Source organism: Aquarana catesbeiana, linkage group LG06 (genome assembly GCF_042186555.1).
Source record: "Aquarana catesbeiana isolate 2022-GZ linkage group LG06, ASM4218655v1, whole genome shotgun sequence".
In the NCBI taxonomy this organism is placed as follows: Eukaryota; Metazoa; Chordata; class Amphibia; order Anura; family Ranidae; genus Aquarana; species Aquarana catesbeiana.
Window position 1 is genome coordinate 77,472,394 of NC_133329.1, and position 144,179 is coordinate 77,616,572.

General features: G+C 42.6%; 4 protein-coding genes across 4 annotated transcripts; all 4 read left to right on the top strand.

The window, feature by feature from the left end:
• Positions 1-12,106: 12,106 nt before the first annotated feature.
• LOC141148005 (olfactory receptor 1L4-like) lies at positions 12,107-62,621 on the top strand. The gene is made up of 4 exons (XM_073635161.1): positions 12,107-12,114; positions 13,917-14,838; positions 20,042-20,137; positions 62,562-62,621. Exons 1-4 carry the CDS (start codon positions 12,107-12,109, stop codon positions 62,619-62,621), a joined length of 1,086 nt encoding a protein of 361 aa, XP_073491262.1.
• Positions 62,622-62,717: 96 nt separating this feature from the next.
• On the top strand, positions 62,718-91,585 carry LOC141148006 (olfactory receptor 1500-like). The gene is made up of 5 exons (XM_073635162.1): positions 62,718-62,740; positions 69,767-70,685; positions 73,696-73,714; positions 91,308-91,324; positions 91,406-91,585. The coding sequence occupies exons 1-5, from the start codon at positions 62,718-62,720 to the stop codon at positions 91,583-91,585; spliced, it is 1,158 nt and encodes a 385-aa protein (XP_073491263.1).
• A 13,838-nt stretch (positions 91,586-105,423) lies between these two features.
• Positions 105,424-106,344, top strand: LOC141148007 (olfactory receptor 1E5-like). Its single transcript, XM_073635163.1, has one exon. The coding sequence runs from the start codon at positions 105,424-105,426 to the stop codon at positions 106,342-106,344; it is 921 nt and encodes a 306-aa protein (XP_073491264.1).
• Positions 106,345-125,693: 19,349 nt separating this feature from the next.
• LOC141148008 (olfactory receptor 1-like) lies at positions 125,694-126,895 on the top strand. Its single transcript, XM_073635164.1, has one exon. It carries the CDS (start codon positions 125,694-125,696, stop codon positions 126,612-126,614), a length of 921 nt encoding a protein of 306 aa, XP_073491265.1. The 3' UTR covers positions 126,615-126,895.
• Positions 126,896-144,179: the final 17,284 nt, after the last annotated feature.

Genomic DNA, 144,179 nt, shown 5'->3' on the forward strand with positions numbered 1-144,179 from the left:
GGACACCTCTCTTCCGGATCCTTACACCAGGCCCTCATACCACTCCGCACTCGTGGGCTTCCTGTCTACTCTATCAGGGCCCCGAGTCGGATACGTAAGGGAGCCTAACCTCTACCCAAGCGGACTCACCGGTCTGGTAAGTGGGAGACCTGACACACCATGCTCAATGGATTCATCCAGAGTATCCCCAAGCTCACTCGCAAATTGATTCTTTTTATCCTGACAAGGGCAAAAATCGCTATAGCCAAGGCCTGGAAAAGAACCAAGGTCTCGCTATTATCCATGAAAAGGAAAATTTCCTGGATAATGTCCCAGGAAAAAATAGTGAGCACCATCTTGGACACAACCAAACAGTTCAAAGCAACATGGGAACCATGGGCCTCTCGCTGCTACCCGGTAATAACAGTTCCTGAACACTGGGGCTGACATCTCACAGGCTGGCAACTCTCATCTCTTCTCTATCCTCTTCCTAGTCTCTTCTTTCTTCACCCTCTGTACTCTACACTCCACAATATCATTTAATTACCTCATAATAGGGTCCTTATGACCTACAGAGGTCCAAAACATATCCAGGTTCAGAATTAATATTGAGGTCGAGGTGCTTTACGGGACCGGTCCCTTTGTGGACTTAAGACACCTAAGACTCTATGCTATGAAAGATCTTATAGGATTGGGTATGGTATGGGCTGGAGGTGCATCCGCCTTGACCCGGACACAGTGTGATCCCATTGGGGGTGTCCGGAGTGAGGCGAGGCACCCAAATTCTCCTAATTTAGACTATATACAAAGCACCAAATAGGCTCTTATCTAAGCGCTTTAATCCTGGATGTTTTAACCATATGTCAATATGATGATCAAAGTTTAACAATGTGACCTCTATGTTGAAATCTCTGTTATGTTGATTTATTGAAAACCAATACAACTTTAAATGAGAATATTACAAAAAACATTTCAAGAAATAAAGGAATTCTGTTAGGCAGAGGGGCAGAAGTGACCACATCCATACGCTCATAGAAAATACATAGACTGATGACCATCAATATACTATCTAAAGCAGTGGCGGAATTACCAGGGTCGCAACAGTCGCACTTGCGACGGGGCCCGGCATTCCGCCACTGTCGGGAGGCCCAGCGGGGTTGCCATTCACGGCTCTGAGCGGAGATCGTGTCTGTCATGAAACAGTAGCACAGAGGCACCGGCGGCATTAACGTTCTATTTGCCCGTCCATCCTCTCTGGCAGGGGATGAGAGAGGACACACAGCTAATCTCACTGCTCCCCCTTCTCCCCCCTCCACTCTCCTGTGTGCTCCGAGGGAAATGTGAGCTCTTTAGCTTCACACTTGACTGCCCGCAGAGCACACAGGAGAGGGGAGGGGGAGAAGGGGGAGCAGTAAGATCAGCTGTGTGTCCTCTCTCATCCCCTGCCAGAGAGGACGGACAGGCAAATAGAACGTTAATGCCGCCGATGTCTCTGTGCTACTGTTTCATGACAGACACGATCTCCGCTTAGAGCTGTGCTGTCCTGAGAAGGCAGACGGCACTTATGGAAATTAATAGCATTCACTGAAGAGCACTGATAGAAGGCACTGATGAGCACTAATAGAAGGAACTGATGAGCACTAATAGAAGGCACTGATGTGCACTGATAGAAGGCACTGATGGGCACCGATAGAAGGCACTGATAGAAGGCACTGATGAGCACTGATAAAAGGCACTGATGGGCACTGATAGGAGGCACTAATGGGCACTGATAGAAGGCACTGATGGACACTGATAGAAGGCACTGAGGGGAACAGATAGGAGGCACTAATGGGCACTGATAGGAGGCACTGATGGGCACTGATAGGAGGCACTGATGGGCACTGATAGGAGGCACTGATGGGCACTGATAGGCTGCACTGATAGGTGGCATTGATGGGCACTGATAGGAGGTACTGATGGGCACTGATAGTGCCCATCAATGCCACCTATCAATGCAGCCTATCAGTGCCCATCAGTGCCTCCTATCAGTGCCCATCAATGCCACCTATCAATGCAGCCTGATAAGTGGTACTGATGGGCACTTAGGAACACTGATAGGCAGAACTCAGGCAGTATTGATGGGCTTTGATGGGCAGAATTGAAGAGTACGGATAGGTGGCACTGATGGACGCTGTTAGGCGGCATTAATGAGCACTGATAGGTGGTGCTGAAAGGCGGAATTGATGGGCACTAATAGGCGGCATTAATGAGCACTGATAGTTAACACTTGTAGGTGGAAGTGATGGACACTGATAGGCGGCATTAATGGGCACTGATAGATGGCACTGATGATTGGGGCACTGATTATCAGTGTAAACAATTTACTGACATTCTTGGCAGTTAACAGCAGTCCTTTCCTAACACAGACACAGCGTGGGAGGAAAGGGCTGTGGATAACCGGCAAGTCTGTTTACATGTGATCAGCTGATCACATAGTAAAGGGCTGCTGTGATTGCGCTGGATGCATGTCCCAGGGGTCATGCGGGAAGCAAGGTTTTGGGAGGATGTCCATGGACACCCTCCCAAAATTAGAAGCCCAGGGCTCAGATGGAAGGGGGGCAAGGGGCCCATCATGGTTACTTGCAGGTTATGCCTCTGATCTAAAGTGATGATTCACATAAGAGCAAGGATGCTTAGGCCATTAGAATAAGAGCAACAGAAGGGGGTAGACTGCTTCCCGAGTCACATCACAGGTATGCATAACCAAACATTAAATAAACTGCACTTGATTGAGCCTTAATGATGCAGGAGACATTCCTTTCTCCCCAGGTATAGCTGAATGTCAATTCTGATACAGTACATAGCCAGCTGGATGGCAATCTAGTGAATGTATGTGCTGCAGTGCAGATAGAGACCCCCCCCAAAAAAACAAAAACAAATAAAAACCTTCCCCCTGCAAGTTTAAGTGGTTGTAAATGTTAATTTAGTTTTACAAATAAAAATAACAAACATGCCTATACTTTCCTGTTCTGTGCAATGGTTTTGCACAGAGCAGCCCCGATCATCTTGTTCTGGGGACCTCCATTGGCACTCCAGGCCCCTTCTGTTTATCGGGTGCCCCCACAGAAAGCCGCTTTCCTTGGGGGCACCTGTGCGTGCTCGCTCCTGCTCCTTCTGCTGCTGTGTTCATTGACACAGACAGCTGGACTCAGCCCCATCCACTGTTGTAACGGAAAAAGGGGGGTGGTGGCGCTTCCTAGTTTGGGTAAGGGTGCCAGTTAATGGTGTATGCTTAACTCAAATGTGGTATAATTGTTTATAAAATATAGTGCTCAGTGAGCTTTAGATACGTGACTAGTATTTATAGCTATTATTCACTTGAGCGAGGTGATCCTGCCATAAACTTGGCTCATCTCCAATCAAATAATGTTTTTCACTAGTGAGTTTAACCCAGTATATATCTCTCTAAGGTAAATATTGGGTTAATAGAGCTCCATGTAAATACCGTGCTTACCAATCATAAGTGATTATGTATTTGTGACAACTTTAGTGAGTACATACACAAAAAATGAAATTTTACACACTTATAAAAAAACCCTATTAAGGAGAAAACCTTATTATAAAAAACTGTAAAAATAGTGTAAATATACATATGCATACTAATAGTCCATGTGATATATTAAGTCCCCACTCAGGGTTATTAACACAAATTGGTGAATATAAGTGTTTTTCAAAGGATCTTGGTACACCTGTACATAACTAATAGCCCATCCGATAGGTTAGATCTTCATTCATAGTGATTAACATAGAAACAGTGACTGTGAGTGTTTTCAGGAATTCCACTTTTGACTTCGTGCTCCCCCTCCAGAATCCCCACTCACCAGATCCCCTCACCCCCACGGGGGTAATGCGCTTATCTTTGAACCCACTACGGTTGCTCCACCATCCTCGTCCAAGGATCTGGGATGTCCCACCTTCTTACAGATGTTTTCTGATGTATTTCTGTGGTAGACTCCTGTGTTGGGTTTTCATTGCTGTTGCTTGTTGAGATTTTCTTTCACTTCCTGGTCTTCAGAAGCAGCAGCAGTTGAGCCAAGGCAGCCCTCCCAGAGGCAGATAGGAGAGACAGAATCTGTTTATTTGCAGTCTTCTTTCTCAGCTGTCAATCATAGGCTGGATCTCCCTCCCCATCACCTTTTTAGCTCTAGAGGGATATGCTTTGTTCATATTTCTTGTTAGAGGTTTACAAACACTTTATATTTTCATGATTGTGTGCAGTTACTGTAATCACCTCCTCAGGAGATTTACAGCCTATATGGAGGGTCTTCTGAATCGGGAGAGGCTGAACCCGACAGGATGGATGGAGAAGAGAAAAAAAAAAATTAAATAAATAAACATAAACTTTAAAAGGCATCCGTAGCGAGGACGAAAAAAGAACCCCATCCACCGCTCCCATATCACAGTTTTGATTGACAGCTAAGGGAGCCAATAGCTCCTGCTGCTATCAATCTGTCCAATGAGGAGGGAGAAGGCTCAGGAAGGATCTCAGGAAGGCCGCAGACTCTTGTTGCAAATTTTGGAACTATAGCTTTTAAGCCCAAAAAGCATTTTTCTGTTTACAATGAAATTTGGACAAAAGTCCTGCAAGCCCCCTACTTATGCTGGGGTAATTCCACAGAGAAGCCCCCTACTTCTGCATGAGGTTTTTCCCGAACTTTTCACCACAGGGTAGGAGGGTGGGCTGCTAGAATTCGCTGACTATTGGCTAACTCACATGTTGGACAAATGGGTTCCCAAATTGGTAGCATCAGACTACAAAATAGAATATTGCACACCCCCTCAGCAGAGGTTGTTTGCCTCCAACCTCCGCCTCTCTACTCAGTGACTGTGGGAATTACGTCTGGACATTGAGGAACTTATTGGCCTAGGGGCTGTTGATTCCAGTTCTGGCTGCAGAAAGGTTCACAGATTTCTATGCAAACCTCTTAACAGTGTTCAAGAAGGGCAAAATATGACCTGTCTTGGATCTCAAAACATTGAAGTTTTTATCAAAATCTGCAGACTAAAGACAGAGTTGATCCATTTGATAATGGCATTCTTGCATCAAGGGAACTTTTTGGAATCCATAGAAATCACTACTTGAATAGAGTTTTTATATTCTCCCTGTTCTTGTCTGAGTTTCCTCTGGATTCTTCCGTTTCCTCACACACTCCAAAGACATGCGGATAAATTAATTGTCTTTTGACTAAATTATCCCCTGTATTTGTGTAAATTGTCAGCACTATATCAATACCTCTGAAAAATATCAAGGATGCATACCTCCATGTATCCACTTACCAGGGGAACTTGGGTGTCTTGTGCTTAAAGGTAGGGAAGGAGTATTATCAGATGGCAGCCTTGCCCTTCAACCTAGCAACAGCTTCTCCAGAGTTCACCAAGACACTGGTACCAATGTTAGCTGCCTTGAAGCCATGAGGGATACCAATCAAGGGAGGACCTGGTTGGTCTGTTATTGTTTGGTGATGGATCAGTTGGATTCCCGTTCCAAGAAAGAATCACATTCAGACTCTGGAGCAGTTCCAGTGGACTTTAAATCATGAGAAGTCTTTGCACTTCATCTGGAATACATGGGACTGGTTTTGGATATGAATCAGGCCAAGGTATTCCCTTTGTGAGAAAAACTATGAAAACTACAACTTCAGGTCCACTTACTGCATGCTCACAGTTGGTTGTCCATGGGCCAATGCAGGTGAGTTTTGGATCTCATGATAAGTCTTTAAAAGTGATTCAATATGTGCAACACCACACATGTTGGAGCATGAGATCCTGTTGAAGTGGAACAGGTCTCCTCTGTCTCTGGACAGGGAGGTCAAGGAAAGTCTCCTGACAAAGTCATCTTTAGCTTGGTGCTCCACTTTCCCCAGCTGCTGGTCAGGAAGTGTTTTCTCTCTCTGCACTGGAAATTAGTAATGAGCCTAGAGAAGTCCTTGTTTAGCAATAATGAGTAAGCAGACAACACCATAGCAGTGGCATACATAAACCCGGGGGGGGGGGGGGCAAGAGCATTGTGGCAGCATTGGAATTGTCTTGCCTTCTGAGTTGGGCAGAGAGTCATGCGCAGGCTCTGTCCACAGTACATATAGCAGAGGTAGAGAATGGGCAAGCTAACTACCTGTGGCAAAGGTCTGGGTGGGCCTTTAACCAGAAGTCTTGTAACAGATCTGGGAAAGTGGTCCCTTCACCAAGAAGTCCTCCAAAAATCTGCCAGCAATAGGAAAGCCAGATGTTGACCTTCTGACATTTATCCTTAATCAAAAGGTGAGCAAAGGACCCTTCGGCAGATGCAGTGGGTGCATTTCTAGCTCTGCGGGATCACTAGAATCTAATACATGCTTGTCAGATGATAAAACTGTTGAAAAAGATTCCAGTGATTCTAGTGGCTCTGAATTAGCCCCACAGACCTTTGTGCATCGATCTGGTAGTGGATGCTACTTAGTGTCTACTACTTCAAGAAAACCTGTTATTGCAAGGACCCATTTACCATCCTTCTTTACAGCTATTGGCTTTATTGGCTTGGTACAGAGGGTTATCAGATGCATGCCATGCTTAGTACTCGCAGGCTACATCTCAAAATATTTATTGCTGTTCTTGGAAAATGTTTTTTCTCTGTTGCCAATCTCGTGGCTTTTCTACAGTGAAGGGCGGAACATCTTTTGGCTTTAAAGTAATTGTAAAGTCAGAATAAGCAATAACTGGCATGCCCTCTGTCCTATCAAGATTCTTTTTTAAAATTCTAATCTTACAAACCTTTTCTCACAGCACCTCTGTCCTGTGTCCTCCTTCGCTCTCCTTCCCCGATTTAAGGAGAGAGGTGGAAGGGGGTGAGCTTCCCCTCTGATGTCAGCAGAGGGAGGTCATGTGACCGCACATTGGAGCTGTGCAGAAAGGTATTTAGGACTAGAATTTAAAAAAAAAAACAGACACAGTATTTTATATCTTGATAAAACAGGGGGTGGCAGTTATTGTTTATTCTGATTTTACATCCACTTTAAGGCCAAATGGTGCTCCACCCTGCACTGGAGAAAAGTAAGGAACAATGCATTTAATATTGTTCATTTAAAGGGTAAATCCACATTTGTGGGAAAAAAATAGCAAATAAAAAAAATAATAATATGGCATATACAATTATGACTCAAGTCATAATGTAATTGAATGTTATTAAAAATTATCTTTCTTTTTCAATATGCAGCTCTGTAATTTTCTGTAAAATGCAATGCAATATGGTTACCTGGAGGTGTTCTGTACACAGATTGTGTACTGAACACACCCCAGATACATCATTTCCTGCTTGTGTGATTGGCGCACTGATTTCCCCAGAAGTCTGCACTAAGATACAGGTCTGATTTCAAGCATCCCCTACAAAAAAAATTTCATTTTTGGTGAGATACTCCCAATAGGAGATCACATCCAAAGGAATGCAGACCTTGACAATTTCCTCATTAGAGCCCTGCAGGTGCAACCGCTGATTAATAATTCTGAAACCACTCCCATTAGATTCACTTTCCACATGGACACTCCTTCCAAACGCCTATGTTTACTAACCTGTGTTAGAAAGATGTGTCTACTTTGCCATTATCAGACCAGTCTGGTCTGGTCACATGATCCCTCTCCCCTGTGTCAGTCAGCATTGTTTCAGGGGAGAGGAGGCAGCCCCAACAATGGATAGGTCATCAAAGCCTATGGGTGATGTCCCTTTCTCAGGCTTTACTAGCCATTGTCGGAGTGCTCTCTCCTCTACCTTGCAGCCCACGATGACTGACACGGGAGATCACATGACTGGACCAGGGCACCTTTAAAATAGGTAAGTATCTACATCTTACACAGGTTAGTTAGTATAGGTGTTAAAGCGTTAGTATACCGGAGGTGATTAAAAAAAAAAATTCCTGCAAAGCAATGTCATAATGTGCTAATATGCATCGCACACTAACACATTATTATAGACTTACCTTAGAACAAAGCCATCCCGTGCCACAATGTCACTGCTGAGATTGCTGACATCTTCCCCATCTTCCTTCAGCGTTCGCGGTCCCCGGCTACATGAGTGGCTGGGGGCGCAATGATGTCACTCCCATGCATGCGCAGAAGCCGCCATTTCCAGCAGGGCTCTGAAGGTCCGGCACTGTAAACAGCACCTTCAGAGCACATGCACCGGTGATATCATCGGCTGCATGCACAATGAATATCTTCTAAACTGTGCAAGTTTAGGAGATATTTACAGTACCTATAGGTAAGCCTTATTATAGGCTTGCCTGTAGGTACAAGTAGTAGTTCAGAGTTTACTACCACTTTAAGAGGGGGAGGGGACAGTTTTCGGAGTAGTTAGGGTTAAGCTGGAATTCCACTTAAAGTGAGTTTGTGTTAAAATAAATGTGTCATGATAATAATAATAATAGTAATTATAAGATAAACAATTACAGAGTTGGTAAGGTCTACCAACTACATCATTTGATTTGATAGTGTTTGGAATAAAATGATCTGGGGACAAATAACTGCAGATAAAATAGATGGTGTCACACTTCACAGGGTTAAAGTGTTTGTAAACCCATGCTTTTTTTTCATATATAAATAGCAAACATGCCTATACTTGCCCTGTGCAATGGTTTTGCACAAAGCAGCTCTGATCCTCTTCTTCTGGGAATGCCGCTTTCCATGGGGGCACCCATACGGGCTCGCTCCCAAGTCCCACTGCTGCGTTTGTTGACACAGACAGCGGGACTCGGCCCCGCCCCCGCTCCAGTGTCGCATGCTTTTGATTGACAACAGTGGGAGCCAATGGCTCCTGCTGCTATCAATTTGTCCAGTGAGGAGAGTGACAGTGGCTGGAGCTACTGCACTCATGCACATCACTGGATCGGATCGGGCTCAGGTAAGAAAAAAGGAGGGTCTGTGGAGAGCTGCAGCACAGAAGGTTTTTCACCTTAATGCATGCATTAAGGTGAAAAACCTTAAGGCTTTACAACCACTCTAACCACTTAAGGGCCGAGTCTATTTTTGACACTTGTTTACAAGTTAACCACTTGCCGACCGCTGCACGCCGATATACGTCAGCACAATGGCAGCAGTGGGCAAATGGGCGTACCTGTACATCCCCTTTAAGAGCCAGGGATAGCAGGCACGCGTGCCCGCCACGTACAGCGTGACCGTGCCCGCGGGACTGGCAGACTCCATGTCCACCGGTCTCCCGGTGATCGTGTCACGGAGCCTCAGAACGGGAAAGTGCCTATGTAAACAAAGCATTTCCCCCTTCTGGCTTGTGTCATAAAGAGGTAATTGTAACTGTAAGCGCAGATACACAAGTGCATGCAATACTTGGGGTGTTAGGTAGCTAGGCAATTAGTCCATAGCATTACATATAACAGTTCAAGAGTTAAGCAGGTATCTGGCAGTTCAGGGGTTAAAAAGATAAATATCGTGGCTGGCTAAAGAGGCGGCTGCTGTCCTCAGAGAGCTGGCTCTGTAGTAGGCAAAAGAGGGTAGAGAAAGGAAGCGCCACCTAAGTGTAGTATTAGAGGGTAGTTTAATGACCCAATAAAAGGTCACACTTACAGGAAACAAAGGGTTAAAAGCGCTCATCTGCATTAAGAGGATGGTCCATGGTGTGGTCCTCAGTTCAGGGTCCCGTGGTACTCGTCCGGTGGTGCTGCAGAGATGTTTCTCAGCCCTAGAGACGTCCTGTGGCCGTCAGGAAGTGGCTGTCACAGGACATGCAATGACTTCCGGAAGCACCTCCAAGGGAGGGCATCAACCGAGGAGAGAAATTTGATAGGCTATGCGCTCGGAGTCACTGCTCCTTCAAAGGTTAACCCCTTCACTGCCAGTGTCATTTACACAGTAATCACTGCATTTTTATAGCACTGATCGCTGTATAAATGACAATGGTCCAAAATAGTGTCAAAGTGCCCAATGTGTCCGCCATAATGTCACAGTCCTGATAAAATTGCAAATCGCCACCATCACTAATAAAAAAAAATTAAAAATAAAAATGCCATAAAACTATCCCTTATTTTGTAGACGCTATAACTTTTGCGCAAACCAATCAATATACGCTTATTGCAATTTTTTTACCAAAAATATTTAGAAGAATACATATCGGCCTAAACTGAGGGAACATTTTTTTATTATTATTTATTTTTGGGGGGTATTTATTATAGCAAAAAAGTAAAAAATAATGCGTTTTTTTCAAAATTGACGCTCTTTTTTTGTTTATAGCGCAAAAAATAAAAACCGCAGAGGTGATCAAATACCACCAAAAGAAAGCTCTATTTGTGGGAAAAAAAGGACGCCAATTTTGTTTGGGTGCAACATCGCACGACCGTGCAATTGTCAGTTAAAGCAACGCAGTGCCGAATCGCAAAAAGTGCTCTGGTCAGGAAGGGGGTAAAATCTTCCGGGGCTGAAGTGGTTAAAATCAGTATTTTTTGCTTAGAACCCCAAAAAATTATATATATTTTTTAGAAAAGACTCTGGAGATTAAAATAGCGGTCGTTGCAATATTTTATGTCACATGGTATTTGTGCAGCAGTCTTTATTTTTGTGGCGATAACTCACATGTGCGCTTTGAACATATATGGGTGTGACTTGCGTATGCGTTCGCTTCTGTGCGAACTTCGAGGGACTGGGTGCTTTAAATTAATTTTTTTTATCTCTTATTTATTTTACATTATATTTTTTATTTTTACACTGTCCCTTGTAATAGAAATAGATGTAAACATCCCTTGTAATAGAAAAAATGCAGGACAGGGCATCTTTAATGTGAGATCTGGGGTCAAAAAGACCTCAGATCTCTCATTTACACTTAAAAGCAATAAAAAAAAATGTCCCTTTAAGGCCGCAGGGGAAGTGACGTTTGACGTTGCTCAGGTCCTCCAAGGGCATAGAGTTGAGTGGGTGCCATCTTGTCCTCACTTGACTTCCTGCCCATCAATCCATCCCAATGATTGGATCGTTTCCACCACTGGGACTGGGGGCACCTCTCCCGCCTCCCATAAAAGTGATCTTGCAGTGAATCTGCTGCTGAGACCATTTTTATGTTCAAGCGAACCACCCGCCGTTTAAAAAAATACCAGGGTTATGGCAGCGATCTGCTAAGCGGTCCGGAAGTGGCTAAGACCTACTGTATGTAGCACAAGGGACAAACACGACAATGGACTGCCTGCACAAGTAAAGATTTTAGGGAGTCAGCAACTATTATAACTGCTTGAAGAGAGTTCTTTCATAAGATGGGACAAATAAATATTTTATTTTCTCCACAATGTACTTTTATCTCTCTTTATATTTTGCTTTGCACACTAAGAAACAAAGAAGTTCCAGGGGACATTCAGAAGCAGCAGATGCTGTATAATTAAATCCTTAGAGACAATAATTAATGTCATTCCATTATGTCACATAATTCCCTACATAAAGGTTTATTTTTGCAATACAATGCAGTCTATAGAGAGGCAAGCTCAGTATAAATACAACACTCTATGATGTGTCTAAATCTAGCACATGGTATATAAGATTAAGCCATATGACTGCAACAACATGAGTCATAAGGTGCATAAAGTTCCTAATTCATACTTATAAATGGTACAGAGTCAGTTTTTAGGTAAAGATGAAACTTAAATAAGAAATGTGGTCTTGTGCGTAGGTTGGCACATGTGATTTGTAAGTATGGCATTATCCTTAGGAATATAAAATGTGTCAATATATATTGGAAAAGGACATATTATATTATTATTTTTCATGATTTTTCTAATGACATGGTTTGTTCATGGACATCTCGTCAGTTACTTTTCTCCTGATGAAGTAAACTAGGATTCACGAAACGCATGGAGAGATTTAAGGCTTGACCCAGCCATTTTTTCTTTCATTATATCACCTTGTTGTTGCAAATATGCTTATTGATGTAAACATGTATTTATTGGAAGTATTCCAATTGTGCTCTTACTGATGTACATTCTATATATCATTCAGATTGTCTTTTAAGATTTTTTTGTACTTGTCAAATAAAAAATGAATCATTTTAAATACTTTGGTGTTTCTATGCATACCTCATGAGAGTCCCAAGGAAACTTAAATAAGAACTGCAGGGAAAAAGGGGAATATGCCAGAGTAAGTACATTATATACTGTATATGTAAAATGGTAAACTATTTGCCTGTGTGTGCTCTCTTTTTTTTTGGAAGTACTGCAGATAATAACAAAAAGGAATTTGCAGTTTAAAAAGAAAAAAAGCAAGTAGATGTAAACTGATGTTCATGTGTAATGGTGAAATTTGCTGTGCAGAGTATTGCAGAGTATTGAAATCATGCACTGGACGCTTCTTGTTTGCAGCAATAGCTTTGCTTTTATGGAGGATTAGCAATGGATGTCTTACAGCATGAGAAACATGAAACAGGAACTAACCACAAACAAGTGCACTGAACTTAGATAGACGGTACATCCTGTTAAAGCATAGAATACATGAACTTTACACTATAATACAACAGCACCACCTGCTGCATAGATATTTATATTGCATACAGTATTGTCAGTTTATTAGCTGTTCTTTCCAACAAAATTTAGCCGGAGCACTGCTCTCCTCAATCCTTTCATAACCATGGATCATTGAAACCTAGGCCACATTTTGCAGTTATAGTATGAATTAGTTAACCTCATAAATCATTTTTTTTACTTCTCATAATTTAGTTTTTAACATAAACAGACAAGAAATACAGGCAATACAGAGTTGCGTATGTGGATAGAATGTACATTCCAAGCATATGTGAAAGACCATTATAGCAATGAATAACAAATGCTGTGTAAAAAAAGACAACAATATCAACTATAATAGATTATGAGTTAACACTGTAGAAATGTATATTTCCCACTATTTAGGAAAGCAATACCAATCCATTTTTTTATTATAAGATAAAATTAACTAAAATGTAAAAAAAATGCAGGTGTAGATTGTTTGCTAGGTAAGATATTTTGTATAATTAATACTATTCCAAATGTTTGCACAAAATTATCTTCTAGTCTAGTAGAGAAACCCCAAAATATGTGTATTATATAATATATATAATATATAATATATAATTATATATAAGTATTAATACTGTACATATGTCTGTGCATATGGTCATTGGTCAATAAACAAGTGCTTGCATTTTAGATTTCTAGACATTTTCCAGTACAATGGCTGTTATTCAGTGGCCAGCCTGGAACAAAATTAATTTACAGGGAATCTAATGCTATAAGGTTAAATAAAAAAAATAGACTGGTTCAGATTAATAAATAAAAAATATTTCCTGGCTAAAAATAATGTTTTCAAAATGGTAAAATATGGATTTAGCAAAAAGTGTAAATAAGTGATGCATTTAAACTCTTACAACCCACCAATTCAGGATTAAACTAAAATAACAGTCTGTTTTGAAATTATGTTTTATATCTTTTTTTAAATATATAGTGCTTATTCTAACAAGTTAATAATTAAAACATTTGTTATGTTCTAAATGTAAAACTTGAGTCCAAGAGCTCTATGATTTTTCGAAAGGGAGACTACAGCAATAATTATATTTTTCTGGAATAAGGTATCCCATTGAACTTTTAAATGGAGACATTTTTTTACAAAGGAGTTAGGAGAAAGTGGCTTTAAAGGGGGATTATAAATATTCTTTGGAATATTTCATATTTAGCTAAACTAACAATCCACTCAATGAGAGAACCAAGAGTATTTTCCATTTAACCTAACCCCTTATGCATTTATAAAATAAAAATGAAACTACCATTCTGATAATCTGATAATTGTACGCTATTTATAAAACATTTATTTAAAAAAAAAATTAAAATTTAAAATCAAACACTTTGAATAGTAGTGTACATGTAGGAATGTCTATATGCTTTGTATGCCAACAATATCTTGCTATCTTGCAGCATCGGGACATTTTGCCTAACGAAGAACTACACATCCTTTTTGGAATTCTGTATTGTGCCATTTTCCTCTAATTTGGAGGATGACATGTTCATTTCAAACCTTTTTGTCTTAATATATGTGATTGGACTTCTAATAAACTTTGCCATCATAATAGTAATATATAAAAATGATCACTTACATAATCCCATGTACTTGTTTCTCTGTAATCTGTCTGTTGTGGATATGTGCTACACAACAGTAATTGTTCCTAAACTTCTCTACATACTGATTTCAGGGGATAATATTGTATCCTTCACCCAATGCTCCATCCAGATGTTCTTCTTCTTCTTGATAGGCAGCACAGAAGACCTTCTGTTGTTTATTATGGCATACGACCGGTTTGTTGCCATTTGTGACCCTTTACATTACCACTATGTCCTGAGTATGAAAGTCTGTATCCTACTTATTGCTTTTATTTGGGCTTCTGGTTGTTTAAATTCACTATTGATTTCAATATCTGTCTCAAAAATGTCCTTCTGCCATTCTATAATTCATCATTTCTTCTGTGATGCAAAAGCACTGACCAAGATCTCCTGTGGGGGCACAGAGCTATTCTACATCGTCATGTATGTTGAATTAGTGATATTAGGATTAATCCCATTTGCATGCACTTTGGCATCCTATATAAAAATAATCAGGGTTATATTATGCATTAAGTCATCTGATGGAAGGAGAAAGACTTTCTCCACTTGCTCATCCCACCTCATTGTACTCTTAATCTATTATATTACAATTGCAACTGTGGTCATGATGCCTTCATCAAAGTACTCTGATCTCTTGGAACAAATTTTTACAATGTTGTATTCTACTGTTGCACCTATGGTCAACCCTTTGATATACAGTCTTCGGAATAAAGATATTAAAAAGGGTCTGCTGAGTTTAGTAGGGGTAAAGAAAACTTTTCATTGGGTTTTTTCTAAATAAAAGGATACAGTAAAACCTTGGTTTGAGAGTAAATTGGTTTGAGAGCGTTTTGCAAGACAAGCAAAATGTTTTAATAAATTTTGCCTTGATATACAAGTGATGTCTTGATATAAGAGTAGCATTACATCACAACTGAGTATAAAAAAGAGGAGAGGAGCCTCTAAGTGTAGCAATATGGTTACATTTAATGAAGGTACAACATTTAGCAACGTATTGCTATACTTACTAGGTGCCTTTCTTCTCTTTTATACCCTGTAAAAAAAAAATGCTTTGATATACAAGTGCTTTGGATTACAAGCATGTTTCTGGAACAAATTATGCTTGCAAACCAAGGTTTTACTGTAGATTCATTTGTGCTTTATTACAGCCCAGCTTTGTGATTTTTAAAAGATTTTAAGCCTTAACTTTCACCTGGTAACCCTCCAAATTACCCACTTCCTGGCCTGGGGGGAGCAATGGTTGCTACCCTTGGTGGCCTTCAAACATGTATGTTTTTTTCATCTCTATTACACAGTGGGTGGGGAGATTAGTAGCTTACAGAATGAAGATAGACTGTGCCCCATCAGTTCAGCTCTCAAGAAGTGACAAGCAGATAGCATTTCTGGCAAGATCAATGGGTACTTTCTTGGATTTAGTTAGCCTTTAAACCATGCCATGGACATATGTACTACATTCACGGCTCATCGTAAATAAACAGACTCCTGGCTGCAGTAGAAGACTTTCTAGTGGCAGTGATTTTGGTGGCTGTAAAGCCATCAGATCATTTCTACATACACTAGAAAGGTAACACACCTGCCATGTATTCCTAAATTACCTGACCCTCCTGGGCGCCCACTGCCCAGGATGGTCATGGCATGTGTCAACGAGGAGAGTGGAGGAATATCTGTGAAAATTTGTTTGTTACGCATGACAAATTTCTATAAGTCTGGCAACCTTGGTGAGATCAATTCCCAACTATGCAACCACCTACTCGATTTTTAGATCTATAACTCACAGTGGCAACCCCTCCCTCACCCCTCCAACTTTCCTTTCTCCTCAACTTACATAACTTCCTCAACTTTTCTCAGGATTTGTTCATATGCAGACCAATCTGTCCCATCTAGCATCCTGGTCCATGTTTACTGCTGGGTGGGGCAAATCCCTTTCTTTATAAAGCTAACATTGAACCCCCGCATATTCAGATTTAGGTAACTTGACAGTAAATGCTGCTTAAGATCTATTTTTGGTCTGGTATTTCATTTTGTAAGCCAGACCATGGCTGTGTGAGGTATTTTGACAGCTTCTTTTTTAAATTATTGTATTTTTAATAATTTTCTGGTATATAAAATGTAAACACATAATGTGTTATCCCTCTTTCCCTTAAAAAAAACCTATACCTTCGTAGAGAGAAGCTGTCAACATTTTTTTTTTTTTTTAAACGTTACAAGTTGCCCCTCAGTTTCTTGTGATGGAGGGACCTCATACCTGTACACTTAACTGTTGGTCCTGCTATTTGTATATTGTTTCTGATTGTTTCCATAACATGAAATTCTATGCATTGCACAACTGTATCTGTACCCTTTTGTACATTGTATACAAATCCTTTATTCTCTAAAAAATAATAAAACTATTGTCTAATGAACAGTAGCAATCAATCTTTGGACTAAATACAGCTTTGATGTATTTTATTACAGCAGTGTAACAAAGAACACTTAATGCTCTGATTATGATCCACATTTCAGATTGACTCTCCCTACCAAACCAAAACTTGCTTATTGAAAAGATCCCAATATCAAAGTACTGCACTATGAGGCTTTTTGCCTTTTTGTATTGCTCACTCCAACATATTATATAACACAATATGGTGGAGTGAGCCGATTTGGGTAGAGGCTAAGACGAGCATCTGAGGTGTGGGGACATCGCTGCTGTATCTTACCAATGGGGTCATAGAGCTATTGGAAAGTTTGATGGTGAGAGTGTCGGCCTTCCATTTGGATATAAAGCAGTTATAATCTTTGTAATTGAACATCATTCCTGTCTGGTAAGAGGCCTCAATATCTGGAGAACTTTCAGCACTGAAGCACTTTTGTCATTTATTTGAGCACTGGGCAAAGAGCACTTTAAAGGCATTTTGATTATGGACTTTATTTATGTTTAATATGAATTCTTCTGAGCATTCACATTTATGAATTATTTTTATTGATTGACATCATTTTCTGGTATTTAATTTATTTAGTTTGCTCGATATTTAAAGTGACAGCTCATTTTTTCATGTAGTTCTTACTATCGTCACTTTATAGGGGTTGTAAACCCTTGTGTTTTTTCACCTTAATGCATCCTATGCTTTAAGGTGAAAAAACTTCTTCTAGTGACTGGCCCCCCAGCCCCCTAGTTTTACTCATCTGAGCCCTGGAATTCCCCATGGCGGAGACACGCGCTTCCTTTGCCTGGGGTTCTTGGCTCTTGATTGGATAGATTGATGGCAGCGCAGCCATTGGCTCCCACTGCTGTCAATCAAATCCAATCACGCGCCACCGGGGGGCGGGGTCGAGTCCGGGATCCTGCGTCTATGGACGCGAATGCTGGACTCGGGAGAGCACTCGCAAGGTAAGAGCCCCGGGAGAGCACTTCTCTTAAGGGGTCATACGATGCGGGGAGGAGCTACCAGCACTGCTGGGGGACCGCAGACGAGGATGATCGGGGCCGTTCTGTGCAAAACAAACTGCACAGTGGAGGTAAGTATGACATGTTTGTTATTTAAAAAAAAAAACACGAAGCTTTACAATCACTTTAACAATGTGTTACTGTCAAAGCAATTGTTTCTTAAAGAGTTAAGACTTAAGACCAACGCTGAGCTGGTGTACAGATGTACGCCAGTACACAGTGTGGGCCATGTTTGTGTTGGAAAGCTGTCATTTCTATGACAGCCTTCCACACAGTGCTGTATCCTTGGCCTTGTTGAGCTGTCAGCTAAATGCTAAATGTAAACAAAGGTGATGTAATTAAAAAATATGGGAAATCTCTATATTTGGAAAAGACTTGTCACTGGGTGGGTGGAGCCTGATGGGGAACTGAGAGACTAGTTCATCCTCAGGTCCACTTCACTTTTGAGTGACAGCGCACAGCAGTGGATGGATTAGAAAGTCGTTATTGGATTGAATAGCAGCTATGAGTCTACCCACCTCTGTGCACTATCAATCAAAAGTAGATCTGATGGGGAACTTGTCTCTCAGTTTCCCATCAACTCCACTCACCCCAAGTATAAAACTCCACGGCCATGTGCTTGTCAGTCTGACAGATACAATGGCCAGGAAGGGAGGTTGGGAGTGAACTGAGGAAGGAGTGTCCAGTGTACATACTCCTTCAACAGTGCAGACAGGGACAAATTCATGTACCTGTCTGACCCAAACAAACAAAACTGACTCTAAACATTCTGAATGAACTCTCTGCTCACTGCTAAACCTTCTTTCTTTGAGCAAACTTTGCTCAAAAACAGATATTTTTTTGTTCACTTACATTGCAATACACATTTAAGCTAGCCAACTAAGTCAAAGTAATTGCTCTCTGGCCAGAGTCTCTACTCTGCTCTGCAAAGTGCAAATGCTCCAGTAGATATAGTGCTAACGTGGAGCAGATAGACACAATTTGTAGGAGAGATACAAGTTCCCCAATGCGATTGGAGAGTGGCCCTTCAGAACAACGTGGCACAGAATTATTTTGGTAAGTAAAAAAATAAAAAATAAAAAAAAAGTAAGCAAAATAGTAAAATTATTGTTAAATTATTATTACATCAAATTATTATTATTATAACCACTATAATTGATCATTCTGCTGATGATGTGAAAGGGAGGTAGACATCTACCTTCTTGCTAAATGGAAGAATAAATAATATTACCATAAACAAGTATGTAGTGTCCAATTGATTTCTATTGTGTGTATATATGACTTTGTCTCTATTATAGTCTTTTGACTAGAGATGGTCTGCAAATGCCCTGAAGAAGCCAACCCTGGTGAAAAATGTCGGGATTAGACACTACCTCATGACCATCCACACAACAGAAACTAAAGACCAATGAAGTGATATGTGTAAATTCACTTGAATAAAAACTAGCACAAGTGGATCAATCAACCTTGGTTAACAGATAACTCTCTCCCAGCGCACATAGAAATTGTGACTTGTATAAAATGTTTTAAATGTATAATTAATAGTAGCTGCTATTGTGTCCAATACTAAAACACATATGCTTTAAAATATGCTTGAATAAAATATCCTATAGCATTAACAGCGCTTAATGGGTAAAATCCACCCAATGTGTCTCCAATTAATGTGTTTTACACAAACAAATGTCCAAACAAATTAAGACTCAGTCCAAAAAAATTTGACTCTTATGCCCCGTACACACGGTCGGATTTTCCGATGGACAATGTCCGATCGGAGCGTGTTGTCGGAAATTCCGACCGTGTGTGGGCGCCATCAGACATTTTCCATCGGATTTTCCGACACACAAAGTTGGACAGCAGGAGATAAAATTTTCCGACAACAAAATCCGATCGCGTCAATTCCGACCGTGTGTGGCCTGTTCTGACGCACAAAGTGCCACGCATGCTCAGAAGAAATTCCGACACGGGACAGCTCGTTCTGGTTAACTTAGCGTTCGCAATGGATACAGCACTTTCGTCACGCTGCAATGTAAAAAATGGTTTAATACAGCGCACTCTCTTCTTCTTTATAATGTGACAAGAATTAAGTAGTTTTGCTGCTCATATTCACACACACTTCTCACAAACTTTTATTTGTGTTTTTTTAGTGGGATTCCCTCAATATATTGTTATTAGTTGTCACATCTGACAGTTTTATATTTTTTATGTTTTTTTTATTTTGTTTTTAAGCCTTTTTTTTTCTTTAATGTTTGGATTTTTTCCAAGGCTGATCTTTGTTCAATGTTATTTTTATTTTTACTCCAGAATATTTTTGTGTGTGTTTTGTGTGGCAAGTTACCCCAACACCATTGATATCTTTTATTATTTAATCTCAAGGAGATTGTTTGTTGTTGGTGTCCCTTGTTCATTTCACATTGTATATTAGAAATGTACCTGAATCCTCACAAACAAACTGTCATTTTTGAAGTAAAACACATAGGAGAGTATAATTCAAAACAAAAATCCTTTATTAAGGGATCAGAACCAAACAAAGAGGAAGGCAACACTGGATCAACAGGAGAAATTAGCGAAGCCTGGGACCCCCACGGCAGACATCAATTCTTCAACATCAAAATTGGTGGCCTGAGGAGTCCATATGTAAGGGAGTGCAGTCTGGTCCGGGATTCGCAGAGATCCGGATAGCAGCAGATGACATCTGTGTCCCCAGGCTGTGGTACCACAAGAGGCTGCATTTTTTGGCCGACCAGACTGGACCCAGGGCAATCACTGTCTGGTCTTCCTTTCACACTTCCTTCCGGGCTGTGGCTGTGCAGTTGGAGATGTGGCAGGAGGAGGAGTAGGACCTGGAGGAGGAGGAGGACTGGGGGGACCTGGAGGAGGACTGGGAGGACCTGGAGGAGGACTGGGAGGACCTGGAGGAGAGGGAGGAGGAGGAGGACCATCCCAAAGCTGTGTGTGAGGTGTAATTTGGCCCCTCATACCTTTCTCCAGAGCCTCTGATATGAGGGCCTCACACATGGCTTTTTGGCCCTCCTCCATCCTCTGCATTTTATATGCTATGAAGGCAGCAATGTTCTCCTGCCTGGTGTGGGGTGCTCCCAGGACCTCTGTAGCCCTCCAAAAGAATCTGATAGCCGCCTCCTCTAGGGCACTCGTCCTACTGCCACTTTCTCTTTTCAGGGGGGGTGGAGGGACCTGCAGATCAGCCAGCTGGCTCGGCCCGGCCACCTCCTGGCTGAGACTTCCCTGTGTATGAAAAAGGGACATGGTTGTAATGTTTTGCATCATCAATCACAATCCTAAATTAGTACTCCAAACTAACATCTAGTTAACATCATTGATTGGACAAGCAGAAATATTTAGAGGAATGCTATACCTGGCTCAATCTGGGCTCCTCCACATGCGGCCTGGAAGGCCCAGGTTGGGCGTCAGAAGCCTCAGCCAGGGGGGAAGGAAGCGTGGAAGGAAGACTGGAGAGGGATGGCCTGGGTTCAGTCTGGCCTGCCAGAAAGTGCAGCCTGTCGTAGTACAACATCCTGGGGACATAGATGTCATCTGCTGCTCCGGATCTCTGTGAATCCAGGACTTTCTTGCGCTCCCTCAGATATGTGCTCCTCAGGCCACCAATGAAAATTTTTAAATAAGTGATGTCTGCCGTGGGGATCACCTGCTTCACAATTTCACACAATTGCTCCAGTGCTGCCTTCCTCTTTGCTTGGTTCTTGAAATGGGGGTGGGTAATCTCCCACAGACAGGGCAGCTCACTTAGCATATCAATGAATAGTGACATGAAGTCAGTATCTCTCATTAAGATATCCATGTTCACTGCAAGACACAACACAAGACAAAGCCTAATGTCAGACAAAACTCTCCTAATCTTGTTACAATATAGGCCTCAATCTAGAAGCAGTATAGGCACAAGTTTGTCTCTTACCTTCGTTCTTACGATCGGCGCGTCCAATGCTCCTTCCTCCGCTCACAGATCGTACGTAATACGCACGCGTGTTACGCTTTATACACACTGCGCATGCGTGTAACTCCGCCCGCCCCTGACGTTCTTGTGTATTCCCCGCCCCTTTTCGTTCGGCGCAGTGGGTGAAGAGCATGATGGCAGAGTTACAGCAGGTGCATGCTAATTATAGCAACGAGGAGGAGGAGGAGGAAAGGCCGGATCCAGGCTCGTCCCGATCCAGAAGGAGACGTTTTAAGGCCACAAATATGTCGTTTGGGGAGATGTTGGAGATGGTACACATCATGAGGAAGTCCGACTATGACGGAAAATATGGGCCTTACCCCAACCCCAACATCCGAAAGGCAAAAATCATTGGTAAAGTGGTCAGGAGTCTAGAGCGGAATTTCGGGGTACGAAGGTCTAAAGATCAGCTCAGGAAGCGGTGGTCGGACCTGAAGTTGAGAGAGCCAGAGCAGTACCGAAAGATCCGGAGAGTGCTGCAAAAAAGTAAGTAGTTGTGCTGTGTTCCTATTTTTTCTGTCTTTGTTCCGTTCGTTCTGCTCCATATGCTTTTATTAATTGTAACGTTTAAAAGGGCAACTTTAATGTTCATGGGCCCATTATTCGTTCGTATCAAACATTTTTCTTTCGGCCTCTAGAACACCATTGTTTAGGCCATATGCATTTTCACACATTTTTTGGGGCCTACTTGGATGCCAAATATTTGTTTGTGTAGATGGGTTTGTTACTAGAATGAAATGACAACTAGATTGTGTGTAAAGAGAGGACACTGAGCAGCTGTTTTCACATCTGGACACTGGAGCACTAGTGTGGGACACAAGAACACCATTTTTATTAGGGGGGCACACAGGTGCTCCAGTGTATACTATAGGGGGGGCTACATCTGTGAAGCTTGTACCAAACATGTAAAGTATTGCAGCTTGACAAAGGGCAATAAAAAAAATATACATCTTGGAACTCGGCTAAAATAGACAATTGTACCCCACTTCCAAGCAATGTTTCCTATTTCTAGTTCTGCCATCAAATATCTGTGTGCTAATTATACCATTTTTGTTTTACATAGGGGAGAAAAGACTCGGAGGACAGCCCTCATCCGAGGAGACCACAGACCCCCCACCTATGGAAGAAGGTGAAATACCCCCAAACGAAGAAGAAGAGCAGGAGGAAGAAGAAGACGTGGTGGAGATTGGCACCACAACAGGTGAGTGTCTGCGACCACAGGCTCAGGTAAAAGAGATGGATGGTGGCAGATTTTTGAGACCTTTTTTTTGTTCTTTATCTCTTTTTAGGTGATCGTGATGTGAGGGATCCTGAACGCTTTACTTCAGAAAGTGCCCAGATACTTATCGGGGAGATCATGGGGTGTAATCTCCAGTTGCAAAACATCCAGAACCAAATCAGTGATGTTATTAAAAAAAATAATAACATCATTGATGTTTTGGGGCGAATTTAAACCCCACAAAATCACCTGTTTTATTAATGTGGTCCAATCTTCCAAAAATTTTTAAAATGTTTAGAAAAGCCAAATTTGGAGGATGCACACAGTGTGCCAACATGTGCTATCTGCCATCACAGGAGATCAATGGACGCGTTTTGGGGGTGCAACACCTTCCTCAATTATAAAGTCGCATTGAGGAAAGGCTTTCTCCCCCAAAACGCGTCCCTTGATCCCCCCTGATGGCAGATAGCACATGTTGACATTCGTAAATTGGTGTGCATCTTCCAAATTTGGCTTTTCCAGGGGTGATTTCCCCCCATCTGAACGCTAGATCAAACCCAGTTCCTAAATACTGATGTCTGATCTAGCCTTCAGGTTTTACCTAATGTGAACTTTGTAAGTTCAAGTTTTTTGGCTTTCTTGTTGGTTTTACACAGGCCTGTTTTATCTGAAATGGATATTTTGATTTTTCATAATGCTACTGCAAACATTGTTATACAACAAACATGTTGGTTTGTTTTAAAAACCTTTGGTAAATGCGCATGTGATTGTGCAGGTGTAAAAAAGTGCCTTACTCAAGAATGTGTGGATTATTGTCTCAACACTACAACACTTTTGGGGTGATGTAATTGTTGTTTTATGCACAAATGGGGGTTATTTCCTAAGGGCAAATCCTCTTTGCACTACAAGTGCAGGTTCAGTGCAGTTGCAAGTGCACTTGTAGTGAAATGTGTTTTTGCATTTAGGAAGTACCAGCCAACACTGTTTTTTATAAGGTTACCCAATCACGACATTTTCTGCACTCAACACATTTCTGTCAGGGTCAGCTAAAACAAACACAAGCAGTAAATGTCCACCAAGAATTTCTTTTGGTTGTTTTTTATTTGAAAAAGGTGTCACAGATTGTCTGGCATATTGATAGCTCCCCTACCCGCAAAGAACTCCAGGTATCGTAACCGGACATCACGGGCATTCAGGGAGGGCAAGCCAGGACGGCCACTTTCAAGTGCCGTCATTGTTGATGTATTTGGGATTCCGGCCTCAGGCCCAACTGAGGCAGCATAGTTGGCTGAATGTTTTTGTAGAAAATTATGGAGAACACAGCAGGCAAGTATATGGTTCAGTTTATACTCCGCCATATGGATGGGTGTCATAAATAATCGGAACCGGCTGGCCAGGATTCCAAATGTGTTCTCCACCACTCTTTGGGCTCTGGCCAGCCGGTAATTAAAAACCCTCTGTTCCGGGGTGAGGGTCCTCATCGGGAATGGCCGCATCAGGTGGTCCCCCAGCGCAAATGCTTCATCAGCAACGAACACAAATGGGAGACCTTCAACATTGTCCTCTGGAGGTGGCAAGTCCAAGCTGCCATTCTGGAGACACCTGTAGAACTCCGTCTGGGCGATGACTCCACCATCGGACATCCGGCCATTCTTCCCCACGTCCACATACAAGAAGTCGTAATTAGCCGACACCACCGCCAACATCACTATACTATTAAACCCCTTGTAATTATAATAGTACGACCCCGAGTTGGGTGGTGGGACGATGTGGACGTGTTTCCCATCAATTGCCCCTCCGCAGTTAGGAAAGTCCCACCGCTGGGCAAAGTGGGAGGCCACAGTCTGCCATTCCTGTGGCGTGGAAGGAAACTGTTGAGGAAAAAACAATAAACATTACTATTTTTTCACAGAAACCTGGCAAGCAGATTAGACACAAACATTATGGGTCAACCTCCAGATAGCATTTATTAAGGGGAATTTAACAACAACAAAGTATAAGGTACACCTATCATATTCCCCCTCCCCCCCTCATGGGCCATTTCTAACATTATAGGGGGGGGGACTCTTGGACAGGTAACCCTCTTCACTTCATTGAGAGATGAATGCCTAAATACAGGGTATTACTTGGAACAGCCCCTCCTTAGTTACACTATTAGCAGACCACTGGACAGGTAAGAAGTGTCTGAATACAAAGATATAAATACACACTGTACACATTTGAGCACATTTGGACATTCTGCTATTACCTATCAAGATCATAATAGGATACAAGAACTTTAAACAGTACCATTGGAAAGTATACAGGCAGGCCCTTCCACTACATGCTTTGGGGAATTAATCCATAAATCTGAGCACTAAAGAGATGGGTATAGTGTGTATGGGTTTGGCAAAGTCAGCAGATAGATGATTGAAGATAGAGAATTGGGATCAGCTGACTTAGCAGTTGAGGGAGGGAGGGTTACAAAAAATTTGGGGACACCACAAAAAAAAGCCTCTGCCACTCTGCCTGAATTTAAATCAAAAATAACATTTCAAAACATTTTAGGGGGTGTTTGGGGTAAAGCACTACTATGGAGCTGATAAAATACATTGTTAAGTGACTACATGAGGTGAATATAGGGCAGGAGACACCATGCTGGGGAGGTTATTGAAGGGCAAATATGTATGAAGGACCTAAAATAATAATTACATAAAAATCCAGCATGCATGAGAACAAAGGGGACATTCACAGCATATTACAATCATGGTAATTAGGGAATGAGGGAAGAAATACAATATATTATCAAACATTCAATACAATAAAATGTGATATAAAAGGATAAAAATCTTACCTTCATATACTCCTTCTGCAGGACCTGGATGATGGCAGAACAGGTCTCTGGGATAATGATCCCCAGAGCCTGGGGGGAGATGCCTGTCGAGAACTTCAAGTCCTGCAGGCTTCTCCCTGTGGCCAAATACCGCAAGGTAGCGACCAACCTCTGCTCCGGAGTGATGGCTTGCCTCATGCAGGTATCCTGCCTGCTAATATAGGGGGTCAGCGAAGCCAACAAACGGTGAAATACGGGGTCCGTCATCCTCCGGATCTCACGGAGCAAAGGCATATGACAGAACTGGTCACGCTGAAGCAACCAATTCTTGGTCCATGAACTCCTCCCCACCCTGTTCATGGACTGGACTTGTGTCAAGGTCAGGACCCCAACACCAAGCCCCCGCACAGCACGAACTCTACGAGGAGTACGCATACGAAACATGGCTAGAAAACGGTCGGCTGCTCAGAACGAAGTAACAGAACGCACTGAAGAACAGCAAGGCCTGTGAAGAGCGACCTGAAAAACAGCAACGAGCGGACAAGATCGCACAGAAAACTCCAATATGAACTGACTGCACGCACTGAAGAGCAGATACAAACCCACAAGCACAAACTGAACGGCAGAAAACGATCTGAAAGCCACGAGTCTGAAAAAGCGCGAATCGTCTCTCACCAAACTTTTACTAACACGAGATTAGCAAAAGGAGCCCAAAGGGTGCCGCGCTTGGTTCTGAACTGGCCTTTTCTAGTCTCGTCGTACGTGCTTGACGTCACCACGTTCTTGGCGATCGGAAATTCCGACAACTTTGTGCGACCGTGTGTAGGCAAAACAAGTTTGAGCCAACATCCGTCGGAAAAAATCCGAGGATTTTGTTGTCGGAATGTCCGAACAAAGTCCGACCGTGTGTACGGGGCATTAGAGGAACATCCAAATATATCCACGGATCCCGTCAACAAACCTCGTGAGACCTCTCCCCTAAGGTATTAGACTCACCAGAAGGACTGTGTAAATACGCCTGTATTATAATCTGTTCTTGGATCCAGGACCATCATTCCATCTTATTGTCACTCATGACAAAGATAGTGCACATAGCATAATACCGTTTAAAATCTATTGAAAACCCATCCCCCCTACAGATGTAAACTTACAAAAGTAGCAATATAAACAGATAAAACATGATCCAGTTCAGCTAGTATGTCTATCTCTCAAGCAGTTGTTGTCTCCACCCGTTAACACCGCTCTCTGAGAGATCTGTGGAGCGGTGAGAGGTAGACATACTAGCTGAACTGGATCATGTTTTATACTTTTTATATTGCTACTTTTGTAAATTTACATCTGTAAATTCAAGGACCACCCACACATATATACTGCGGCAGGGCAGCCCTATTGCACTTAATGGCGTACCCGTACATCACTTTATGCATGAGACACTGTAAGCGCGTGCACCCGCAGACTGGCAAGGGAGCCGATGCACAGGTCCGGCTGCCACAATACCTGCTGGCCACCCGTAAATGCTCCACAGAGAGACAGAATGTGGATCTGTCTATGTAAACAAAACAGATCTCCGTTCTGACTGGGAAATACAGAGAGATCATCTGTTCCTAGTGATCAGCAACAGTGATCTCTCTGTACTCCCAATCAGTCCACTCCCCCCACAGTTAGAAACACCTCCCTAGGACACACTTAACCCTTTGATCGCCCCTGGTGCTAACCCTTTCCCTGCCAGTGTCATTTATACAGTGATCAGTGCATATTTTTAGCTCTGATTGCTGTAATAATGTCACTGGTCCCAAAAAAGTGCCAAAAGCAGTCCAGTCAAAAATCGATGATTACCGTTATTACTAGTAAAAAATATAAAATAATAAAAATGCCATAATCTATTCCCGATTTTGTAGATGCAATAACTTTTGCGCAAACCAATCAATTTATGCTTATTGCGTTTTTTTTTTTTTTTACCAAAAATATATAGAAGAATACATATTGGCTTAAACTGATGAATACATTTGTTTTTTTACATTTTTTATTGGATATGTATTATAGCAAAAAGTAAAAAATATTTTTTTTTTTCAAAATTGTCAGTCTTTGTTCTTTTTTTTTTTTGCCCTATAAACAACAAGAGATGATCAAATACACCCAAAAGAAAGCTCTATTTGTGGGAAAAAAGGACATCAATTTTATTTGGGTACAGTGTCGCGCACACACGCAATTGTCAGTTAAAGTAATGCAGCGCTGTATCGCAAAAAATGTCCTGGTCATTAAGGGGGTAAATCAGTGTTTCTCAATCCCCAGAAGGATTTACCCGAGTGTTTCTCAATTCTAGTCCTGAAGGCGCACCCACAGGTCATGTTTTCAGGATTTCCCTCAGATGAAACAGCTGTGGTAATTACTAAGGCAGTGAAACTGATCAAATCACCTGTGCAAAATAATGGAAAGCCTGAAAACATGACCTGTTGGTGTGTATTGAGGACTGGAATTGAAAAACACTGGGGTAAATCCTTCCAGGGTTGAAGTGGTTAAACCAAAAGCAAGCTTTTTGACCATCATACTAAACTCAATGTTGGCATAAGCCAACCCCTGCATATAATCATAAACACACAATCCCCACTGTGAAGCATGATGGTGGCAGCATTATGTTTTTGGTTTTGGTTTTGTAGCAGTGTAGAGGGTAGAATTATTATAGCAAAAAAAGTGAGGAGGAAAGTCTGATGCAGTCTGCATGAAATATAAGCATTGGAGGTGTGTGTTTTGGCAAGGCATTACCCCCCCTAAACTAATTGTTTAGAATAAACATTCATTATCATCATTACAGACACACCATCCCAAAGTGAAGCGTAGTGGTGGCAGCATCATGCTGTTGAAGGCTTGTAGGGGTAGAGGGTAGAATGAAGGCAGCAACATATTGAGAAATCCTACTGGAAAATCTGATGCAGTCTGCATGAAACCCGAGCCTTGGGAGGAGATCTGTCTTCTAGAAAGACAATGAACCCAAACATAAATCCAAAAACGACACAAAAATATTATACAAAGAACAAGAATTGTTAACACTCGCAAATGACAAAGTCAGAGTCCAGATCTCAGTCCAATAGATAATTTGTGTCTAGACATAAAAAAGGCTGTTCACTTAAAATCCCCATGACACCTGACAGACTTTGAGAAGAGAAATCGCATTGTCCAGATGTGCAAAGCAAATAGAGACCTAGCTACACAGACTCGTGGAGTATTAAATGCCAAAAGGTGTACCTACAGAATTCAATACTTATGCAATAAATCAAATTTTCATCGTCATTTATTTCAATAATTTTGCAGAAATCTGTGTAAACTCTGGTATGGATGGGTATATTTCAGCTGGTCTGTGTCAAAAACAAAGATAAACCCATTCTACATCAATGTTTTAAGACAAAATAATGTAAACATTTGCAAAGGGGTGAATACTTTAATAGTCTCTGTATTCTTATAGTCAGTAAATATAAAAGGGGGACATGGCCTGATACTTTCTGCTTCCTGTTTAATCAGGATCTTATGGTGGAATTCAGAGATGGAGAAAACATGAAGGTTAAAAATATAATAATAATTCGGTATTGCAAACATTTAATGTTGTAATCAGCCCCACAGGACACGATGAATTAGCTGTGTGGCTTTAACTGTAAATCTGTCCCTTAGGTGATTTTTTTTAATGTGCTAATATAATAAGCAGCACCGAGACATTATAAATATTCCAACAATTCTAAAACATAAGATGTCTTTCAGTGTACCACACTGCATGTCCTACCTGATGTAAGTGTCTTTACTATGCAAAATAATGGACAAAAATGATAACAACATCCCATGCTGGAGGGACCACGGCTGCTTCCTTCCTGATCTGCATCTGAGCATTCTGGATGGTTGATTCTAGATTGGTTCATTCTTTGGGTGCATGTACAGTGTGGTCAGTCTTTGGAACAGCATGGATATACATATACACACCTAAATGATTTCACTGTTGCGGTATACTAATGCTGGTAGATGTGTGAACAAACCCTGAAAGAGGACCTGTCACATTTAAATCGTTTTTAACCAGCCAGCTTAGTGGCACTTTGTATTATACTTTAAATAGTTATTTTCATAACTTCTTTTTTTTTTAGGAGAAGACAATTGGCTGAAAATACTATTTCAGATTAAAGTAGGTGTATGTGCTCCCTACACCAGAACACAGCAACCACAAGACTTTTCATGACACAAACACATTACTGTATTAGCGAATTAATCTGCACTGCAATTACATGTACACAGCCAGGGTAATATATAAACACAGGATAGTCTGTGTAATCCAGAACATACATACGTACACCTACCTTATTCTAAAATAGAAAGTATCCTCAGATAATGTCCAGCCAATTGTCTCTACTTAATAAGGCAGCTCTGAAAATAACCAACAGTCCAGATGGTGTCACATCCAGTTGAAATTATTAACCGCTTCCCGACCAGCGTACGATGATGTATGTCAGCACAATGGCATGGGTGGGCAAAAGGGCGTACGGGTATGTCCCCTTTAAGAAGCGCCTGCCGCGTTCTCCGTGACCGTGACCGCGGGTCCCGCAGACTCGATGTCCGCCAGATGCCCGCGATCGTGTCACAGAGAGGTAGAATGGGGAGATGCTTTTGTAAACAAAGCATTTCCCCTGCCTAGTGTCATGACAGAGATCACTGCTCTCTGTCATCGGGAGCAGTGATAGCTGTCATGTGTGTTGAAGCCCATCCCCCCCACAGTTAGAATCACTCCCTAGGACACACTTAACCCCTTCATCGCCCCCTAGTGGTTAACCCCTTCACTGCCATTGTCATTTACACAGTAATCAATGCATTTTAATAGCAATGATCGCTGTATAAATGCCAATGGTCCCAAAATAGTGTAAAAAATGTCCGATGTGTCCGCCATAATGTCGCAGTCCCGGTAAAAATTGCAGATCACTGCCATTACTAATAAAAAAGAATTAAAAATAAAAATGCCATAAAACGCTATAAATTTTGCGCAAAACAATCAATAGACGCTTATTGCGATTTTTTTTTTAATCAAAAATATGTAGAAGAATACATATCTGCCTAAACTGAGGAAAAAACATTTTTTTTATATATTTTTGGGGGATATTTATTATAGCAAATAGTAAAAATTAGTGCTTTTTTTTTCAAAATTGCAGTTTTTATTTTTTTGCGCTATAAACAAAAAAAAAAAGACAGAGATGATCACATCCCACCAAAAGAAAGCTCTATTTGTGGGAAAAAAAGGACGTCAATTTTGTTTTGGGTACAACATCGCATGGCCGCACAATTGTCAGTTAAAGCGACGCAGTGCCGAATCGCAAAAAGTGCTCTGGTCAGGAAGGGGGCAAATCCTTTCGGGGCTGATGTGGTTAAATAGTAACAGTCATAGGTGTGTGCAGCCTATTGCATTAGGGTGTGCACCTCAAAGGCCAAACCCACGTGTGTGTGTGTGTATGATATATATATATATATATATATATATACATATATATCTATCTATATATATATCTATCTATCTATATCTATATATAGATATAGATAGATATATATATATATATATATATATATATATATATATATATATTTATATATATTTACATATATATATATATATATATATCTAGATATATCTAGATATATCTAGATATAGGTATATATATATCTATCTATATATATCTATAGATATAGGTATATATATATATCTATCTATATACAGTATATAGATATATCTATCTATAGATATAGATATATCTATAGATAGATATATCTATATCTATCTATAGATATATCTATATCTATATATATATATATATATATATATATATATATATATATATATACACTCTTATAAATAAATGCAAACAAACATTTTAAAATGTATTCAAACATAGATGGTGTCAGTAGGACAGAAATTGGAGTCAGTAGGACAGTGGACAGCATCAGTAGTTTTTTATTTTTATTATTTTATTTTTCAAATTTTTTACAATTTTATTTTTTAATTAATTTTATAGTGCTATTTTTTGTTATCTTTTACATTTCTTTGGGGGGGGGGCTTTGGTGAAATATCAGCAGTCTACATAGACCCCTGATGTCTCACTTTTGAGACAGAGAAAAGGACTGAGTACAAAGATTCCCAAGTCCCTTTCTCTGCAGCCCCAACTGCACTGGACAGTGAACGAATGGGAAGTACTCTGTGCGGAGCAGCTTCATATTCATTCAAAAACAGAAGCATAGCGAACACAGTTTACTGTGCTTCAGTTATTAATGAACACAGTGTACCGATCACTCCCTGTGTTCATTTAGAAAATGACATATTTACTGGCCCTTTCCCCCACTTTCCAGCCTGAAACTTCCTGTAAACCTCCCCCACAGCAGCTGGCGGGAGAGGAGGGGAATCCGACAGTGCTGTGAGGAGGTTGGACATAGACATGTGCAAGAAGAAAAAATTGGTTTTGTTTCATTTAGATTTGTTAATCTAGTTATTTAGTTTCATTTAATTTGGTTGATTCCTTCAATTCGTATTCGGAATTCGTTCTATGTTTTTTTAGAATTTTCTTCGAATTTATCATTTTTTTTTCGAGATGTTCAAATCGATAAAGTTCGAATCTAAAATTGTAAAAAAAATTCAATTCGAATGCGGCAACTGAGTAACTAAACATCTGATCCATTAAAGTTCATGTACGTGTAAAGGCAATGGTCCCAATACTTTTAGTAATATACTGTATATTTGCAACTTACAGCATAATACTATTTTTTTAGTATAGCTACAATTTTCATATAAAAAAATTAGGAAAAATCCATAATCTGATACTTGATATACTGTAATAATAATTCTACAACTATTTTTATCTTAAGGTGTTTATTTACACTGACAAAAAAGTGAACTTTTTTTTATATGTGCATATAAATAAAATGTTCAACAACAGCATTTATTCATCTGAATCTGCAGTGTTATGCAAATAATAAAATTGTGTCAACGTTGATCATAACCATATTTCATTGCTTCTTCTTACAAAGGAAGAGCGGTTTTGATGAAGAGTTGTACAATATTTAAAGGGTTTCAGATTGTGCCATAATAATTATTATTCAACTCTTTGTTACCAGGGAGGCATTTATTTAAAATACCAAAAATTATAAACTTTGTCATAATAATTTTATATGTATGTAGAATTAAAATGTGCCACAGCATTTCAGCATGACAAGAAAACACTGAATCATTCTAAACCTGCAGTCCTCTACCAAATATATCGTGGCATTTTTGATCATAATCATATTTTACTTTTTCTTACAAAAGAAGAGCAATTTGGATGGACAACTATACAGCATCTAAAGTGTTTCAGATTGTGCCATTTTTCTTTAAAACAGAATATAAACTATCCATTTTTGGTATTTTACTAATAATATATTACACATGCCTGTTAATAAATACAATTATCATCACAGTGATATATATTGATGACCATTTACACACCCCCATGTATCTGTTTCTCTGTAACTTATCCATTGTAGATATTTGTTTTACAACAGTCACTGTTCCCAAACTACTACACATGATACTTACTAACAATAATACAATATCATTTACTCAGTGCTTTACTCAGTTCTGTTTTTACGCTTTATTTGGCACCAGTGAAAATATTATTTTATTTATTATGGCATATGACCGATATGTTGCTATCTGTAAGCCTTTACACTATCACCAAATTTTGGGGAGAAAAAATTGTTTGATGTTAATTTCAGTCACCTGGATCTCCGCTTGTACAAATTCTTTATTGATAACAAAGGCAGCATCAACTATGTCGTTGTGTCATTCAAAAGTAATTAGTCAACTTTTCTGTGATATCAAAGCTCTGATCACAATTTCATGTACGGGAACTGAAGTGTTCATCATGTTGATATACTTTGAGTTTTTATTGCTTATCTTTGTTCCATTTCTGTGCATTGTGGCATCTTATGTGAAAATAATTGCCATCATCCTAAATATAAATTCAAGAGATGGAAGGAGAAAACTCTTCTCCACCTGTTCATCCCACCTCACCGTAATCCTCCTCTACTATGCAAATGGAGCATCAGTGGTACTGATTCCACAATCTCAGTACTCAGAGCTCTTGGAGCAAATCTGCACTGTGCTGTACACAGCAGTAACACCCATGTTAAACCCTCTGATTTATACCATACGTAATAAGGAAGTCACAAGTGCCCTGATGCGATTGGTTTAGAATTCCCCCTGAAGAAGATACAGAAATCCCTGTATCGACACGCGTTGGGGAGGGGACAGGATGGTACATTAGGCAAGTGATCTGCCAAGGAGGAAGCCCATACCATCCCAATACCGGTCCAGTATTTTTACTCGCTCTCGCTTGAGGTAGAGTGGCGCACTGACGCGCCTGATCTATGTGAGTACCCCATATGGGGGTTTTGTTTTGATTAATAAACTGTTCAAACTATATAACACTATCAAGTCCTTTTTTCTACTAACATACTGAGGTAATGCGCTGACGGGTCCAGGATTCCGGTAATACTGCAGAGCCCAGACGTGGTTCACAAGCGTGTATTGACTAAGCTTGATTGCAAAGTCACATGCTCTGAGGTGAGCGTTTAATGCCTAGGGGGGAGCACCTGAGTGAGGACACTACGGCTTGCTTTGGATCACCCACACAGCAGTTTCAGAATCGCATGGACTTTAAAGCACTTTTGAACTGACACAGTTGGATGTCACATACACACACAGGAGCACTTTTTATTTATGTTTAACCAAATAGTGGATTAATTTTTAGTATATACATGATCCTATGGACACTATCAAAAGTGGTATAATTGTTAACCACTTGGATGCACGTTAGCACTTTATTATATGTATATTTGCTTAAATATTCTTATCTTTTTATGTTTATTTATTTCTCAAAAGGATTTTTTTTATACATTTGTTGCACTATTGTAACTTTCTACAGTCGGCAGAGACTACCACTGTATGATTTTCACATGTATTTATGCACTTTGGGTATCACATATACTTATATTGCGCAGCGTATATATTTACAGTGGGGACGGAAAGTAGTCAGACCCCCTTAAATGTTTCACTCTTTGTTATATTGCAGCCATTTGCTAAAATCATTTAAGTTCATTTTTTCCCTCATTAATGTACACACAGCACCCCATATTGACAGAAAAACACAGAATTGTTGACATTTCTGCAGATTTATTAAAAAAGAAAAACTGAAATATCACATGGTCCTAAGTATTCAGACCCTTTGCTCAGTATTTAGTAGAAGCACCCTTTTGATTTAATACAGCCATGAGTCTTTTTGGAAAAGATGCAACAAGTTTTTCACACCTGGATTTGGGGATCCTCTGCCATTCCTCCTTGCAGATCCTCTCCAGTTTTGTCAGGTTGGATGGTAAACGTTGGTGGACAGCCATTTTTAGGTCTCTCCAGAGATGCTCAATTGGGATTAAGTCAGGGCTCTGGCTGGGCCATTCAAGAACAGTCACGGAGTTGTTGTGAAGCCACTCCTTCGTTATTTTAGCTGTGTGCTTAGGGTCATTGTCTTGTTGGAAGGTAAACCTTCGGCCCAGTCTGAGGTCCTGAGAACTCTGGAGAAGGATTTCATCCAGGATATCCCTGTACTTGGCCGCATTCATCTTTCCCTCAATTGCAACCAGTCATCCTGTCCCTGCAGCTGAAAAACACCCCCACAGCATGATGCTGCCACCACCATGCTTCACAGTTGGGACTACAGTTGGAGTACCATCCTGAAAAACAGAATTGTTGACATTTTTGCAGATTTATTAAAAAAGAAAAACTGAAATATCACATGGTCCTAAGTATTCAGACCCTTTGCTCAGTATTTAGTAGAAGCACACTTTTGATCTAATACAGCCATGAGTCTTTTTGGGAAAGATGCAACAAGTTTTTCACACCTGAATTTGGGCATCCTCTGCCATTCCTCTTTGCAGATCCTCTCCAGTTCTGGCAGGTTGGATGGTAAACGTTGGTGGACAGCTATTTTTAGGTCTCTCCAGAGATGCTCAACTGAGTTTAAGTCAGGGCTCTGGCTGGGTAACAGAGTTGTTGTGAAGTCTTTTTTAATAAATCTGCAAAAATGTCAACAATTCTGTGTTTTTCTGTCAATATGGGGTGCTGTGTGTAATGAGGAAAAAAATGAACTTAAATTTTTCACTCTTTGTTATATTGCAGCCATTTGATAAAATCATTTAAGGGGGTCTGAATACTTCCCGTCTCCGCTGTATATATACTCTGCATCTAGTGTAGCCTATATCTACAGTGCATTCTGTGGTGTACTGTTTCTACTATTTTTCTGGTGGTGTACACAGTACACAATACAGTGCAGCAGTAGTACAGTTGCTACTATTTTTCTGGTGGTGTACACAGTACACAATTCAGTGCAGCCGTAGTACAGTTGCTACTACTTTTCTGGTGGTGTACACAGTACACAATACAGTGTAGCCGTACTACAGTTGCTACTACATTTCTGGTGGTGTACACAGTACACAATACAGTGCAGGCATATTACAGTTGCTACTACTTTTCTGGTGGTGTACACAATACAGTGCAGCTGTAGTACAGTTGCTACTACTTTTCTGGTGGTGTACACAGTACACAATACAGTGCAGCCGTTGTACAGTTGCTACAAATTTTCTGGTGGTGTACACAGTATACAATACAGTGCAGCCCTAGTACAGTCGCTACTACACTTCTGGTGGTGTACACAATACAGTGCAGCTGTAGTACAGTTGCTACTACTTTTCTGGTGGTGTACACAGTACACAATACAGTGCAGCCGTTGAACAGTTGCTACAAATTTTCTGGTGGTGTACACAGTACACAATACAGTGCAGCCGTACTACAGTTGCTACTACATTTCTGGTGGTGTACACAGTACACAATACAGTGCAGGCATATTACAGTTGCAACTACTTTTCTGGTGGTGTACACAGTACACAATACAGTGCAGCCCTAGTACAGTCGCTACTACACTTCTGGTGGTGTACACAATACAGTGCAGCTGTAGTACAGTTGCTACTACTTTTCTGGTGGTGTACACAGTACACAATACAGTGCAGCTGTAGTACAGTTGCTACTACTTTTCTGGTGGTGTACACAGCACACAATACAGTGCAGCCATAGTACAGTTGCTATTACACTTCTGGTGGTGTACACAGTATCTAATACAGTGTAGGGTGGTGTTGAAAAAGAAAATATACATCATGTCCGGAAGGCCACCAAGGAGAGGCAGACGCTCACAGGCCACTAAAAGAGGGAAAGCAGGCTCTGTGTCTACAGTCAACAGTGCTGGTCGTGGACATGGTGCATCCTCTGCAGGTAGCCGTGGGGCATGCTTGTCCTTTTTTTCTGCTGCTGGCTGTGTTATGGAGTCAGAACATGCAGGAGAGTTGGTGGAGTGGATAACAGAGTCGTCCTCATTCTCCTCATCCTCTGTCACCCAGGCTCAGAGTAGTTTGCCTTCCAATGCAGCTGCAAAGCGGCCTATTCCACCGACTCCTTGTCCACAGTCACTCCTCCTGTAGCCCCACCATCATGCACGGAGGAGTCCCCCAAACTATTTGACCACAGTGTTGGGTACATGCTGCTGGAGGATGCGCAGTGATTTGAAGGCTCTGATGTTGGTTCCTAGGTTGAGGAAGGGAGTTACGTTAGCCTAGAGAGAGGGGGTCCAAGATGGACAAGAAATTGTGAGTCATGTTCCCCCAGCTGCAGCATACTGCCAAGTTTGCTCCAGTGACGAGGAGGGAGGGGATGATGAGGTCACTGACTCTACTTGGGTGACTGATAGAAGAGAGGAGGAGGCACAACTCCAAAGAGGCAGGATGTCCTCTAGGGGGCAGCTTGGAGGCAGCCATCCTATTGCATCACACCGCAGAGCTCCGCAGGGACAGGGCACTGCTGACTCCCCGCTGACTTTGAAAAGTTCCTTGGTGTGGGCCTTTTTCAACATGTGTGCAGCAGATCGCACCATTGCTGTTTGCAACCTATGTCTGAAGTGGATCAAGAGTGGCCAGAACAGCAGCCGCTTGGGCACCACATGCTTGACCAGAGATATAAGGACCTGCCATACAGTCCGTTGGCAACAGCACTTGAAAGACCCACATCAAAGAAAAAGGGGGACTTCTTCTTGCTCCTCATCTGGGATCTCCAACCCCATTATACCTCCAGTCCTCTCAAAAACCTGCACTGAGAGGAATGAAGGTATAGCAATAGGTGTCCCAAGTACTTGCAGCCAATCTGCTAGCAGTACACCACCATCTGATTTTAGCAGGCAAATTTCTCTACCCCAGTTGCTAAACCGTGAAAAGAAATTCGGTCCCAGCCATCCACATGTTTAGAGTCTGAATGCTAGCTTGGCCAAATTGCTAGCACTGCAACTGTTGCCCTTTCATCTGGTAGACTCTGCCCCCTTTCGTGAATTTGTGGAATGTGTTTTACCTCAGTGGCAGGTTCCAAAATGCCATTTCTTTTCATGGAAGGCCATTCCGGCTCTCTACCAGTATGTGGAAGGCAATGTTTTGGCCTCATTGGACAGGGCAGTCAGCAGTAAGGTGCATATTACTGCTGACTCCTGGTCCAGCAGGCATGGGCAGGGACGTTACCTTTCCTTCACGGCACACTGGATAACTCTGCTGGCAGCTGGGAAGGATACAGGACAGGCTTCGGTATTGTTAGAGCTTGTTCCATCACCACGCCTCCAAAATGCTAGTGGTGATTCTGCCACAGCTCTCTCCTCCACCCTCTCCTCTTCTTCTTCCTCTATGGCCTCTTCTGCAGATTTGTCCTCTGAACCAGCGGTGCTCCGTAAGTGTTCAAGGGGCTATGCAAACAGATGCCATGAGGTGCTTGAGTTGGTCTGCTTAGGGGACAGGAGCCACACTGGGGCAGAGATTCTGTCAGCTCTGTAGGGGCAGGCTCAGAGGTGGTTGATGCCATGCCAGCTTCAGCCAGGAATGGTTGTATGTGACAATGGCACCAACCTTCTCTCCGCCCTCCGACAGGGACACTTGACCCATGTTCCATTTTTGACATACGTCCTGAATTTGGTGGTGCAGCGGTTCTTGAGCAGGTATCCAGGCTTACAGGATCTCCTGAGGCAGGCCAGAAAGTCTGTGGTAATTTCTGCCGGTCATACAATGCCAGTGCTCGGCTGGCTGGCATTCAAAGGGAATGCAGCCTGCCCACCAACCGCCTCATTTGTGACATGCCCACCAGGTTGAACTCAACATTGGCAATGCTGCAGTGACTGCACATGCAGCAGAGGGCCATCAATGAGTAGCTGTGTGAGTAGGGCACCAGGACAGGGTCAGGGGGCTTCTTTTTGCCATCCAGTGGCTACTGATCAAGGATGCATGCACTGTCCTGTCACCATTTGAGGAGGCCACAAGGATGGTGAGTAGCGACAATGCATGCATCAATGACACTGTTCCTCTTGTCTTCTTGTTGGAGCACACGCTTCGTGGCATAAAGGACAGGGCACTTGAGGCAGAACAGTAGGAGGAAGAGGAGAACTTCCTTATCTCTCAAGGCCCCCTTTATCCAGATAGTATTTCTGTGGACCCACCACATACACAGAAAGAAGAGGAGGAGGATTGTGTTAGCATGGACGTGGAGTATAACACTCAGCAGCAGTCTTCAAGGGATGGAAACCCAAGGAATTGTACGTGGCTGGGAGGAGGTTGTTACGGATCATGTGATCTTTAGTGACCCAGAGGACTCAGAATCGAATGCCTCTGCAAACTTACGCTGCATGGCATCCCTGATTCTGCAAAATAGAGGTATGCCCCAGGGATTTTACGGGCTAGGGATATAGTCTAGTGAAAAAGTAGAAGGCGTAAATAGAAAAATTACAAAATTTTATTTATGAACCAATTATACATAGTAAATATTAAAACCAAATAATAATGGTCAAATGGTTTGCAGTATACATCTAAATGCTGAATCAGAAGGTTGGTCAAATGTTAATATGAGCCAAAGGTTTGGTGTATAAAGCCATAATAGCTGAGTATATTGAGCCTGTGAATCCAAATGCTGACAAAACTTTGGCAAATATCCCCAGTTGATTTGGTCAAAAGCCTTCTCTGCGTCTGTCGCTAGAAGCAGAGAAGGCAACCCTTGTTTTTTGGTGCAATGGATAAGATTAATTAGATGTCATGTCGCGTCAGTGGTCTGACGACCTTTAGTAAACCCTGATTGGTCTGAGTGTATGAGTAATGGGAGAACATCAATAAGTCGCAGGACTATCAGCTTGGCATATAATTTTAGGTTGTTGTTAAGGAGTGAGATAGGCCTGAAATTTTGAGGTGTAGACGGATCTTTACCTGGCTTGGGTAGGGTAATAATTAAGGCTTTAAGCAACTCTGGAGGGAAGGAGGAAGAGGTAACCACTGCATTAAAAATGCATACCAAATAAGGTGTTAATACTTGTTTGAAGGTTTTATAGTATTCCCCTATAAAGCCATCTGGCCCAGGGGATTTATTGATCAGTAATGTATCAAATTGCTTTATGAATCTCTTGGGGTCAAAGAGCGAGTTTAGCTTAAGTCAGCTGGGGAAGAGTTAACTTATGTAGAAAATTGTTAATCAATTCAGAAGTAGGTTGGAATGTTTCTGGGTCTTTGTTAAAGTTATAAAATGAACTGTAGTAGTGGCTGAAGGCATCCGCTATATCTTTAGGATAATAGCGTTTGTCTTTAGTATGAGGGTGTATTATGTAAGGAATTTTTTATTTATACCTGCAGCCTCAGAGGCTTTGGGCCAAAATCTTCCCAGCCCTATTTCCATTACCATAATTTGTAGCTTCAATCATGTAATAGTCATGGAAAAAATTAAAACGTAGGGAAAATTTACCAAGGCATCAACAAGGATTCATCAAAATTAGGAGGCAAATAGTTTGTTAACCAAGGGAGACAAATTTTCTTAAATTTAGGTATTTTGTCTTGAGTTAAAGCTTCTATTTTGTTGTGAATCATAGCTTAATTAATTAAGTTAATTAATTATATGTTTAGTTTCAGTTAATACCAAGGTAAGGGATTTCCAGGCTTTAGCGAATGGTTTGTTTTGCGGCTGTAGTGATCTTTAATAAGAGTTTGATCTGATTATTGGAGAAAGTTGTTGGTTTTAAATTCAAGAGTGCTATCAAAGGATCAGGAAAGAAGGACGCTGCAAATAATCTTGAAATCATGTGGAATATATCTTTCCAAAATTTTTTGACAATTGGGCAAATCCACCAGATATGAAGATGTGATCCAGGTTCAGTACAGCCTCGAAAGCAAGATGAGGAGTAGGGATGAGCCGAACACCCCCCGGTTCGGTTCGCACCAGAACCTGCGAACGGACCAAAACTTCGCATGAACGCTAGAACCCCATTGAAGTCTATGGGACTCAAATGTTCGAAATCAAAAGTGCTAATTTTAAAGGCTAATTTGCATGGTATTGTCCTAAAAAGGGTTTGGGGACCTGGGTCCTGCCCCAGGGGACATGTATCAAAACGGTCCTTTTTTTGGGAGCAGTGATTTTAATGATGCTTAAAGTGAAAAAAAAGTGAAATATTCCTTTAAATATCATACCTGGGGAGTGTCTATAGTATGCCTGTAAAGTGGTGCGTGTTTCCCGTGCTTACTTGAACAGTCCCTGCTCAAAATGATATTTTTAAAGCAATAAAAGTCATTTAAAACTGCTTACGGCTTTAATGTAATGTCCGGTCCCGGTAATATGGATGAAAATCAGTGAGACCAACGGCATTGGTACCCCCCCCCAGTCCATTACCAGGCCCTTTGGGTCTTGTATGGATATTAAGAGGAACCCCGCACCCAAATTAAAAAAAGGAAAGGTGTGGAGCCCCAGGCCCTCTGAACAGCAGTATACAGGCGGTGCAAACAAGACAGGGACTGTAGGTTTGTTGTTAAGTAGAATCTGTTTAAAAATGTACCAGTTCAAAATTACAAAGTATTTAGCTCCAGCCAAAAAATCTATTTTAAGCTTTTTGGAAAACATAGGGAAGGGTTATCACCCCTGTGACATTTGTTTTGCTGTCTGTGCTCTTCTTCAGAAGATTTCACCTCACTTTCTGTCCCAATGACAAATGTTTTTTTTTAAATTTGAGGTTTTTAGTGATACAAGGATTGGTCATAAAGCATCAGTGGAAAGGAGAGATGTTTTTCCCATATTAACTCTTACAGGAGAGAATTTCCCTTCCTAGGGGTAGATTACATCTCACTTCCTGTTGTCGCCTTCCGTTTGCAAGTAGGAGTCATTTGTAAGTTGGATGTTTGAAAGTAGGGGCCTGCCCTATATACTCTGCAGAAATTGGGGCCTTAGGTGTTGGTGTTGCCACAACACTGTAAGCCCTCACAGGGCCCTGCTGTGAAATATTAGATCAAGAATTGTAATTACATGCCCCTGTTGAACAGGGTCAGAAAAATTGGGCCTTTGGTGGTGGTGGTGGTGCTGGTGCCACAACACTGTAAGTCCTCACAGTTACTCTTGGTGGGTGCTGGAACGGGCCCTGCTGTGAAATATTAGATCAAGAATTGTAATTACATGCACCTGTTGAACAGGGGCAGAAAAATTGGGCCTTAGGCACTGGTGCCACAACACTGCAACCACTCACAAATATTCTAGTTGGAGCGCAGGAACGAGCCCTGCTGCAAAGTATAGCATCACAAATTGTAATTACATGCCCCTGTTAAACAGGGGCTGAAAAATTGGGCCTTAAGCACTGGTGCTGGTGCCACAACACTGCAACCCCTCACAAATACTCTAGTTGGAGTGCAGGAACGAGCCCTGCTGCAAAGTATTGCATCAAAAATTGGAATTACACACCCCTGTTAAACAGGGGCAGAAAAATTGGGCCTTAGCCACTGGTGGCGGCGCCCAGAACCAAAAATATTCTTACAAGCTATCAGCATGATCATTGAGGAGGAAGAGGATAGTCACTCAGCATAACAGGATAGTCACTCAGCATCAGCATAGGGAGTCTTGAAGGAATCTGACATTTCAAAAAAAATTATTTGGTTACATCAGCATCAGGTGCTTGGTAGCTGGTGGTGATTCAAGACTGATTCATTTTTATGAAGGTCAGTCGATCGACCGAGTCGGTGGACAGGCGCACCCTGTGATTGGTTACAAAGCCTCCAGCAGCACTGATCGTGCCTTTCCGAAAGAACGCTGAATGCAGGACAGGCCAGTAGCTCAATTGTATACTTGTAAGTAGGGATGAGCCGAACACCCCCCTGTTCGGTTCGCACCAGAACATGCGAACAGGAAAAAAGTTCGTTCGAACACGCGAACACCGTTAAAGTCTATGGGACACGAACATGAATAAACAAAAGTGCTAATTTTAAAGGCTAATATGCAAGTTATTGTCATAAAAAGTGTTTGGGGACCTGGGTCCTGCCCCAGGGGACATGGATCAATGCAAAAAAAAGTTTTAAAAACGGCCGTTTTTTCAGGAGCAGTGATTTTAATAATGCTTAAAGTCAAACAATAAAAGTGTAATATCCCTTTAAATTTCGTACCTGGGGGGTGTCTATAGTATGCCTGTAAAGGGGCGCATGTTTCCTGTGTTTAGAACAGTCTGACAGCAAAATGACATTTTGAAGGAAAAAACTTATTTAAAACTACCCGCGGCTATTGCATTGCCGACAATACACATAGAAGTTCATTGATAAAAACGGCATGGGAATTCCCCAAAGGGGAACCCCAAACCAAAATTTAAAAAAAAAAATGACGTGGGAGTCCTCCTAAATTCCATACCAGGCCCTTCAGGTCTGGTATGGATATTAAGGGGAACCCCGGCCAAAATTTAAAAAAAAAAATGACGTGGGGTTCCCCCTAAATTCCATACCAGACCCTTCAGGTCTGGTATGGATTTTAAGGGGAACCCCGCGCCAAAAAAAAAAAAAAAAAAACGGCGTGGGGTCCCCCCAAAAATCCATACCAGACCCTTATCCGAGCACGCAACCTGGCAGGCCACAGGAAAAGAGGGGGGGACGAGAGTGCGGCCCCCCCCTCCCTCCTGAACCGTACCAGGCCACATGCCCTCAACATTGGGAGGGTGCTTTGGGGTAGCCCCCCAAAACACCTTGTCCCCATGTTGATGAGGACAAGGGCCTCATCCCCACAACCCTGGCCGGTGGTTGTGGGGGTCTGCGGGCGGGGGGCTTATCGGAATCTGGAAGCCCCCTTTAACAAGGTGACCCCCAGATCCCGCCCCCCCCCCTGTGTGAAATGGTAAGGGGGTACATAAGTACCCCTACCATTTCACGAAAAAAGTGTCAAAAATGTTAAAAATGACAAGAGACAGTTTTTGACAATTCCTTTATTTAAATGCTTCTTCTTTCTTCTATCTTCCTTCATCTTCTGGTTCTTCTGGTTCTTCTGGCTCTTCTGGTTCTTCCTCCGGCGTTCTCGTCCAGCATCTCCTCCGCGGCGTCTTCTATCTTCTTCTCCTCGGGCCGCTCCGCACCCATGGCATGGGGGGGAGGCTCCCGCTCTTCTCTTCTTCTTTTCTTCTCTTCTTCTTTTCTTCATTTTCTTCTCCGGGCCGCTCCGCAATCCATGCTGGCATGGAGGGAGGCTCCCGCTGTGTGACGGCGCTCCTCGTCTGACAGTTCTTAAATAACGGGGGGGCGGGGCCACCCGGTGACCCCGCCCCACTCTGACGCACGGTGACTTGACGGGACTTCCCTGTGACGTCACGGGGAATGCCACAGGGAAGTCCCGTCATGTCCCGTGCGTCAGAGGGGGGCGGGGTCACCGGGTGGCCCCGCCCCTCCGTTATTTAAGAACTGTCAGACGAGGAGCGCCGTCACACAGCGGGAGCCTCCCTCCATGCCAGCATGGATTGCGGAGCGGCCCGGAGAAGAAAATGAAGAAGAGAAGAAGAGAAGAAAAGAAGAAGAGAAGAGCGGGAGCCTCCCCCCCATGCCATGGGTGCGGAGCGGCCCGAGGAGAAGAAGATAGAAGACGCCGCGGAGGAGATGCTGGACGAGAACGCCGGAGGAAGAACCAGAAGAGCCAGAAGAACCAGAAGATGAAGGAAGATAGAAGAAAGAAGAAGCATTTAAATAAAGGAATTTTCAAAAACTGTCTCTTGTCATTTTTAACATTTTTGACACTTTTTTCGTGAAATGGTAGGGGTATAAGTACCCCCTTACCATTTCACACAGGGGGGGGGCGGGATCTGGGGGTCACCTTGTTAAAGGGGGCTTCCAGATTCCGATAAGCCCCCCGCCCGCAGACCCCCACAACCACCGGCCAGGGTTGTGGGGATGAGGCCCTTGTCCTCATCAACATGGGGACAAGGTGTTTTGGGGGCTACCCCAAAGCACCCTCCCAATGTTGAGGGCATGTGGCCTGGTACGGTTCAGGAGGGAGGGGGGCCGCACTCTCGTCCCCCCCTCTTTTCCTGCGGCCTGCCAGGTTGCGTGCTCGGATAAGGGTCTGGTATGGATTTTTGGGGGGACCCCACGCCGTTTTTTTTTTTTTTTTTTTTGGCGCGGGGTTCCCCTTAAAATCCATACCAGACCTGAAGGGTCTGGTATGGAATTTAGGGGGAACCCCACGTCATTTTTTTTTTAAATTTTTGCCGGGGTTCCCCTTAATATCCATATCAGACCTGAAGGGCCTGGTATGGAATTTAGGGGGACTCCCACGTCATTTTTTTTTTTTTAATTTTGGTTCGGGGTTCCCCTTTGGGGAATTCCCATGCCGTTTTTATCAATGAACTTCTATGTGTATTGTCGGCAATGCAATAGCCGCGGGTAGTTTTAAATGAGTTTTTTCCTTCGAAATGTCATTTTGCTGTCAGATTGTTCTAAACACGGGAAACATGCGCCCCTTTACAGGCATACTATAGACACCCCCCAGGTACGAAATTTAAAGGGATATTACACTTTTATTGATTGACTTTAAGCATTATTAAAATCACTGCTCCTGAAAAAACGGCCGTTTTTAAAACTTTTTTTTGCATTGATCCATGTCCCCTGGGGCAGGACCCAGGTCCCCAAACACTTTTTATGACAATAACTTGCATATTAGCCTTTAAAATTAGCACTTTTGATTTCTCCCATAGACTTTTAAAGGGTGTTCCGCGGCATTCGAATTTGCCGCGAACACCCCAAATTGTTCGCTGTTTGGCGAACTTGCGAACAGCCAATGTTCGAGTCGAACATGAGTTCGACTCGAACTCGAAGCTCATCCCTACTTGTAAGCTCTGGCCAGTGATCCATCCTCAAGACCCAGTAACCCAGAGGATTTTCAGTGGGAAAGGTGTCCAAGTCTGATCTTGCCCCTAGGTATTCCTGCACAATGTAAAACAGATGCTGGCAATGGTTGCTGGAATCGATTATACCTTGGGGCTGCGGAATAAAAAATTGTCTGAACGCATCGGTCAGACGGCCACCTTCTCCACCGCTCCTTCTTTGACTGACCGAAGCCTCAGCAACACGTTGTCCAGGAACAGGAGTTTGTAACCTCCCAGCCTCTGGGAACGTGTTGCACAGACCTTTCTGCAAGGCCACCCGAAGATGTTTCATCCTCTGCTCCCTCTGCAATGGCAAGATAAGGTCTGCAACCTTACCCTTGTAACGTGGATCAAGGAGGGTTGCCAGCCAGTAACGATCCCTCTCCTTGATACCACGAATACGAGAATCCTTCCGCAAGCTTTGCAGGATCAGGGAGGCCATGCAGCATAGATTTGCTGAGACATTCGGTCCGGAGTTCTCTGGGTCACTAAGGTCGACATGATCCGCAGCCACCTCCTCCCAGCCACGTACAAGTCCATGGGTTTCTTGGGACTGTACATGATCCCTTAAAGACTGCTGCTGATGCTAAATTCTAGGCTCCACCTCCATGCTGACACAATGCTCCTCCTCCTCTTTCTGTGTGATCGGCGGGCAAGCAGGAACACTGTCTGGATAAAGGGGGCCTTGAGAGCTAAGGAAGTCCACCTCTTTCTGCCTCTGTTCTGCCTCAAGTGCCCTGTCCATTATTCCATTCAGCGTGTGCTCCAACAGGTGGACAAGGGGAACAGTGTCACTGATGCATGCACTATCACTGTTCACCATCCTCGTGGCCTCCTCAAATGGTGACAGGACAGTGCATGCATCCCTGATCATGGCCCACTGGCGTGGGGAAAAAAAACCAAGCTCCCCTGACCCTGTCCTGGTGCCATAGTCGCACAGGTACTCATTGATGGCCCTCTCCTGCATGTGCAGACACTGCAGCATGTCCAATGTTGAGTTCCACCTGGTGGGCATGTCACAGATTAGGCGGTTCTTGGGCAGGTTAAATTCCTTTTGGAGGTCAGCCAGCCGAGCACTGACATTATACGACCGGCAGAAATGCACACAGACTTTCCTGGCCTGCCTCAGGACAGTAAGAATAAATATGTATACCGCGCTACCTGATAAAAAAATGTGAAGCAGCAGCTCAAATTAAGTGGGATATACACAAATTAAATAATATTACAAAACGTGAGCAGTGCTAAAAATCAGTGGACAAACATATAAAATGATATATATGTAAACAATCAAAAGATCCTAAAGGATTCAAAAATAGCATATGTGAAGCACAATATGAGTGTCAAAAAAAACATAAAGGTTGGTAAAAATAAGTCCAAACAGTGAAAACATGAGTAAATGGATAATCAGTCCAAAAAAAGGGAGAAAAAAGTCCAACCAAAGATATACAGATGAAGTATTCAGTCACACAACACCAGCATGCGAGGAGATCCACCACTGTGTGTATTAAACGCTTACCATATGGCAAGCTTTAGCAAGCTTGTACGGCAACCTGATGGTCAATGCTGAAAACATCACACCACGGCTTTCAATGAAGGACCAGGACCAAAACAAAATAGCTCAATCCAACCCGACCTTCAATAGGCAGGACCCTATTCTCTTAAAAATGCTGCTGGTGGCCAGTCACGTGATCAAATTCCTAGGCATTCAATCGTATTTCCATATTTACAGACACATACTTTTTTATGCTTTAATCCCAGAGCAAAAACCAATGTCAGTATGCCATCCATATGTCAAGGCTCTAGACCTCAGACATCAGACATCAGCATTAGAAGGACAACAGAAGAATAGGGAGGATCTGGGAGAGAATTACAGAAAGAATTTAGCCCGATTAAGAAGGAATAGAAAGGAGATCAATGGAAAGAGGACCCTCAAGATCTGTCTGCATGAAGAGCCTTGACATATGGATGGCATACTGACATACTGGTTTTTGCTCTGGGATTAAAGCATAAAAAAGTATGTGTCTGTAAATATAGAAATACGATTGAATGCCTAGGAATTTGATCACGTGACTGGCCACCGGCAGCATTTTTAAGAGAATAGGGTCCTGCCTATTGAAGGTCGGGTTGGATTGAGCTACTTTGTTTTGGTCCTGGTCCTTCATTGAAAGCCATGGTGTGATGTTTTCAGCATTGACCATCAGGTTGCCGTACAAGCTTGCTAAAGCTTGCCATCTGGTAAGCGTTTAATACACACGGTGGTGGATCTCCTCGCATGCTGGTGTTGTGTGACTAAATACTTCATCTGTATATCTTTGGTTGGACTTTTTTCTCCCTTTTTTTGGACTGATTATCCATTTACTCACGTTTTCACTGTTTGGACTTATTTTTACCACCCTTTATGTTTTTTTTGACACTCATATTGTGCTTCACATATGCTATTTTTGAATCCTTTAGGATCTTTTGATTGTTTACATATATATCATTTTATATGTTTGTCCTCTGCCTCAGGACATCCTGTAAGCCCGGATACCTGCCCAAGAACCGCTGCACCACCAAGTTAAGGACGTGAGCCAAACAGGGCACATGGGTCAGTTGTCCCTATCGGAGGGCAGAGAGGAGGTTGGTGCCATTGTCGCAAACCACCATTCCTGGCTTTAGCTGGTGTGGCGTCAACCACCTCTGAACCTGCCCCTGCAGAGCTGACAGAATCACTGCCCCAGTGTGGCTCCTGTCCCCCAAGCACACCAGCTCAAGCACCACATGGCATCTTTTGGCCTGCATACTTGCGTAGCCCCTTGAACGCCTACGGAGCACCGCTGGTTCCGAGGACAAATCAGCACAGGAAGAGGCCATGGAGGAAGAAGAGGAGGGTTGGGGAGAGAGGTTTGTCAGAATCACCAGTAGTAGCATTTTGGAGGCGTGGTGGTGGAGCAACTTCCAACACTACTGCACCTTGTCCTGCATCCTTCCCAGCTGCCAGCAGAGTCACCCAATGTGCCGTGAAACATAGGTAACGTCCCTGTCCATGCCTGCTGGACCATGTGTCAGCAGTAATATGCACCTTACCGCTGACCGCCCTGACCAGCGAGGCCAAGACATTGCTTTCCACATGCCGGTAGAGAGGCGGAATCACCTTCTGTGAGAAAAAGTGGCATTTGGGAACCTGCCACTGAGGAACTGCACATTCCACAAACTCACGGAAGGGGGAAGAGTCTACCAACTGAAAAGGTAGCAGTTGAACTGCTAGCAATTTTGCCAAGCTAGCATTCAACCACTGGGCATGTGGATGGCTGGGAGTGAACTTCTTTCTGCAGTGCAGCAGGTGGGGCAGGGAAATCAGCATGGTACAATCTGACGTTGGTGTACCGATAGCAGATTGCCCACAAGTACTTGGCTGTGACACACCTAATTCTACACCTTCATTCCTCTCAGTGCAGGTCTCAGAGAGGACTGAAGGTATAGTGGGGTTGGAGATCCCAGCTGATGAGGAGCAAGGAGAGGTCCTCTTCATTCTTTGGTGTGTGTCTTTTAGGTACGCTTGCCAACGAACTGCATGGCAGGTCAACATACATCTGGTCAAGCATGTGGTGCCCAAGCGGGAGATGTTTTGGCCACGCGAGATACGCTTGAGACATATTTTGCAAATAGCAGCGGTGCGATCTGATGCACTCATCTCAAAAAAGGCCCACACCAAAAAACTTTTGGAATAATGCGCAGAGACAGGAGCGCCCTGCACATGCGGAGCTCTGCGGTGTGATGCAGTCAGTGTGCTGCCCTTAAGCTGGCATCCTGCCTCGTTGGTGATGTGCCTCCTCCTCCTTCTCTCTCCTATCAGGCACCCACGTGGAGTCAGTGACCTCATCATCCCCTCCCTCCTCTTCACTGGAGCAAACCTGGCAGTATGCTGCTGCAGGGGGAACATGACTGCCAGATTGCTATCCTTCTTGGGCACCCCCTCTGCTGGGCTCACGTTACTGCCTTCCTCTAGCTGAGTACCATCATCAGAGCCTACAAAACGCTGGGCATCCTCCTTGAGCATGTACCCAACACTGTGGTCAAACAGTTCAGGGGACTCCTCAGGAGGACATGATGGGGCTAGGGAAGGAGTGACTGATGCCATTGAGCTGAGGGAAGAGGCCGCTTTGGCAGCTGCTTTGCCAGACAAAGTACCCTGAGCCTGGGTGAGAGAGGATGAGGAGGATGAGGACGGCTTGGTCATCCATTCTACCAAGTCTTCCGCATGTTGCGGCTCAACACGGCCAGCTGCCAAAAAAAAGGACAAGCGTGTCCCACGGCCATGTGCTGATGAGGATGCACCGTCTCCACGACCAGCACTGTTGCCTCTAGACACAGAGCCTGCTTGCCCTCTTTTATATGCTTGTGACTGTCTGCCTCTCCTTGTTGGCCTTCCAGACATACTAATGGCGTGCAGTGAGATGTAGCTGCACAAAACTGGGATGTATATATATACCGATTATACTGCAGCTAGCAGAATCAACTGCCTGCCTGTAGTATTATTAGTATGAGAACACCTGCACTTGTCTTCAGGTAGCTATACTGTAGGTGCAACTGTGCAGGGTACACAGTACACTAACTGTAAATACTTCAAGAGCCTGCCTGTGCTATTAATAGGATCAGAAGAAGCACACAAGCACTTGACATCAGGTAGCTATACTGTAGGTACAACTGTGCAGGGTTACACAGTACACTAACTGTAAATACTTCAAGAGCCTGCCTGTGTTATTAATAGGATCAGAATAAGCACACAAGCACTTGGCTTCAGGTAGCTATACTGTAGATGCAACTGTGTAGGGTACACAGTACACTAACTGGAAATACTTCAAGAGCCTGCCTGTGCTATAAATAGGATCAGAAGAAGCACACAAGTACACTAACTGGAAATACTGTAAAAACACCTGCCTGCCTGTCAGTATACAGTATTAGGAAGAGAATAATAGGAACAGATCTAGCTAAACTGAATACAGTGTATATATATATATACACAATTCTGTCTATCAATCTCTCTCCGCCGCAACACACTACACAAGGCCTCCACACAGGCGGCCTTATATAGTGTGGGGCGTGTACTAAACCCCCTGAGCCATAATTGGCCAAAGCCTCCCTGGCTTTGGCCAATTACGGCTCTCTGTACACATGGCGCTGTGATTGGCCAAGCATGCAGGTCATAGTGCATGCTTGGCCAATCATCAGCCAGCAATGCACTGCGATGCCGCAGTGAATTATGGGCCTTGATGCGCCACTCGAATTTGGTGCGAACGGCCCATAACGTTCGTAATTTGGCAAACGGCCGAACACACAATGTTTGAGTCGAAAATGCGATCGACCCGAACGCGAAGCTCATCCCTAATGAGGAGTAATTGGGGGCAAATTTCGCAATTCTGGTAGGGACTAAGTACTTTGTAATTTGTTTCTAGAGCAGCTATATTTTGAGAAGAAGATTTTGTAGTAATCCAAATTTTGTGCCATACTGCTGTTTCCAATGAAACTCCAAGATCCGACTTCCACTTAGCTACATACGAGGGTTGAGCAGAATTAGGTTTATAAATGAGTTGAGCGTAAAGATTGTAAATAAGTCTTTTTGCGTGGGGGTCATGTTTACATATCTTCTCGAAATATGATAATTTATCAAGTTCAAGTTTTCCGAGAATATTAGACATAAAAAAATTTTTTATCTTGAGGTATCCGAGATAAAAGGTCTGAGTTTGGAAGTCGATGACTTTCACATAAGTTAGGGAACATTTTAAAGGAATTAGAGGATATAAGATCATGTAGTTGGGTTAATTTAGAGGTGGTCCATGCTTTAAGCGATTTAGGACATTTCCAAGCGGGGTAAAAAAAAGGATTTTTAAGACACGATAAGAGTGGAATATGGGGTGATTGTAGGCCATATATCAATTTAAATCGGTCCCAAATTACAAGGGAATGTTTAGTAATTGGATTTGTGAGTTTTTTTCTGATCAGAGGGTCACAACCATAAGAGATTAGATATTAGTAATGGGTCACAATCTATAGATTCCAGAGTTACCCAGAGTGGGATTTCATTGGTTGCATATAATTTAGGCATTTGTGCCAAATGAGCCACATGATAATAAGTAGATAAATTAGGAAGTCCAAGACCACCTTTAAGTTTCGGAAGGTATAGTGTATGTTTAGGCAAATGGGGGTTTGAAGAACCCCAAACAAATGTTGTTAATTTATGCTGCAATATTCTAAAAAAGTATGTTGGGACTGAGATGGGTAAAACCCTGAAGAGATAAAGAATTTTAGGTAAGATAGTCATCTTAATAATGTTGATTTTACCTATCCAAGATATGTTAAGAGAGGACCGTTAAGTTAATAAATTGGTAATCTGGCGTAAGATAGGTGGAAAGTTAGCCGTAAAGAGTTCAGATTGGGTGTAAGCAGTAGCGTATCCTCCATGGGTGCACAGGGTGTTCACTGCACACGGGCCCCTGAGAGGGGGGCTAACTGTGACCCACCCTGCACACATGGATGATTGTCCCTTGGTTCACAGCCAGAGATAAATCTAAATAGAAAAATTGGTGTATATCGCGCTAACATATATCTAATAGCACCCAGCACAACACTACGTGTAAATAAAAAAATAGGTGAAAAAGTAAATTTTTTTTGTGCAACCCTCAAAAAAATGAAAAATTCATGTATATACAAACTAATGTACACTGTGCAATGATCGCAAAGACTAATGATAATGAAAAAGAGGTGTGAAATTCACACCCACACTAAAGTCCATGTGCCATCATATAAAGTTTGTTTTTAAACATAAACACAACAATCTTTGAATAGACTGTGAAAACGAATTTGATTGAAAATACTTTAATTTGCAAGAAAATATACAAAAAAACAAATACTTCAACAGGGTACATTCCACTCTGTACTGCGACGCAGCGCATAAATACACTACATAACAATACATTTCCAAGCATACGAATAAGTCACATAAAATCAGGTCATACAGTCTAGTAGCATTCAAATGGGCAATGGGTGTGTTTGGGGGGGGTGGAGAAGGTGGGGTAGGGTAGGGAGAAAAGAGTTCACAGGCCCGAAGCTTTATTGAACTGCCAAAGGATACACGGGGAAAGAGGGGGAGGGGAAATCTTCAGAACTCCTCTTCCTCCTTGAAGTCCATCAAGTGATAGTCTCTGAGCAGACAGTGAACCAGTCTGCGACAGTCCTCGATGGACATCCTCTCCCGCTGGTGGATGAGGCGCTTTCTGGCGCACCACAAAGCGTCCTTAAAGCAACACAGCACCCGCCAGGCACCGTCAATGTCCTCCTGTGAATGAGTTCCACAGAAGAGTCATTTCAACACACCGAAGTGTGTGATGGCAGTCTGTGGTACAAAGTCTTTCAGTTCAGGTTCCAGGGCCCTCAGCAGGTCCTGTGCAAAGGGGCACTCCCAGAAAACATGAAAAGCAGTTTCCTCCTGGATGATGCAAAAGGGGCAGTGCCTGTATCTGCACAGGTTTCTGGCATGCATGAATGTCCTGAGTGGCAACCCCCTTGGATTGCCATCCATGCCAGATCTGTGTGCCTGTTGGTGAGTCTCCTTGAAGACACATTCCTCCAGACCACTTTGCAGGTGGCTGAAGGGAGGCCTGGAACAGCCTCAACAATGTCCGATGCTCTAATCGACTTGTGGATAGTTTTTGGCTTCCACAAGTCGGGCTTCATTCCATGTAGCCCCAGTTCCTTAATAAACTTGAAGGTGTCCAAGTAGTACCAAGGGGTGTCCCAGTTGTAGGTGATGGAGCTGTCCCATTTGTCCCATCCAAGGGTCCTCCAAAGAGGCAGGAGGAAAAAATGGGACATGGAGTCCACAGTTCTGTCAACCAATGTTCTGCGGATACAGTTACAAGCAAAGCACACCCTCAGTAGGATAGCGATGTCGGGCATGCCCTTACCGCCCTTGAGGGGTTCCTTGAACATAACCGCCCGCTTCACTCTGTCCATTTTGGAGCTCCAGATGAAGTGAAACACCGCCCTGGTGATGGCCTTGCAGGTGTTAACCAGAGGGGGCCAGGCCTAGGCGAGGTACTGCAACACAGGGAGAATCTCGCTGCGGAGTACCAGTGTTTTGCCTTCGATGGTGAGTTCTCTGAGGCTCCAAAGTCCAAATTTCTGTCGCATCTCTGACATTTTTTCCTCCCAGGACAGCAATCTATCTAATTGAGAAGGTGAAAACTAAATGTGTAACTTGAAGTGTGATTCCACTTGACATCAATGTTGAGGTGAAGAGACAGACAATAGACCACCACCGGTTAGTGAGGAGGCTTACCGGAGTGAGAAGACTCAAATGAGCATATGCTCAGTGAGTCAACAAGGCTTATGGTGCAATCACCAAAGTATGGGACCTCTACATCTGGTCTCCAGATCAAGTTGTAAGACAATCCAATTGGTGAAGAGATGTCACCGAGAAGCAATCCTCAGAAGCAGACAACTTGTCAGATCAAATCCTCTCAAGTGTTAAAATTGCATGACCTTTTTGTTGTGTTCAGCTAAAAAAAAGTTTTACTTTTCATAGCAGGAGATGATCGGTGCGGCGGAAGGGACAGCTGTAAGCACCGATTTCCCTGCATGACAGCCGCTTCTCCTCCTCTCCCTCCTGTGGCTATCAATGCTTACAGCTGTCCCTCCTGCTGCACAGATCCTCCCGGGCTGTTCTCCATGTCCTCCTCCTCCTCCTGTTCTCCTCCTCTGCTCCCCGTGTTCTCTCCCAGCCTGCTGTGTCCTCCTTCTCCACTTCCCCATTCTCCTCCTTCGCTTCCCGTCTTCTCTCCCAGCCCACTGTGTCCTCCTTCTCCACTCCCCCGTTCTCCTCCTTCTCCACTCCCTCCGTTCTCTCCCAGCCTGCTGTGTCCTCCTTCCTCGCTCCCCTGTTCTCCTTCTGCTCCACTCCCTCCATTCTCCTTAGCCTGCTGTGTCCTCCTCCTCCTTCCCCCTTGTCCCCCCGCAGCTGGCTCCCTTCTCTTCTCTCCGCTGGCTGCTGGGGGGATGTGTCAGGATGGAGAGCGGAGGAAGGGACCTAGTAAATTTGTCATTTACCAGCCCCTTCCTTGTCTGAATTGGACATTGAGAGCGATTGCTACTGAACGCTCTCTATGTCCTGTAATAACTGAGCAGTGTAACCTGTGTGTTACTCTGCTTCAGTTTATGAATGGACGAGAGCCGATGTCTTCTGTCCATTCATCTTCAATGCTGATGTTGCAGAGAAAGGGAGTGGGGAATCTTTGTCCTCAGTCCCTTTCTCTGTCTCAAAGGGGAGATGTCAGGGGTCAGTTTAGACTCCTGATATCTTACCAAAGACCACTGACAAAGCTGACTAAATATATATATATATATATATATATATATATATATATATATATATATATATATATATATATATATATATATATATATATATATATATATACTGTATATATATATATATTGCAAACAGTATTAAAAAATAAAACTAATAAAATTATAAAAAAATATAATTGTAAATAAATAAAATAAAAAAACTACTGACACCACTCCCCCCCCCAAAAAAAAATATTCAAAACAAATTAAATTGTTAAAAAAATAAAAACCTGACACTATCCACTGCTCTACTGACACTGTCCACTGCCTCAGAAGCATACCCCCACCCCCCTTCCCCAGAAGCATTGTGAAAAAAATAATAATCCAATAAATAAGAAAAAAATAAAAATAAACAACAACATTGTAAAAAATAATAGATAATAATATAATTAAAACAAAAAAACAACTGACACCATCCACTGCCCTACTGACACTGTTCAAACCCCCCCCCTCCAAATCATTGTGAAAAAAAAGTACAAAAATAAATTGTAAAAAATAATTTTAAAAATTGTAAAAAATAAAAAAAAATCCTGACACTGTCTATTGCCCTACTGACATTGTCCGCTGCCCTACTGACACCATCCACTGGCCACCAAAAAGCATTTTGAAAAAATGAAAAAAAAAGTACTAAAAAATTAAATTGAAAAAAAAAAATAAAAAAATAAAGAACTACTGACGATGTCCACTGCCCTAATGACACAATCCTGAACCTAATACCCGCTACTGTACACTCTGCACTCCTCTTCTGCACATTATACCCACCTCCATACATGCCGCACTCCTCTTCTGCACATAATACCCACCTCCATACACGCCGCTCTCCTAACCTGCACATAATACCCACCACCATACATTCCTCTCCCTGCCCATACTACCCACTGCTGGACACTCTGCACTCCTCTCCTGCACATACTACCTATCTCCATACACTCCATACTCCTCTATATGCACATAATACCCACCTCCATACACTCTGCACTCCTCTCCTGCACATACTACCCACCACCAAACACACCCCACTCCTCTCCTGTACATACTACCCATCTCCATACACACCATACCCCTCTCTCTGCACATACTACCCACCTCCATACCACCCGCACTCCTCTCCTGCACATACTACCCACCGCTATTCAGTCCACACTGTACATTACCTATTTAACATCACCACATTCTGCACTATGTAAGTAATCTCAGACTCTATTAAACCACACCCCATTTAGCCACACCTGAAATTTTAGCCCAATTTAAGCCACGCCCACACATTTTTTTCTGTGCCTGGTGCCCACTTTTTAGCTTCCACAGGGGCCCACTCATTTCATGATACGCCCCTGGGTGTAAGATTGATTCCTAAGTATGGAAGATTGGTAGTAGACCATAAGTAAGGGAGAGATGCTTGTGCCTGCTGTACAGCTGAAGGAGATAGAGAAATATTTAGTGGCATAGATTTTTGGGGATTAATGACCAGACCTGAAATATGAGCGAAATGATCGAGTTTTCGAATAAGATTAGGGGCAGAGATATGTGGGGAGAACATAAAGATTAAAATGTCATCTGCAAAGAGACAAGTTTTGTGATGATGTCCAGCTAACTCAAGACCTCTAATTGAAGGATCAGAGCGAATAGATTAGGCAAGGGGTTCAGAAAGGAAGGCAAATAAAAGGTGATAATGGGCAGCTTTGTTGCGTACCTCTGTAGATATTGTTGCCTTATGAGTTTATGTGAAATCTCCATTAATAGCTGTAAAATATTGTAATTATGAATATATTTCATTTAACTTGTATCTATGTAGAGCGTGTAACATAGCTCCACAGAAGTGTCTGTTAGACAGACAATTTGGTGCCTTAGCTTGTGTATCTAAACAATGGGGCCCAAACCTCATTGTTCTAAACATACTCACTTCAAAGGATCCCATGTTTGAATATGCAATGAGGGGCCGTGGCCAGTCCGCCATAAATACTTAATTTCCCTGAAAATGTAATCTACTTACAAGGTTAAGTTTCCTGCTCAAAATAGTCTGGGACAAGGATTTGCATTAAAGGGGGCTGACTTATGCAAAATATAGGGATTGAAGATGTAGAAAGTCCTTACCCTGGATTAGAGAGGCCCACCAATCAGAGATACGCCATGCCAACCAATGAGGTATCAGCCTGTAATGATATACACAGACTAGATGGGAGGGAAACACACACTCTCTGGTAGAACCATTGTGGGTCATAGTGTGGTAACTATTGGAACTAAATATGTTTATCTTATGTCTTTTCTGTCCTACTGTTTGTAGATTAAAGTTTTAAGGAATATACTCGGTAAAAATCATGGATTACATGAAGGAATACAATTTTCCTGTACAATTAGATAGATTGCTGTGTATTAGTCTAGGCCTACTTTACTATATACCAATACATTTTTGTTATTGTGTTAAAGCTTTCACTTATGGTCAAAGAACTCTCAGTTAACCCAAATTACATCTGAGAGATATTAAATCTCAAATATAGTAAACGGGTAACATAAATGGCAACCACGAAGTTGAGGACCAGGACTGAAAGTATTTAATAAAATACCAAAATTGGTATAATGCAGATTTAAGTTATTGGGCTAGATTTTAAACTTGAGTCAGTTTTTCCGGTAGTTTGGAGGCCACAGCAAGTTTATCTAGGGAAAAATATAGGTAAATGTTTGTTTTATTAGTGGGTATTATTATTATACAGGATTTATATAGTGCCAACAGTTTACGCAGCGCTTTACAACATTAGGGAGGACAGTACAATACAATTCAATACAGGAGGAATCAGAGGGCCCTGCTCGTTAGAGCTTACAATCTAGGAGGGAGGGTCAAGTTATACAAAAGGGTAATAGCTGTGGGGGATGAGCTAATGGAGAAAATAGTGCAGTTGTTAGATGGAGGCAGGATAGGCTTCTCTGAAGAGGAAAGTTTTCAGGGATTGCCTAAATGTGGATAAATTTGGAGACAGTCTGACAGATTGGGGTAGGGAATTCCAGAGGATGGGTGAGGCTCGGGAGAAGTTCTGGAGGCGGATATGGGAGGAGGTGATGAGTGAGCTAGAGAGCAGGAGGTCCTGGGAGGAACGGAGAGGGCAATTAGGTTGGTATTTTGAGACTAGGCTAGTGATGTAGTTGGGGGCAGAGTTGTGGATGGCTTTGTAACTTATTGTTAGTATTTTGAATTTAATTCGTTGGGCGAGTGGCAGCCAATAGAGGGATTGGCAGAGGGGGGTAGCAGACACTGAGCGATTTGTAAGGTGGATGAGTCTGGCAGCAGCATTCATGATGGACTGAAGGGGGGGTAGTCTATTTAAAGGTAAGCCAATGAGGAGGGAGTTGCAGTAGTCGAGGCGAGAGATAACCAGGGAGTGAATCAGGAGCTTTGTGGTTTCGTTGGTTAGAAAGGGACGTAGTTTAGAGGTGTTGCGGAGGTTGAGGCGGCAAGCTTTGGAAAGTGATTGGATGTGGGGCCGAAAGGAGAGTTCAGAATCCAGGATAACACCTACCCTGACATGTGGGGATGGGTGGATGGTTGTGCCATTGCTCTTGACAGACAAGTCAGGGGAAGAGGCACGTGAGGGAGGAAATATTATAAGCTCGGTTTTGGACAAGTTGAGTTTGAGGAAGTGGTGTGACATCCATACAGATATGTCGGTTAGTAAGTTAGTGATGCGTGAGGAGACTGATGGAGTGAGTTGAGGGGTGGAGAGATAGATTTGTGTGTCGTCAGCGTAGAAATGATATTGAAAGCCGTGAGAGGCTATCAGCTGACCCAGGGAAGAGGTGTAGATTGAAAATAAAAGAGGTCCAAGAACAGAACCTTGGGGGACCCCGACAGAGAAGGGAAGAGGAGTGGAGGAAGTAGAATTGTAAGTGACACTGAAGGTGCGTTGGGATAGGTAGGATGATAGCCACTGAAGAGCACAGTCACGGAGACCGAGGGAGTAAAGTTTTTTGAGGAGGAGGGGGTGGTCAACCATGTCAAAGGCAGCTGAAAGATCCAGAAGTAGGAGTACAGAATAGTGTCCGTTGGTTTTTGCAGTTAGTAGGTCATTTGTGAGTTTTAAAAGAGCAGTTTCTGTGGAGTGTTGAGGGCGAAATCCAGATTGAAGGGGATCAAGAAGGTTGTTTTTAATGAGGTGGTCACTCAGTTGGTTGTAAACCAGGCGTTCAAGGAGTTTAGAGGAAAAGGGGAGCAAGGAGATAGGACGTAGGTTGTTAAGATTGGTAGGGTCCAAGGACGGCTTTTTAAGTATGGGGGTGACCAGTGCATGTTTTAGAGCATTGGGGAAGACGCCAGAGGTGAGGGAGAGATTGAAGATGTGGGTTAGAGAGTGTAGGATGGAGTCAGAGGGCCACCGTAGCATATGAGAGGGAATAGGGTCCAGGGTACAGGTGGTTAGGTGGGCGATAGAAAGGAGTTTAGCAACTTCGTCTGTAGTAGCAGATTTGAATAGGGGGAGTGTCAGTTGTACCTGTTGACATGGGGTCTTAGCTGGGGGAGATACCTGAAGAGCTGAGATTTAATCGCGGATTGTATCAATCTTGTTTTTGAAGTGATTAGCGATCTCCTGGGCAGTGAGTGAGTCAGTGGGTGGAGGCGGTGGAGGACAAAGTAGAGAGTTGAAGGTAGAGAAGAGTTTACGGGGACTAGATGAGAAGATGTTAATAAGAGCTGTAAAATAGGTTTGCTTGGCAGTGTGGAGGGGAGAATAGTATTTTTGGAGGGCAGATTTGTATTGGTTGAAGTCTGTGAGAGACTTAGTCTTGTGCCACAGACGCTCAAGAGCGCGACTACGTTTTTTGAGAATTTTAGTGTCATCTGTTTGCCAGGGTTGTAGGGGTTGAGGCCTGATTCTGCGTGTAGTGAGGGGAGCGAGCTTGTCCAGGGTGCAGGACAGGGATTTATTGTAGATGGACGTGGCTTGGTTGGGGCAGGACAGAGGAGAGATTTTGTCGTAGAGGTGGTCAGTAGCAGAATAGAGGAGAGAGGAGTTGAAGTTGCGAAAATTTCTACGGGTAATGGTTAGGTGATTGGAGGGAAAAGTGGTGGAAGACAGGGGGAGGGGGAAACTAATAAGGTGATGGTCGGAGAGAGGAAAAGGATTGTTTGAGAAGTTGCATTGAGTGCATAGGTAGGAGAATACAAGGTCAAGGGTGTTGCCATCAGAGTGAGTAGAAGCCTGTCCCATTGTTTTAGGTCAAATGAAGAGGTTAGACTAAGAAGTTTAGAAGTAGCAGGAGTGTTTGTATTAGTAGGGATGTTGAAATCACCGAGAAGGATTGTGGGAATTTCTGAAGAGAGGAAGTAGGGTAGCCAGACAGAAAACTCATCAAGGAAAGTTGATAATGTTCCAGGGGGCGGGTAGATCACTTTAGCAATTCTTAGGGAAGTAGGAGAGAATAGACGTATACAGTGGGCTTCAAATGATGAGAGAGAAAAAGAGGGAGGAGAGTGAAAACCTGGAAGGTGCATTGCGGGGATAGGAGGAATCCCACTCCACCTCCCTTGCGTCCATTAGGCCTAGGGGAGTGAGTCCAGTGAAGGCCGCCCTGGGATAGGGAAGCAGGAGAAGGGGTGTCATGTTCGTGGAACCAGGTTTCGGTGAGAGCAAGTAGATTGAAGGAATTAGTGACAAAGAGGTCATGAACAGCAGTGAGTTTGTTGCAGACAGAGCGGGCGTTCCAGAGGGCGCAGGAGAGAGGGAGGCTGGTGTTGGGAATAAGAGGAAGGGAGACTAAATTGCTTAGATTGCGACTACTGCCAGAGGGTGTAGGGTGATGGGTGTGTTGGGCACAGTTAAATAAGGGAGGCCCAGGGTTTGGGGAAATATCTCCAGCGAGGAGAAGCAGTAGAGCAAGGGAGGTAATAGGAGAATATGATTTATATGAGGGGACATGCTTCAGTATCCTGGGGGGTTTGTTAGCAAGTGGGCTTAGAGTTAGAAGGAGGTGATGAGTGCAGTAATAGGGGGAGGGGAGAAGTGAGGGTGATATGTACAGATTGTGGGGTGGAGCAGAGGGGTGAAAAAAGAGAGTTTGAGGAGAGAGGCAGCAATTGTGAAAAGGAGGAGAGGTAAAGAGAGCATGTTTCAGAGAGGAAGGTGAGATAATTTGGAATTGAGGTCATCTGCTGTCTGTTGTAGTTTGCTTTGTGCAAATCGCTGAAATGCAAGAGCAGAAGTGCCACTTATTTAAAGAACCCCACTTCTTTGGAAGAACCCCTGTATGTGCAGCCCCCTGTATGTGTTCCCTCGTAAAGAAGGCCTTGTTTTTATTCTGTGTGTTGGGTGTGGATAGAATCTGGCAATTAATCAATTAAGAGGGCATATTAGGAACACAGCTAGCAGGGCATAACTTTCACACCACAATCAAACTGCAAGGGGACTAAAAGGCCAAAATTGTAAAGATAAGGGAACCCATAATTTAGGTAAGACTTAATGGCTAAATAAACATTGAAATAATGTGAGCATGGCTACAGATGGAGTTGAAACAGTGGTGACAAACAGATTTACCAAATATGCATTTGAGCAGTCAGTCAATGTTCAGTTTAAAAGGTATGTGGAGGTATAAACGCAGGTTTACCAAATATGCATTTGAGCAGTCAGTCAATGTTCAGTTGAAAAGGTATGTGGAGGTATAAACGCAGGTTTACCAAATATGCATTTGAGCAGTCAGTCAATGTTCAGTTTAAAAGGTATGTGGAGGTATAAACGCAGGTTTACCAAATATGCATTTGAGGTGGCAGTCAATGTTCAGTTGAAAAGGTATGTGGAGGTATAAACGCAAGTTTACCTGTGAAGAGAGAAGAAAATGTTCAGATGAATGGTGCAAGAGCAGAAGTGCCACTTATTTAAAGAACCCCACTTCTTTGGAAGAACCCCTGTATGTGCAGCCCCCTGTATGTATTAGGGTATTAGATGAGCTCTTAAAAAAAAGGAGAGAGGAGACATCACATATTTTGTTTAGGTTAATATCCCGTAATTATAGTTTAAAAAGTACATTGGAAGTACCATTATAACCGGTCAATGTAATGGGGAGGAAGTACTTAGGACAAATTTTGTTTTTATTTATTCATTTTTTGTGCTCACCAAGTTTCAATGCTCTCTCTAACCATTGTTTGAGTGTGCTATATGATGAGTACATACGGTATGTGTTTTATCGGAAAGACACCGAAAAGTGTTGTTTTGTTGAAAAGGTTCAACAGGTTTTTGTTTTTTATTTAAATGGTGTGTCCACTAAAGGCATTAAATTTGTGTGTAGGACATTGAAACTGAGCTACAAGAGAGTTGTTTGTTTTTTTTTGCTATGGGAATTTACAAGCAGTAATATTCTCATTGTTTTCTGTTTAAGTACCGAACTGTAGAAGTCTGGTTACTGAAGCTAATATCTGATAACAATTTTAGAGTGTAAAATAAGGTACATTTAGCATTCTGTATTATACTTTGAAATTTTGTTAAGGATAAACCCTCCCAACAATTTGATAAAGCTTGTGGTAGATAACCAGACATGTTCTCCGAGGTTGCTGCAAGGTAAATCGCCCTGATGGGCTGTTTGAATCAGCCCCTGGGTGTCCGCTGTGTGCCGCTGAGTGAGTTACCACAGGGAGTTACCAACAATATGGAGAAAGGTCCATCAGCTGGGTAGAAGAACTGCATATGTTACACACAGTGCGGTTGATTTACTAAAACTGAAGGGTGCAAAATCTGGTGCAGTTTTGCATGGTAGCCAATCACATTTTAGCTACTGCTTGTTCAATTAAAATTTGAGTAAAAAAACCATGGAAGCTATGCAGAGCTATACCAGATTTTGCACTGTACAGTTTTAGTAAATCAACTACTTTTGATGGTGTTTGGGGGGGGGGGGGGGGTGTAGCTCACTCAGTTCTTCAACTTAAAAAAAAAATCACTCTGGGGAAATTGGGGAAATCTGTGTTTACTCTGGCATAAAAGACTCTTTTTCTATGTTATCCAGTGTTAAATAAACCCATTAGAGTTTATTTTTGTAAGGTTAAATAGACGGTGCAGTTTGGAATTGCAGTTGCTCCAGAGCTCCAGAGCAATATGACATCAAAACTTCCAAGTGGTTGAATACTTTAACCATTTGCTGACCAGCCAGTAGTAATTTTACTGCTGGCCGGCGGCTCCCCTGGGGACTGCAACACACCTGTACGTTGTGCCGGAACTTCTGGGCATGCCCCCTGCTGCTTGTGCTGTGATTGGACACAGCACAAGTTTGTCAACAGGCTCTCAGCTAATGATTTTGGCTGTGAACCTGCTGATTGCTGTGGCCAACCACAGCACAGAACTCAGTGTGTTTGTAAACGCAACACACAGGATCTAGCTGTTTTTTTTTCTCTGTTCTCAGTTACCGTTCAGAGCTAAGATCAGGAAGAAAAGCCAGCCAGATCTGTGAGTAAAATCAGCACACATACACTTGTTAGGCACACTTGTTAACCCCTTGATTGCCCTCCTGATCACCCCTGTAACCCAGCCAGTGTCATTAGCACAGTGACAGTGTACAGTATTATCACTGATCACTGCATTAAGCCTAGTACACAGCAGTCATGTTTTTTTTTCATTCAACCCAGCACTTCCGGTTGAAGCCGATGTACTAAAAATCCAATGTGTTTTGTGTTTTACAAATAAACATTTAATTTGTAACAAAGGATTCCCAGAGCAGTATGGGTTATGCAACACAGCAGTGCAGCTTGGTTTACAATTTAATTTGCATAAAGCCTGGTACATACTATTCGTTTGTTTTTTTCAACCCAGTGGGCAAAACGAAAAAAAAAACTGAAGAGCTCAGGAGGAGCCTCTGTACTAACAATCCAATGTTAATAAAGCAATCTCCTTTGCTGAGCTATTGTGTTCTGACAGGGGGACACCCCCCCAGAACACTCTGGTCAGTGCTCTCAGCCATTGGTTGAGAGCTCTGATTGCGAGCCGGTCGGCCACTGGTATTCCAGCATGTGTGTCTGACAGAGGCCAGCCGAAAGGCCAGCTTCTGTCAGACCAGCTGCCATACACACGGGCCAAATGTCGGCCCTTTTTCGTTGAACTGGCCAATGTCGCCTGACATTCAGCCTGTGTGTACTAGGCTTTAGTGTCATTAGCGACGTCAGTGTCAGTTATAGTCCCTCCCAGCCAGTGTCATTTAGCGCTGGTCCCTGATTGCCCACCACACTATCCCAGTCACACTATAAGTCACTGATCACCACCATCACTAGTATAGTGTCTGTCCTCTGCGTAAATCCCAGTATATATAACATAGTTTTTAGATGCAATAATTATCACTCAAACCAATTAATACAGATACTTCTCATTTAACGACTTACCTGTTTAATGACCACTCGGACTTAGGACCAGCTCCTCCCACCCTAACGACGTGTTATACATCATTGTATTGTGTTCTGTACTTATGCTAATTAAAACAACGTTATTGAGCTGGAGTTTTGTGTTTAAACCTTTTTTTCACAATAAACTACACTACAGAAGTTAAGAATGCTTAAAATATTGATTGCTTGTGGCTCCTTGTTCAACGACCAAGTCGTTTTTAATGACCTGGTCATTGGAACAGAACCTGGTCATTAAGTGAGGAGAGTCTGTGTACACTTATTGGGATTTTTTTTTTTTTTTTACCAAAGACATAGCAGGATACATTTTGGCCTAAATTTATGAGGAAATTCAATTTTATTTGATATGATTTATGTCAGACAGTAGAAAACATTGGGTTTTTGTGTTTTCAAAAAATATTTTTTTTCATTTATATAATAAAAAATAAAAACCAGGTGGTGATCAAATAACATCAAAGCTCTGAAAAAAATGATATAAATTTCATTTGGGTTCAATGTTGCATGATGGAGCATGTTGCTTGAATAGCAAAAAATTTCCTGGTCATGAAGGGGCAAAAACTTTCCAAAGGTCAAGTGGTTATTAAGCATTGTATTCTTACAGTAAGTAGAGTCAGTATGTAAACGGGAGACACAACTTGAAACATTCAGTTTCCTATTTAATCAGGATTTTATAATGGAATTCATAGATGGAGAAAATGTGAAGCTTAAAAATTATTAATAATAATTCAGTATTGTGTAATGTTGCAATCAGACCCACGGGGCACGGTGAATTAGTGATGTATCTTTAACTGTAAATCTGTCCCTTAGGTGGATTTTTTTTTGCGTGCTAATGTCATAAGCATCATCAGGTTATTATAAATATTACAGAAAATCGAACACATAAGAAGTCTTTCAGTGTACCACAATGCATGCCTGTACCTGCGCCTGTTGTAAGTGTTATTATTATGCAAAATACTTGACAAAAATGCTAACAACATACCATGCTGGAGAGACCATGGCTTGCTTCCTTCCTGATCTGCATCTGATGATTTTGTATGCATCATTCTAGAATTGTATTGTCTTAAAAGCCAAATATGCTAAAGATTAGACATGTGCACTGCCGAAAAAAAAAAAAAATTTCGTTCCATTTGTTCTTTTTTCTTCGATTTTTAGGTCATTCATTATGATCACAATTCGTAAATTCGAAAGAATAACTAACTAATAATAACTAACTATTAAATTATAGGTATTGGAATTTCCTTTCAAATTTGGCTGTTAGTGAATGTAAGAAAAAAAAATTATCCAAAATAACAAATGCCGCATCTAAAAAAATGAAACGGAGCAAATTAATAATAATAACACATTTTATTATTATTAATTTGTTATGTTCCATTAGTTTAGATACAGCATTCGTTATTCTGGATAATTCGTAACGTCAGGTAAATTTTTATATTCGTTACGTTCACTAACAGGCAAATTTGAAAGGAAATTCCAATACCTATAATTTAATAGTTAGTAATAGTTAAGTTACTATTACTTAGTTATCATTTCAGAATTTCAAATTTTCGGGTTTTCGGATTTTCAAATTGCGAATATTCAAATTTACAAATATTTGGAAAAAATTGTTAAACAGGTGTCAAAATTCGTTAAAAAACTAATTCGGAACGAAAAGAATTGCACATTTATTCCTACACCAGGGCACGGCAACCTCAAATAACTTCATATGATGCAAACATATTTCTGCAGAATTCATCTTAAGGGGATAAATTATTTAACCACTTCAGCTCCAGAAGGATTTACCCCCTTAATGGCAAGGTCATTTTTTGCGATATGGCACTGTGTTACTTTAACTGGCAATTGTGAGGTCGTGCAACGCTGTACCCAAATAAAATTAATGTCCTTTTTTCCCACAAATGGTGCTTTCTTTTGCTGGTATTTGTTCACCTCTGTGGTTTTTATGTTTTGCGCTATAAACAAAAAAAGAGCGACAATTTTGAAAAAAAATTATATTTATTTTACTTTCTGCTATAAAACACATCCAATAAAAAATTAAAAAAATCAAATTTCTTCCTCAGTTGAGGCCAATATGTATTCTGATACATATTTTTGGTAAAAAATCCCAATAGTTATCCACGCTACCCCCTATATGTATAATAGATAGATTCATGCATAGCAAGAATCTATCCACGGCCACCCCCTATTCATGCATCTGGCCGCTTTCAGGACACCGGGCGCATGAATTACAGTGGAAGGGGTGTTTTTTTGAAGCACCTGATTAGAGCCAACGGCTCTAATAGGCTTCAAAATAGGGTGGGCTCGTGGGGCAGAGCACTGTGCCATTAACCCTGCCAGGTGTTACAACAATAGTTATAGATAAGTTAGATTTATTATTATTTTTTTAATTTATTTTTTTTACTAGTAATGGCGGCGATCATCGATTTTTAGCAGGACTGCAACATTGCAGCAGACAAATCGAACACCTAACTGACACTTTTGACACTTTTTTGAGAGCCAGTGACATTATTACAGTGATCGGTGCTAAAAATATGCACTTACCATACTTATGACACTGGCAGGGAAGGGGTTAACATCAGGGGCGATCAAAGGGTTAAGTGTGTCCCTAGGAGGTGCTTGCTAACTGTGTGGGGGATAGTCTGACTGCTTAGCAGGAACACAAGATCTTTATCTTCTTCATTGTCAGCTCGCCGTTCTGCCTCTCTGGGGAACGGTCGCGGGTGGTGAGCGAACATCAGGTCCGCCGGACCTGCTGATTGGCTCCTCCTCCCCCCCAGTGTCTATTGCACGAAATGACGTACAGGTATGTTGTTTCAGGTAATATACTGCGGCAGGGCGGCTCTATCTGCGGTTGGCGGTCGATAAGTGGTTAATCAACAGCTGTAGCATAGCCAGGGTAATCTATAAACACAGCATAATCCACATAGTCCTGAATGAGTCCAGGATGCACATACTTCATACACCTACTAAAAGAGTGTATTCTCTGCTAACTTCCAGCTAATTGTCTCTAAGTACTTAGTACTAGTAAGTTGTATTAAATGCAAAACCAAAAGTGTATTATATTAATGATTACCCATCATTACATGTGGTGGCTGCATTATTTTTCTTTGGCTTTTTCCCCTCTGTTTTCACCTGGTGGTTTCACCAGTAACACACCTTCTGTATTAGATTGCCCCCCACTCTGGATGAAGGAGGACAGGGGGCACATTTGGACAGCAGCACGGTTAATCTGGAAGGGAAGTTAATGGGAAGGGAGTGTTAGATGTACTTGCAGATTTAGATTGAATCCAAACTCCAGCTATTACTATATAAGAAGTTTTTTTTTCCTTTTGGGATAAAGGTTTTACATAAATAAATAAAGCAATAAAGCACACCAGGCAGCGGCGTTGTCAGTCTGGGGGAGGGGGTGTTAAATGTATCAACAGAATAAATGACACTATCAAATTGAAGCCAGACTCCAGCTCACGTTTTATAATTAGTTATAGCAAACAATGTTTTCCTTTTGGGATAAAGGTATTCAGTGGCAGCCAGTGGTAATTTGTTTTTGGGGGGGCGGTAAACAGTATGCCACAGACTCCCCTCCCCCCAGTCGGTAGCACTTACCCCATCGCTTCACCCTGCTTGGCGGTGGCCTCCCATTCTCCTGCTCTCCACAGGTCATTACGGCGGCAGTGGCTCAGTTTCCTCCCTCCTCCTTGGCGGCCAATCGGAAAATGGGTCTCACACCCGCTTCTGATTGGTCAGATTGAGGATCAGTGTTTCAACAGCGAATATCCATTCGCTGTTGTAACACCTGGGCGGGCTGATGGCACAGTGCTCTGCCCCACGAGCCCACCCTATTTTGAAAGCCTATTAGAGATGTTGGCTCTAATCAGGTGCTTTAAAAAACCACCCCCGCCGCTGTAATTCATGCGCCCGGTGTCCTGAAAGAGGCGTGGCCGTGGATAGATTCTTGCTATGCATGAATCTATCTATTATACATATAGGGGGTGGCATGGATAAAGAGGGCGGCACCCGGGCGCCCCTAATGGACAGACCGCCACTGAAGGTTTTCTATGAATAATTAGCACTGGCAAAGGTGAATAAAATTATCAGTTTTTAAGTGGTAGTAAACTCCGTTTTTAATGTTTTACCCACAGGTAAGCCTATATTAAGGCTTACCTGTAGGTACAGTGAATATCTCCAAAACTCTCTACTCATGTAGCTGAAGGCCGCAAACCCGGAAGGAAGATGGAAGCCCTGTCAGCGGTGACAGCGCACCACTGAAGAGCTTAGTTTTAAGGGAAGTTTCACATAATGTGCTAGTATGTGATGCATACTAGCACATTATGACATTGCCTTGCTGGGGAATTCTTCTTTCTTTTAACTGCGTTTTACTACCACTTTAAGCGATTTGTCTCATCCATGTAAACTGATACATTCTGCTGGAGAAGGCTTTTGAACAACACCATATTTGCTAGCTGGATTAACTGATAAAAATAGAAGAAAGAAAGACTACAAAAGGAAAGGAATGCACCCATCACATTTAAGAATAGGTAAGGCGCAATATAATCAAAGCAGTATTAAATCCAAAAGCAAAAAAAAAATGGTGCTACATCCAGTTGGAGTTACTAAATATTAACAGTAATATTAAAGCAATCATCAGTTACTACACACTCTCTTTTATTACATAAGAGATTAGTGTAAAAGTGACATAGGTAGAGAGCATTTTAAGTAGTACTGCTGTTAAAATGACCTGGATAGATACTTATAAAACAATACACAAACAATTTTATTTACAGTGACAAAAAAAGTGAACTTTTTTTTTTATATGTGCATATAAATAAAATGTTCAACAACAACATTTATTCATCTGAATCTGCAGTGTTTTGCAAAAAAATAAAATTGTGTCAACGTTGATCATAACCATATTTCATTGCTTCTTCTTACAAAGGAAGAGCGGTTTTGATGAAGAGTTGTACAATATTTAAAGGGTTTCAGATTGTGCCATAATAATTATTATTCAACTCTTTGTTACCAGGGAGGCATTTATTTAAAATACCAAAAATTATAAACTTTGTCATAATAATTTTATATGTATGTATAATTAAAATGTGCCACAGCATGTCAGCATGAAAAGAGAACACTGAATCATCTGAACCTGCAGTCTTCTACCAAATAAATCGTGGAATTTTTGATCATAATGATATTTTACTTTTTCTTACAAAAGAAGAGCAGTTTGGATGGACAACTATACAGCATCTAAAGTGTTTCAGATTGTGCCATTTTTCTTTAAAACAGAATATAAACTATACGTTTTTGGTATTTTACTAATAATATATTTCACATGCCTGTTCATAAATATAATTATCATCACAGTGATATATATTGATGACCATTTACACATCCCCATGTATCTGTTTCTCTGTAACTTATCCGTTGTAGATATTTGTTTTACAACAGTCACCGTTCCCAAACTATTACATATGATACTTACTAACAATAATACAATATCATTTACTCAATGCTTTACTCAGTTCTGCTTTTACGTATTATTTGGCACCAGTGAAGATGTTCTTTTATTCATTATGGCATATGACCGATATGTTGCTATCTGTAAGCCTTTACACTATAACCAAATTTTGGGGAGAAAAAACTGTTTGATGCTCATTGCAGGCACCTGGATCTCCGCTTGTACAAATTCTTTATTGATAACAAAGGCAGTGTCAGCTATGTCGTTTTGCCGTTCAAAAGTAATTAATCAACTTTTCTGTGATATCAAAGCTCTGCTCAAGATTTCATGTACCGGGACTGAAATGTTCTTCATGTTGATTTACCTGGAGTTTTTGTTGCTTGGCTTTGTTCCATTTTTGTGCATTGTGATGTCTTATGTAAAAATAATTGCCATCATCTTGAACATTAATTCAAGAGATGGAAGGAGGAAAGTCTTCTCCACCTGCTCATCCCACCTCACAGTAATCCTCCTCTTCTATGCAAATGAGGCATCAGTGGTACTGATTGAACAATCTCGGTACTCAGAGGTCCTGGAGCAAATCTGCACTGTGCTTTACACAGCAGTAACACCCATGTTGAATCCACTGATTTATACCATACGTAATAAAGAAGTCAAGAGTGCCCTGATGAGATTGGTGAAGGGCAAGATAACTCTGAAGCCTTAGAAATAATTAAAAAATAGTACTAAAAAATAAAAATTAAAAACTGCAAAATAGGAAAAAATGTATTATTATTCATAGTATTACAATAAATCTTTTACCCTTTATTATTATTCATTATAATTGCTTTAATTATTATTGCTTTAAAATTTTGGAAAATTGCAAGTCAGGCATGCAAGTATAGCATAATGTAATAGACAATTACACAAAGGATAGGAAGTCTGATCTGAAGGGAAATGTTTTTTTACACACTCCCAGCTGCTATAGTAGCTGGGAATGTGTGTACTTTAGTAAAACCTTAGATGTGGAAAAGTTACAAGCGGCTGTGAAGCCGACTATCCATTCCACCACTGCCACCATGTGCGAACCCCCACCATGTTTACTGGGCCTCACTGTCCCACTTGTGGGGCGGTGCTATCATGGCAGGTGGCACTGGGAAGGGTGGCGGGAGCTCAGCAGACCTTCGTACACTCAGCATCCCTCCTGTACACAGACTGGTCAGTTTCATGTATGACATCACTTCCTGGACTGGAGATAAGTATACAAAAATCCTTGTACCAGCCCTGCGCAGGGCCCAGTTTGTTGTTGCTATTTAAAGGGGAACCCCACCTTCTCCCATTTCTTTGAGTGCACTCGAAAACCACTTGGAAACTGCTAATCCTTTAGACACGTTTAGACTCCTTTCGCATGGAGCGGATCCATTTTGACAGACTCCGCTAGTTCAGAGAGGACCGCTCCGTTGATCCCCACTGAGCAGGCAGATGACAGGTCCGTCTCCGCTCACTGTGCTGAGATGGACCTGTCAGAGTCCTGCTCTCCTCTATGGAGAGATCAAATGAAAATGGACCGCCTGTCCATTTTTGTCCAATCACATCCTATCCGATCCGCTGGACATATGGCGAACATATCACCATTCAACTATTTTCAGCAGATCTTGTCAGATCGAATGCCAGGCAGGTGTCAGCAGACACATATCCGCTAACATCTGCCTCTCCATAGAAGTCAATCGGTGGCCAGATCGGATCCTCCTGAAAAATGCCGTGTACACACAAGTGGAATGTCTGACAGAAAAGGCCAGACGGAAGCTTTTCATCGTCTATTCCGATCGTGTGTGTGCCTCATCGGACTTTCTTTTTCGAAAATTCTGACGGGCCTAGAAATAGAACATGCTCTAAATATTTCTGACGGAACCAATTCCTATCGGGAAAACCGCTCGTCTGTATGCTGTTCTGACGGACCAAAAACGATGCTTGCTCTGATGAAGCAAGTACGAGACGGAAACTATTGGCTACTGGCTATTGAACTTCCTTTTTCTAGTCCAGTCGTACGTACTGTAGGTCACCGCGTTCTGGACGGTCAGACTTTGGTCGGACTTTAGATTGACCGTGTGTAGGCAAGACCGCTTGAATGAATTCCATCTGAGTTCCGTCGGAGAAACCGGAGTTTATTCCGACGGCTAAACCGGTCATGTATACACGGCATTAGAGTACAGTTGTGTTGCTAAATATTGATTTACCTATTCTCGTATTGATTTTTCTACTATTGACATAGAGCTGCATTTATAGATATATTTGTTTACCTTTATTACCCGATTGAAGTTCTACTTTGCTTAGTGAGATGCACTTTGTCATTTATGCAAGTTTTTAATTATAATCAAATAGTGTCTACCACTAAGCAGGTGTGTACTCGTTTATTGCCTATATCCTACAGTAAGGTGAAAGGTACTATACGCTGGTGTTGCTACGTGTGTCTGTAATGATTCAATCAACCAAGTGTGTCAGAGGGGCTGAGGGTGCTTTTGGAGTGGAGGCGCAAAACAGGGAACCCAAAATTACCAAGCGACTCCTTCAGGGGTAGCGCTACACGCACTACCCCAGTTTTGAGGGACAGGGGACCTTAAAACTGTTGTGCTCTGGCAGCATTAAGAGCCCTGTCTCACTTAAAGTGCTGCAAATCAGATATTTGACACGCTTATTTTAGAGGCAACAGGACATCTTAATGCCGCTGTGCGCAGGCAACGTTAAGAGCCCTGTCACACTCACCTCTAATGTAACCTAAGACTTCCGGAGTTCTGCCTGCCAGCCAATGAGGAGTGATGTTGCATCCACGCACGTCACCCCTCCCATCCACCGCACGAGGATCTCAATCTGGGAAGGCCTGCTGCGTAGCTGATGAGCCTGACCTCACAAATGCGCTTCTGGAAGAATGGTCAAACATTCCCATAGACACACGCCTAAACCTTGTGGACAGCCTTCCCAGAAGAGTTGAAGCTGTTTACGCTGGAAAGGGTGGGCCAACTCAATATTGAACCCTACAGACGAAGACTGGGATGCCATTAAAGTTCATGTGCATGTAAAGGCAAGCGTCCCAATACTTTTGACAATATAGTCTATCTACATGGACTCAAGGGTTCTAGATGATGATCCCACATTCTTTCTCCTGATGGAACAGTACATGTGAAGTTGGAACACGGGGTTAGCATTTTGTATGCCCCTCATTTTTGCAGGCATTCTTCCCTTCCCTTCCCTTCATTCTTTATTGTTTTTTCTTCCCTTTGGTTGTTGCCTCTTTTTCCCTACTATACTCATACTCTGTTTGTTTGTTTTTTTTTTTCTTTTTTTTCCCCTTTACCTACCCTTTTTCTCCCCCTTTTCCACCCTCCCCTTTCCCCTCCCACCTTTCCATGTCCCCTTCCCACTCTCCCCCTTCCCGCCTCCTTCCTCCACTCCTTTTCCCTTTCTTCTCCCCTTGAACTACACCCCCCCATTTTTTCTCTCTCCTCTCCCCTTTCCCACGCTCCAGTGGTTCCTATTGGTAAGCCCCAAATTATAGGCTAATATTGTGTAATTTTTTGTCTTATTTTCTTATTCTGCTCTTTTTTGTTGTGTAATTAAATATTTGTTATGACTATTTGACTATGAGATTATACCTTTTGTAGATGACAATGATTGACTCCTCCTGAGGAAGCTTCTTAAGTAGGGGTAAGCTTGGTGTTCGGGTCGAACGTAATTTCGGCTCGAACATCAGGTGTTCGCCCGTTCACAGAACAGCGAACATTATGGGGCGTTCATTGGAAATTTGAGCGGAATGCCCCATAATGCAATGTAAGATCACATTGCATTGCTGTATGATGATTGGCCAAAGCATGCACCTGACTTGCAAGCTTTGGCCAATCCCAGCACCCTCTGCTAAGAGAGCCATAATTGGCCAAAAGCAGGTGCCTTTAGTCAATCATGGTTCAGGGGGGCTAAGTCCACGCCCACACTATATAAGGCTGCCTACACGGCGGCCCTGTGTTGTGTTGTTGGTGTGGGAGGAGAGATAGCTTGATTTAGATTAAGCAGGCAGGTTATTCAGTTAGTGGCAGTGTATTTGATATATATACACTCTGCATTTAGCATAGCCTATAAATTCAGCGTTTACTCTATATATATATATATATATATATATATATATATATATATACATACATACATACATAGTTATCGGCGTATAACACGCGCCGGCGTATAACACGCACCCCAAGTTTAGGAGGGAATTTTAAGGAAAAAAAACTTTTAGGAGGGAAGTTTAAGAAAAAAAAACTTACATTAAAATGCCCATCAATGCAGCCTTGACAGTCCATCTGCAGCCTTTTCAGTGTCAGTGCAGCCTTGCCCTAGTGCAGTCTTGTCAGTGCAGCCTTGTCAGTGCAGCCTTGTCAGTGCAGCTTTGCCCCAGTGCAGCTTTGCCCCAGTGCAGCCTTGCCGCAGTGCAGCCTTGCCCCAGTGCAGCTTTGTTAGTGCAGGTTTGCCCGTGCAGCTTTGCCTAAGTCCAGCCATGGGTAGATTCAAATATGGCGCCGAGACTGCAGGGCTTCGTCTGAGCCGAGATACACATACCCGAGTGTTCTCGGCTTTTTTCGGCACCGCCGTCACACCCAGTCCCGCCCTTGGACCTGTGTTATGTCCATCATAGGGCGGGACTGGGCATGACTGTGAGCGGCGCCAAAAAAAGCCGAGAACACTCGGGTATGTGTATCTCGGCTCCGACGAAGCCCTGCAGTCTCGGCGCTATATTTGAATCTACCCACGGCTGTGTATGTCGGCGGCGACCGCGGCAATTGCCGCGACCGCTCCGATGACACAAAATCGGCGGGGATCGGCCTATAACACGCACCCACGATTTTCCCCTGATTTTCAGGGGAAAAAAGTGCATGTTATATGCCGATAAATACGGTATATATATATATATATATATATTATGCATCCAGTGTAGCCTATATCTACAGTGCATTCCGTGGTGTACTGTTTCTACTACTTTTGCATTACACAATACAGTGCAGCCATAGTACAGTTGCTACTACTTTTCTGGTGGTGTATATAATACACAATACAGTGCAGCCGTAGTACAGTCGCTATTACACTTCTGGTGGTGTACAGTTGCTACTACACTTCTGGTGGTGTACACAGTACACAATACAGTGCAGCCGTAGTACAGTTGCTACTACTTTTCTGGTGGTGTATATAGTACACAATACAGTGCAGCCGTAGTAAAGTTGCTACTACTTTTCTGGTGGTGTATATAGTACAAAATACAGTGCAGCCGTAGTACAGTCACTATTACACTTCTAGTGGTGTACACAGTACACAATACTGTGCAGCCATAGCACATTTGCTACTATACTTCTGGTGGTGTACACAGTATCTAATACAGTGTAGTGTGGTATATATACCTGAAAAAAAAAAAAAAAAAAAAAAAAAAAAATTATATATATATATATATATATATATATATATATATATATATATATATATTCTGCATCCAGTGTTGCCTATATCTACAGTGCAACCGTAGTACAGTTGCTACTACTTTACTGGTGGTGTACACAGTACAGTGCAGCCGTAGTGCAGTTGCTACTACTTTTCTGGTGGTGTACACAGTACACAATACAGTGCAGCCGTAGTACAGTTGCTACTACGTTTCTGGTGGTGTACACAGTACACAATACAGTGCAGCCCTAGTACAGTTGCTACTACTTTTCTGGTGGTGTATATAATACACAATATAGTGCAGTCGTAGTACAGTCGCTATTACACTTCTGGTGGTGTACACAATACACAATACAGTGCAGCCATAGTACAGTCGCTATTACACTTCTGGTGGTGTACACAGTACACAATACAGTGCAAAACAAATAAAACTAATAAATAATTGCGCTATTACAAGGATAAGATACAAGTGATAGCTGCCAGTATGTAACAATGTGGGGCACAGTGCAAGAAAATATATAAATACTAAACACATGCAGCGCTAAATAAAATAAATGATAGGAATGTGTGTTCACATCCTATATATACATCGCATCATATATCATGAAAATAAATGACAGGATGATGTGTTCATATCCTATATGAAGTAACTGTTATAAGTGGTATTTAGTGGACTGAACTATAATCAGTGACCATTCACAAGTAACTAAAAAATCAAGAAAGTCCATTCACAAATAATTGGAAGTAAAAAAGTCCATGGTAGTTGAGGGTTCATGGGTATGTATGGTACACCATTATAAAGTAAAGCAGAGACTGGAGCCAAATACAGATAAAGATTTCAGTTCACACACAGATCTTCTTATATTCAAACTCAAAGATGTAAGTGGCAGAAATGGACATCCTTACCAGAGGAGATGGACACAGTCACCGTACGGTGGGGTTTCATACAAGCTTTTAGGGGTCAAACGATCCCAGGGGTATTAAACTGGAAAATCCTGGTGGTGGGTTCCATCCGGGGCAACCGTAGTTGTCAGATGATATGTGGATCCACAGCAGATAGAGATGTCACTCTCAGAAGGAAAAAGCTGTTAGGGAAAGCGGCTTCCAACTCATGGGTATCCCGTTCATAAGAAAAGGAAAAAATCTCCACATAGGGCATGAATCCAATATAAAAAATGCTTTTATTTAAAAAGCTAGAAAAATCTTTAACACGTACAGTACTTGAATAGATAAAAATGATCACAAAAGTAGAAATAAAATCGCGTGGTAACAGAACATCTGAAAGCTTTAGCAACCCGACCCATAGTCCTTCTACTGGGGCATATGTACACAATACAGTGCAGCCGTAGTACAGTCGCTATTACACTTCTGGTGGTGTACACAGTACAGTTGTAGTACAGTTGCTACTACTTTTCTGGTGGTGTACACAGTACACAATACAGTGCACCCATAGCACAGTTGCTACTACACTTCTGGTGGTGTACACAGTATCTAATACAGTGTAGTGTGGTGTTGCAAAACAAAATATACATCATGTCTGGAAGGCCACCAAAGAGAGGCAGACACTCACGGGCCACTAAAAGAGGGCAAGCAGGCTCTGTGTCTACAGTCAACAGTGCTGGTCGTGGACATGGTGCATCCTCTGCAGGTGCCCGTGGGGCATGCTTATCCTTTTTTTCTCGTGCTGGTCGCGTTATTGAGGCAGAACATGCAGAAGAATTGGTGCAGTGGATAACAAAGTAGTCCTCATCCTCCTCATCCTCTGTCACCCAGGCTCAGAGTATTTTGCCTTCCAATGCAGCTGCCAAAGCGGCCTATTCCACCGGCTCCTTGTCCACAGTCACTCCTCCTGTAGCCCCACCATCATGCACGGAGGAGTCCCCAGAACTATTCAACCACAGTGCTGGGTACTCACTGCTGGAGGATGCACAGTGATTTTAAGGCTCCGATTTTGGTTCCATGGTTGAGGAAGGGAGTACCGTGAGCCTAGAGAGGGGAGGTGCCCAAGAAGGACAAGAAACTGACAGTCGTGTTCCCCCAGCTGCAACATAGTGCCAAGTTTGCTCCAGTGACGAGGAGGGAGGGAATGATGAGGTCACTGATTACTTGGGTGCCTGATAGAAGAGAGGAGGAGGAAAAAGGCACAACAAGGCAGGATGTCCTCTAGGGGGCAGCTTAAGGGCAGCCATCCTATTGCATCACACCGCAGAGCTCCGCAGGTGCAGGGCACTGCTGACTCCCCGCTGACTTTGAAAAGTTCCTTGGTGTGGGCCTTTTTCAACATGTGTGCAGCTGATCGCACCATTGCTGTTTGCAACCTATGTCTAAAGCAGATCAAGCGTGGCCAAAACAGCAGCTGCTTGGGTAGCACATGCTTGACCAGACATATGACGACCTGCCATGCAGTCCGTTGGCAACAGCACTTGAAAGACCCACATCAAAGAAAAAGGCAGACTTCTCCTTGTTCCTCATCTGGGATCTTTAACCCCACTATACCTTCAGTCCTCCCAAAAACCTGCACTGAGAGGAATGAAGGTATAGCAATAGATGTCCTAAGTACTTGCAGCCAATCTGCTAGCAGTACACCACCATCTGATTTTAGCAGGCAAATTTCTCTACCCCAGTTGCTGAACCGTAAAAAAGAAATTTGGTCCCAGCCATCCACATGCTCAGTGTCTGAATGCTAGCTTGGCCAAATTGCTACCACTGCAACTGCTGCCTTTTCATCTGGTAGACTTTGCCCCCTTTCGTGAATTTGTTAAATGTGCTGTACCTCAGTGGCAGGTTCCAAAACGCCATTTCTTTTCACAGAAGGCCATTACAGCTCTCTACCAGCATGTGGAAGGCAATGTTTTGGCCTTGTTGGACAGGGCAGTCAACAGTAAGGTGAATATTACCGCTGGCTCATGGTCCAGCAGGCATGGGCAGGGACATTACCTTTTCTTCACGGTGCACTGGGTAACTCTGCTGGCAGCTGGGAAGGATATAGGACAGGGTTCAGTATTGTTGGAGCTTGTTCCTCCACCATGCCTCCATAATGCTAGTGGTGATTCTGCCACAGCTCTCTCCTCCACCCCTTCCTCTTCTTCTTCCTCTATGGCCTCTTCTGCAGATTTGTCCTCTGAACCAGTGGTACTCCGTAAGCGTTCAAGGGGCTACGCAAGCACTCAGGCAAAAAGATACCATACGGTGCTTGAGTTGGTCTGCTTAGGGGACAGGAGCCACACTAGGTCAGAGATTCTCTCACCTCTGCAGGGGCAAGCTCAGAGGTGGTTGACGCCATGCCAGCTTTAGCCAGGAATGGTTGTATGCGACAATGGTACCAACCTTCTCTCCGCCCTCTGACAGGGACACTTGACCCATGTTCCATGTTTGGCACACGTCCTGAATTTGGTGGTGCAGTGGTTCTTGAGCAGGTACTCAGGCTTACAGGATCTCCTGAGGCAGGCCAGAAAGTCTGTGGTCATTTCCGTCAGTCATACAATGCCAGTGCTCAGCTGGCTGATATTCAAAGGGATTGCAACCTGCCCACCACCTGCCTCATTTTTGACATGCCCACCAGGTGGAACTCAACATTGGCAATGTTGCAGCAGCTGCACATGCAGCAGAGGGCCATCAATGAGTACCTGTGTGAGTATAGCACCAGGACAGGGTCAGGGGAGCTTGGCTTCTTTTTGCCACACCAGTGGCTACTGATCAAGGATGCATGCACTGTCCTGTCACCATTTGAGTAGGCCACAAGAATGGTGAGCAGTGACAATGCATGCATCAGTGACACTGTTCCTCTTGTCTTCCTGTTGGAGCACACGCTTCATGGAATAAAGGACAGGACACTTGAGGCAGAACAGCGGGAGGAAGAGGAGGACTTCCTTATCTCTCAAGGCCCCTTTATCCAGATAGTATTTCTGTGGGCCAGCCAAATACACAGAAAGAAGGGGAGGAGGATTGTGTCAGCATTGACGTGGAGGATAACACTCAGCAGCAGTCTTCAAGGGATAGTTTTCAGCCCCCAGAAACCCAAGGAGTTGTACGTGGCTGGGAGGATGTTGTTATGGATCGTGTGATCCTTAGTGACCCAGAGGACTTAGAATCAAATGCCTCTGCAAACTTACACTGCATGGCATCCCTGATTCTGCAAAAAACAATAGAGGAATTCCCCAGGGATTTTATGGGTTAGGGATATAGTCAAGTGAAAAGTAAAAGGCGTAAATAGAAAAATCACAAAATTGTATTAATGAACCAATTATGCATAGTAAATATTAAAACCAAATAATAATGGTCAAATGGTATGCAGCATACATCTAAATGCTGAATCAGAAAGTTCTTCAAATGTTAATATGAGCCAAAAGTTTGGTGTATAAAGCCATAATGGTTGAGTATATTGAGCCTGTGAATCCAAATGCTGACAAAACTTTGGCCAAATATCCCCAATGGATTCGGTGAAAATCCTTCTTTGCGTCTAGTGCTAGAAGCAGAGAAGGTGACCCTTGTTTTTTGGTGCAATGGATAAGATTAATTAGACGCCGTGTCATGTCAGTGATCTGACGACCTTTAGTAAACTCTGATTTGTCTGGGTGTAGGAGTAATGGGAGAACATCAATAAGTCGCAGGGCTAACAACTTGGCATATAATTTTAGGTTGTTGTTAAGGAGTGAGATAGGCCTGAAATTTTGAGGTGTAGAAGGATTTTTCCCTGGCTTGGGTAGGGTAATAAATATGGCTTTAAGCATTTCTGGAGGGAAGGAGGAAGAGGCAACCGCTGCGTTAAAAATGCATAAAAAAATAAGGTGTTAAAACTTGTTTGAAGGTTTTATAGTATTCCCCTATAAAGCCATCTGGCCCAGGGGATTTATTGATCAGTAATGTATCAAATTGCTTTATGAATCTCTTGAGGGTCAAAGGGCGAGTTTAGCTTAAGTCAGCTGGGGAAGAGTTAATGTATGTAGAACGTTGTTAATCAATTCAGAAGTAGGTTGGAATGTTTCTGGATCTTTGTTAAAGTTATAAAATGAACTGTAGGGATGAGCTTCGTGTTCGAGTCGAACCCATGTTCGACTCGAACATCGGCTGTTCGATCGTTCGCCGAATTGCGAACGTTATGGGCCGTTCGCGCTAAATTCGTGTGGCGCGTCACGGCCCATAATTCACTGCGGCATCGCAGTGCATTGCTGGCTGATGATTGGCCAAGCATGCACTATGACCCGCATGCTTGGCCAATCACAGCGCCGTCAGTAGAGAGAGCTGTAATTGGCCAAAGCCAGGGTGGCTTTGGCCAATTATGGCTCAGGGGATTTAGTACACACCCCACACTATATAAGGCCGCCTGCACGGCGGCCCTGTGTAGTGTGTGTTCCGGTGTGCTGAGAGATAGAGAGAGAGAGAGACAGTGTCATTTGATTTGAGTTAGATAGATTAGGCAGAACAGTCAGTCAGTTAGCTGCACTTACAGTGTATTGTGTATATATATGCATCCCAGGTGTTGCATATATATATATACACTGTATTCAGTTTAGCTAGATCCGTTCCTGTTATCTTCTATCTAGACTATTTACATTTAATGCAGTGCGTCCTGCTCACAGTGTTCAGCTAGATCCGTTCCTGCTATTTACATTTAGTGCAGTGCGTCCTGCTCACAGTGTTCAGCTAGATCCGTTCCTGTTATCTTCTAGACTATTTACATTTAGTGCAGTGCGTCCTGCTCACAGTGTTCAGCTAGATCCGTTCCTGCAATTTACATTTAGTGCAGTGCGTCCTGCTCACAGTGTTCAGCTAGATCCGTTCCTGCTATTTACATTTAGTGCAGTGCGTCCTGCTCACAGTGTTCAGCTAGATCCGTTCTTGTTATCTTCTAGACTATTTACATTTAGTGCAGTGCGTCCTGCTCACAGTGTTCAGCTAGATCCGTTCCTGCAATTTACATTTAGTGCAGTGCGTCCTGCTCACAGTGTTCAGCTAGATCCGTTCCTGCTATTTACATTTAGTGCAGTGCGTCCTGCTCACAGTGTTCAGCTAGATCCGTTCCTGCTATTTACATTTAGTGCAGTGCATCCTGCTCACAGTGTTCAGCTAGATCCGTTCCTGTTATTTACATTTAGTGCAGTGCGTCCTGCTCACAGTGTTCAGCTAGATCCGTTCCTGCTATTTACATTTAGTGCAGTGCGTCCTGCTCACAGTGTTCAGCTAGATCCGTTCCTGCTATTTACATTTAGTGCAGTGCGTCCTGCTCACAGTGTTCAGCTAGATCCGTTCCTGCTATTTACATTTAGTGCAGTGCGTCCTGCTCACAGTGTTCAGCTAGATCCGTTCCTGTTATCTTCTAGACTATTTACATTTAGTGCAGTGCGTCCTGCTCACAGTGTTCAGCTAGATCCGTTCCTGTTATCTTCTAGACTATTTACATTTAGTGCAGTGCGTCCTGCTCACAGTGTTCAGCTAGATCCGTTCCTGTTATCTTCTAGACTATTTACATTTAGTGCAGTGCGTCCTGCTCACAGTGTTCAGCTAGATCCGTTCCTGTTAAATTCCTACTGACAGGCAGGCTTGTCTGGTTACAGTATATAAAGCTACCTGAAGAAAATTACAGGTGTTCTATTTGATCCTATTAGTACCACGGTCAGGCAGCTAGACTATTTACATTTAGTACAGTGCGTCCTGCTCACAGTGTTCAGCTAGATCCGTTCCTGTTATCTTCCTACTGACAGGCAGGCTTGTCTGGTTACAGTATATAAAGCTACCTGAAGAAAATTACAGGTGTTCTATTTGATCCTATTAGTACCACGGTCAGGCAGCTAGACTATTTACATTTAGTACAGTGCGTCCTGCTCACAGTGTACAGCTAGATCCGTTCCTGTTATCTTCCTACTGACAGGCAGGCTTGTCTGGTTACAGTATATAAAGCTACTTGAAGAAAATTACAGGTGTTCTATCCCAGCTTAGTGCAGCTACAGGCCATTAGTATGTGGAAGGCCAAGAAGGAGAGGCAGACAGTCACAAGCCAATAAGAGAGGGCAAGCAGGCTCTGTGTCTAGTGCTGGTCGTGGAGACGGTGCATCCTCATCAGCACGTGGCCATGGGACACGCTTGGCCTTTTTTTCGGCAGCTGGCCGTGTTGAGCCGCAACATGCGGAAGACTTGGTCGAGTGGATGACCAAGCCGTCCTCATCCTCCTCATCCTCTCTCACCCATGCCCAGGGTGCTTTGTCTGGCAAAGCAGCGGCCTCTTCCCTCAGCTCAATGTCATCAGTGACTCCTTCCCTAGCTCCACCATGTCCTCATGAGGATTCCCTCGAACTGTTTGACCACAGTGTTGGGTACATGCTCCAGGAGGATGCCCAGCGTTTGGAAGGCTCTGATGACGATACTGAGCTCGATGAAGGCAGTAACATGAGCACGGACAGAGGGGGTGCCCAAGAAGGACAGCAATCTGGCAGTCATGCTCCCCCTGCTGCAGCATACTGCCAGGTTTGCTCCAGTGATGAGGAGGGAGGGGATGATGAGGTCACTGACTCAACGTGGGTGCCTGATAGGAGAGAGGAGGAGGAGGAGGAGGAGGAGGAGGAGGCGGCGGCACATCACCAACGAGGCAGGATGCCCTCCAGGGGCCAGCCTAAGGGCAGCACATTGACTGCATCACACCCCAAAGCTCCACATGTGCAGGGCGCTGCAGTCTCTGCGCGTTATTCAAAAAGTTCTTTGGTGTGGGCCTTTTTTGAGACGAGTGCATCAGATCGCACCGCTGCTATTTGCAACATATGTCTCAAGCGTATCTCGCGTGGCCAAAACATCTCCCGCTTGGGTACCACATGCTTGACCAGACATATGTTGACCTGCCATGCAGTTCGTTGGCAAGCGTATCTAAAAGACCCACACCAAAGAACAAAGAGGATCTCTCCTTGCTCCTCATCAGCTGAGATTTCCAACCCCACTAGACCTTCAGTCCTCTCTGAGACCTGCAGTGAGAGGAATGAAGGTGTAGAATTAGGTGTGTCACAGCCAAGTACTTGTGGGCAATCTGCTTTTGGTACACCGACGTCAGATTGTACCAGGCAAATTTCCCTGCCCCAGCTGCTGCACCGCCGAAAGAAGTTTGCTCCCAGCCATCCACATGCCCAGCGGTTGAATGCTAGCTTGGCAAAATTGCTAGCACTTCAACTGCTGCCTTTTCAGTTGGTAGACTCTGCCCCCTTCCGTGAGTTTGTGGAATGTGCGGTTCCTCAGTGGCAGGTACCCAAACGCCACTTTTTCTCACGGAAGGCAATTCCGGCTCCCTACCGGCATGTGGAAGGCAATGTCCATGCCTCGCTGGACAGGGCGGTCAGCGGTAAGGTGCATATTACCGCTGACTCATGGTCCAGCAGGCATGGACAGGGACGTTACCTAAGTTTCACGGCGCATTGGGTGACTCTGCTGGCAGCTGGGAAGGATGCAGGACAAGGTGCAGTAGTGTTGGAGGTTGTTCCGCCACCACGCCTCCAAAATGCTGATTGTGACACACCTCTCTCCTCCACCCCCTCCTCTTCTTCTTCCTCCATGGCCTCTTCCTCGGTGCTCCGTAGGCGTTCAAGGGGCTACGCAAGTACGCAGGCCAAAAGATGACATGCGGTGCTTGAGCTGGTGTGCTTGGGGGACAGGAGCCACACTGGGGCAGAGGTTCTGTCAGCTCTGCAGGGGCAGGTTCAGAGGTGGTTGACGCCACGCCAACTTAAGGCAGGAATGGTGGTTTGCGACAATGGCACCAACCTCCTCTCTGCCCTCCGACAGGGACAAATGACCCATGTGCCCTGTTTGGCTCACGTCCTTAACTTGGTGGTGCAGCGGTTCTTGGGCAGGTACCCGGGCTTACAGGATGTCCTGAGGCAGGCCAGGAAAGTCTGTGTGCATTTCCGCCGGTCATATAATGCCAGTGCTCGGCTGACGGACCTCCAAAAGGAGTTTAACCTGCCCAAGAACCGCCTAATCTGTGACATGCCCACCAGGTGGAACTCAACGTTGGCCATGCTGCAGCGGCTGCACACGCAGCAGAGGGCCATCAATGAGTACCTGTGCGACTATGGCACCAGGACAGGGTCAGGGGAGCTTGGTTTTTTTTCCCCACGCCAGTGGGCCATGATCAGGGATGCATGCACTGTCCTGTCACCATTCGAGGAGGCCACGAGGATGGTGAGCAGTGACAGTGCATGCATCAGTGACACTGTCCCCCTTGTCCACCTGTTGGAGCACACGCTGTGCGGAATAATGGACAGGGCACTTGAGGCAGAACAGAGGCAGGAAGAGGAGGACTTCCTTAGCTCTCAAGGCCCCCTTTATCCAGACAGTGTTCCTGCGTGCCCGCCGATCACACAGGAAGAGGACGAGGAGGAAGAGGAGGAGGAGGAAGATTGTGTCAGTATGGAGGTGGAGCCTGGCACTCAGCATCAGCAGCAGTCTTTAAGGGATCAGTCCCAAGAAACACATGGACTTGTACGTGGCTGGGAGGAGGTGGCTGCGGACCATGTCGTTCTTAGTGACCCAGAGGACTCCGGACCGAATGCCTCAGCAAACCTACGCTGCATGGCCTCCCTGATCCTGCAAAGCCTGCGTAAGGATCCTCGTATTCGTGGTATCAAGGAGAAGGACCAATACTGGCTGGCAACCCTCCTTGATCCACGTTACAAGGGTAAGGTTGCGGACCTTATCTTGCCATCGCAGAGGGAGCAGAGGATGAAACATCTTCGGGAGGCCTTGCAGAAAGGTCTGTGCAACGCGTTCCCAGAGACTGGGAGGTTACAAACTCCTGTTTCTGGACAACGTGTTGCTGAGGCTTCGGTCAGTCAAAGAAGGAGCGGTGGAGAAGGTGGCCGTCTGACCGATGCGTTCAGACAATTTTTTGGTCCGCAGCCCCAAGGTATGATCGGTTCCAGCAACCATCGCCAGCGTCTGTTTTACATGGTGCAGGAATACCTAGGGGCAAGATCAGACTTGGACACCTTTCCCACCGAAAATCCTCTGGGTTACTGGGTCTTGAGGATGGATCACTGGCCAGAGCTTGCACAGTATGCAATTGAGCTACTGGCCTGTCCTGCATCCAGCGTTCTTTCGGAACGCACATTCAGTGCTGCTGGAGGCGTGGTAACCGATCACAGGGTGCGTCTGTCCACCGACTCGGTCGATCGGCTGACCTTCATAAAAATGAATGAGTCTTGGATCACCACCAGCTACCAAGCACCTGATGCTGATGTACCCGAATAATTTTTTTTGAAATCTCAGATCCCTTCAAAGACTGCCTATGCTGATGCTGAGTGACTATCCCTGAGTAATTATCCTCTTCCTCCTCAATCATCACGCTGATAGCTTGTAAGAACATTTTTTGTTCTGGGCGCCACCACCAGTGCCTAAGGCACAATTTTTCAGCCCCTGTTTAACAGGGGCGTGTAATTACAATTTTTGATGTAATACTTTGCAGCAGGGCTCGTTCCTGCATTCCAACTAGAGTGTCTGTGAGGGGTTGCAGTGTTGTGGCACCAGCACCAGTGCCTAAGGCCCAATTTTTCTGCCCCTGTCTAACAGGGACGTGTAATTACAATTTTTGATGCAATACTTTGCAGCAGGGCTCGTTCCTGCGTTCCAACTAGAGTGTCTGTGAGGGGTTGCAGTGTTGTGGCACCAGCACCAGTGCCTAAGGCCCAATTTTTCTGCCCCTGTCTAACAGGGGCATGTAATTACAATTTTTGATGTAATACTTTGCAGCAGGGCTCGTTCCTGCATTCCAACTAGAGTGTCTGTGAGGGGTTGCAGTGTTGTGGCACCAGCACCAGTGCCTAAGGCCCAATTTTTCTGCCCCTGTCTAACAGGGGCGTATAATTACAATTTTTGAAGCAATACTTTGCAGCAGGGCTCATTCCTGCGTTCCAACTAGAGTGTCTGTGAGGGGTTGCAGTGTTGTGGCACCAGCACCAGTGCCTAAGGCCTAATTTTTCAGCTCCTGTTCAACAGGGGCATGTAATTACAATTCTTGATCTAATATTTCACAGCAGGTCCCTGTGAGGGCTTACAGTGTTGTGGCCACAGCAACACCTAAGGCCCAAATTTCTGCTGAGTATATAGGGCAGGACCCTACTTTCAAACATCTAACTTACAAACGACTCCTACTTGCAAACGGAAGGAGACAACAGGAAGTGAGATGAAATCTACCCCTAGGAAGGGAAATTCTCTCCTGTAAGAGTTAATACGGGAAAACAATTTCTCCTTTCCACTGATGCTTTCCAATCCTTGTTCCACAAAAAAACCCAAATTTTCAAAAAACATTTTTCATTGGGACAAAAAAGTGAGGTGAAATCTTCTGAAGAGGAGGAAAGACAGCAAAACAAATGTCACAGGGGTGATAACCCTTCCCTATGTTTTCCAAAAAGCTTAGAAAAGATTTTTTGGCTGGAGCTAAACACGTTAAAAATGTTCAAAATTACAAACAGATTCTACTTAACAACAAACCTACAGTCCCTGTCTTGTTTGCACCGCCTGTATACTGCTGTTCAGAGTATATAGGGCCTGGTGGCCCCACACCTTTCCTTATTTTAATTTGGGTGCGGGGTTCCCCTTAATATCCATACAAGATCCAAAGGGCCTGGTAATGGACTGGGGGGTACCCATGCCGTTTGTCTCACTGATTTTCATCCATATTGCCATGACCCGACATGACATTAAACCCGCAAGCAGTTTTAAATGAGATTTTTTCCTTTAAAAATGACATTTGGTGCAGGGACTGTTCTAAACATGGGAAACACGCGTCACTTTACAGGCATACTATAGACACCCCCCAGGTACGATATTTAAAGGAATATTTCACTTTTTTTTTTTTACTTTAAGCATCATTAAAATCACTGCTCCCGAAAAAACGGCCGTTTTTAAAAGTTTTTTTTGCATTGATACATGTCCCCTGGGGTAGGACCCGGGTCCCCAAACCCTTTTTAGGACAATACCATGCAAATTAGCCTTTAAAATGAGCACTTTTGATTTCGAACGTTCGAGTCCCATAGACGTCAATGGGGTTCTAACGTTCGTGCAAACTTTCGGTCCGTTCGCGGGTTCTGGTGCGAACCGAACCGGGGGGTGTTCGGCTCATCCCTAATGAACTGTAGTAGTGGCTGAAGGCATCCGCTATATCTTTAGGATGATAGCGTTGGTCTTTAGTATGAGGGTGTATTATGTAAGGAATTTTGATTTATACATGCAGCCTCGGAGGCTTTGGCTAAAATCTTCCCAGCCCTATTCCCATTAACATAATATGTAATTTTTAATCTCCTGGAAGCCTTCTCAAAGTTCTCTAAAAGGAGTAATCAGAGATAATTTTGTAGTCTTGTTAATTTGCGGGATATCAAGAGTGGGGGATTTTGTTTATTTAGGGCAGGGGTCCTCAAACTACGGCCCGCGGGCCACATGCGGCCCGCCGAGGACATTTATCCGGCCCAACAGACCCAGGGCCGGATTCCTGACAATCCAGGCTCGGGCCGGGGCCAGGTCGGCTCGGCTTCGGCAGGGAGCATATCCGCTCCGCTCCGCCCAAGCCGCCTCCCCCACACCAGTAATGGAGGGCTCTGTGTGCTGCGCTGCATGCTGGGAAGTGTAGTTCCCAGCACAGTCCCGCACGCCGCACGGAGACAGGAGGCGCGAAGAGTGACAGAGAGCGGAGGCTTCAAGCAACAGCCTACGAACAGGTGAGCACCCCTCTGTCCCCCTGTCCACCCCACTGTCCCCCTGTCCACCCCACTGTCCACCCCACTGTCCCCCTGTCCACCCCACTGTCCACCCCACTGTCCCCCTGTCCACCCCACTGTCCACCCCTCTGTCCACCCCACTGTCCCCCTGTCCACCCCACTGTCCCCCTGTCCACCCCACTGTCCACCCCACTGTCCCCCTGTCCACCCCACTGTCCCCCTGTCCACCCCACTGTCCACCCCACTGTCCACCCCACTGTCCCCCTGTCCACCCCACTGTCCCCCTGTCCACCCCACTGTCCACCCCTCTGTCCACCCCACTGTCCCCCTGTCCACCCCACTGTCCCCCTGTCCACCCCACTGTCCACCCCACTGTCCCCCTGTCCACCCCACTGTCCACCCCTCTGTCCACCCCACTGTCCCCCTGTCCACCCCACTGTCCCCCTGTCCCCCCTCTGTCCCCCCACTGTCCACCCCACTGTCCCCCTGTCCACCCCTCTGTCCCCCTGTCCCCCCCCCTGTCCACCCCTCTGTCCCCCTGTCCACCCCTCTGTCCCCCTGTCCACCCCTCTGTCCCCCTGTCCCCCCTCTGTCCACCCCACTGTCCCCCCTCTGTCCACCCCACTGTCCCCCCTCTGTCCACCCCTCTGTCCCCCTGTCCACCCCACTGTCCCCCTGTCCCCCTGTCCACCCCCCCGTCCACCCCTCTGTCCCCCTGTCCACCCCACTGTCCCCCTGTCCAGCCCACTGTCCCCCCTCTGTCCCCCTGTCCTCCCCCTGTCCCCCCTCTGTCCCCCTGTCCACCCCACTGCCCTGTCCCCCCTACTGTCCACCCCTCTGTCCATCCCTCTGTCCCACTGTCCACCCCACTGTCCCCCTGTCCACCCCACTGTCCCCCTGTCCTCCCCACTGCCCCCCTGTCCACCCCACTGTCCCCCTGTCCACCCCACTGTCCCCCTGTCCCCCCTCTGTCCACCCCACTGTCCCCCTGTCCACCCCTCTGTCCCCCTGTCCACCCCACTGTCCACCCCTCTGTCCCCCTGTCCACCCCTCTGTCCCCCTGTCCCCCCTCTGTCCACCCCACTGTCCCCCTGTCCCCCCTCTGTCCCCCTGTCCACCCCACTGTCCCCCTGTCCACCCCACTGTCCCCCTGTCCACCCCACTGTCCCCCTGTCCCCCCTCTGTCCACCCCTCTGTCCCCCCTCTGTCCACCCCACTGTCCCCCTGTCCACCCCTCTGTCCCCCTGTCCCCCCCCTCTGTCCACCCCTCCCCCCTCTGTCCACCCCACTGTCCCCCCTCTGTCCACCCCACTGTCCCCCCTCTGTCCACCCCTCTGTCCCCCTGTCCACCCCACTGTCCCCCTGTCCACCCCCCTGTCCACCCCACTGTCCCCCTGTCCACCCCACTGTCCCCCTGTCCACCCCCCCGTCCACCCCTCTGTTCCCCTGTCCACCCCTCTGTCCACCCCACTGTCCCCCTGTCCACCCCACTGTCCCCCCTCTGTCCCCCTGTCCCCCCTCTGTCCCCCTGTCCTCCCCCTGTCCCCCCTCTGTCCCCCTGTCCACCCCACTGTCCACCCCTCTGTCCCCCTGTCCACCCCACTGTCCCCCTGTCCACCCCTCTGTCCACCCCACTGTCCCCCTGTCCACCCCACTGTCTCCCTGTCCCCCCTACTGTCCCCCTGTCCCCCCTACTGTCCACCCCTCTGTCCATCCCTCTGTCCCCCTGTCCACCCCTCTGTCCCCCTGTCCACCCCTCTGTCCCCCTGTCCACCCCTCTGTCCCCCTGTCCCCCCCCTCTGTCCACCCCTCCCCCCTCTGTCCACCCCTCTGTCCCCCTGTCCACCCCACTGTCCACCCCACTGTCCCCCCTCTGTCCACCCCACTGTCCCCCCTCTGTCCACCCCTCTGTCCCCCCTCTGTCCACCCCTCTGTCCCCCTGTCCACCCCACTGTCCCCCTGTCCACCCCCCTGTCCACCCCACTGTCCCCCTGTCCACCCCACTGTCCCCCTGTCCACCCCTCTGTCCCCCTGTCCACCCCACTGTCCACCCCACTGTCCCCCCTCTGTCCACCCCACTGTCCCCCCTCTGTCCACCCCTCTGTCCCCCTGTCCACCCCACTGTCCCCCTGTCCACCCCCCTGTCCACCCCACTGTCCCCCTGTCCACCCCACTGTCCCCCTGTCCACCCCTCTGTCCCCCTGTCCACCCCACTGTCCCTCTGTCCCCCTGTCCACCCCACTGTCCATCCCTCTGTCCCCCTGTCCATCCCCTATATATATATTATTATTTATTATTCATTCTTTTATTCTTTTGCACTACAAAAAAGATGTGTGCATAGGAATTAAGGAATTAGTTCATATTTTTTTTAAACTATAGTGCGGCCCCCCAACAGTCTGAGGGACCGTGAACTGGCCCCCTGTCTAAAAAGTTTGAGGACCCCTGATTTAGGGTATCTAACTTGTGAATTTCTCATCAAATATGTTTATTGAGGGAGTTTAAAAGCGATACAGGAATATAATATGTTAGGATACAATAGAAGATTATAGTTCCTTAATGTAACTAAAAGTTACATTTTTCTTATACTTTAGTCAAAATATTAATAACTCAAAGAGACAATTCCCTATACTAGTCAAGAGAGAATAATTCTAAACATGAACAATGGTAATACAACGAAGTCTCAAGTTAATAAGAAGTTGAGATTATCTAGAGTATTTAATAAAGGAAGCGTTAAGGGATTATCACTGTTATAATTCAAGCAGGAGCAAATATCAGTAATGTTGTAGTGTCATAAGAAACAAGGAATGCAATTAAAGGTAACGCTACTTGAACCTGATGAAGAGAAAGAAGAGGCACAAGAAAAAGGTAGAAGAACAGTAGAATAGAGAAGGGGTTAGAAAGGGAAGAAAGGAAAAGAGGAGAAAGGAAATGCAAGAGAAGGGATCTCTGAAGCAATGTGTTGCTTCAATCATATAATAGTCATGGAAAAAATTAAAATGTAGGGAAAATTTACCAAGACATCAACAAGGATTCATCAAAATTAGGAGGCAAATAGTGTGTCATCGAAGGGAGCCATATTTTCTTAAATTTAGGTATTTTGTCTTGAGTTATAGCTTCTATTTTGGTGTGAATCATAACTTGATTAATTCTATGTTTAGTTTCAGTTAATACCAAGGTAGGGGATTTCCAGGCTTTAGCGATTATTTGTTCTGCGGCTGTAGTGAACTGTAATAAGAGTTTGAACTGATTATTGGAGGGAGTTGTTGGTTTTAAATTCAAGAGTGCTATCAAAGGGTCAGGAAAGATGGACACTGCAAATAATGCTGAAATCATGTGGAATATATCTTTCCAAAATTCTTTTACAATTGGGCAAATCCACCAGACATGGAGATGTGATCCACGTTCAGTACAGTCTCGAAAGCACGATGAGGAGTAATTGGGGTCTAATTTCGCAACTCTGGTAGGGACTAAGTACCAACGTGTAAGTACTTTGTAATTGGTTTCTATTTTGAGAGGAAGATTTTGTAGTAATCCACATTTTGTGCCATACCGCTGTTTCCAACGAAACTCCAAGATTGGACTCCCACTTAGCTACATACGAGGGTTGACCAGAATCAGGTTTAGAAATGATTTGAGCGTAAAGATTCAAAATAAGTCCTTTTGCGTGGGGGTCATGTTTACATATCTTCTCAAAATATGATAATTTATCAAGTGCGAATTTTCCGAGAATATTAGACATGAAAAAAAAAATGTTATCTGGAGATATCGGTGATATAAGTTCTAAGTTTGGAAGTCGATGACTTTCACATAAGTCAGGGAACATTTTAAAGGAATTAAAGGATATAGGATAATGTAGTTGGGTTAATTTAGAGGTGGTCCATGCTTTAAGCCATTTAGGACATTTCCAAGTGGGGTAAAAAAAGAGGATTTTTAAGAAACGATAAGGGTGGAATATGGGGTGATTGTAGGCCATATATCGATTTAAATCAGTCCCAAATTACAAGGGAATGTTTAGTAATTGGATTTGTGAGTTTTTTTCTGATCAGAGGGTCACAACCATAAGAGATTAGATATTAATAATGGTTCACAATCTAAAGATTCCAGAGTTACCCAGAGTGGGATTTCATTGGTTGCATGGTATTTAGGTATTTTGCCAAATGAGCCACATGATAATAAGTAGATAAATTAGGAAATCCGAGACCACCTTTAAGTTTCGAAAGGTATAGTGTATATGTTTAGGCAAAAGGGGTTTTGAAGAACCCCAAACAAATGTTGTTAGTTTATGCTGCAATATTCTAAAAAAGTATGTTGGGACTGAGATGGGTAAAACCTTAAAGAGATAAAGAATTTTAGGTAATATAGCCATCTTAATAATGTTAATTTTACCTATCCAAGATATGGGAAGATAGGACCATTGAGTTAACAAATTTTTAATCTGGCATAAGATAGGTGGAAAGTTAGCTGTAAAGAGTTCAGAGAGATTGGGTGTAAGCGGTGGCGTATCCTCCATGGGAGCACAGGGTGTTCACTGCACACGGGCCTCCGAGGGGGGGGATAACTGTGACCCACCCTGCACACATGGATGATTGTCCCTTGGTTTACAGCCGAATATAAATATAAATAGAAAAATTGGTGTATATCACGCTGACATATATCTAATAGCAGCCAGCACAACACTAAGACAAGTGTAAATAAAAAAATAGGTTAAAAGTAAAAAATTTTTTGTGCAGCGCTCAAAAAAATGAAAAATTCATGTATATACAAACTAATGTACACTGTGCAATGATCGCAAAGACTAATGATAATGAAAAAGAGATGTGAAATTCACACCCAAACTAAAGTCCATGTGCCATCATATAAAGGTTGTTTTTAAACATAAACACAACAGTCTTTGAATAGACGGTGAAAACAAATTGTGTAACTAGAAGTGGGATTCCACGTGACATCATTGTTGAGGTGAAGAGACAGACAATAGAACCACCACCGGTTAGTGAGGAGGCTTACTGGAGTGAGAAGAGTCAAATGGGCATATGCTCAGTGAGTCAACAAGGCTTATGCAAATTAAAACAATGTTATTGAGCTGGAGTTTTGTGTTTAGACCATTTTTTTTCACAATACAGTACAGTACAGAAGTTAAGTATGCTTAAAATATTGATTACTTGTGGCTCTTCGTTCAATGACCAAGTAATTTTTAACGACCTGGTCATTGGAACAGAACCTGGTCATTAACCACTTCAATACCAGGCACTTAGACACCTTCCCGCCTAGGCCAATTTTCAGCTTTCAGCGCTGTCGCAATTTGAATGACAATTGGCGGTCATGCAACACTGTACCCAAACATATTTTTTATCATTTTGTTCCCACAAATAGAGATTTCTTTTGGTGGTATTTGATCACCTCTGCGGTTTTTATTTTTTGCGCAACAAATAAAAAAAGACCGAAAATTTTGAAAAAAAAACAAGTTTTTCTTTGTTTCTGTTTAAATTTTTTGTAAATAAGTACGTTTTTGTGACAGACCTAGCCGGGACAGAGGCTGTTGGAGAGGACTGAATGCAAGCCTCTTGCCTTTTGATTATGGGCCCTGGATTTTCAAGGGAACAATACTCTTTGTGAGGTGAATTAGAAATCCAGTCTGAACTGTACTAATCGGACTCAGTCGTGTATATATGTATGTATTGTATGTTGTTTGATTCTGTTGGGGACTCCTTGCTGTGGTCATTTGGGATTTGTGTCCCTGAAGAGGGAGGGGGGATTCCTCCAGCAGCCCCCTGCTGATAAGACTGATTCATACTGTTGGGACACATCCTGTGAGGAGATGCTGGTGTCATCAACTCCAACTACCTGTGTTTATGTTAATTACATGAGCTGATCACATTAGCCACCAGCACTGGCTAGGAGACGAACAGGAGGGGGGAGATTGTTGTTTGTATTGTTAATTGTAATTAGCTCCTGCTATTGTGTTTATACTACTGTGTGAAGCTCGGTGCCCACAAGTCTGTCATCTGGTCTGGGTAAATTTTTTAGTAAATTAGCTCATGTTAATTAGGTTAGCTTTGAGTCAGCCTGCTGTATAAATGTATGCGAGATCTCAAATAAAGAGTTAGTTCTGATGTACTCCAAGACTGGTGTTGTCTAGTTCTTGGGGGTTCCTATAGCCAGATCCATTGGACTCGTGTTCCAGAACTTAGGAAGCGGTATACTGACGGAAGCACTCAAGCGGAGTGTGGGATGTTCCGTGACATTGGTGGCAAGCAGCTGGAAAGCTTCCTGCAGTCTGGGACATCCAAACCTCCAACTGGATCCAAGATCAGCATAGCAGACTTCAGTCACCCCAGCGGAGATATGGACCTGGCATCAGAGTTCCCAGGGCTGCTGCAGATCATCCTTTCAACATAAACCTGGACTGTGTCTGAGGATGAATACCTGGAGCTCAGGCAGCAAATTCGGGGGGGAGCTCTGGATTGGAGCCCTCCAGCTCGCTGGTATAAAACAGGGCAAGTGCTTTCCAACCCAAGAGCAACGGGCCAGTGACCAACGGGCATTGCGGATGGCATTCCTGGGAGAGTGGCCCCAGGAGCAATGGGTGACTGAGTTGGACAGGCTGGTCCAGCAGGAGATAGAGCTGGACAATCGTTATCGGGCTCTGCAATGGCACGCAGAGCAGGGATATTTAGGGGAGACAACAGAATGCTCTCCGGAGGGATATGACTTTGGAGGCCCTGGATTGCTGTGGGAGAGCCTTACAGATCATTTTATGTTTGGCGATGAAGGGGAACCTGACCTTGAGGACCTGCGAGAATATAGAGAGGCTATGCTCGGTCTTGCAGGGGTCTCAGAGCTCAAACCTGATCTGGACCATTTGCTAAGGAAGGAACAGCATCTGGAAATGGCATACAGGAAACTGCTAGAACACATTCAGCAGCATGCCAGAGAATCGGCAGTGGAAATTCCGGAGATTGCCGTCCCCAAACCTGAAGTGCTTACAACAGGGCAGAGCTCTGCTAACCTCTGCCCAGAAATGATAGCATCTTCTGGGTTCCATGGACAGGAGATGGTGAGCCTATATCCCCAGACATCAGTTGCAGAGACATGGGATTTGATAGACTTTTCTGCTGAGGAAGAACACCCTGATGAGCCTCCAGCAGAAGAGCTGCTATCAGGGCCAAAGTTCACTGTGCTCTGCCCAGCACCAACAGTGGCTTCGGCCTTCTTGAGAGAAGAGGTAGTCGGCCTTTCTCCCACAACACTGACAGGGACATGTGATTTTCTGCCAGCAGCATCTATGGAGTTACAACAAACTTCTCCAGCTGAAGATCTGGTAACTGAACAGAGGGTCCAAGACCTTTGTCCCACACTTTTAGCAACTCCAGAGACTGAGGATTTGATAGACGTTTCTGTAGAGGAGGAACCACCTAGCAACCCCCCAGCAGAAGTGCTGGCAACCGGACAGAGGGTCCAAGACCTCTGCCCCACACCTGCAGCAATTGTGGAGGCCCAAGTTGAGGAGGTGGCAGTCTATCGTGAGCTGCAGATCAGGATCCAAGGAGAGAATGCAGTCATCACCTCACAACTGCAGCTTGATCTGGTGTCGGTGGATGGGGCTTCAGTACCCACCTGTATACCCCAGGGATGCTGGGCAGTTGGCCCAGATCACCAACAACAGGATGGAGTGAGCTCAGTCCCCCTGTCTTCTCTCCAGTGGCAGAAAGGACTCCAGGGAGAAGGGCCAGTCCAGGCCTCTCCCCAGCGGCAGATATGTTCTCTGAGAGAGGCAGAGGTTGGCTGGGTGAGTAAGGCTCTGTTTGGAAAAATTTGTTTGGGGTACTGTGTGGGTACAGGCAGTAGAGGACTGGAACTATGGACTAACTTCGGAGTCAACCCGTCTGGGGTCTCCTCCTGTGTTAGTCTCCTGCCGAAAGGGGAGAAATGTGACAGACCTAGCCAGGACAGAGGCTGTTAGAGAGGACTGAATGCAAGCCTCTTGCCTTTTGATTATGGGCCCTGGATTTTCAAGGAAACAATACTCTTTGTGAGGTGAATTAGAAATCCAGTCTGAACAGTACTAATCGGACTCAGTCGTGTATATATGTATATATTGTATGTTGTTTGATTCTGTTGGGGACTCCTTGCTGTGGTCATTTGGGATTTGTGTCCCTGAAGAGGGAGGGGGGATTCCTCCAGCAGCCCCCTGCTGATAAGACTGATTCATACTGTTGGGACACATCCTGTGAGGAGATGCTGGTGTCATCAACTCCAACTACCTGTGTTTATGTTAATTGAATGAGCTGATCACATTAGCCACCAGCACTGGCAAGGAGACGAACAGGAGGGGGGAGATTGTTGTTTGTATTGTTAATTGTAATTAGCTCCTGCTATTGTGTTTATACTACTGTGTGAAGCTCGGTGCCCACAAGTCTGTCATCTGGTCTGGGTACATTTTTTAGTAAATTAGCTCATGTTAATTAGGTTAGCTTTGAGTCAGCCTGCTGTATAAATGTGTGTGAGATCTCAAATAAAGAGTTAGTTCTGATGTACTCCAAGACTGGTGTTGTCTAGTTCTTGGGGGTTCCTATAGCCAGATCCATTGGACTCGTGTTCCAGAACTTAGGAAGCGGTATACTGACAGAAGCACTCAAGCAGAGTGTGGGACGTTCCGTGACAGTTTTCTTCTTCAATGACGAGCACTGATATGGCGGCACTGATGAGGTGGCACCAATGAGGTGGCACTGATGAGGTGGCACTGACGGGCACTGATGATGGGCACTAATAGGCGGCACTGATGGGCACTGATAGGTGGCACTGATGGGCACTGATAGGTGGCACTGGTATATCAAAAAAGAGGGGACACAAGGGGAGGGAACAGGATGAGATACCAGTTCCACCCAAGGAAAAAATAATTCTTCAACAAGGAACCAGCAATTTAGCAAAAATGTAAATAATTTAGTTTTGAAAAATAGTTCCACATATACACCAAACACAAAATCAAAAAATATGACAATAAGTGAACCACAAACCACCACTGAGAAAATAAAATAGACAACGTTGTCTAAAAACAGAACAACACACAGATGGCCACCACTCAGCACACACAGATGCCCAGCTTGATTAATAAATGAAAGGAAACATGACATTAAAGTCTCATAAATGTATCTGAAAGTTACTGGTTGGAGCTGGGAGGTAGGTGTGTGCAGCAGTTGATTAAGGGGAGTCCGCCTTGCAGGGTGCCAGTGACAGACCTTAGGTGAGCCCTAGGTGTGTATCATGGAAGTAGCTGATATAGCACTAGCAACTAATTACAATGGCTGGTAATGTGGGCACTGGTATGCGGCACTGATGGGCGGCACTGATGGGCACTCATAGGTGGCATTGATGGGCACTCGTAGGTGGCATTGATGGGTACTTATGGGTGGCACTGATAGTTGGTACAGATGGGCACGGATGGGCACTGACAGGTGGCACCGATGGACACTGATGGGTGGCACTGATGACACTGATTGTTTGCACTGATGCCCCTAAGGGTGACATTGCTGGGCATCACTGCAACATAATGGTGCCAATCAGTGCCCATTTGTGGGCACTGATTGGCACAGATTGGGCACTGACTGGGCACATGTGGATGGCCATGGGGTACATACCTGGCCATCCACATGTTGCCCCTTCCCTGGTGGTCCTAGTGGCGATCCCTGGTGGTCCAGTGTGGTGATCTGAGGGGGGGCTGCGCTGATAAGCAATCAGCACAGACCCCCTCTGCCAGGAGAGCCGCTTATCGGCTCTCCTCTACTCGCGTCTGTCAGACGTGAGTGAGGAAGAGCCGATCAACGGCTCTTCCTATTGACATTGTGATCAGCCGTGATTGGACACGGCTGATCACGTGGTAAAGAGCCTCCGCCGGAGGCTCTTTACCAAGATTGGTGTAGTGGTGTGTAAGACTGACATACCGATCCACCGATCGCCGCGATGCGCACCCCCGCGGGCGCGCGGTGGCATGTTATCCTGCTGGACGTCATATGACGCCCAGTCAGGATAATTGAACCACCACCCGGCCGTCATCTGCTATGGGCCGGGCGGGAAGTGGTTAAGTGAGGAAAGTCTGTATACAATTATTGGGATTTTTTTTTTCTTACCAAAGACGTAGCAGGATACATTTTGGCCTAAATTTATGAGGAAATTCAATTTTATTTGATATGATTTATATCAGAAAGTAGAAAACATTGGGTTTTGTTTTTTAAAAAAAAACATTTTTCATTTATATAATAAAAAATAAAAAACCCGTTGGTGATCAAATACCACCAAAGCTCTGAAAAAAATGATATAAATTTTATTTGGGTTCAATGTTGCATGATGGAGCACGTTGCTTGAATAGCAAAAAATGTCCTGGTCATGAAGGGGGAAAAACCTTCCGAAGGTCAAGCGGTTAATAAGCATTGTATTCTTACATTAAGTAGAGTCAGTATGTAAATGGAGACACAACCTGAAACATTCAATTTCCTATTTAATCAGGATTTTATAATGGAATTCATAGATGGAGAAAATGTGAAGGTTAAAAATGAATAATAATAATTCAGTATTGTGTAATGTTGCAATCAGTCCCACAGGGCACGGTGAATTAGTGATGTATCTTTAACTGTAAATCTGTCCCTTAGGTGGATTTTTTTTTTTAGCGTGCTAATGTTATAAGCATCACCAGGTTATTATAAATATTACAGAAAATCAAACACATAAGAAGTCTTTCAGTGTACCACACTGCATGCCTGTACCTGGACCTGTTGTAAGTGTTATTATTATTAGGCATGTGCAATTAGTTTTGTTCCGAATTCGTTTTTTAACGAATTTCGACAAATTCATTAATTCGGGAATATCCGAATTACCGAAAATTGTTTAACGAATTTTTTCCGAATATTCGTAAATTCGATAAAATTGGACATTCGTAAATTCGGGCATTCGTACATTCATACATTCGCAATTTACGAATGTACATTCGTACATTCGTACACTCGTACATTAGTAAATTAGTAAATTTGTAAATTCAAAAATTCGGAAATCTGAAATAATAGTTAACTAATAATAACTTAACTATTAGTAAATTCTAGTAACTTTTAAATTATAGGTATTGTAATTTCCTTTAAAATTTGGCTGTTAGTGAACGTAACACATACAAATTTATCCAAAGTTATGAATGATCCGAAAAAATGGAATGGAATGGAATGAATTAATAATAATAAATAACAATAATAATAACAACGTTGTATTATTATTATTTATTATTAATTTGTTCCGTTCAATGTGATTAGATGCAGCATTCGTTTTGGATAATTCGTAGCTTCGGATAAATTCGTATTTGTTACGTTCACTGACAGTCAAATTTGAAAGGAAATTACAATACCTATAATTTAATAGTTAGTTACTATTTCAGATTTTTGAATTTTCGGGTTTTTGGATTTTCAGACTTCGAATTTACAAATTTCCGAATTTTCTAATTTACAAATGTACGATTTTATGAATTTACGCATGTACGAATTTACAAATGAACAAATGTAAAAATGTACGTATGTACGAATGAACCAATGTACGAATGAACGAATGTTCGAATTTACGAATGTACAAATGTACGAATGAACGCATTTACGAATTTACGAATCGCGATCATAACGAATGACCCGAAAAGCGAAAAAAAAAAAAAACGAATGAAACGAAAATGAACAAATTTTTTGGCTGTGCACATGTCTAATTATTATGCAAAATACTTGACAAAAATGCTAACAACATCCCATGCTGGAGAAACCATGGCTTGCTTCCTTCCTGATCTGCATCTGATCATTTTGAATGCATCATTCTAGAATTGTATTGTCTTGAAAGCCAAATATATTAAAGATTAGACATGAACACGGCCGAAAAATGTGTTCATTTTCGTCCCATTCATTTTTTTTTCTTCGTTTTTCGGGTCATTCATTATGATCGCAATTCGTAAATTCGTGAATTCGTAAATTTGAAAGAATAACTAACTAATAATAACTATTAAACTATAGGTATTGGAATTTCCTTTCAAATTTGGCTGAATAATATTGGCCTATCAATGAAATCTCACGGTATTTCGAGACAGGAAGTTCTGCGCTGATTGACGGGTTGCCATAGCAACGGGGCGGGAAATTCCGCCAATGCTGCCATTGTTATGGGAACTTGTAAACAACAGTGTGCCACGAGGTGTCATTACTGTGTAGGCATGAGCCAGCTGCATCCCAGAAGCAAATAGGAATGGGCTTCAGATGCCCACATCGTCAATGGTCACTGCCTGCCTAACGATCCTGTGAGTAATGGCAAATTTATAATTAAGAAGGATTACGCTTCCAACAGTATCCTAATTTTATTGTACAACTAGTGATAATCACGTGGGTGCTTTTTGGAAAAAATTGCCAAGGAGACTGGAGCTCCACTTAAAGGGCCCTTTCACACTGAGGCAGTTTGCAGGCGCTATTGCGCTAATAATAGCGACTGCAAACCGACTCGAAACAGCCGCTGCTGTCTCTCCAGTGTGAAAGCCCTGAGGGCTTTCACACTGGAGCGGTGCGCAAGCAGGACGGGAAAAAAAGTCCTTCTTGCAACATCTTCAGAGCGGTGATATCAATGGGACAGTGCCGGCTCTGTAGAGGCGCTTTGCGGTGGTTTTTAACCCTTTCTCAGCCGCTAGCGGGGGGTAAAACTACCCCGCTAGTGGCCGAATACCGACCGTAAAGCGCCGCTTACAATAGCGGCGCTTTACCGCTGCCCCCGCCCCAGTGCCCCGCCCCGTCTTTGTCTTCAAACATTGTTTTTTTTTAGAACAGCTCATAACACCTAAAAAAAGTCTCCTCTGTTCAGCCACAAATCTTTTTTTTCCCCAAAAGTTTTTATTGTGGGTATGAAAGACATAACAGATCAAAGCATAAATGCGGACGCAGCTGCTGTAATAAACATACAGGTGGAACAATATCCGTTCAAGGAAAAATACATATGACATAACATAACCAGCCACAAATCTTAACCACTTCAGCCCCGGAAGGATTTGCCCCCTTCCTAAACAGGCCATTTTTTGTGATACGGCACTGTGTTGCTTTAACTGACAATTGCACTGTCCTGTGACGTTGTACCCAAACAAAATTGATGTCCTTTTTTTCCCCACAAATAGAGCTTTCTTTGGTGGTGTTTGATCTGCGGTTTTTAATTTTTGCGCTATAAACAAAAAAGAGCAACGATTTTGAAAAAAAAAAAACACAATATTTTTTACTTTTTGCTATAATAAATATCCCCCCCCAAAAAATGTCAAAAAATTTATTTCTTTATCAGTTTAGGCCGGTATATATTCTTCTATATATTTTTGGTAAAAAACAATTGCAATAAGCTTATATTGATTGGTTTGCGCAAAAGTTATAGCGTCTACAAAATAAGGGAAAGATTTATGTCATTTTTATTTTTAATTTTTTTACTAGTAATGGCGGGGATCGGATTTTTAACAGGAAACTTTTGACACTATTTTGGGACCATTGACACTTATACAGCGACCAGAGCTAAAAATAGCCACTGATTACTGTATAAATGTCACTGGCAGGGAATGGGTTAACACTAGTGGGCGATCAAGGGTTTACCTGTGTTCCCTATGTGTGTTTCTAACTGTGGGGGGTGGGAGTGACTGGGGAGGGAGTGACTGGAGGAGACATAGCGTTGTTCCTACTTAGTAGTAACTCACAATCTGTCTCTACTCCCCTGACGGACCGGATTTGTGTGTTTACACACACAGATCCCTGTTTTCGTTCTGTCAGGAACGATCGCGGGTGCCTGGAGGACATAGCGACACGGAGCACATTGAATGGCTAGGGGGACAGGCTGCGGGCACACCTGCTATAGCTTCTTAAAGAACCGACGTATAGCTACGGCGATTTGCGCAGCCATGCCAACCTGCCGCAATATAACCGCGGCAGCTGGTCAGCAAGCAATTAAACAGAGACAGCCATGGCTAGGACTATGAATGAATGTAAATGTTAAGTTTACACTTACTATAAATGTGAAACCTTAATATGTATGATTTATTTTTTCACCCTTATTGATCTTGACATACTCTTCGTGGATCTTATACTAAGGGCCAATTCACACTGTTGTGCTGCATTAAGTAAAGGCAACCCATAAAAAGTTAATTGGCTGCCAATGAATGAAAACACTACAAAAAATGTGTAGTTGCAATATTCATTATTGTGTTGCCATGCATTTCAGTTAAAAAACTAAGAAAAAATCCTTTGTCAAAATCCTTGTTGTGCTGTTTGCTAATATGTGATAAATATATGAAGCAGCGCTAAAAAATTGAACTCAATATTATGAACACACAAAAATGAATCAATACAATGACATCAAACTTATTAGGTGAAAAACGTGTATAGAGAAATGACACCAAATATATAAATAGTGTCCATAAAGTCCATTCAAAAGGGCTAATAAGGAAAAATACAAGAATGTCCAAAGGAAACAAATCATAGTGCTTCCACCACCAGGTGACACCAAGTATTATTAAGCCTCTTATGAGCTGCTGCTTAACCACTTCAATACCAAGCACTTTCACCCCATCCTGCCCAGGCCAATTTTTAGCTTTCAGCGCTGTCGCACTTTGAATGACAATTGCACAGTTATGCTACACTGTACCCAAACAATTTTTTTCATCATTTTGTTCCCACAAATAGAGCTTTCTTTTGGTGGTATTTGATCACTGCTGGGGTTTTTATTTTTTGCGGAACAAATAAAAAAAGACCAAAAATTAAAAAAAAAAAAGTTTCTTTGTTTCTGTTATAAAATTTTGTAAATAAGTAAGTTTTCTCCTTCACTGATAGGCACTAATGAGGCTGCACTGATGGGCATTGATGGGCACTGATGAGGTGGCACCGATGAGGTGGCACTGATGAGGTGGCACTGGTATGCAGCACTGATGGGCACTGATAGGCAGCACTGATGGGCACTGATAGGCAGCACTGATCGGTACTTATGGGTGACACTGATAGGTGTCACAGATGGGCACTGATGGACACTGATAGGTGGCACTGCTGGGCATCATTGATGAGGAGACATCTGGCAGGCATTTGTAGTGGGCACTGACTTGCACCATTTCTAGGCACTGATTGGTATATTTTAGGGCACTGTGTGGCATCCCTGGTGGCCATGGGGGGCATACCTGGTCATCCATGTGTGCTGGCCATCCCTGGTGGTCCTGGCGGCATCCCTGGTGGTCCAATGAGGGCATCCGCAATTGGCTCTCTTTTACTGTTAGGAGAACCGCCGATCGGCTCTCTTCTACTCGCGTCTGTCAAACGCGAGTGAGCAAAAGACGATAAATGGCTCTTCCTGTTTACACTGTGATCAGCCGTGATTGGACACGCTGGGCGTGCGCCGACAATTATCCTAAAAGACATCATATGAGGTCCAGTCAGGATAACTGAACCCCTACTGGGCGGAAAGTGGTTAAGCAATCTGTGACAATAGATGAAAGAATTGTGATAGATATAAGAAGCAGAGCTAAAAAATTGAACTCAACATTGTGAACACACAAAAATTAATCAATATAATGACATCAAACTCATTAGGTGAAAAACGTGTATAAAGAAATCACACCATTTTATAAATAAATAAGTGTCCATAACAGCCCATTCACAAGTGCTAAAAAAGGAAAAATATATGTGAAACAAGAAAGTCTAAAGGAAACAAATCATCCACGATTCACTTGCTCCACTAGTGTCTCCACAATCACGATTTGTAGTGCTTCCACCAACAGGTGACACCAAGTATTAAAGCCTCTTACCAGATCCTGTGGACCATCATATAGTACGGTCAAATGCGTGGATTACATCTCCTTATGAAGGGGAACTCCAAACGTGATCCAGCCAGGGTTGGTTCATCAGCAGGATGAAAAATAAAAAGCATACACGCCCATAGTGTAACCCATAAAAAAAAAAATGTATTAAAAAAATAACAAGTGAAACTTGCAAAGGGAATCACGCTAAGAAAATCCTTGGGCAATAGGTTTAAAAAAAACTTGCATATAAAAACAGATACAATTGCTCTCCCAAAAAGCAGCACTATGGGCTTATATGCTTTTTATTTTTCATCCACTACAAATTGTTATTGTGGGGACAAGTGAATTGTGAATGATTTGTTTCCCGTGGACTTTCTTGTTTCACATACTGTATATTTTTCCTTTTTTAGCCCTTGTGAATGGACTTTTATGGACACTATTTATATATTTGGTGTCATTTCTTTATACAAATTTTTCACCAAATAAGTTTAAAGTTATTATATTGATTCATTTTTGTGTGTTCACAATAATGAGTTAAATTTTTTAGCACTGCTTCATATATCTATCATAATTCTTGCATCTAGTGTCACAGATTGCTTAAGCAGAAGCTCATATTTATATTTTAGTGCAGACATCCTATATGATTTTTGTTTGCTGATGTGGCCTAAATACTGTATATCCTTCTTCGATAAAGCTTAAAAATGATTTTATCTTTTCATGCATAAATTTATCATGACTTTCAGATTACTATTTTTAGTATAGCTATAACTATTATAGTAAGAAAACAAGGAAAAAAATACTTGTTGAATTATTATTTTATAAGTTTTTAATAACTATTTTTTACCAGTAAGAGCCCTTGCACACTGGGGCGGTTTGCAGGCGCTATTGCGCTAATAATAGCGCCTGCAAACCGCCCCAAAAGTGCCGCTGCATGTATTCCTGTGTGAAAGCCCCGAGGGCTTGCACACTGGAGCGATGCGCTGGCAGGACGGTAATAAAAGTCCTGCTAGCAGCATCTTCGGAGCGGTGAAGGAGCGGTGTGTATACCGCTCCTTTACCGCTCCTGCCCATTGAAATCAATGGGACGGCACGGCTATACCGCCGGCAATGCGCCTCTGCAGAGGCGCTTTGCGGTGGTTTTTAACCCTTTCTCAGCCGCTAGCAGGGGGTAAAACCGCCCCGCTAGCGGCCGCATACCGACGGTAAAACGCCGCTATTAATAGCGGCATTTTACCGCCGACGCCGCACCCCGCCCCAGTGTGCAAGGGCTCTAAGGTATTTATTTACAGTGCCAAAAAATTGTAAACTTTGTCATAATGGTTTTTTTTTTTAGATATATAAAAAATGTTCCTTGACACGTTAGCAAAAAAAAAGAAAATTTTTCGCAATATGCAGTCATGTTCCAAATAAACAGTGGCATTATTTTATGATCATATTTTATTGCTTCTTACAAAAAAGGAGCAGTTTTGATGGCCAACGATACAACATCTAAAGTGTTTCAGATTGTGCCATTTTTCTTTAGAGCAGACGATAAGCTAAACATTTTTGTTTTTTTGCTTTCAATATATTTCACATGCCTGTTAATAAATATAATTATCATCACAGTGATATATATTGATGACCATTTACACACCCCCATGTATCTGTTTCTCTGTAATTTGTCCATTGTAGATCTTTGTTTTACAACAGTCACTGTTCCCAAACTTCTACACATGATACTTACTGACAATAATACAATATCATTTACTCAATGCTTTACTCAGTTCTGCTTTTACCTCCTATTTGGCACCACTGAAGACATTCTTTTATTCATTATGGCATATGACCGATATGTTGCTATCTGTAAGCCTTTACACTATAACCAAATTTTGGGGAGAAAAAACTGTTTGATGCTCATTGCAGGCACCTGGATCTCCGCTTGTACAAATTCTTTATTGATAACAAAGGCAGCGTCAACTATGTCGTTTTGCCATTCAAAAGTAATTAGTCAACTTTTCTGTGATATCAAAGCTCTGATCAAAATTTCATGTACGGGAACTGAAATGTTCTTCATGTTGATATACTTTGAGTTTTTGTTGCTTGTCTTTGTTCCATTTCTGTGCATTGTGACGTCTTATGTGAAAATAATTGCCATCATCCTAAATATTAATTCAAGTTATGGAAGGAGAAAACTCTTCTCCACCTGTTCATCCCACCTCACCGTAATCCTCCTCTACTATGCAAATGGAGCATCAGTGGTACTGATTCCACAATCTCGGTACTCAGAGCTCTTGGAGCAAATCTGCACTGTGCTATACACAGCAGTAACACCCATGTTAAATCCTCTGATTTACACCATACGTAATAAAGAAGTCAAGAGAGCCATGATGAGATTGGTGAAGGGCAAGTGAACTCTTAAAGACAAGGAAGAATGAAAAATATTTAGAAGATAATACTTTGGTGGTATTTGATCACCACTGGGTTTTTATTTGTTATTATATAAGTGAAAAAAGACTCAAAAATTTGAAAATAAAATGATATTTTCTATTTTTTGTTATAAAACATATCCAATAAAATCAAATTTCTTCATAAATTTAGAATTTAGGCCAAAAGGTATTCTGCTACATATCCTTGATAAGACAAAATCCTAATAAGTGTATATTGATTGGTTTGTGTGATAGTTATAGCGTATACAAGCTATGGTATGTGTATTTGAAAATTGATCAATCCTGATGTACTGACAGCTTATGTCATTTCTTGAGGCCCTAAAATGCCAGGACAGTACAAATACTCCCCAAGTGACCCCTTTTTGGAAAGTAAACAGTCCAAGGTATTTAATAAGAGGCATGGTAAGCTTTTTGAACTTGTCAATTTTTACATCCTCTCACCAGTGCAGTACAAAGCCATCATATGTGACAGTGTGTAAAAAAAAATATACTAATAATAATAATAAATAATTTTTAATTCCATTTTTAAAAAAAAACTGTTTTCTTTTTTTAAGATTTGTTTTACATACTCTCATCAGAGTAATTCAGTGTCACCATTGACACTATACTACTCTGGTGGGGTGATCAGGGTTTTGTTCTACACTGTTATTGCTTATAACAGTGATGATAACTGCTATAAGCAATGGGTTTTACTGTCATGAATGGCTTTCATTCATGACAGCTTGCTAACTATGGTGATCAGTGATTGGCTACAGCTAATCATATGGTACAGGTAGCCAGGGATCATGTGATAGCTCTGGGCCAATCACAGCATCACAATAGTAAGCAAGCAGTAAAAAATAAAAGCCTTTCATGACTGTTTTGTTTACAATGTAGTCATGTGATCGCTATGACCAATCATAGAAATCACATAAGGTGCCGAGCATCATGATCCACTGTGTCCACTGGACAGAGGGCAGCTGCGAGGACAGCATCACAAACTTTGCAAATATTTTGTCATTCAACATGGTTGGTAACAAAGCAAGCATAAAGATGGATTAACAGTGATACAAACACAATTCAGCATACAGAGTGATTACTAATGAGGACTAAGCATAAGATGACACCTGATGTCAATATCAGTATGAACAAAGCAATGTCACCTAAAGTATAGCAGTAGACAGTAATAAAGCTTTATTTACCAATCACAGAAACTATACTGCCAAAGTGCATTGATGGTGACTATGCTAAGCCTAAACTGACTGGATGTGCACTGTCCATAGAAATGAAAGAAAGTGGAGAGGGGAACAAAGGGGACTTGCAGGTCAGTTTTATGGGAGGGGCAGTCCTTTATGTTGTTCTTTTGGAGGCTATCATTGGGGTCCTTTAGGAAGTGTTGGTGCACTTAATGACAGTCTTAATAAAGCAGCTGTTTTTTTGCGGGGGAGGTGCTGGTTAACCGTTGGTATATGACCTGCTGTGCGTCAGAGCCGAGCCCTGATTTCTGTCATGTAGAAGGGTGCCGTCTGTGATCTTATGGCAGAGTATCTCTGCTGTAGGGTCCTATATGGCTGGCATTGTGCACATGCTTGGGCATGATAGCCCGGTCCATGAGCACCTCCAATGCCCAGAGATCACAGTGGGTTACACTGTGTTCCATCCTCTGTAGAAAGGCATGCGCAGGTACACAATGCTGCTTGGAATGGCACAGTGACAATCTTTAGTCTGTCCGGGCACTGGTTGCATCCTGGGTTGGTCCCCCACCTGTGATTGATTAGGGGGATTTAATAGTAGCTGACTTCGCCCACATGTAGGCTCCCCTTCCGATACAGATCGGTATTCCCAACCCCCCAAAGTGAAATTTAATAGCAGGACGCCAAAATTTACAAACGGCACCAATTTTTTACTGGCAAAAAAATCATGACATTTGCTGACAGAGCCATATTTTTTACTGGCACTGCAAAAAAGTACATAAAATTGACATTTTCAGTGCAACACAGTGCAAATATCAATGTTTAAATTATAAGGATGTAGCTAGATCTTAGTTAAAAGAGTTAAATGTAAAACAAAAGTCAAAAACCATATTTCTCCATTTATATGAAGGTCAAGTTACTATAACCCAGCCAGCACAGAGTTTCCCCATACATCAGAGTTTGCAGGATTCCCTCGTACAGTGCAAGGCGAACTCTGATGTAAAGGGGAATGCTGCAGATCATGATCTAAGGGGGAACTCTGATGTAAGTGGGGCCTCTGGTGACCAGAGACCACCTTATATCAGAGTCCACTGCATTCCCCTTTACATCAAAGTTCTCATTTATATTAGGGTCTGCAGCATTGTCTTTTACATCCGGGTCCACAGAGTTCCCCCTTGCACTGTAAGAGGAAATCCTGCAGACTCTGGTGACCAGAGACCACCTTTCGCAGAGTTCCCTGCATTCCCATTTAAATCAGAGTCTGCAGGATTTCCTCTTACAGTGCAAGGGGGAACTCTGCGGACCCGGATGTAAAGGGGAAATCTAATGTAAAAGACAATGCTGCAGACCCTAATATAAATGGGAACTGTGATGTAAAGGGGAATGCAGTGGACTCTGATATAAGGTGGTCTCTGGTCACCAGAGTCCCCCCCCCACATCAGAGTGAATACACTAAGGCAAGGGGGTTACTGATATGAGGGGAACCCTTATATCAGTGCCCCCTTCTATTATTGTATTCACTCCCACCTTACACTGGCCTTGCGGTGCTGTCACTGACCTCCTCTCAGGTGCACTGTGTAGGGTTCGGTCAGGTGGTCCTCTCCGGGCTCCAGCTTGGCGGCTCCGGCTTTTATCCTATAGTCTCCTCTCCATAGTCCACACACATTTGACTCCTTCCGTGACCCCCATCCTGGTGGCTCTCTCACTCTTGACTCCTCTCTAGTCTCCCTTTCAGAGACTGCAGACATGATACAAGAAACGTTTATAGATTGCAGACATGATACAAGAGATAAAAAAATCAAAAATAAACTTATGATAAACAAAAACAAAAATTGCAGCTGCAACAATCAGGTGACATATTATCACAAAATAAATTGGGGGAACAAGTATGTTGCACTTAAATGAAATTAACAAGTCCAAGAGTCACAAACGTGACACAATAGTGAAAGTTTAAATGTCGTGTCACCAACTTCCTCCACCTTGTGCGACCACCACCAAAAAAATAGGATGTGCCCTTACCAAAGAGCGTTGAGCACTTATTATGGGGGGGTCAACATAGGCTTGTATGTCTGGAAAACTCCACATCTGTAAAGAGGTCCACTCAACAGAAACTTCAAGCCACCAGGGAAGACATCAGGTTTCTTTTACCCCAACTGTGACATCAGGTCATATACCCCAAATGAGAGACAAAACGCCACAATAGTGTAAAACCTTTTTTACCATGACTTAATGAAGGTAATGCACTTACATGAAAAGACGATTAAAACAGCATGTACTGGACACAGTGGTTTCAGAGTTTCAGAGATAGATTCAGAGATTCAGAGGTAGATTCTCCAAATGCGATAACAGGAAATGACGCTATCGCTCATTTCGATGCTAATCGGACTTCTTATGGATAATAAGCATCATTCCCCATGATCGCCATAAATACCCTCTCTGTGGGTCAAAGCCTCGTTTCCATCCCCAGCTCTGTGCGGTTCTTCCTGTGTAACCAAGCCTCATTCTGTGTGATGCTTCCTGTATAACCAAGCCTCACTCAGGCCACAGAGTCCTTCTGCGGTTCAAGGCAAACAACCAAGCCTTGTTACGGCCAATTACATCAGCCATGATAACAGGAATTCACCACACAGACCTATCGCAGAAGCACATCGGTCACATGATCCAATAAACAGGAAGTGCTGACACCGTGGCTCCCTCCCAACGATATGTTGTGAATTCATGAAGAAATACATTTTATATTCACTGGCAGAAATATGAGAGTTGCTTAGGCCTCAAAAAGCAGATGAACTGTGATGTTGCAATAAGTGAACTGTTCCCCTCTTGGAACCATTTAATGCAAAATAGGTGAACACATACTTTACAAAGCTTAATGCATCAACCATATCTTAAAGTTTTACAAGCCTACCTTGAGACAGAAACTCGATGGAACAATGATAGTTTTCAGTTACAAAACCAGGAGATATTTACATGATTTTAGTAAATAAGCAAAAACTACTCTTACAGCCATAGGAAACAAGGTTATACAGACTGTTATCACAATAAAAATTACCTCACCTGGCCTAAACCATTGTGTTCAAGTGAGGAACTGTTTGAATAGCTAACACCTTGGCCAACAAAACCTATTGTGTGAATTTTTAGGAATTATCTAAACATCCCTTGAACTAAGTTCAATTCAACACATGGTGGGAAAGATTTGAAGTTTGTGCAAGTCAGAAATATTTTAAAAGTACCTATATGGTTATTATAAGTCATTTCAAATAATGCATGGTAATGTAGGTCACAGAGACATATTATAATTTTAGTATATGCAGACCCAACAGCTTTGGTATGGGGAGAGTATATATGAAGGTGTGATTTTATGAGTATAAGTGTTTTAAGAAACTAATTGGTATTATAAAAAACATATAATTATGATTATAACTATATAAGACTGTAGCCTATGTTTAGATAAACAAATATTCATTGGAGATACCGGAGTTATTCAGGCATCCATATAGATAATCATTTTTAGGTAGTATTGATTAGGATATATAACAACATGTGTCTTTCATAGATAGACCCGTTTTTATAGATATACATTTATAGAGATACATATATATAACCAAGTTATGTAATGGTGACTAATCAAACTTATACTGAGTGTATTTTACATTAGACCGATTACCAGAATATTTAAAGGTATATACAATATACACATGAAAATAGAACGTATTAACTTAAAAAGATAAACTCAAGACACATGTGAGACACCTGGTGGTTGAAGGTGATATTATTTGAACTCACTAAATTTCTGGGAAAGGTAAATGATTAAGTTTTTCCTTAACCAATAGAACGGAAGCCACATCCTTTTGGGCAGAGCCATTATAATTTTTATGGTCTCATTATCTGAAATGGTGTTTAGAGGCAAATAAGATGCCATGAGAGGGAGGAAGAGAGCTCAGGGGGAGAGCTCAGAAGATGCTCAGGGATCCACCCTGAGGGGGGACACTGGGAGATACACACACTCCCAGACAGACTGACACTTATGCACCATGCATGAATACATATTTTAAACATCTATGAAGATTCCCGAACCCTGATCCTTGGAACTCGGAGGTTGCAAGAAGTAAATCCTCTTTAAGAGTATCCATTTTGAAAGCCACAGCAGCCATTTTAACTCTGGTAACCAGCCAATGGGAATAGTAGCCATCTTGGAATGGGTAATTATGTAATGTTGATTTTATCTTGTATGTTTTCTCAAATATTGATATAAAAATAAGGAAAGGGTTTCCGCGCTCACGGACCTAGAGGCTTGCAGCCTCCCCTTGCACTTACCCCCGAAGGGGTGAGTTGAATAGTGGAAGGGATTGATTAGGGGTGGATGGCGCTACCTTATCTGGGTATCTTGACTTATAATTTAATGAACCTCAAAAGAAACCAGGTACTATATAATAATAATAAATGCACCCCTTTATCCCTCATTAGGTAGTGGATCTAGATGTCCCCCGTTACCTGAGTGGACTGTGCTAGCAAGTCAGTCTCATACCTATATACAGGTGTACACCATGTGATTAATCAACAAAAATTAATTAAGTGACAATTGATAAAAAAATCACTAGTGGCAACCAAACAAACCAAAAATAAAGTTAAAGTTAAATAAAATACCACGGTACGAACTTATATTAATCCCCAAATGTGTCCAAATGTGCTTATAAGCAAAAATGTGAATATGAATAGTCCCAACATTAGACATATAGTGCAGGATTGCTCATTAGATAATATAGAACTGATGGAAAAATAATGGAAATTAGTGAACAACTTAGTGGAAAAAAAAATTTTTTTTTATGAAAAAAATATATAGTGTAAAAAGTGAAATAAAGTCCAATAGCAGGAAGTGAAAACGTCTGTAATCGGTGACTTTCGTGAAACCAGCTGATCAAATCCAGTGACTTGCGGTGCTCCCCCTCAAAGATCCCCACTCACCAGCTCCCTGCACCCCTGCAGGGGTAGTAGGCATGTAATAGTAGGCAGCAATAAGATGTATATGGGTCATCAGGGTCCACCGCTCCAGCTGTAAGGTATCCTTCAGTGTATCCTCCAGGAACTTTCACATGGCTTTCTCTGCTCAGCTGAGCAGAGAAAGCCATGTGAAAGTTCCTGGAGGATACACTGAAGGATACCTTACAGCTGGAGCGGTGGACCCTGATGACCCATATACATCTTATTGCTGCCTACTATTACATGCCTACTACCCCTGCAGGGGTGCAGGGAGCTGGTGAGTGGGGATCTTTGAGGGGGAGCACCGCAAGTCACTGGATTTGATCAGCTGGTTTCACGAAAGTCACCGATTACAGACGTTTTCACTTCCTGCTATTGGACTTTATTTCACTTTTTACACTATATATTTTTTTCATCAAAAACATTTTTTTTTTTCCACTAAGTTGTTCACTAATTTACATTATTTTTACATCAGTTCTATATTATCTAATGAGCAATCCTGCACTATATGTCTAATGTTGGGACTATTCATATTCACATTTTTGCTTATAAGCACATTTGGACACATTTGGGAATTAATATAAGTTCGTACCGTGGTATTTTATTTAACTTTAACTTTATTTTTGGTTTGTTTGGTTGCCACTAGTGATTTTTTTATCAATTGTCACTTAATTAATTTGTGTTGATTAATCACATGGTGTACACCTGTATATAGGTATGAGACTGACTTGCTAGCACAGTCCACTCAGGTAACGGGGGACATCTAGATCCACTACCTAATGAGGGATAAAGGGGTGCATTTATTATTATTATATAGTACCTGGTTCCTTTTGAGGTTCATTAAATTATAAGTCAAGATACCCAGATATGGAAGCGCCATCCACCCCTAATCAATCCCTTTCAAATATTGATATGTTCTCTCAAATATTGATGTATTGAATATTATACAATTGATAATCATTCTCCCGAATCAATAACCGCCTTGTAGATTTTTCTCTAAAGATTCAAATTTTTCATTATATTTTTCTTTTTGCATAGATGCCACATTTATTGACAAAACAAACGTCTTTTTTAATTTATTTCACATTGTCAACCACTTACTTACCTGCAGTATAGTAACGGTTGTACGTGTGAAATACAGACGTTCTGTTTAATTGTCAAGTTCACAAGGTTATTGATTCTACCGAGAAGTTATCATGGTGGTATTATGTCAAAGGGATGGTACGCCCATTTTTGAAAGTGTTTTTATTGGTTTTCAAGATGTTCATGTAACGCAATCGGTATCTTAATTTCATGTGATTATTTGTTTTTGTCAACCAATAAATGTGACTATTTCGTATGCTCACATGTCTCCGTGAATACGTTTCATATGCATAGACTGTGTCATATAGATTGATTTTGTATCTTAAAAATATCCTCGTTGAAAATTACTCAATAATAATTATTGTGCGGGAAATCTGTCCTTAAAAAGGCACATACTTATTATGACTTATTATTCATGACAGATATCAGCCACTTTCTGTGCAAGATGAATGAAACCGCACTGGCAAAAGGTGGAACCGTTTCCATAACAATACAATCTAAAGGCAAAAACACATTACTATAAAAATGTAAAAGAATAAAATTAAAACAATGACTAAAATGAAATTGTATATAAAAATTATTTTAAAATATTATGAATGATCCAAAAAACAGTTGACGTCCCAATTAAAATTTAACCCATGTGGAACATAACTGGAAATTGTAACTATCTATGCCCATAAATAATGTTCCAGTTGGATCCCTACCATGTATTACATTGTAGTGTCTGGATACACTGTGGTTTTTATATCCTTTACAGATATTTGCTCATTTAATCTTATGTTCAGTTCAATATGTGGGTGGTCTGACCCACATATTGCAGACCACGCGAGCACTGAAGCAAATATACCACGTGGGTAGTTTTGCAAGTGATAAGAGACCCAATTGTATATTTCTTGGATGTCACTCTAGAGGAGAATTCTAACATTTTTCTTTTTTTACACTGATTTAGATTACACACCTGGCAGCCACCACAACTAAAATATCCAGTAAGGCTATGGAACAGATGATTAGATCTTGAAGGAGGGTCTAAAACATTGTGTACTAACCTGTCCCTCGAGATGTAGGCATTGCGATCCATAGATTTAAAAAAGGTTGAAGTGGTCAGGTCACCCCCCACAGCCTTAATAGTGAGGTCTAAAAAATGGATCTCACTCTGACTCATCTCGTAATTTTTATGCCTCTATTGTTCTGATTAAGAGTATTCTATTTTTTATCACATCTTAAGGCAAGCATTCCTGTTGATATGGATAAGTATCAGTTTGCCTATCGTGAAAATAGATGCACAGATGATGCAATTGCTATTGCATTGCATGCTGCCTTGACACATCTTGAGCACCCAAACACATATGTTAGGATGTTATTCATTGATTTTAGCTCTGCATTTAACACAGTAGTCCCTGACAAATTAGTGAAAAAGTTAAAAGCTTTGGGCCTATGTCCATTGCTGCGCTCATGGATTATGGATTTTCTAACAAACAGGCCACAAATGGTGAGAATAGGAGATCAGATGTCTAACACTATTATTTTGAATACAGGGGTACCACAGGGATGTGTGTTAAGTCCGGCCTTGTTTACATTGTTCACTCATGACTGTACTCCCATACATGCGTCTAACACTATAATGAAGTTTGCTGATGACACCACTTTAGTAGGACTCATACAAGATAATGATGAGACAGCTTATAGGCAGGAAATTCAACATTTGGTTGAGTGGTGTAGAGAAAATGATTTAATACTCAATACGGCAAAAACTAAAGAAATAATAGTGGATTATAGGAGATCAAGGAAGATCAATCATTGCCCGGTTCATATAGGTGGTGAGGAGGTGGAAAGGGTGGACACTATTAAATTTTTGGGAGTGCATATTACAAGGGAGTTGTCATGGTCTCAAAATACTTTTTTTCTAGTGAAAAAAGCGCAGCAGAGACTGTTTTTCCTTCGGAGACTGAAGCAGGCTGGATTGCCCTTAAGGCTTCTGGTCAATTTCTATCATTGTACCATTGACAGTATTCTTCTCCACTGCGCTGTAGTGTGGTATGCCAGCTGCAGGGCGGAGGATAAGAAGTGCCTGTCTCGTGTGGTGAAAACAGCACAGCGGATCATAGGAACAGATCTACCAAATTTGGACACAGCACATGCCAGCCGATTAAAAAAGCAGGCAAAAGCTATTAGTATTGATCCAACCCACCCAGGTTACAATGTGTTTGTCCCATTGCCATCAGGGAAAAGATATAGGACACTTAAAACGCACACTAATCGCTTAAAGCATAGTTTTTTTCCTAGGGCCGTATTGTCCATAATCCCATCAGGTACAGTGTTTTAGGAATTTTATGTAGAATTTTAACATTCTTTTATTTATTTTTAAATAACATTTTATATCATCATATATTTAAATAGATATGTGGGCATGTGCTAGGAGTATGTATGTGTGGTTTTCTTGAGAAATGTTTTATTGCTGCTGTAAAGGGTATCCGAAAAAAATTTTGTTGTATGTATACAATGACAATAAAGTATATCTATCTATTCAGAAAAGCAGTAAGTGAAATGGAATTACCCTTCCATAGGAGGAGGATGTCATCTATATTCCTTGCCCACAGGGTCAAATTGGTCTCCTGCTGGGCATAGATGACATCCTCCCCCATTTGGCTATAAATAGATTGGCCATGCTTGGTGCATGTTTAGCTCCCATTGCAGTCCCCCCCCAAACCAAAAGTAGTTGTGTGATGCTGCAAACTTAAGAAGGTCAAGGATCCTTTTGTGCAGAAACCAAACCAGAGTCCCTGTCCAAATAGTATGATACTGCAGATATACCCAGAACATGAGGAATTATGGTACTGTATATAGAGAGGCAACATCCGCCGTCACAAGCCACCAACCTTCCTGAAACTGACAGTTACCAATTAAGTTAATGGCCGCTCTCATGTCCTTAATGTAAGAAGGCATTTTTTTAACCAATGGCTGAAGGTAAGTATCGATGTATTTGCCACCCGGAACATCACGGAATTAATACCACTAATAATAGGGCGTCCTGGGGGGGCAACTATGAATCTTATGAATTTTGAGCAAGTAGTACATCACAGGTGTTGTTGGAGCAGCAGGAACAAGAAATAAACATTCCTTCTTGTTTAAAACACCCTGGGCAGATTCTCTAGAGACCAGCTTCTCTAGCTCTTTTTATAGGAATTAACAGAGTCCCTTCTTAACGGAACATAAGCTTCTCTGTCACTTAAAATATTCTCTATTTCAGTTACATAAGCACTCTCATTCCACACAACAAGGGCCCCCCTTGTGCACCAGGGGTACTTGAACCTGCTCTAATGTGTGGACACGTCTGTCTTCTTTTTAATTTTTTTTTTTATTCTCTTCTTTTGCTAGAGTCTTTTTTAAATTCATAGATCTTTCTTTATATTCTTCACTTTCTTTAAAAGGGAGTAATTTATCTTTATCCAATTTAGATACAGAAATTAAAGAGCTTAATTTCGGCATTTTTTTATCCTTTAAAAATTTTAAAAAGCCCAAACCGGCCTCATTAAAATACTTGAACCATTCGCCCAATTGCATTTCTACCTTTTGAGGACTAATATCCCATCAGAGACACCTTGGTACCATTTTATCCAAGAGATATTGCTCAAAGAACACAATATCCTATTGTGCGTGTATCTCTGAGACTGTTACATTTTTTAATCTCATAAATAAACCTCCCAGATCACTGTCACCCCCCTTGGAGATGATAAGATCCCTTTGGTTATAACTTTCCGTGAGGCCCTCACGAATATAAAGAATATAAAGAAAGATCTATGAATTTAAAAAAGACTCTAGAAAATGAAGAAAATGAACAAAAAATTAAAAAGAAGAAAAAATACAATAGAGACATGGGGGATTATCAGACTGGAATGGTGTTTGAGTGGCAAAATAAAATAGCATTAGAACTTCAAGCAGCAATTCATTTACCAGGGCGAGATTCTAACAGAAGTGTCAACACATTAAAGCAGGTTCAAGTACCCCCGGTGCAGGAGGGGGACCTCTACCAGAGAACACCAAGAACCAAGAACTGGGACTGGTTCCAATCCCCATTTCTCCTATTCACACCCTAGAAATAGGAGGCTGCAATCTAGAAGTTCCCCACCCAGATCCCCATTCACCCCGTGTGATAATGGAGGAGATTCTTCTTTTACATATAGGGAAGAGGGTAATAGACAGTATAATATCCCTGTAGGGAATAGATACGACCCCCTTGATGGTGGGAATTACGGACATGCCTGACATCAGGGAGGAACTCAATATGGACTTCATGGAGACCCTCAGAGACCTCAAGGTGGTCCTAGACCATGGGGCCACTCTAATGATCAACAACACACTAAAGCCTCATACACATAATCTGATTTTCCGAGGGGAAATGTGTGATGACAGGCTGTTGGCAGAAAATCAGACTGTGTGTATGCTCCGATAAATAAATAAATCATGTGCTGCGCTATCCCCTTAATGATCTGCTGAACCTGCAGCAAAAAACCTAAAAAACAAAATTATTAACTAAAGTGATGTGCCTATAAATCCAATCCCAAGAATAAAAAAAATATATACAAGCGACTGTTGTCATACAGCTTACAACATCATATAGCGTGAATATACATTTCATAAAATATAAATATTGACACAAAAGTGATCCTTAACCTCCCTGGCGGTATGATTATTTCAGATTTTAGGTGCTGAAAGCGGTACCATTATTTTTGCATGGAAATGTGGCGTTTTATACTGTAGGCCTGTAATTCCTAGAATAACTCACTGAAATCTGTCCAAACAAGAGTCTAGTAGACATCCTGGGTATGATAAAGTTTGAAACACAAAATCATAAATTATAATATAATAAATAACTATAAATAATAACAAATAATAATATAATAGTAATAATACTTTTTATTAAATAAATTTTAGTAAATAATATAAATCAAAAACACTGAAATTTTTTTTGGCCAAACAAGAGTGCAATATTAGTAGTCATATTGCTTTTAGTAAACGTCTCGGGTATGGTAAATTTTAAAACAGGGTACAGCGCAAAGTCCGACCTCACAGTCAGGACAGTAGAACCGGGTTTCTTTTCTGACTTTCCTTCCTGTGTCATCACGTTTAGAGCAGCAAACCACACATATCCTTGTGGGTGCTGCCTTCTTTTCCGTTGGTGGAATGTGGTCCATAAAGTGTCGACCTGTCAGACGTTCCGGGTTCACAACGCCAGCAGCACGACGTCCAGATCGATTTACAGTGGTTGGTGTTTGGTGCTTCAGAAATATGAGTTCTGCAACTTTCCAAACGAAGTCTGCATGAATCACAGGACTGTCACTCTTTTTTTTTAGAAGAATGAAAGCATTCCACAGGCACTGTTCAAGAAGATGCCTGAAGATTTTTTTATAATATTTTTTTTGTTGCTTTCTCATAGCAGGGTAAAAAGTCATGGCCTGGTCAGCTCTGTCAACACCTCCCATTGTGTTGTTGTAGTCCATTACGAGTTGAGGTTTCATAACATCTTTTCCAACTTTTGTACATACCATGACAGTAGGTATGTACAAAGGTGTTGTGAATGGTACTCATTAGGCACACATCTTTTTTATCTCGCCATCTTAGTGCCATCATTTTGCCTTTTTGCCAGGCAACTATTTCTCCTGCAGTGAGCTTTTTTTTGGCAAAGGTTGGCGGCATGTCACGCCGGTTATCTCTAACAGTCCTGTATGCATCCGTCTTGTGTTGTAGAAGGAACTCATAGAGTTCTGGAGAAGTATAAAAATTATCTGTGGTTACACAGTACCCCTGATTCAACCATGGCTCAATCAAAGTGAGAACAGAAGCGGTTGCCATTCCATATTGACTGAATCTGTTGTGGAATTTGGTCCCTTTCCCGGTGTAAAGGACCGAATTCCATATATAACCAGTGCTGGCTTCACAGAGCATGAATGATTTTATGCCGAATCGTGCTCTCTTAGACGCGATGTACTGTATCCAGCTAAGTCTTCCTTTGTAGGCCATAAGACTTTCGTCGATACTGACGTCTCTGTCTGGTATATAGGTCTGCTGGAAATTTTTCTGAATAATTTGATATAAGTCCCAAATTTTTTTCAGTTTTGGAGCTGGATGAGAAGTCTCATCAAATTCGTCATTATTTTGAAAATGCAGATATTTCATTATGAGTGAAAATTTGTATTCCGACATTATGGTGCCAAAAAAAGGAGTGGCTAATATTTTGTTGGTTGTCCAGTACCACTTTTGCAGGGGTTTCCCCACCACTCCCTGGAGAATAATTAGGCCCAGAAACTTCCAGATGTCCTCCTTGGTCACTGGTTCCCATTTTCTGCTCCTTGAAAACCTCTGCGGTATAGCAGCTTGTTGTTCCTGGTACCGATTGGTCTCTGTAACAATTATTTCTATGACTTCATCAGTCAAAAAGAGTTGGAGGTATCCCAAGGGGCTGTCATCTTCAACCTCCACTTTTATACCAGGCGCTCCGGTAAACGGGAATCTTGGGGGTGCTGTGTGCTCCGTACCGCAATCAATCGAGCACCAAGTCTGCACATCGCTGGGCAAAGTCGCAGGATCATCGCTGAAATCGCTTTCCATGCCTGATGACGAACTTCCCCATGATTCGCTATCACTCACATCTGCAAGCGATTCTGTCTCGCTGTCGCTGTTTTCCAGCAGGTCATATGTCGCTTTTGATGTTGAAGTGCGCTTTTTGGATGCCATGGTCGCTCTGCAGTTTCCAGACACAAAGTATAGTAAAACTGCAGGCAGGGGCACTGGACAAAGCACTGGGGGGCAATCTGAGGTCAATTTTTTTATATTTATTATATTTAGTAATGTAATCCAATAGGATTACAATGTATCAGTGTGTTTGTGTTATATACATTTGAATTTGCCGCCGGTTCCACCCCCTGCGTCGCTACGCTCGCAGGGAACGGAAGCCAGGGCACACAGTGGATCGGGCGGAAGATCCGGCCGCCGAACACAGCGGGAGAACATCGCGGGATCCCGGAGACAAGTTGAGTCGCGTCTTCCAGGATCCAGCAATGCGATCCCGAGTCTGGCTCGGGGTTACCGCTTTTGGTACTAAAATCTCACCCCGAGCCACACTCGGGAATACCGCCAGGGGGGTTAAAGTGCTCAAGTGCATATAGGTCTGTGATGTTCTGCCTATCCAGAGTCAGTTTTCAGCATTCTTAATCTAAAGATAATAAACTTGATAGGTGACTGTGAATATAATGATCTTCAATGGTGATTACACTCAGGTGCTCCTCACCCCAAGGTAATGGCCGCTCACCTCAGAGCGTGTGACCTCGCAATTAAGTTTGGTCAGTACACGCTTTTGAATTGTCAAAACGGATTCCAGGTCAGGTTGCACGGTCCAAATACTGCTCAAAGATGTGGCATCCTCATATATAAATATCAAAAAGAGACTTCCATAGTGCTTTAAAAGATTTTATTTAATGCAAACAAAGCCCTATTATAGGGTACTCACATGGGTCTGGTGCATCAGTGCACCACTCTAACGCATGCCTTAATAGCACCAAGCCGTGGATGAGATCATGTTCTCCTACTCCATATGACAGACCAGCTGCCTCCTGCCCCATCCAGTCCCCTCCCCTATGCGCGTCGATACAAAGGAAACATTGTATCTTCATCAGGGGGATGCGTGTGTGTATGTTCCATCGGACAATTGTTGGCCAACTTTCCGTGGACAAATGTTGGATAGAACTGTGAAATACGGTAAGTGTTGCCTGGGTGCTTCCCCAATTGCAGATTTATGGGAGAGTGGTAAAACTAACAGTAGCTACTTGCTAACTACCTTAAAATGACATCTCACTTACAGTTAGCCAGGGAGCATGTAGAGGGCTCTGAAGTCAGCTACAAGGGGATTCTGTGGACTTATATAATCATAAACAAGCCCCTTCTCCCACTGTGGATTATGGGGGTAGCAGTACTATGTTTTTGGGAATGTTTCTTTTTGCAGACCCTCAAAGGCTTGTAAGAGTATAGGGTAGAATTAATGAAGAAAAAAAAGGGACACAGCAAGGCATTCAACCACAAACTGTATGTCAAGCACAAGCCTAGCATTGCACATCATCAAGTACACACCACCCCAATGTGAAGCATAGTGGGGATGTGGGGATGCTTCATGCAGCTGGCCCCAGAAGGCTTCTAAGGTTAGAATGAATGCAGCAAAATATTGAGAAGCCCCACTGGAAACCGTAAGCTGTCTGCAAGAAATCTGAGCCTTTGGAAAAGGTATGTCTTCTAGTAAGACAATGAACCTGAGCCAAAACATCAAAAAAAATATTAAAAACAACTTTGGTAATGTTCTGGAATGACGGAGATTGAGTCCAGATCTCATGTCAATAGGTAATTTTTGTCTGGACTGCCTACTTACACTCCCCATAACACCTGACAATGCCAGAGAAAAGGAATTGGTAAAAACTGCAGTGTCCAGATGTTCAAAGCTTATAGAGACCTATCTACACAGACTTGAGTATTTAAAGCCAAAAGGTGTGACAATAGAATTAGACATTAGGCTCTGTATCCTTACAGTCAGTAAATATAAAAGGGCAATATGACCTGATACTTTCTCTTCCTGTTTAATCAGGATCTTATGGAGATAACATGAAGCTTAAAAAAAATAATAATTTAGCATTGGAAACTTTTAATCTTGCAATCAGACCCATAGGACACAATTAGTCATGTCGTTTTAACGGTAAAAAATTGCACCTTTAGGAATAGAATTAGAGTGCTAATGTTATAAGCAGTGTCAGCACATTATAAATATTCCAAGAAAATCTAACACAAAAGAAGCCTTTCAGGGTGCCACATTGCATGTCCTACCTATTGTAAGTGTTATTATTATGTAAAATACTGGACAAGAATTCAAACATCATCCCATGCAAGAGGGACCTTGGCTGATCTGCATATGATAATTTTGGATGGTTCGTTGTAGAAATTTATTGACTTGAAAGCCAAATGTGCTAAAGATTGGTTCATTCTTTGGGTGCATTTATGGTGTGATCAGCCTTTGGGATAGCATGGATATACATATACACACCTAAATTATTTCAAGTGAAGAGAGTAAATGTGGATAGAAAATCTACGTAGATGCAGTTGTTGTTGCAGTATAATAACTGGTGGTAGATGTTTGAACAAACTCTGAAAGAGGACCTGTTATATTTAAAATTGAATTTTGACAAATAGGTTTTATGGCACTTTGTATTATACTTTAAAAGGTTATTTTTATAGCTGCTTTTTTAGGTGGAGACGATTAGCAGGACATTAGCTGGGAATCCTAACTATTTTGGATTATGGTAGGTGTATGTACTTCCTACACAAGGACACACAACTACACAAGCAATTACATAAGACTTTATATGTCTCAAATTATACATTATTGTGTGAGAGAATTAATCTGCTCAGGATACATTAATTAATTCACAGCAGTTGCACAGCCAGGGTAATCTATAAACATAGGAATATCCACATAGTTTTGAATGAGTTCAGGATGCACATACTGTACATACATACACTTACCTTAATCCAAAATAGAAAATATTCTCAGCTACTGTACATCCAATTGTCTTTACTTAAAAAGCAGATCTTCAAATAAGTAGCAGTTAAAATGTTGTGACATCCAGTTGGAGTTATTAAATAGTGACAGTAATATTAAAGTGACCATCAGTTACCACACACTCTCTTTTAAACTAACTTCTTATGTAATAAAAGTAACATAGGCACAAAACATTTTAAAGCAGAGTTCCACCTAAAAGTGCCAGCTCCGCTTATCTGCTTCCTTCCCCCCTCCGGTGCCACATTTGGCACCTTCCAGGGGGGAGTGGGTACCTGTTTTTGACAGGTACCCGTCCCCACTTCCGGGAGACTGCCCCCTCCTCCTTTCTCCACCCCTGGGCCAGTTGGAAAGCACAGCACGCTTTGCACATGCACAGTGGGGATCAGGCTTTGAAGCCGAAAAGGCTTCGCTGCCAGTTTCCCTTACTATGAATGGCGACGGCAGCACCCGAGAGTCGATCTGAAAATCAGCTGGGGTGCCGACATCGCAGGATCCCTGGACAGGTAATTGTCCTAATAATAAAAGTCAGCAGCTGCAGTATTTGTAGCTGCTGACTTTTAATTTATTTGTGGGGCTTTAAGTAATATTGCTTTTAAAATGGCCTATATTTATACTTGTAAAACAGTTTTTTTCTAACTTTCCATAACTCCTAACAAAACCTCCTTTGTTCTGTTACAAACCTTAAAGAAGGACAGTCATGGAAAGGCCTATGAATTTATGTAAATATTAACTTTAAACTTACTACAAATGTGCAACCTTAAAGAGATTCTAAAGGCTATTTTTTTTTTTATTACAATAAAAAAGATGTTATACTTACAGTATTTGCTTTGTGCAATGATATTGCCCAAAGAGGTCCCATAGCTCCTCTTTGGAGGTCCTCCGCTGCTGCTGTTGGCTTGTTCTTCTTCTGAGTGCCCCCTCAGCAAAACATGTGCTGAGGGTACACCCATGCGGGCACTCTCGAGCTGTGCTGTGTGCATCTATAGACACACACACACTCCCTCCTCACAGGAGTTTGACTGAGAGCAGCAGAACCCTATGGCTCCCGCTACTGCCTATGTCAGACCAGGAAGAGAGGAGAGTGTGGCTGCAGCCAAAACAGCACTGGATCAGTGAGAGGACCCAGGTAAATGTTTAGGGATGGAGGGGCAGGTATTGTTTTTTTTTTTTCTTTTACCTTAATGCAGGGAATGCTTTAAAGTAAAAAACAGTTTGGGTTTAGAACCACTGTAATATGAAAGCTTTATATTTACACGCCTATTCAGCTCTCCACACTCTGCCTAGATCTTACACTGAGGGTCCATTCACACAAATTCAAAATGAAAGAGCAGCCAATGGACCAAAACACTACAAAAATGGTGCATTTATACACACACACACTGTGTATGTTACAGCAATTATTGGACAAGATACTGCATATCATTCTTTGATGAAGTTATACATTTACACATTAAGACCCCTTTCACACTGGGGTGTTTTTCAGGTGTTTATGGGCTAAAAATAGTGCCTGTAAAGCGCCTGAAAAATGCCTCCCCTGCAGCCCCAGTGTGAAAGCCCGAGTGCTTTCACACTGGAGCGGTGCGCTTGCAGAACATTAGAAAAAGTCCTGCAAGCAGCATCTTTCGGGTGGTGCAGGAGCGGTGTATACACTGCTTCTCCACCACCCCTGCCATTGGAATCAATGGGCACTGCTGCCGAAGCACCTGCAAAGTGCTTTAGCAGTGGTGCTTTGCAGGCGCTTTTAACCCTTTATTCGGCCGCTAGCAGGGGTTAAAAGCACCGAAAAGCGCCGCTATTACAGCGGTAAAGCTAACGCCCACCCGCCCCAGTGTGAAAGTAGCCTTACTTTCAAAATACTGTTTTGTTATATTAAAAGAACTAGGAAAAATCAATACTTTGATGCTTGAAATAATAATATTTATTCAATGACTTTTACCAATAAGGTGTTTATTTACAGTGCCAAAAAGCAGCCTTTGGCATAATGATTTTATTTACACAAATTCATAAAATGTACCACAACATGCTGCATGAAAACTGAACATTTATATACTTGAATTTGCAGTTTTATTCATCCAAATAAATAGTGAAATCATTGGTAATAATAATACTTCATTGCTTCTTGCAAAAGGAAGAGTAGTATTGATGGAGAACCATACGACAGTTAAGGTGTTTCAGATTGTGCCATAACAATTAGTCAGCTTTTTATTATCAGTACTGTACAATGTTCATTGACAGTGCTAAAAAATGAAACTTTGTCGAATTTATTTGTACATATTGATAAAAGTTTTCACAAGTCAGCATGAAAAGAGAATGCCAGAAATGATAAACATTGTCATAATAATTTTATATGTATGTATAATTAAAATGTGCAACAGCATGTCAGCATGAAAAGAGAACACTGAATCATCTGAACCTGCAGTCCTCTACCAAATAAATCGTGGCATTCTTGATAATAATCATATTTTACTTTTTCTTACAAAGTTTTAATGGAGAATTTTACAGCATCTAAAGTGTTTAAGATTGTGCCATTTTTCTTTAAAACAGAGGATAAACTATACATTTTAGTTTTTTTAATTACAATATATTTCACATGCCTGTTAATAAATATAATTATCATCACAGTGATATATATTGATGACCATTTACACACCCCCATGTATCTGTTTCTCTGTAACTTATCCATTGTAGATATTTGTTTTACGACAGTCACTGTTCCTAAACTGCTACACATTTTACTAACTGACAATAATACAATATCATTTACTCAATGCTTTTCTCAGTTCTGTTTTTACGCTTTATTTGGCAGCAGTGAAAATATTATTTTATTCATTATGGCATATGACCGATATGTTGCTATCTGTAAGCCTTTACACTATCACCAAATTTTGGGGAGAAAAAACTGTTTGATGTTAATTGCAGTCACCTGGATCTCCGCTTGTACAAATTCTTTATTAATAACAAAGGCAGCGTCAACTATGTCATTTTGCCATTCTAAAGTAATTCATCAACTTTTCTGTGATGCCAAAGCTCTGCTCAAGATTTCATGTGCGGGAACTGAAATGTTCTTCATATTGCTGTACTTGCAGATTTTGTTGTTTGGCGTTTGTTTGATTTTGTGCATTGCGATGTCTTATGTGAAAATAATTGCCATCATCTTTAAAATTAAATCAACAGATGCAAGATGGAAAGTCTTCTCCACCTGCTTACCCCACCTCACTGTAATCATCCTCTACTATACAAACTCAGCATCCGTAGTACTGATTCCAAGATCTCGTTACTCAGAGCTCCTGGAACAAAGCTGCACTGTGATATACACAGCAGTGACACCCATGTTAAATCCTCTGATTTACACTATACGTAATAAAGAAGTCAAGAGAGCCCTGGTGAGAATGGTGAAGGGCAAGTAAACTCTTAAAGACAAGCAAGCATAAAAACTATTTTGAAGATAGTATTAAATAAAATAAAAAAATAAAAAAATAAATAAAAACTTTAAATTATAATTATTTAAATTTTAAATTTATAATTGTTAGTACTCCATATCTTTTACCCTTTATTATTGGAGCACCAACACATTTTCATTGCTTTACAATTTTGGAAATTTGCAGGACTAGAATGCAAGGAAAGCAAGAGCGGACTTTTCGACTGGACTGGTGCGACGGATCGAGTCCGGCGGACAATCCGATCGTGTGTGGGCTTCATCGGACCTTCAGCTGACTTTTCCAGTCGAAAATCTGACGGACTTTAGATTTGAAACATGCTTCAAATCTTTACGTAGTAACTCCACCGGACCCAGTTCCTATCGAGAAATCCGCTCGTCTGTATGCTAGTCCAACGAACGAAAACCCACGCTAGGGCAGCTATTGGCTACCGGCTATCAACTTCCTTATTTTAGTCCGGTCGTACGTCATCACGTACGAATCCGTCGGACTTTGGTGTGATCGTGTGTAGGCAAGTCCATTTGTTCAAAAGTCCGTCAGAAGTACATCAGAAGTACGTGAGAAGTCCATCAAAAGTCCGTCAAAAGTCAGTCGAAAGTCAGTCGAAAAGTCCGTCGGACCAGTCCGGTCGAAAAGTCCGCCCGTGTGTACGCGGCATTAAACTCTTTGTTTATTTAATCTTATGATTTGTGTTGCACAGGTGTTTGTTGGTTGTTATTATTCTGTGAATTGTATTCATTGAGCAATTGGAAACCAGTGGAGGGATTTGTAGAGAGCAGGGGCGGATGCAGGGGGGGCAATGGGACAATTGCCCCCTCCGAGAATGTGGGTCAGTAAATGTGCTGCCAGGTGTCTCTGTGGGTAAGAGAGCCAGCGGGCGGCTCCGTGGCTGAAAGACAGTGGTGGGGAGAGACAGCGGGTCTCGGGCGGCTCCGGTGGGGACTGGGGAGAGACCGCAGGCTGCACTGTTAGTGAGCAGCTGTGCGGCTCAGTGACAGGCAGCGTGAGCGGCTGCTGGCCAACCAGGGAGCCGGCGGGCGGAGGAGCAGAGAGATAACATCATCTCTCACCGCCCAGCACCCGCCCTGCATCCCTGCAGTTCCGCCCTCACTGTGTGTGCAGTGTGCAGGCAGCTGCAGCAGCAGAGAGATTACATCATCTCTCTGCTGCTTGACTGGGACACAGCAAGAGATGATTATAGCAGGCAAGTAACAATCCGCAACGTGTGGCATGGGACGTGGCAAGTAACAATCCGCAACTAGTGGCATGGAACATGGCAAGTAACAATCCACAATGTGTGGCATGGGACATGGCAAGTAACAATCCACAACGTGTGGCATGGGACGTGGCAAGTAACAATCTGCAACGTGTGGCATGGGACGTGGCAAGTAACAATCCGCAACGTGTGGCATGGGACGTGGCAAGTAACAATCCGCAACGTGTGGCATGGGACGTGGCAAGTAACAATCCGCAACATGTGGCATGGGACGTGGCAAGTAACAATCCGCAACGTGTGGCATGGGACGTGGCAAGTACCAATCCACAACGTGTGGCATGGGACGTGGCAAGTAACAATCCGCAACATGTGGCATGGGACGTGGCAAGTGACAATCCGCAACGTGTGGCAAGTAACAATCCGCAACATGTGGCATGGGACGTGGCAAGTGACAATCTGCAACGTGTGGCATGGTACGTGGCAAGTGTCAATCTGCAACGTATGGCATGGGACGTGGCAAGTAACAATCCGCTACTTGTAGCATGGGACGTGGCAAGTAACAATCTGCAACGTGTGGCATGGGATGTGGCAAGTGACAATCCGCAACGTGTGGCAAGTAACAATCCGCAACGTGTGGCATGGGACGTGGCAAGTGACAATCTGCAACATGTGGCATGGGACATGGCAAGTGACAATCTGCAACGTATGGCATGGGACGTGGCAAGTGACAATCTACATCTAGTGACAGGTGACATAGCAAGTGGCAATCCGCAACATGTGGCAGGTGACAGTGGCAAGTGACACGCTCGGGGCTCCCACTGATTCTGCATTATGGTGAGATTAACTATTTCTTTTTTTTATAACAATGTAATAATAGTAATAATGCGCTTCAATCATCCTGACGCCATAACAACCATGGTGCTGTGCTGATTGAAGCGCTAACACCAGCCATTTCCCCATTAAATTTACTCCAAAAAAAGCATTTTCTGGCAGTGCCTCTCCCGAGACTAGGCTCTGAATCCGCCCCTGGTAGAGAGGAGTGGCAGACACAGAGTGGTTGGTAAGGTGGGAGAGCCTGACAGCAGGATTCAGGATAGACTGAAGGAGGAATAGTTTGTGCAGAGGTAGGCCCATGAGGAGAGAGTTGCAGTAGTCCAGGTGAACGAGAAAGAGAGTGAATTAGTAGTTTGGTGGTTTCATTGGTTAAGAAAGTGACAGGGATTCATTGTGGAGGTGAAAGGTGAGGTTGGAATTCAGGATAACACCTAGCACCCTGGACTGAGAGGAGAGAATGAAAGTTGTGCTAATGATCTTGATGGAAAAGTCAGGGGAGGGGTCAAGGGGAGAGGATATTATGAGCTCAGTTTTGAAAATATTGAGTTTTAGGAAGTGTTGTAACATCCATACTGATATGTCAGTTAGTAGATTAGTAAGGCGCAAGGAGACTGATGGGTGAGCTGAGTAGCATAGAGATAGATATAGGTGTTGTTAACATAGAGATGGTATTGGAAGTCATGTGAAGTTTTCAACTGGCCAAGAGAAGAGGTGTAGATATATATTAGAAGGGGTCTGAGGCCTTTGGAGGGGCAGGGGGGCTATGGAAAGAGGAAAAGGCGAAGAGGAGATAAAGTTTAGGTGACAACAAAGAAGTGCTCATATATCTAGAAGAAGAAGCAGGAAGGAAAAGAGTTATTGCCCTCACTTAAACAATAAAACAACAAGTACAATAAATATAAAATAATTATAAAATAATGCATAATAGCTTCAATACTCATGGAGAGTAATATGCATAAAAAAAAAAAAATGTGTAGCACCCATGTCCCTAGGACATGGCTACAGGTAAATTTAGTGTGCCAGATGGTAGTCAGTCTGGCTGATTTGTAGTATTTAGTGATTAAATGACTTTGGTTAATTCCATTTATTTGTGGCTTCTCCCTTCTGTCAGTAGGTGGTGCTGCTGCCTTTGACATTAGAGTGATGCGCTACAGTGCAGTTCAGGTTATGATAAACATATTTTTCTCAGCCACTCATATTTGTGGCTAAGCATGCTGGAAAAAGGTATTTAATGGAATAAAGTCAGGTGATCAGGGAGAGTGTTCCTACCCAGGGCTACAGCCTGGGTGGATGGTGTATATAGAGTTCCTGGCTGCTAGGCCCAAGCCTGGCGCCTATCCAGGAGGCTTCCAACTGATAGGCCTGACAGAAGCCTATCCAGGTGTTCAAGTTTATGCAGAGGAAAGCCTGCCAAAGATCTGGAAATGATTCTAGAGGGATGAAGTTCTAAGGAAGCACTAGAGGGGACTTTTCATAAGCAGCAGGCTATGAACTGGCTGGGAGGACTTCAGAGAGAACTCATCTAAGGGAATAATTGCATGGAGTATGGAGAAATAAACTTCTCTATTGGTTAAAGCATAAAAGTGACTGGCGCCCAACTTCTTTCTTTTTTGTTCATCACCCACGTTGCCCACAAACCTGCACCCTGAGAATGTAGCTTACCCATCCCTACCCCCGGTAGCCACCATCAGTCTCCCAGAAAGTTGGGGTAGGCGCTACATATGGAATGTAGAAAATAAAAGCATTGCAGCAATCATAAAAATTGTGATAATGAAAAGCTGTATTAAGGGAAAATGATAATAATCATGATGACACCAAAAAAATCTAAATGATAATAAAAACTAAAAATAATGTAAAAAGTATATACAAAAAATAAATAAGTAAATATATATGTATATACACACACATAAAAGTATATTTTCATAATTAGTAACCCATAATTGATCATTAATCAATAACCAAATATCAATAATCAAAATGGGTATTCCATATGTGTAAATAAAAAAAGCAAAAAAATCAACAAAGAATAAAAAATCAAATGTGTATATGCACTATTACCAAGACAAAATAATAATGCATATAGCAGTATTGTAAAAAAAAACAGAAGGCAGATGTTACGGGACAAAAAAGAAGAAGAGGAAAGGGGAAAAAAGGTTGGGGGAACATTTTTTTACACTGAAGGATTAACAACAATTTACCCAAGTATGGATAAAAATATATTGTGTACTCCAAGGTCCCCATTAAGGCCATTTGGTGACATGGAGCCTAATTTATAGATCCAAAAGGTCTCCCTTCTACATAGAAGGGCATATCTTTCATTGGACGTAAGAGACCCATAGAACCATCACAGATGTACTCAATAGCCATTCCCTTCAGGCACCCAATGTCCATTTTTGTGGGCCTGAAGAAAATCACGGGGATGCTGTGCTTGTCACATCCCTTTTGAATCAATCTACGATGTTCACCAATATGCATTTGGTGCAGCCTACATATAGCAAATTATATTTACAACCACTTTAAATTTATTTAAAAACAATTTAAAGCCCAACAGCAAAAAATAGCAGCTCTTTTACTCAATGAACAACATTTCAAGCAAAAAAAGCTTTTTCCTGACAGAATCCATGGCAGCCTACGTGTGGGTTAACCCCGTCTCCTCTCCAATGCTATAGGACCCTATTCCCATAAATGAGCACTCACCACTAGATACTGCGTTCCTTTTTTGTCCTCCACCAATGGACCTACACATGCTGTTTGCGTCCAGTCTGATGGATCCAGGATTTTGGCATACCTTATGTGGTGCAGCTCAGAGCCCAGCCATGGGCAGGCGAGTAGCTTTAGAGGCTTGAGAATACCCCTATGGTGGAAAGGTGGTCGTCTCTGTAAGCCCGATAGATGGACGCATCAACGGCTGGCAAGGTCTGCGACTATCTTTGTTTCTTCCTCCATGGCAGTTATCTTTGTGTTGGTATTGTGCGTCTGTCTTCCCCCCATAATCTTGCCACATAGCCAAGTTTGTGTATTGTCCCCTCATGGTGGCTGGAGCGCTTGTGCATTCCAGCTCGCCACAGCACTTCTGGGTTGCGTCCGCCTCCACCATTCGCGCATGCGCAGTGGCCTCCTCAAGATCGAGGCTGGGCTCGTGCGTGCACAGATTGGCGGATTCCTCGGCGGCCGCACAGGCACCGTACGGCCACCTCCCCATGGCGCAGGCTCGAGGTGGGAGGGGCGGTGACGTCACGGGCGGGGGATTTTAAAATCAGCTTCCAGCTCCTGTCTAAATGTGACTCGCCCTGGCAGTGAGAAGAAGCAAAGCGGTTCCCCCCAGCCCTGGTCTGTGCTCTGCTCAGGTGAGTGCCTGATTCTCTGTAGGAAATGTTTAAAAAAAAGAGAAAAAATATATATCTATCTATATATAGATAGATATATATCTACTATATATAGATATATATCTATATCTATATCTATCTATCTATATATAATAAATAATTAAAATATATATATATTAATAATTAAGGGGAAATGTATGTATTCAGTAAGCTATGATTTTTTTGGTAAAAAAAGGGGGAGTTTTTATTTATAAGCTAATATTTAATGTTTTGAAAATAAATAAATAAATAAAAAAAAAAAAAATATATATATATATATATATATATATATATATATATATATATATATATATATATATATATATATATATATATATATATATCCGGGCCCGTGATGATCCGGGCACTTCCCAGCCCTACGTTGCTTCTCCTGACTCTTTGGATGACGAGCTTGAAGGCGAAGAGGATATCGGAGGCTTTTACTTCGCTATGGTTTCGCCACTAATCAAAGCAATTAAGGAGGCCCTTAAGTGGGAAGACTCATCCACCCCCCCTCAGCTAAGCAGAAATAGATCTTTAAGCATTTAGGGAAAGAACGCTCAAACTTTCTGCTCCTTTCTGAATTAAAGGACATTATTGATGAGGAATGGAGTAAGACAGACAAGAAGTCCTCCATGTCGAATAAAACCTCCAGATTATACCCCTTCAAGTAAGAAGAAGTGAAGCATCTGGAAAATACTTCCCTTGTGGAAGCAGCTTTAATGCGTCTGGCCAAACACGTTACTCTCCCTTTGGAAGATGTGGTGTCTAAGGATGGTCTTGAGAGGAAGATAGATCAAGATCTCAAGAAAATTTATGGGCTTGCTGGTATGGCCTGTAAACCTGCCCTGGCACTAGCAGCCATGTCTAAAGCCATGGAGACCTGGACAGAGAACGTAGATTCCTTCCTCAGGGGCGTTTTGGAGGAGCTGGCCAGAAATTCAGCAGCTGCAGAGCTAAAGCTGGCAGCAGTCTTCCTGGGGGAGGCGTCTATCGATTTGATCCACCTGCTGGCACGAATTATGTTCTCCTCAGTCACGGCCAAGCAGGCCTTATGGTTGCATCCTTGGCTCGCCAACCAGGTCTCCAAGCAAGCCTGGTGTAAAATCCTCTTTGAGGGGTCCTCACTGTTAGGCAACAAACTAGATGATGCCATAACACGGGCCACGGGTGGTAAGTCGGGCTTCCTTCCCCAGGACAGGAGTCTGCTTGGACGGAAGAAACCCCAGTATAGAAGATGCAAGCCCGGAGCGCTCCAGAAAAACACGCTCTTACAAGCCTGGCCGAGACCTCAGGAAAAATTGGAGCAGAGGGCAGGCATCCTTTCGTAAGCCCGCTAAAAGCCAGACATCCAGCGGACGTGAGCCGGCTAAGTCCCTTTGAGATTGCGCCCACCCAGGCGGGTCGGGTGGGGGCCTGTCTGCTCCTCTTCCGGCAAGTCTGGGTGGCCTCAATCTCGGAACACTGGGTCGTTAGGACACAGATGGGCCTTCTCCAGTACTCCTCCCCCAGATTCATTTCCACTCTACTTCCTCGTTCGGAGGAACAGAAACAGGTGTTGCTGTCCTACGTGGACTTACTGAAGATCAAGGGAGCAGTGGTACATGTCCCAAAGGATGAATGGTTCCAGGGGATATATTCCCCTCTCTTCCTAGTTCAAAAGAAAAGTGGTTCTTGGCGCCCGGTCATAGACCTAACTTACCTCAACAAATTTATAAAACACGGAAAATTCAAAATGGAGACTCTGTCAACCATCCAACAAGCCATACAGCCAGGAGATTGGCTGATTTCAATCGACTTAGAAGATGCCTATTTCCACATCCATCCCGGTGGAAAAGGAATTTCACAAATATTCCAAGTCGGGCAAGATCACCTACAATTTATCTGCCTCCCCTTCGGGCTGACAACATCCCCCCGGGTCTTTTCAAAGGTTCTCTTGGCCCTCATCAGATTAAAAGGGATACGTCTTTACCATTACCTCGACGACCTCCTAGTGTTGTCTCAAGACAGAGAGCAGTTGCTGGTCCACCGGGAGCAGGTGATCTCCACCTTGTCCAGCTTCGGATGGCTTCTGAACTTGGGAAAAAGCCACCTAGACCTAGTCCAACGTCTAACATACTTAGGGGCTCGGTTCGATACAGTGGAATACACCATCTCTCTTCCAATAGAGAAGATTCCGACTATTCGAGACAGAATTTCTCGGTCCCATGGTCAAATGGGCCTTCTGGAGGTTATGCCCTTTCCAGTCAGGTTTCCTCCGGCAATGGAAGTCAGGAGACAAGAACCAATCTATCCACATAACTGTGATGATGATGAACAGCCTCTTCTGGTAGCTTCAGCGCAAAAACCTTCTAACTTGCCACTCCATTGCCCCCATCTCCTGGGTCACGGTCATGACCGACGCCAGTGGTACCGGTTGGGGGGCCCTCTGCAGATCGAACCTTGCTCAGGGCAAGTGGGACACTCATCTCCCCAACCCGGGCTCAAATGTCTTGGAACTTTGAGCAGCCTGGTGTGCCCTCCAGTCCTTCTCTCACCTTCTGAAGGGGGAGTCAGAGGACAACACCACGGCAGTCTCCTATGTGAAAAGGAAAGGGGGTACTCGGAGCGCCACACTCCTTCGAGAAGTCAAACCCATCCTATCATGGGCACAGAAGAACCTATCTGACATCTCAGCGGTCTTCATCCGAGGAGTCCAGAACACTCAAGCGGACTTCCTATCACGCACTCAGTTGGACAACGAGTGGTCCCTTCATGTACAGACATTCAAGTGGATTCTATCGCTGGGAATCAATCCCGAAGTAGATCTGTTCGCTTTACACCCAAGGCCATTGAAGCCAGGACTTCAGAATAGATGCCCTGACAGATCAGTGAAAGTTCAGGAGGGTGTATGCCTTTCCCCCACTTCTGATTATCCTCAGATTTCTGCGGAGGCTCCAAGTGGAAGCAGTCAAAGTGGTGACAATAGCTCCCTATTGGCTGAACAGGCCTTGGTTCCCCCTCAAGAATAGGGATGAGCCGAACACCCCCCTGTTCGGTTCGCACCAGAACATGCGAACAGGCAAAAAATTTGTTCGAACACGTGAACATAGTTAAAGTCTATGGGACACGAACATGAATAATCAAAAGTGCTAAATTTAAAGGCTTATATGCAAGTTATTGTCATAAAAAGTGTTTGGGGACCTGGGTCTTGCCCCAGGGGACATGGATCAATGCAAAAAAAGTTTTAAAAATGGCCGTTTTTTCGGGAGCAGTGATTTTAATAATGCTTAAAGTGAAACAATAAAAGTGTAATATCCCTTTAAATTTCGTACCGGGGGGGTGTTTATAGTATGCCTGTAAAGGGGCGCATGTTTCTCATGTTTAGAACAGTCTGACAGCAAAATTACATTTCAAAGGAAAAAAAGTCATTTAAAACTACTCGCGGCTATTAATGCATTGCCGGTCCGACAATACACATAGAAGTTCATTGATAAAAACGGCATGGGAATTCCCCGCAGTGGAACCCCGAACCAAAATTAAAAAAAAAAAAATGACGTGGGGGGTCCCCCTAAATTCCATACCAGGCCCTTCAGGTTTGGTATGGATATTAAGGGGAACCCCAGCCAAAATTTTTTAAAAAATGACGTGGGGGTCCCCCTAAATTCCATACCAGGCCCTTCAGGTCTGGTATGGATATTAAGGGGAACCCCGCACCAAAATTTATAAAAAAAGCGGCGTGGGGTCCCCCAAAAATCCATACCAGACCCTCATCCGAGCACGCAACCTGGCAGGCCGCAGGAAAAAAAGGGGGGATGAGAGAGCGCCCCCCCTCCTGAACCGTACCAGGCCACATGCCCTCAACATTGGGAGGGTGCTTTGGGGTAGCCCCCCAAAACACCTTGTCCCCATGTTGATGAGGACAAGGGCCTCATCCCCACAACCCTGGCCGGTGGTTGTGGAGGTCTGCGGGCAGGGGGCTTATCGGAATCTGGAAGCCCCCTTTAACAAGGGGACCCTCAGATCCTGGCCCTCCCCCCTGTGTGAAATGGTAAGGGGGTACAAAAGTACCCCTACCATTTCACTAAAAAACTGTCAAAAATGTTAAAAATGACAAGAGACAGTTTTTGACAATTCCTTTATTTAAATGCTTCTTCTTTCTTCTTTCTTCTATCCTCTAGCTTCCTTCATCTTCTTCTTCTTCTCGTTCTTCTGGATCTTCTGGTTCTTCCTCCGGTGTTCTCGTCCAGCATCTCCTCCGCGGTGTCTTCTTCCCTTCTTCTCCTCGGGCCGCTCCGCCTCCATGGCATGGAGGGAGGCTCCCGCTCTTCTCTTCATCTTCTTCTCTTCATCTTCTTCTCTTCATCTTCTTTTCGGGCTGCTCCGCATCCATGCTGGCATGGAGGGAGGTTCCCCCTGTGTAACGCTTCTCCTCTTCTAACGGAACTTGCGAACAGCCCATGTTTGAGTCGAACATGAGTTCGACTCGAACTCAAAGCTAATCCCTACTCAAGAAGGACAAGCACAAATAAAGCTTATGGGAGAATCTGGACCAAATTTGTTGAATTTTGCTCTTCTACGAGTAGGTCTTTCAGACATCCAGAAGTCCAGGATATTCTCAGCTTCCTTGAAACTGGTCTAGATCTACCCTTATCTATCAGCTCTCTTAGAGTCCAAGTATCAGCTTTGTCAGCCTTCTCCAGTACTTCATGGGCGGTTCATCCCTTGATTAGGTAATTCTTCCATGGAGCGTCAAGACTCAAGCCCAAAAGAAAACCCAGTTTTCCCAAGTCGGATCTTCCCCTTGTCCTCGACTCAACCTCTTGACTCAGTACCACGGGGCCTTCCCAGCTTTCCATTAAGGACTTTTCAGCAAAAGTAGCCTTTTTAATAGCCGTCACCTCGGCTAAGAGGGTCTCTGAGATCGGATCATTGGGTCATGAAGAACCCTTCCTGACATTTTGTCGGGACCGAGTAGTCCTCATCCCCATGCTGGGTTCAAACCCAAAAGCGACTTTGGTGTTCCACGAGAACCAGGAGATTGTCTTACCTACATTCAGGGCCTCTGGGTCCACTGAAACTCACCCTCTGGACGTAGATGAAGCTATAAAAGAATATCTACAAATTACTTCTCCCTTTAGACGTTCTGACCACCTCTTTATCCTGCACTCTGGCAGCAATAAAGGGAAGAAAGCCTCAACCAGGACACTCACAGCCTGGATCATGCAGACCATCCAGAAAGCATACAGGGCTAAGGGCTTGGCTCCTCCAGAGGCGGTGACAGCACACTCCACCAGGGGAATGGCAGCCTCTTGGGCGGCGGCCCGACTTGTGGCTCCAGACACCATTTGCATAGCGGCCTCCTGGGCCTCTATTAATACATTCATGTCTCATTACTGCATAGAGCCTGCTTCACTGTCTTCTGTAAACTTTGGTTTGAAGATCCTATCTGTTGATAGGACAAATTAAAATTATTTTTTGTTCAGCATACCCACCCGTGTGGTTGGCTAGTTATTTCACACATGTAGGCTGCCATGGAGTCTGTCAGGAAAAAGGAAAATTTATTATCAAATACTTACCGTAATTTTCCTTTCCTGATGGACTCCATGGCAGACGGAGTTCCCACCCATTGGTCAAAGAGTAGGCTAGTTACGGAACACAGTATCTAGTGGTGAGTGCTCATTTATGGGAATGGGGTCCTATAGCATTGGAGATGAGGCGGGGTTAACCCACACGTAGGCTGCCATGGAGTCCATCAGGAAAGGAAAATTACGCTAAGTATTTGATAATAAATTTTCCTTTTTCTCAAGGTCAGAGCATCATATGGTCCAAATTCTGGTGAGTCAGAGAGAAACAAACAACATCCATCTGAATTCCCTAAAAAAGGGTGCTCTGGCTAATAAATACGTTTGCTTTGAATGAGGTGTTGCCGGCTATACATTACGATTTCAATTAGTATTTTGGCATAAACTACACCATGAGGACAAAAAAACACTCCAAACAACTCTGTGAAAAGTCAATGGAAAAGCACAAGTCAGGAGATGCATACAAGAACATCTCAAAGGCATTGAATAGCCATGGAAATATACTTTAGCTACATCAATAGCTAGGTTGACCACCATGGCTGGTAACTATACAAGAAGATTAGTGAGAAATGTTACCAGCAACTGTGAAGGAGTAACAAGCCTCAGTGGCTGAGAATGGAGAAACTATGCATACAGCAACTGCTGCCCGGGTGCTTCACCAAGTGCAGATGGGAGAGTGGTAAAACCAACAGGAGCTACTGATGAATGACATCTCACCTACAGTTAGTTAGAGGGCAAGTAGGGGATTCTGAAGTCAGCTGCAAGGAGATTCTGGATTATATGGTGTAATATATAGATTATATGGTGTTTATAAACAACACTTGGTTTCAGCGGTAAGCATCAATAATTTCAAAAAACTATTAGATGGGCACCTTAACGACCACAACATACAGGGATATACAATGTGATATTAACATAAAAGCACACACACATGTTGGACTTGATAAACTTGTGTTTTTTTTTAACCTCACCAACAATGTAACTATGTAACACCCCCACACTGTGAAGCATGATGGTGGTAATATTATGTTTTGGGAATGTTTCTTTGTTTCAGACCCTCAAAGGCTTTTAGGAGTACAGGTTAGAATTAATGTACAAAAAAAGAAAATGTTGGAGGAAAACCTGATGCAGAAGAAATATGAGCATTGGGAAAAGATATGTTTTTTCAGCAAGGCATTGACACCTAAACTGCATGTCTAGCATTGCACATCACCAAGTACACACTATCCCATTGTGAAGCATAGTAGTAGGTGGCAGCATCATGATGTGAGCATGCTTTTCTGCAGCAGGACCCAAATCGCTTCTATGGGTGGAGGTTAGAATGAATGCAGCAAAATATTGAGAAATCTCACTGGAAACCTGATGCAGTCTTACAAAAAACCCGAGCCTTTGAAGAAGATCATTTTTCTAGTAAGACAATGAACCCAAGCCAAAACTTCACAAAAATATGTTAAAAACAATATTAGTAATGTCCTGGAAAGACCAAGTTTTAGTCCAGATCTGAAGTAAATAATTTGTGTCTGGACTTGAAAAGGGTTGCTTACTTACAACCCCCAAAACATCCGACAGAGCCTGAGAAGAGGAATGGGTAACATATAGCAGTGTCCAGATGTTCAAAGCTTATGGAGACCTGTCTACACAGAATCGAAATAAGCAGGTGCTCCTTTGGCATTAAATACTCAAGGGGTATATACCGGTACTTGTGCAATTAATTACATTTTCACCATATTTATGTAAATCATTGTGCAGAAATCTCTGTTTACTCTGGTATGGATTTTAGTTGATCAGTGTCAAAAACTAAATTAAACCAATTGTAAGTCAATCAATGTTCTAAGGCAATGGAATTAGAAAATTAGGCACTCTATCAATACAGTCAGTAAATGTAAAAGGGACACATGACCTTAAACTTTCTTTTTCTTTTTAATCAGGATCTTATGGTGGCACTCAGTGATGGAGAACATGTGAAGGTTAAAAAATAAACATTTGATATTGCAAACATTTAATGATGTAATCAGACCCATAGAACACAATGAATTAGTCATGTGGTTTTAACTATAAATATTTACCTAAAGGTGCAGTTTTTTTAGTGTACTAATTTTTTAAGCATCATCAGCACATTATAAATATGACAAAAAAAATCTAACACATAACAAATCTTTCAAGGGTGCCACATTGCATGTCCTACCTACTGTAAGTATCATTATTATGCAAAATACTGGACAAGAATTCAAACAACACCCCATGCAGGAGGGACCATGTCTGCATCCATCCTGATCTGCATCTGATAATTTTGATGATTTTTATGATGATGGATCATTCTAGAATTGTATTGTCTTGAATACCATATGAGCTAAAAGTTGTTTCATTTTATGGGTGCATCTTTGATGTGGTCAGTCTTTGGGATATACACACCTAAAATATTTCAATAAAAAATAGTAAATGTGGATAGAAAATCTATGTAAATGCATTTTCTGTTTCAGTATACTAACTGGTGGTAGATGTGTGAAGAAACTCTGAAATAAAATCTCTTACACTTAAAATTTCATCTTTATGAACAGGCTATATGGCACTTTATATTACACCTTAAAAGGTTTTTTATGGTTGTTTTTTTAAGTGGAGACAATTGGCTGGACATTGTCTGAGAATACTAACTATTTTGGATTAGGGTAGTTGTATGTGCTCCCTAAACCCGGACACAGCAACCACAAAAGACTTATACATTATTGTATTAATGTAAATTTGTATCAAGAATTATTCTGCAGGATACATTAATTAATTCACGGCAGTTGCACAGCCAGGGTAATCTATAAACACAAGATAGTCTACATAGTCCTGAATGAGTTCAGGATGAGCATACATACATACACCTACCTTAATCCAAAATGGAAGGTCTCAGACACTGTCCAGCCAATTGTTTTCACTTAAAAAGCAGATCTCAAAATAACCAATAGTTTAAATGTTGTCACATTCAGTTGGAGATTATTAACAGTAACAATAATATTAAAGTGACCATTAGTTACTACAAACTTTTTTAAAACTATCCTCTTATGTAATAAAAGTAACATAGGTACAGAAAATTTTAAGTAATATTGCTTTTTAAATGGCCTGGCTACTTATAAAACAATACATAAACATACTGCAGGTTTTGTGAAACTTCCTGCATACCTCTGTTCTTCCATTTTTGCCTTCAAGCAAAATGCCCTCATGTTTTATTTCTAACATTGCATAATTCCTAACAAAGCCTTCTTTTAAAAAGGTGCAGGGACCTTTTTCCTGCATGAAATGCAGGCACAGCAGCTCATTCAAATGAATAGGCTGCCATGCACATGGAAAAGCGCTTTGCAGAGCCGCTGAAGTGTGAACCTAGCTTTAAAGAGGGACAGTCATGGCAAGGCCTATGAATGTATGAAAAATATTAACTTTACTACTATATATTACTATAAATTACTATATATGTATAAATTACTATATATTAGTCTAAAGTACTACTATGAAATGACTGTAAATTACTATAAATGTGCAACCTTGATGAGATTCTAAAAGCTTTTTTTTTTTTATTAAAATAAAAAAAAAATTATACGTACCTGCTCTGTGCCCTGATATTACACAGAGTGGTCCCTTACCACTTTGGTGCCCCCTGCTGCTACTGTCAGCTCCTTTTTCCGTGTGCCCCCTCAGCAAGCCATGTGCTGAGGAGGCACCCAATCAAGCGCACTCTTGGGCCGTGCTGTGTGCATCTATAGACACACACAGCGCCGACAAGCTACACCCCTGTTCCCTCCTTACAGGAGTTTGACTAACAGAAGCAGAGGCCTATAGCTCCCACTGCTGCCTGTGTCTCCTGAGAGACCAGGAAGAGAGGAGAGTTGGGCTACAACCAGGACAAAACTGGATCAGTGAAAGGATTCAGGTAAGTGTTTAGGGAAGTAGGGGGAACAGGTAGTGTTTGTTTGTTTTTTAACCTTGCAGGGAATTCATTACGGAAAAAATGGTTTTGGTTTAAACCCCTAGCCTTCTCTCCAAAAAAACTAGGAAAAAATAAATAATCTGATACTTGAAATAATAATAATTCTACAACTTTTTTTACCAATAAGGTGTTCATTTAGAGTGCCAAAAAAATAAACTTTTTCATAATTATTTTTTTACACAAATTCATAAAATGTTCCACAACATGTCAGCATTAAACTGAACATTTATTTCTTGGAATTTGCAGGGTTTTTTTTTTTGTCAAATAAATGTTGGAATCATTGATCATAATCACATTCCATTGGATGGAGAACTATACGACATTTAGTTTGTTTCAGATTGTGCCATAACAATTCTTCAACTATTTATCACCAGTACAGTATTTATTTACAGTGCTAAAAAAAAGTAAACTTTGTCATAATGAATTTATTTGTACATATAGATAAAATTGTCCACAACACATCAGCATGAAAAGAGATTTTATTCATCTGAACCTGCAGTCTTTACAAAGGCAAAACAGTTTTGATGGAGAACTATACAGCACCTAAAGTGTTTCAGATTCTACCATTTTTCTTTAAAGCAGAAGACAAAAATCTACATTTTTGGCATTTTACTTATTTATTAACAGGCATGTGAAATAAATGATATAATGATCATCACAGTGATATATATTGATGACCATTTACACACCCCCGTGTATCTGTTTCTCTGTAAATTATCCATTGTAGATATCTGTTTTACAACCATACCTATCCCCAAACTGTTACACATGTTACTAACTGACAATAATACAATATCATTTACTTAATACTTTACTCAGTTCTGCTTTTTCTTTTTATTTGGCACCAGTGAAGATATTTTTTTATTCATTATGGCATATGACCGATATGTTGCTATCTGTAAGCCATTACACTATCACCAAATCTTGGGGAGAAAAAATTGTTTAATGTTCATTGCAGGCACCTGGATCTCTGCTTGTACAAATTATATATTAATGACAAAGGCAGCATCAACTATGTTGTTTTGCCATTCAAAAGTAATCCATCACCTTTTCTGTGATGCCAAAGCTCTGATCAAGATTTCATGTGCGGGGACTGAAATGTTGATATACTTGGAGTTTTTGTTGTTTGGTTTTTTTCCATTTTTGTGCACTGTGATGTCTTATGTAAAAATAATTCTCATCATCTTAAATATTAATTCAAGAGATGGAAGGAGGAAATTCTTCTCCACCTGCTCAACCCACCTCACTGTAATCCTCCTCTACTATGCAAATGCAGCATCAGTGCTACTGATTCCAAGATCTCAGTACTCAGAGCTCCTGGAACAAAGCTGCACCATGCTATACACAGCAGTGACACCCATGTTAAATCCTCTTATTTACACCATACGTAATAAAGAAGTCAAGAGAACCCTGATGAGATTGGTGAAGGGCAAGTGAGCTCTTAAAGACAAGGAATTAATAATAAAAAATATTTAGAAGATAGTATTATTCATCTCAGATCTGGACACTTTCACCCTCTTCCTTCCCAGGCCAATTTTCAGCTTTCATTGCTTTCATACGTTGAATGACAATTACTCTTTACTTTCTTTTTATTTTTTTCTATAAAAGCAAACAAATACTGAACATTTTGAAAAAAAACATGTTTCTCTTAGTTTCTGTTATTACATTTTGCAATTAATCTTTCTCTATAATTGTAGACCAAGATGTATTCTATTACATTTCTTTGGTAAAAGAACCCAAAACAGTATATACAGTATTCTTTACTCTGTGTGAGAGTTATAGAGTCTACAAACTATGATCAGTCCTGATATAATGACTGCCTCATTTCTTGAGGCCCTAAAACCCTAAAACATGACAGTACAAATATCCCCATATGACCCATTTTTGGAAAGTAGACAGTCCAAGGTATCTAGTAAGAGGCATGGTGAGTTTTTTGAAGTTGTAATCTTTGTCAAAATTTTTGGGAAAATTAAGAAATTAAATAAAATGTGTTGTTTTTTTTTTCATAGAGTTGTTAAAGTTTTAAGAAGTTATTTCGTACAAACAGTATATGCATACTTATAACAGAATGTGTTTTGGGGTATAATTATGTCTCCTGAGTATGGGGATACCACATGTGTGAGACTTTTTCACAGCTTAGATGCATATAGTGGCCTAAAATCCAAAGAAGTGCCTTTGGGCTTTCAAGGAGCATAAACTATGCATTAGACATGTGCGGTTCATTTCGTTCCGAATTAATATTCGGACAAATTTTTTGATATTAGTATATATCCAAATACCCGAATTACAATATGAACAAATTTTACCGAATGCTCCGAAATTCGGACTGAAATTCGAATCGAATTGTACATTGAACTCCAGTTGCATTCTAACTACACATATTGCTGAAATCAAAGACTGTGTGTGTTATTATAGTACCATTTAGAAATAATGCTGTTTTTGTTAAGCCAATGGTGATTTAAAGAGTCATTGCAATCAATTGGTGAAGATTTTTCTTTTGTTTGTTCACTTTGCTGCATTCAAATCGAAAACAATATAACATATTAGTTTCAACCGATTCCAAAACGTATCGATGTGATCGCTTTGAAA

Bases quoted from the DNA above. Each gene is read 5' to 3' on its own strand.
- LOC141148007 (XM_073635163.1), top strand. From the start codon at position 105,424: ATGGCCAACGATACAACATCTAAAGTGTTTCAGATTGTGCCATTTTTC.
- LOC141148008 (XM_073635164.1), top strand. From the start codon at position 125,694: ATGGAGAATTTTACAGCATCTAAAGTGTTTAAGATTGTGCCATTTTTC.
- LOC141148005 (XM_073635161.1), top strand. The intron at 14,839-20,041 runs GTAGGGGTAAAG...TTAAGGGATCAG, and splicing joins AAAAGGGTCTGCTGAGTTTA to AACCAAACAAAGAGGAAGGC. The intron at 20,138-62,561 runs GTGGCCTGAGGA...TTTCTGTTTAAG, and splicing joins ATTCTTCAACATCAAAATTG to TACCGAACTGTAGAAGTCTG.
- LOC141148006 (XM_073635162.1), top strand. From the start codon at position 62,718: ATGTTCTCCGAGGTTGCTGCAAG. The intron at 62,741-69,766 runs GTAAATCGCCCT...TTCTTACAAAAG, and splicing joins TTCTCCGAGGTTGCTGCAAG to AAGAGCAGTTTGGATGGACA.